The sequence below is a fragment of the Bos taurus genome, chromosome 23 (assembly GCF_002263795.3).
Source record: "Bos taurus isolate L1 Dominette 01449 registration number 42190680 breed Hereford chromosome 23, ARS-UCD2.0, whole genome shotgun sequence".
Classification (NCBI taxonomy): Eukaryota; Metazoa; Chordata; class Mammalia; order Artiodactyla; family Bovidae; genus Bos; species Bos taurus.
In genome coordinates this window covers 14968437-15108182 of record NC_037350.1, presented here as the reverse complement: position 1 = coordinate 15108182, position 139746 = coordinate 14968437, and the positions used below count along the sequence as shown (strand labels likewise).

Here is a 139746-nt window from a genome sequence, read left to right as displayed (position 1 = left end):
CTCTAATAATTCTCTTTTATTTTTAAGGCTTTGTGCATCTAAGACAAGGCCACTCTTCAATTGGCAGAGATCTGTGGTCAAAGCCTGGTCTTATTTCTACCTTGACAGGCATCCTGACTTCTCAGGATCTCGAACTTAGACCAGAAGTCCAAAGTTGCCTTTCTGAATGAGATGGCCAGATATGCCTCAGACTTTCTCAGATGACTCATTTGAAGGCCTCCTTTCACTCCCCAAACCCAGGTGTTCACAGTCTAGAATTTGGCATCTACAGATTTACAGCATCAACACCACTTCCACACCGAGCAACGAAGAGGCACTGCCTCTTGTTTACTGCACCTCGCTAGCACCTGGCCTGGTGCTTGGCACATGGTGGTAATGTTTAGTCACTAAATTGTGTCTGATTCTTGCGACCCCATGAACTGTAGCTCGCCAGGCACGTCTGTCCACAGGATTCTCCAGGCAGGAATACTGGAGTGGGTTACCATTTCCTTCTTCAGGGGATCTTCCCAACCCAGGGGTCAATCCCAGGTCTTCTGCACTGCAGGCAGATTCTTTACTGACTGAACTACCAGGGAAGCCCTGGCACATGGTAGGTGCTTGGAAAATATTTGTGGAATAAATGAGTGTGCCCCTGAGAAGAATGCTCCAGGCTCTCCTGTTCCCTTCTATAAGAAGGACAGGAACATCAAGAAGGAGAGGGCATTTGTAGGCGAAGTTCCCTGCCAGGAACAGATGGCTTTTACACAAAATGGTTGAATTATCAATCATTCTGGGGCTTCTCCAGTGGCTCAGCAGTAAAGAATCCACCTACAATGCAGGAGATGTGGGTTCGATTCCTGGATTAGGAAGATCCCCTGGAGAAGGAAATGGCAACCCACTCCAGTATCCTTGCCTGGAAAATCCCATTGACAGAGGAGCCTGGTGGGCCACAGTCCAAGGGGTCACAAAAGAGTCAGACACAGCTTAGTGACTAAGCCACAAAAACAACATCAACCATTTTAACAATGTTCTTTACAGAGGAGTGGTCAAGGATAAGGGAAGGGGTCATGATGCACTGAAAGACAGGGAGCTGTTAACACCCCCAGACTTGAAAGAGCAGGGAGAGAAAATTGTGTTATTGGAACTGAGTGAGCACCAGAGCCACAGAAGAGGGACCACCAATGGGAGCTGTTGCTACAGAGGAAAGCAGACCCTTTCAAACCATAGAACACATGGAGGGAATAGGGGAAAGTAAAGACCCTAACCTATTTCTTCTCTTGACCTCCAAACTCCTGCCAATATCTTCCTTTGACTTAACCCAGGAGTAGGCTGGTGGGCTGGAATCCTGGGTGATGCAGTCCAGAGGGGTCAGTCTCCTAGGAACAGAGCAGGTCTGAACAGAAAGAACATGGGTTGGTGGAGGGGGCAGGAGGGAAGAATGACAGGCCCAGTGGTCAAGGATGTCAAAGGCAGCAGAAAAGCCAAGAAGGGGAAGACTGGGACAAGGCCGCTGTGACTTGTAGGGGTCAGACTCAAAGAAGCAGTTGAAAAGCATGAACAGCAAAGCCGTCTCTAAATTTTCCAAAAAATAAAATATATATACAAGATAATAAAAGGGCAGCGATTGAAGAGGAAGCAGAGACAAATGAGGGCCTTTCAGGACAGTTGAGACTGTGCCCATGTGATCATGGAGGAAAAGGCCCTGGGGGTTGGAGGCCGGTAGAGCTTGAAGATACTGGAAGAAAGAGGACATAGGTGAGAAAGCAGGTTCCTGGGGATTGGCAAGGGCAAAGAAAGAGAGGGGGAGGAAAGGTAATCTTGGAAAAGTAAAATGGAAATGGAAATCTGGGATGGACATAGACAGGGAGAAGAAAGGAAGAATTTAGAGAAAAATATATTGAAGAGGGAGGAAAATAATGTCAGCTACTTTTTTGAGCACTTCACAATTGATCATATACATTTACATACCCAGATACTGAAGTTGCTGGTGAGTTAGAAAACCTGCCCAATAACTAGTAAATAATAGAGCAGGACCTGCTCACTGTAAGAAGCAGACCCTGTATGCTTAACCCCAGTCTGTAGTTTCAGTTTCTGTCCCACCCAGGTTTCCAGTTCCCACACTCTGCCCACATTCAGGCTAGACATCCTCCTCCAGCCCTGCCAGATCTGGCCCAGTTCTGATCCAATCAAGCAGCAATTAAGACTCCCATCACCTAAGATGCCCTTCACCAGGCTCAGTGCATGGGTCTTTGCCTCTAAGCTCCTGTGTTCTCGACCAGATCTTCCCTTTGACCTGATGTCCTGCATCACTATGGCCCCTGGACAGAGGTTGAGATCCTTAGCTCAGAAATATGAGATCTTAATAAAGGGAGAATTGCCTCAGTCAGAAGTGGCAGGGAGTGACAATGTAAATATTAATACAAAGAGACAGATGGGAGCAGGCCACATCTGAGGGATCAGATGTGAGTTTGAGGCTGGAAGGAAGGGGTGTGGACCCAGAAAGGCAAGATCAAGTAAAAGCAGAACAAGACCACAAAAGGAAGTGTTAAGTGGCTGCTTATCAGTCAGTGATGTTTATAGGCTCTAATGTCTGTGGTTGGTGGACCCAATCAAGAGCTTTCTCAAGCTCACTTCCCAGGCAGGGCTGGGCAGGGGATTTCCCAGGCTGGGTTACTGGTATGCCTGGATAGAATTTGAGTTGTTCCAGGTTTGAGAAGCCTGTTTCCCTGAGAGCTGTTGGCAACCACACCCTTCCCCAGCCCAGGACGGGTGCTGGCCATGGTTCTGACCGGACTCTGGTGCTTCTCTGGCTGCCCAGGTTGGTGAAAGTGGTGACAGGAGGGTAACAGAGAATCTGAAAGAGGGTGAGGATGTTCACACATGATGGTCCTGATTTATTCCTAGGGACAGAGATGGAGTTGAAGTGTGTGTCTGAAGACACTGATGATTTGGGAGACCTGCTATAAGCAGTTTGCTAGGAAATCTTCATGTATTTTGTTTGTTTAAAATTTTTTTTAATTTATTTATTTTAATTGGAGGCTAATTACTTTACAATATTGTAGTGTTTTTGTGATACATTGACATGAGTCAGCCATGGGTGTACATGTGTTCCCCATCCTGAACCCCTCCCTCACCTCCCTCCCCATTCCATCCCTCTGGGTCATCCCAATTTACCAGCCCTAAGCACCCTGTCTCATGCATTGAACCTGGACTGGAGATTTGTTTCACATACGATAATATACATGTTTCAGTGCTATTCTCTCAAATCATCCCACCCTCGCCTTCTCCCACAGAGTACAAAAGACTGTTCTATACATCTGTGTCTCTTTTACTGTCTCACATATAGGGTTATTGTTACCATCTTTCTAAATGCCTTATATATACGTTAGTATACTGTATTGGTGTTTTTCTTTCTGGCTTATTTCACTCTGTATAATAGGCTCCAGTTTCATCCACCTCATTAGAACTGATTCAAATATATTCTTTTTAATGGCTGGGTAATATTCCATTATGTATATGTACCACAGCTTTCTTATCCATTGGTCTGATGATGGACATCTAAGTTGCTTCCATGTCCTGGCTATTATAAACAGTGCTGCGATGAACACTGAGGTACACGTGTCTCTCAGTTCTGGTTTCTTTGGTGTGTATGCCCAGCAGTGGGATTTCTGGGTCATATGGCACTTCTATTGCTAGTTTTTAAAGGAATCTCCACACTGTTCTCCATAGTGGCTGTACTAGTTTGCATTCCCACCAACAGTGTAAGAGGGTTCCCTTTTCTCCACACCCTCTCCAGCATTTATTGTTTGTAGACTTTTGGATAGCAGCCATTCTGACTGGTGTGAGATGGTACCTCATTGTGGTTTTGATTTGCAGTTCTCTGATAATAAGTGATGTTGAGCATCTTTTTATGTGTTTGTTAGACATCTGTATGTCTTCTTTAAAGAAATGTCTGTTTAGTTATTTGGCCTATTTTTTGATTGGGTCATTTATTTTTCTGGAATTGAGCTGCAGGAGTTGATTGTATATTTTGGAGATTAATTCTTTGTCAGTTGCTTCATTTGCTATTATTTTCTCCTATTCTGAAGGTTGTCTTTTCACCTTGCTTATATTTTCCTTCATTGTGCAAAAAAACAAATAGGTCCCATTTGTTTATTTTTGCTTTTATTTTTACTACTCTGGGAGGTGGGTCATAGAGGATCCTGCTGTGATTTATGTCAGAGAGTGTTTTGCCTATGTTTTCCTCTAGGAGTTTTAGTTTCTGGTCTTATGTTTAGATCTTTAATCCATTTTGAATTTATTTTTGTGTATGGTGTTAGAAAGTATTCTAGTTTCATTCGTTTACAAGTGGTTGACCAGTTTTCCCGAACCACTTGTTAAAGAGATTGTCTTTTCTCCATTGTATATTCTTGCCTCCTTTGTCAAAGATAAGGTGTCCATAGATGTGTGGATTTATCTATGGGCTTTCTATTTTGTTCCATTGATCTATATTTCTGTCTTTGTGCCAGTACCATACTGTCTTGATGACTGTAGCTTTGTAGTATAGCCTGAAGTCAGGCAGGTTGACTCCTCCAGTTCCATTTTTCTTTCTCAAGATTGCTTTGGCTATTGAAAGTTTTTTGTATTTCCATACAAATTTGAAATTATTTATTCTAGTTCTGTGAAAAATACCATTGGTAGCTTGATGGGGCAGAGAAGGCAATGGCACCCCACTCCAGTACTCTTGCCTGGAAAATCCCATGGATGGAGGAGCCTGGTGGGCTGCAGTCCATGGGGTTGCTGACAGTCGGACACGACTGAGCGATTTCACTTTCACTTTTCACTTTCATGCATTGGAGAAGGAAATGGCAACCCACTCCAGTAGTCTTGCCTGGAGAATCCCAGGGACAGGGGAGCCTGGTGGGCTGCCCTCTATGGGGTCGCACAGAGTTGGACATGACTGAAGTGACTTAGCAGCAGCAGCAGCTTGATGGGGATTGCATTGAATCTATAGATTGCTTTGGGTAGTATACTCATTTTCACTATATTGATTCTTCCAATTCATGAACATGGTATATTTCTCCATCTATTTGTGTCCTCTTTGATTTCTTTCACCAGTGTTTTATAGTTTTCTGTATATAGGTCTTTTGTTTCTTTAGGTAGATATATTCCTAAGTATTTTATTCTTTTTGTTGCAATGATGAATGGAATTGTTTCCTTAATTTCTCTTTCTGTTTTCTCATTGTTAGTGTATAGGAATGCAAGGGATTTCTGTGTGCTAATTTTATATCCTGCAACTTTACTATATTCATTGATTAGCTCTAGTAATTTTCTGGTGGAATCTTTAGGGTTTTCTATGTAGAGGATCATGTCATCTGCAACAGTGAGAGTTTTACTTCTTCTTTTCCAATCTGGATTCCTTTTATTTCTTTTTCTGCTCCGATTGCTGTGGCCAAAACTTCCAAAACTATGTTGAATAGTAATGGTGAGAGTGGGCACCCTTGTCTTGTTCCTGACTTTAAGGGAAATGCTTTCAATTTTTCACCGTTGAGGATAATGTTTGCTGTGGGTTTGTCATATATAGCTTTTATTGTGTTGAGGTATGTTCCTTCTATTCTTGCTTTCTGGAGGGTTTTTTTTTTTTTTTTTTTTCATCATAAATGGATGTTGAATTTTGTCAAAGGCTTTCTCTGCATCTATTGAGATAATCATATGGTTTTTATCTTTCAATTTGTTAATGTGGTGTATTACATTGATTGATTTGCAGATATTGAAGAATCCTTGCATCCCTGGGATAAAGCCCACTTGGTCATGATGTATGATCTTTTTAATATGTTGTTGGATTCTGTTTGCTAGAATTTTATTAAGGATTTTTGCATCTATGTTCATCAGTGATATTGGCCTGTAGTTTTCTTTTTTTGTGGCATCTTTGTCTGGTTTTGGTATTAGGGTGATGGTAGCCTCATAGAATGAGTTTGGAAGTTTACCTTCCTCTGCAATTTTCTGGAAGAGTTTGAGTAGGATGGGTGTTAGCTCTTCTCTAAATTTTTGGTAGAATTCAGCTGTGAAGCTGTCTGATCCTGCATTTTTGTTTGCTGGAAGATTTCTGATTATAGTTTCAATTTCCATGCTTGTGATGGGTCTGTTAAGATTTTCTGTTTATTCCTGGTTCAGTTTTGGAAAGTTATACTTTTCTAAGAATTTGTCCATTTCTTCCAAGTTGTCCATTTTATTGGCATACAGTTGCTGATAATAGTCTCTTATGATCCTTTGTATTTCTGTGTTGTCTGTTGTGATTTCTCCATTTTCATTTCTAATTTTGTTGATTTGATTCTTCTCCATTTGTTTCTTGATGAGTCTGGCTAATGGTTTGTCAATTTTATTTATCTTCTCAAAGAGCCAGCTTTTAGCTTTGTTGATTTTTGCTATGGTCTCTTCTGTTTATTTTGCATTTATTTCTGCCCTAATTTTAAAGATTTCTTTCCTTCTACTAACCCTGGGGTTCTTCATTTCTTCCTTTTCTAGTTGCTTGAAGTGTAGAGTTAGGTTATTTATTTGACTTTTTTATTGTTTCTTGAGGTAAGCCTGTGCTGTTATGAACCTTTCCCTTAGCACTGCTTTTACAGTGTCCCATAAGTTTGGGGTTGCTGTGTTTTCATTTTCATTTGTTTCTATGCATATTTTGATTTCTTTTTTGATTTCTTCTGTAATTTGTTGGTTATTTAGAAGTGTGTTGTTCAGCCTCCATATGTTGGAATTTTTAATAGTTTTTCTCCTGTAATTGATATCTAATCTTACTGCATTGTGGTCAGAAAAAATGCTTGGAATGATTTCACTTTTTTTGAATTTACCAAGGCTAGATTTATGGCCCAGGATGTGATCCATCCTCGAGAAGGCTCCATTTCCACCTGAGAAAAAGGTGAAATTCATTGTTTTGGGGTGAATGTCCTATAGATATTAATTAGGTCTAACTGCTCCATTGTATCATTTAAAGTTTGTGTTTCCTTGTTAATTTTCTGTTTAGTTGATCTATGCATAGGTGTGAGTGGGGTATTAAAGTCTCCCACTATTATTGTGTTATTGTTAATTTCCCCTTTCATACTTGTTAGCATTTGCCTTATATACTGCAGTGCTCCTATGTTGGGTGTATATATATTTATAATTGTTATATCTTCTTCTTGGATTGATCCTTTGATCATTATGTAGTGTCCTTCTTTGTCTCTTTTCACAGCCTTTATTTTAAAGTCTATTTTATCTGATATGAGTATTGCTATTCCTGCTTTCTTTTGGTCTCTATTTGCATGGAATATCTTTTTCCAGCCCTTCACTTTCAGTCTGTATGTGTCCCTTGTTTTGAGGTGGGTCTCTTGTAGACAATGTATATAGGGGTCTTGTTTTTGTATCCATTCAGCCAGTCTTTGTCTTTTGGTTGGGGCATTCAACCCGTTTACATTTAAGGTAATTATTGATAAGTATGATCCTGTTGCCATCTACTTTGTTGTTTTGGGTTTGAGTTTATACACTCTTTCTGTGTTTCCTGTCTAGAGAAGATCCTTTAGCATTTGTTGAAGAGCTGGTTTGGTGGTGCTGAATTCTCTGAGCTTTTGCTTGTCTGTAAAGCTTTTGATTTCTCCTTCATATTTGAATGAGATCCTTGCTGGGTACAGTAATCTGGGTTGTAGGTTTTTCTCTTCCATCACTAAGTATGTCCTGCCATTACCTTCTGGCCTGAAGAGTTTCTATTGAAAGATCGGCTGTTATCCTTATGGGAATCCTCTTGTGTGTTATTTGTTGTTTTTACCTTGCTACTTTTAATATTTGTTCTTTGTGTTTGATCTTTGTTAATTTGATTACTATGTATCTTGGGGTGTTTCACCTTGGGTTTATCCTGTTTGGAACTCTCTGGGTTTCTTGGACTTGGGTGACTATTTCCTTCCCCATTTTAGGGAAGTTTTCATCTATTATCTCAAGTATTTTCTCATGGCCTTTCTTTTTGTCTTCTTCTTCTTCTGGGACTCCTATGATTCGAATGTTGGGGCATTTAACATTGTCCCAGAGGTCTCTGAGGTTGTCTTCATTTCTTTTATTTATTCTTTTTTCCTTGCTGCTTCATTTATTTCTATCATTCTATCTTCTAACTCACTTATCCTATCTTCTGCCTCCATTATTATACTGTTGGTTCCCTCTAGACTGTTTTTGATCTCATTTATTGCATTATTCATTACTGATTGACTTTTAAAAATTTCTTCTAGGTCCTTGTTAAACATTTCTTGCATTTTCTCAATCCTTTTCTCCAGGCTGTTTATCTGTAACTCCATTTTGTTTTCAAGATTTTTGGATCATTTTTATTATCATTATTCTGACTTCTTTTTCAGTTAGACTCCCTATCTCCTCTTTTGTTTGGTTTGGTGGGCATTTATCATGTTCCTTTACTTGCTGAGTATTTCTCTGCCTTTTCATCTTGTTTAAATTGCTGTGTTTGGGGTGGCCTTTCTGTATTCTGGCAGTTTGTGGTTCCTTTTTATTGTGGAGGTTCCTCACTGTGGGTGGGGTTGGACGGGTGGGTTGTCAAGGTTTCCTGGTTAGGGAAGCTTGCATTGGTGTTCTGGTGGGTGGAGCTGGATTTCTTCTCTCTGGAGTGCAATAAAGTGTCCAGTAGTGAGTTTTGAGATGTCTGTGGGTTTGGTGTGACTTTGGGCAGCCTGTATATTGAAGCTCTGGGCTATGTTCCTGCATTGCTGGAGAATTTGCATGGTATGTCTTGCTCTGGAACTTGTTGGCTCTTGGGTTGCTTGGTTTCAGTGTAGGTATGGAGGCTTTTGGATGAGTTTTTATTGATTAGTGTTCCCTGGAGTCAGGAGTTCTTTGGTGTTCTCAGGTTTTGGACTTAAGACTCTGGTTTTCAGTCTTATTCTGACAGTAGCCTCAAGACTTCTCCATCTATACAGCATCAATGATAAAACATCTAGGTTAATGATGAAAAGCTTCTCCACAGTGAGGGACATCTGAGGGTTACATGGAGAAGAGAAGAGGGAGGAGGGAGATAGAGGTGACCAGGAGGAGAAGAGAAGGAATCAAAAGGGGAGAGAGCAAGCTAGCCAGTAATCAATTCCCTATGTGGTCTCCACAGTCTGGACCCCTCAGAGAGGTTCACGGAGTTGCTCAGAGAAAAGAAGAGGGAGGAAGGAGACAGAGGTGACCAGCAAGAGAAAAGGAGGAATCAAAAGGAGAGAGACAGATCCAGCCAGTAATCAGTTCCCTACATGTTCTCCACAGCCCGGAACACACAGAGGTTCACAGAGTTGGGTAGAGAAGAGGAGGGAGGAGATAGAGGTGACCTGGTGGAGAAAAATGAAAGTCAAAAGGGGGAGAAAGCAATCAAGCCAGTAATCACATTCCCAAGTAAAAATGGGTACTGAAGATTGGTTTCTTCAGTTCAGTTCAGTCATTCAGTCGTGTCTGACTCTTTCAACCCCATGAATTGCAGCATGCCAGGCCTCCCTGCCCATCACCAACTCCTGGAGTTCACTCAAACTCACGTCCATCAAGTCGGTGATGCCATCCAGCCATCTCATCCTCTGTCGTCCCCTTCTCCTCCTGCCCCCAATCCCTCCCAGCATCAGAGTCTTTTCCAATGAGTCAACTCTTCGCATGAGGTGGCCAAAGTACTGGAGTTTCAGCTTTAGCATCATTCCTTCCAATGAACACCCAGGACTGATCTCCTTTAGAATGGACTGGTTGGATCTCCTTGCAGTCCAAGGGACTCTCAAGAGTCTTCTCCAACACCACAGTTCAAAAGCATCAATTCTTCAGTGCTCAGCTTTCTTCACCGTCCAACTCTCACATCCATACATGACTACTGGAAAAACTATAGCCTTGACTAGATGGATCTTTGTTGGCAAAGTAATGTCTCTGCTTTTGAATATGCTATCTAGGTTGGTCATAACTTTCTTTCCAAGGAGTAAGCGTCTTTTAATTTCATGGCTGCAATCACCATCTGCAGTGATTTTGGAGCCCCCAAAAATAAAGTCTGACAGTGTTTCCACTGTTTCGCCATCTATTTGCCATGAAATGATGGGACCAGATGCCATGATCTTATTTTTCTGAATGTTGAGCTTTAAGCCAAGTTTTTCACTCTCCACTTCCACTTTCATCAAGAGGCTTTTGAGTTCCTCTTCACTTTCTGCCCTAAGGGTGGTGTCATCTGCATATCTGAGGTTATTGATATTTCTCCCAGCAATCTTGATTCCAGCTTGTGCTTCTTCCAGCCCGGCATTTCTCATGATGTACTGTGCATAGAAGTTAAATAAGCAGGGTGACAATACACAGCCTTGACGTACTCCTTTTCCTATTTGGAACCAGTCTGTTGTTCCATGTCCTGTTCTAACTGTTGCTTCCTGACTTAACAGAAGCAGAAGATATTAAGAGGTGGCAAGAAATCACTGAAAAACTGTACAAAAAAGATCTTCATGACCAAATTAATCACGATGGTGTGATCACTCACCTAGAGCCAGACATCCTGGAATATGAAGTCAAGTTGGCCTTAGAAAGCATCACTATGAACAAAGCTAGTGGAGGTGATGGAATTCCAGTTGAGCTATTTCAAATCCTGAAAGTTGATGCTGTGAAAGTGCTGCACTCAATATGCCAGCAAATATGGAAAACTCAGCAGTGGCCACAGGACTGGAAAAGGTCAGTTTTCATTCCAATCCCAAAGAAAGGCAATGCCAAAGAATGCTCAAACTACTGCACAATTGCACTCATCTCACATGCTAATAAAGTAATGCTCAAAATTTTCCAAGCCAGGCTTCAGCAATACATGAACCATGGACTTCCAGATGTTTGAGCTGGTTTTAGAAAAGGCTGAGGAACCAGAGATCAAATTGCCAACATCTGCTGGATCATGAAAAAAGCAAGAGAGTTCCAGAAAAACATCTATTTCTGCTTTATTGACTATGCCAAAGCCTTTGACTGTGTGGATCACAATAAACTTTGGAAAATTGGTTTCTTAAAGGTACAAAATTGATAACAAATACCAAAAAGCAAAGATTAAATATCTAGAGTAGAGGTTAGACTCTCAAAAATACAATATTAAAAAAATAAAACAAAGTCACAAAAATTATAAAATATATATATGAAGTTTGCTTTAAAAATAGGGTCTTTTTTTTTTTTTGCAAGGTAATAGTAGGTTATAAAAACAAAAATTAAAGGAGTAATAGACTTAAAAATTAAAAAAAATTAATTATAATAGTAAAAATATATCTAGGACTTTCTCTGGTGTTGTTGTGGGAAGTGTGGGGTCAGTTCAGTTTCAGATAGTTCCTTGATCCAGCTTATACTTCTCAAGATCTATAGGCCCCTTCCAATGTAGTCGGTGCTAACTACAAGACTTTAATCTATTGCACCTGTCACTTCCAAAGCGGTTCCCTATGTTTATTTTAGCTTCTTTTGTTTGCTGGTCTCTTCAGTGTCTAATTTCCATCCTGACACAAGAGGGAGAAGGTGGTCACTTATTTAGGCTCACTTGTTCAGTCATGCTGTGAGGAGGGAGGAACACTGCAAACAAATATCACTGGTGTGTGTGGGGAGTGCTCCCAGTGTCTCGGCTGCACTGGTTTTGCCCCCGCTCATGGCGTGTGTGCTTTCTTGGTCTACACTTCTCAGGCTCCAGGTTGCTCTGCCAGGCAACTCTCTGAAGCAGGCCCTGGGTTGCGTGCATTTCCCAGGTCTAAGCTGCTCAGGTTCAGGTTCTCTGGTACTCCACAAAAGCGCAGTCTTGGTTGGGCCTGCATTTTGTGCCCTTCCCAGGTCCAAGTAGCTCAGGTGACCAGGTGCTTGGTGAGCGCAGTCTCCCCAGGTAGGGAGTGCGTCTTATCACCTCCCCGGTCCCAGCCGCTCAGTTTCCTGGGTGGCAGCGGGCACACCCGTCTCAGGTGTGCCATGTGTCTCTTCTGGGGAGCTGATCTCTGGCTGCGACCCTCCCAGCGGATGTCAACTGTCCAGAATCCCCAGAAGTCTTGGTTAGCGACTGGGAGCCTGCTTGCAGTTTGGTAGAGGATGACTCTCTGGGGCCGAGGTTGCCCCTTTCCAGCTCTGGCTGCCCCCCACCTGCTTCCCTGTCTCCAGCAGGGGATGGGCCGGTCTGTAGCTGGCTAGCTCTCTTCTGGTATTCACTCAGTCCTTTGTTCTGTGAGCAGGCCTGGTAGTGCCTTAGGTTAGGGCTTTTCCTGGGATAGTTCTCTCTCTCTCTCTCTCTGGCTATTCCACAGTTTGGGTTGCTATCTCAGGTTAGTTCCCTCAGATTGCTCTCAGAGCATTCAGGCCTGGTCCTTACCCTAAGCAATGCAGCCCGCGCCTCCCTGTTCAGCCCCGGCTTGCTGGTGGGGGATGCGAGCCCTGGGAGTTGCCGTTAGGACATAATCTGTGGGTTTTATTTATTTATTTTCCTTCCTGGTTATGTTGCCTCTACATATAGACATCACCAGATGTCCATTTTGGTCAACACTGAAATCAGATTGATTATATTCTTTGCAGCCAAAGATGGAGAAGCTCTATATAGTCAGCAAAAACAAGACCAGGAGCTGACTGTGGCTCAGATCAGCTCCTTATTGTGAACTCCTTATTGCCAAATTCAGACTTAAATTGAAGAAAGTAGGGAAAACCACTAGACCATTCAGGTATGACCTAAATCAAATCCCTTATGATTATACAGTGGAAGTGAGAAATAGATTTAAGGGACTAGATCTGATAGACAGAGTGCCTGATGAACTATGGATGGAGGTTCATGATACTGTACAGGAGACAGGGATCAAGACCATCCCCATGGAAAAGAAATGTAAAAAAGCAAAATGGCTGTCTGGGGAGGCCTAACAAATATTTGTGAAAAGAAGAGAAGTGAAAAGCAAAGGAGAAAAGGAAAGATATAAGCATCTGAATGCAGAGTTTCAAAGAATAGCAAAGAGAGATAAGAAAGCTTTCCTCAGCAATCAGTGCAAAGAAATAGAGGAAAACAACAGAATGGGAAAAACTAGAGATCTCTTCAAAAAAATTAGAGATACCAAGGGAACATTTCATGCAAAGATGGGCACAATAAAGGATAGAAATGGTATGGATCTAACAGAAGCAGAAGATATTAAGAAGAGGTGGCAGGAATACACAGAAGAACTATACAAAAAAGATCTTCATGACCCAGATAATCACGATGGTGTGATCACTCACCTAGAGCCAGACATCCTGGAATGTGAAGTCAAGTGGGCCTTAGAAAGCATCACTACAAACAAAGCTAGTGGAGGTGATGGAATTCCAGTTGAGCTATTTCAAATCCTGAAAGATGATGCTGTGAAAGTGCTGCACTCAATATACCAGCAAATATGGAAAACTCAGCAGTGGCCACAGGACTGGAAAAGGTCAGTTTTCATTCCAATCCCAAAGAAAGGCAATGTCAAAGAATGCTCAAACTACTGCACAATTGCACTCATCTCACATGCTAGTAAGGTAATGCTAAAAATTCTCCAAGCCAGGCTTCAGCAGTACAAGAACTGTGAACTTCCAGATGTTTGAGCTGGTTTTAGAAAAGGCAGAGGAACCAGAGATCAAATTAGCAACATCTGCTGGATCATGGAAAAAGCAAGAGAGTTCCAGAAAAACATCTATTTCTGCTTTATTGACTATGCCAAAGCCTTTGACTGTGTGGATCATAATAAACTGTGGAAAATTCTGAAAGAGATGGGACTACCAGACCACCTGACCTGCCTCCTGAGAAACCTATATGCAGGTCAGGAAGCAACAGTTAGAATTGGACATGGAACAACAGACTGGTTCCAAATAGGAAAAGGGGTACGTCAAGGCTGTGTATTGTCACCCTGCTTATTTAACTTCTATGCACAGTACATCATGAGAAACGCCGGGCTGGAAGAAGCACAAGCTGGAATCAAGATTGCCGGGAGAAATATCAATAACCTCAGATATGCAGATGACACCACCCTTATGGCAGAAAGTGAAGAGGAACTAAAAAGCCTCTTGATGAAAGTGAAAGAGGAGAGTGAAAAAGTTGGCTTAAAGCTCAACATTCAGAAAACGAAGATCATGGCATCTGGTCCCATCACTTAATGGGAAATAGATGGAGAAACATTGGAAACAGTGTCAGACTTAATTTTTTTGGGCTCCAAAATCACTGCAGATGGTGACTGCAGCCATGAAATTAAAAGACGCTTACTCCTTGGAAGGAAAGTTATGGCCAACCTAGATAGCATATTCAAAAGCAGAGATATTGCCAACAAAGAAAGGTCCATCTAGTCAAGACTATGGTTTTTCCAGTGGTCATGTATGGATGTGAGAATTGGATTGTGAAGAAAGCTGAGTGCCGAAGAATTGATGCTTTTGAACTGGAGAGTTCAAAAGAGTTGGAGAAGACTCTTGAGAGTCCCTTGGACTGCAAGGAGATCTAACCAGTCCATCCTAAAGGAAATCAGTCCTGGGTGTTCATTGGAAGGAATGATGCTAAAGCTGAAACTCCAGTACTTTGGCCACCTCATGCGAAGAGTTGACTCATTGGAAAAGACTCTGATGCTGGGAGGGATTGGGGGCAGGAGGAGAAGGGGATGACAGAGGATGAGATGGCTGGATGGCACCACCGACATATGGACATGAGTTTGGGTGAACTCCGGGAGTTGGTGATGGACATGGAGGCCTGGCATGCTGCGATTCATGAGGTCACAAAGAGTTGGACACGACTGAGTGACTGAACTGAATTGATGTTGCCCTCTCGAATTCCAAAACTCCCCACAGATCCTCCGGTGAGAATGTTTCCTGGTGTTTGGAAACTTCTCCTCTTTTAAAACTCCCTTCCCAGGATGGATCTCTGCCCCTACCTCTTTTGTCTCTCTTTTTTATCTTTTATACTTTGTCCTACCTCCTTTTGAAGACAATGGGCTCCCTTTCTGGGTGCCTGATGTCCTCTGCCAGCTTTCAGAAGTTGTTTTGTGGAATTTGCTCAGTGTTCAAATATTCTTTCAATGAATTTGTGTGGAGAAAGTGGTCTTCCCATCCTATTCCTCCACTATCTTAGGACCGCCCCCCATCTCCATGCATTTTAAAACGTGGCTCAGCAGCTGTGAAGTCTCAGTCAAAGTTAGACATCAGTTCCTCCAAGTCATGCTTCTGGTTCTAGGGCTTCCCTCAGCTATGTTGTCATTGTATCTAAGAACCCCGAGGCTTCAAGAGACCTGAGTTCTCCAGCACATACATGGCAAGTGAATAAATGCATGCATGCAATCACTGTTGCAAAAGTCCTAGGGCCACAACAGATTTCCCAACCTGGGGATCCAGCAAAAGGACTGAGAACCCCCAGTGAAATGGACTCTTGGAGGCACAAACAAAACCTTGTGTGCACGAGGACCCAGGAGAAAGGAGCAGCGATCCACAACAGGCTGAGCTAGACTTGCCTGTGAGGGCTCCGGAGTCTCCAGCAGAGGCATAGGTCAAACAGTGGCTTGCACGGAATCAGGGGCACTGACTACAACAGTCCTGGGAGCCGAAGCATGCTCGAATAAGGCCTTTTGAAGGAGGTCACCGTTACCTCCATTACCCCTACCATAGTTTGACCTCAGGCCAAACTACAGGGAGGCAACACAGCTCCACCCATCAGCAGAAAATTGGATTAAAGATGTATTGAGTATGGCCTTGACCACCAGAGCAAGACCCAGTTTTACCCACAGCCAGTCCCTCCCACCAGGAAGCTTCCACAAACCTCTTATTCTCATCCTTCAGAGGGCAGACAAAAGGAAAACCACAGTCACAGAAAACTAAGCAAACTGATAACATGGATCACAACCTTGTCTAACTCAGTGACACTATGAGCTGTGCTGTGCAGGGCCACCCAAGACAGACGGGTCATGGTGGAGAGTTCGTACAAAACATGGTCCACTGGAGAAGGGAATGGCAAACCATTTCATCATTCTTGCCTTGAGAGCCCCATGAACAGTATGAGAAGGCAAAAATATAGGACACTGAAAGACTAACTCCCCAGGTCGGTAGGTGCCCAATATGGCTACTGGAAAAGAGTGGAGAAATAGCTCCAGAAAGAATGAAGAGGCTGAGCCAAAGCAGAAACGACACCCATTGTGGATGTGTCCAGTGGTGAAGGTAAAGTCTGAGGCTGTAAAGAACTGGAACCTAGGCCTAGGATCCTGGAATGTTAGGCCCATGAATCTAGGTAAATTGGAAGTGGTCAAACAGGAGATGGCAAGAGTAAACATTGACATTTTAGGAATCAGTGAACTAAAATGGATGGGAATGGGTGAATTTAATTCACATGACCATTATATCTACTACCATGGGCAAGAATCTCTTAGAAGAAATGGAGTAGCCCTCATAGTCAACACAACAGTCTGAAATGCAGTACTTGGGTGAGATCTCAAAAATGACAGAATGATCTCTGTTTATTTCCCAGGCAAACCATTCAATGTCATAGTAATTCAAGTCTATCCCCCAACCACTAATGCCAAAGAAGCTGAGGTTGACTGGTTCTATGAAGACCTACAAGACCTTCTAGAACTAACACCCCAAAAAGATGTCTTTTTCATCATAGGGGACTGGAATGCAAAAGTAGGAAGTCAAGAGATACCTGAAGTAACAGGCAAGTTTGGCATTGGAGTACAAAATGAAGCAGGGCAAAGGCTGAGTTTTGCCAAGAGAATGAACTGGCCATAGCAAATACCCTTTTCCAACAACCCAAGTGATGACTCTACACATGGACATCACCAGATGGTCAATACTGAAATCATGTTGATTATATTTTTTGTAGCAGAAGATGGAGAAGCTCTATACAGTCAGCAAAAACATGGCCGGGAGCTGACTATGGCTCAGATCATGAACTTCTTATTGCAAAATTCAGACTTAAATTGAAGAAAGTAGGGAAAACCCCTAGGCCATTCAGGTATTGACCTAAATCAAATCTCTTATGATTACATAGTGGAAGTAACAAATAAAGTCAAGGGATTAGATCTGATAGAGTGCCTGAAGAACTATGGATAGAGGTTCATGACATTGTACAGGAGGTGGTGATCAAAACCATCCTCAAGAAAAAGGCAAAATGGTTGTCTGAGGAGGGCTTACAAATAGCTGACAGAAGAAGAGAAGCCAGAGGCAAGGGAGAAAAGGAAAGATATACCCATCTGAATGCAGAGTTCCAAAGAATAGCATGGAGAGTTAAGAAAGCCTTCCTAAGTAAACAATGCAAAGAAATAGAGGGAAACAATAGAATGGGAAAGACCAGAGATCTCTTCAAGAAAATTAGATACCAAGGGAACATTTCATGCAAAGATGGGCTCAATAAAGGACAGAAATGGTATGGACCTAACAGAAGCAGAAGATATTAAGAAGAGGTGGCAAGAATACACAGAAGAACTATACAAAAAAGATCTTCATGACCCAGATAACCACGATGGTGTGATCACTCACCTAGAGCCAGACATCTTGGAGTGGGAAGTCAAGTGGGCCTTAGGAAGCAACACTACGAACAAAGCTAGCGGAACTGATGGAATTCTAGCTGAGCTATGTCAAATCCTAAACGATGATGCTGTTAAAGTGCTGCACTCAATATGCCAGCAAATATGGAAAACTCAGCAGTGGCCACAGGACTGGAAAAGGTCAGTTTTCATTCCAATCCCAAAGAAGGGCAATGCCAAAGAATGTTGACTGCACACTTGCACTCATTTCACATGCTAGTAAAGTAATGCTCAAAATTCTCGATGCCAGGCTTCAACAGTATGTGAACCGAGAACTTGAAGATGTACAAGCTGGATTTAGAAAAGGCAGAAGAATCAGAGATCAAATTGCCAACATCCATTGGATCATAGAAAAAAAAAAGGAATTCCAGAAAAACATCTACTTCTGCTTTATTGACTATGCTAAAGCCTTTGACTGTGTGGATCACAACAAACTGTGGAAAATTCTTAGAGTTGGGAATAACAGACCACCTTACCTGCCTCCTGCGAAACCTGTATGCAGGTCAAGAAGCAACAGTTAGAACTGGACATGGAACAATGGACTGGTTCCAAATTGGGAAAGGAGTATGTCAAGGCTGTCTATTGTCATCCTGCTTATTTAACTTCTATGCAGAGTACATCATGTGAAATGTCGGGCTGGATGAAGTACAAGCTGGAATTAAGATTGCCAGGAGAAATATTAATAACCTCAGATATGCAGATGATAACACCCTTATGGCAGAAAACAAAGAGGAACTGAAGAGCCTCTTGATGAAAGTTAAAGTGGAGAGTAAAAAGGCTGGCTTAAAATTCAACAATCAAAAAACCAAGATCATGGCATCCAGTCCCATCACTTCATGGCAAATAGATGGGGAAACAGTGGAAACAGTAAGAGACTTTATTTTCTTGGGCTCCAAAATCACTGCAGATGATGACTGCAGCCATGAAATTAAAAGACGCTTGCTCCTTGGAAGAAAAGCTATGACAAACCTAGACTGTGTATTAAAAAGCAGAGACATCACTTTGCCAACAAAAGTCCCTCTAGTCAAAGCTATGGTTTTTCCAGTAGTCGTATGGATGTGAGAGTTGGACCATAAAGAAGGCTGAGCATCGAAGAATTGATGCTTTTGCACTGTGATGTTGGAGAACACTCTTGAGAGTCCCTTGGACTGCAAGGAGATCAAACCAGTCAATTCTAAAGGAAATCAACCCTGAATGTTCATTGGAAGGACTGATGCTGAAGCTGAAACTCCAATACTTTGGCCACATGATGTGAAGAGTTGAATCATTAGAAAAGATTCTGATGCTGGGAAAGACTGAAGGCAGGAGGAGAAGGGGATGACAGGATGAGATGGTGGATGGCATCAGTGACTCAATGAACACGAGTTTGAGCAAGCTTCGGGAGATCGTGAAGGACAGAGAAGCCTGGAGTGCTGCAGTCCATGGGGTCAGAGTCAGACATGACTGAGCAATTGAATAACCACAATAATCAGAGAATAATGGCATTCAGAGTGAATGATGTATTAGAGAGGGAGAGATCTGTGACCAGGTATGAGGTCCTGGGTATCTTTGAATGCAGATTTAGCAAATGGAAAGGAAGGATTCTGTGCTTGGAAGTGGGGTCACGTAGAATGTTCCTGTGCTCAGATATGAGAATCAGGGGATTGAATCAGCACAAGCTTAGAGAAGAAAGAGTTTGATATGCACATGCTGTGAATTCAAATACATGAATTGGCAGAGATTTCTTGGTGCCTGTCCTTTGCTATGAGGCTTAGAGGAACAAAAATCACACCCTTTTCTCAGGTAGGAAGGATGTGGGCAGAAGAGGTCAGAATACAGCATAAATGGAACTGGAAGTAAGGTAAAGATTCATGGGATTTCAGAGTTTGGTTTCGGCCTAAGATACAGGAAGCTAGAAACACTTTTAAAATAGCACCAAAATCATGGACCAAGAGAAATTTAACAAAATATGTGAAAGATTTGTATGCTGAAAACCATAAAACATTGGTGACAGAAGCCATAGAAGTAAATAAATGGTGAGCTAAAATGTGTCCATGGATTGAAAGACTCAGCAGTGTTATGATGTCTGTCATTTAGTTGCTAAGTCATGTCTGACTCTATTGCAACCCCATGCATTGTAGCCTGTCAGGCTCCTCTGTCCATGGGATTTTGGGGGCAATAATACTGGAGTGGGTAGCCATTTCCTTCTCCAGGGTATCTTCCTGACCCAGGGATCGAACCTGCATCTCCTGCATTGCAGTTGGATGGATTCTTTACTGCTGAGCCACCAGGGAGGTCCATTAAGATGTCTAGGTCCTCCCAAATTAATCTATAGAGTCAATGAAATCCCATCAAAAGCCTGATCGGCTTTGGAGAGAGTAGAAATTGACAGGCAGATTCTAAAATATACATTCCAAAGCAAAGTTACTAAAGCCGTTAAAACCATTTTGAGAAGGAACAGTGTAGTTGGATTACATCATCTGATTTTAAGACTTGTTATAAAGTTACAATGAATATGACCCAGCCATCCCACTAGGGCATATACCCTGAGAAAACCATAATTCAAAAAGACACATAATTTAAAAAGTACTCCAATGTTCACAGCAGCACTATTTACAGTAGCCAGGACATGGAAGCAACCTAAATGTCCATTGACAGATGAATGGATAAAGAAGAAGTGGTATATGTGCACAATGGAATATTACTCAGCCATAAAAAGGAATGAAATTGAGTCATTTGTAGTGATGTGGATGGACCTAGAGTCTGTCATACGGAGTGAAGTGTCAGAAAGAGAGAAACAAATATTGCATATTAACGCATATGTATGGAATCTAGAAAAATGGTATTGATGAAGCTATTTGCAGGGCAGGAATAGAGATATAAATGTAGAGATGTGGACTAAGAGAAAGAAGGAGAGGGTGGAATGAGTTGGGAAAGTAGCACTGACATATGCACACTACCATGTGTAAAATAGCTAGCTAGTGGGAAGCTGCCGCATAGCACAGGGAGTTCAGCTCAGCGCTCTGTGATGACCTAGAGGGTTGGCACTGGGGGCAGGGGTTGGAGGGAGACTCAAGAGGGAGGGGATATATGTATACAAACAGCTGATTCACTTTGTTAGTACAGCTGAAACACAACATCGTAAAGCAATTGTACTCCCATAAAAAAAAGTAAAGCCCCAGGGAGTAGTCAGGATGGGGTGTAATTGGTAAAAGATCAACACATAGATCAATGGAACAGAATGGACAGTCAAGATGGAGACTACATGTCAAATGACTTTCAATGAAGATACTAAGGCAACTGAGTGGAGAAAGGATCATCTTCTCAACCAATGAGAAGGCTGGTACAGGCTGGACAGTGGGCTGCCCTCTCAGAGGTCTGGGATCCACAGCGCCCCCTGCTGGGCTGCAGCGGTGGCTCCTCCTCTCCCGTCTTCACCTCCCCCGCTCTGCTCCCCTCCCTGAATCATGAAGCCAGATCCCAGTCCTGACGATTGCTCAACCTCCAGGAGCCAGTTCCTGTGGGCAGTGTCTGGGGAGCCTGACCCTCGTGAAAAGACGAGTTCTTGCACAAGGCACCCTGCGTCTGTCCTCCACAAGGGAAGGGTGACATGGAGCCTGTCGTGCTGCTCATCCTGCTCGCTGTCACAGGTAGGAGTCCCTCCCTCCGCTGTCGACACTCCCTCCCCTTCCTTGAGTATGTGGCAAGTGGGTGGGTGGGGAGCACTGAGCCACACTCTAAAGATGACTGAAATCCTCCGCATGTCCTGCACCCCCGCTTCCCACTGTACCCCGTATTCTCCACGCTTTCCCTCCCTCCCCAGTATCAGCTTTTCATGCTGGTGGAGGCATCAGAGGCTGGTGGATTTGGACACCTAAAAAGGGAAGGACTTCTGATGGTGGCATCTCAGCACTAGCTAGTAGGTGGGGGAAGTCTGGGGAGCATTGGTAAGAGCCCCTAAAATTTTGAACCACTTGGGCATAAAAGTAGTCCCAGAGGAGTAGCAGGGTGGGAGGGAGAAAAGACCCCAGCACTGGGAATCTGCATCTTTGGGGTACCCCTCCTGGGCTCTGAAGGTCCTCCTGTCCTCAGCCCTGGGGGTGAAGATTCTGTGATTGAGCTGCAGGGATGAGCACCCCAGAATTTTGCGCATGACAGCCTTTTCTCATTGGGGGATGCCTCTTGCTCCCCCCAGAGGAAAAGTCACATGTGGGTGAGAGGAGAGAATGTTCCAGTGAAGCTGGAGTTTCTTAGCTGGAGGTGGAGCAGGGAAAGTGGGGGCATGTTGGTCTGCCTGGAGGCAGATGGACAGGGTGGTATGGGGGATATTGCTTCTCAGGTCTCTCTGGTTCCAAAAGGCAGGCCACCAGCTCCCTATTCCTGGCAAGTTTCTGTCACCCATGTGGTTGACAAAGTGATTGAAGAGAAGGGAGGCTGAGGCAGAGGGTGCTGGGTGATTCTCTTTCAGCCCCTGCCCTGGCACCAGACTGGCGCTCCCCCACCCCAAGGAGGGTCCCTAAAATAGCAGCCTCATGTCTCCCCCAAAATAGCTCTGAGATGCCTCCCTCCTGAAAAGGGAACAAAGCCACAGAAATAGGGAAGCTGGAAGCTAAAGGTCACAAAGAGGAGAATGTGGGGCTGGGACTGGCGTGGGCAGCTGCAGAGTTAGCAAGCATGGCGGGCTTGGGGAGGGAGCGTTCAGCCCCCCGTGGGACCAGCCCCAGGCCTGAGAGGCCACTGGCCTTGCTCTCTTGAGATGGAAGGGGAGAGAGGAGGGCATGATTCCATGTAACAGGAAGAACACGTGTGGACTAGGACCAGAGGGAACTTCAAGACCAAATGTCTCTGGAAATAGGCTCAGAGGGGGTCAGTTACTTCTCTAAAGAAGTCCAACAAGTCCAGTGGTGATAAAGCCAGACCCAGGACCCAGGTTTCCTCATTTCCTATAAACACGTACTTGGGCTGTGCCACCTTCTCCCAACTTATGTAGACCTGAGTTCCTTAAGGGCAGGATTTCTGTCTCTTCTGTTCAGTGAACATAGTAGGCGTTCAATAAACACGTGGTGCAGTGAAGGAACGTCTCGTCCCCAGAGCTGTCCCGGGCGCACAACACCACAGTGTTCCAGGGCATGATGGGCCGGTCCCTGCGGGTCTCCTGCCCCTACAACTCCTTGAAGCACTGGGGGAGACGCAAAGCCTGGTGTCGCCAGCTGGGTGAAGAAGGCCTGTGCCAGCAAGTGGTCAGCACCCACCCCTCGTGGCTGCTGTCCTTCCTGAAGAGGCGCAACGGGAGCACGGCCATCACGGACGACGCCCTGGGGGGCACACTCACCATCACGCTGCGGAATCTTCAAACCCACGACGCTGGTCTCTACCAGTGCCAGAGCCTCCATGGCAGCGAGGCTGACACCCTCAGGAAGGTCCTGGTGGAGGTGCTGGCTGGTGAGTGGGCGGCTGACTGCACCCCGCATCTGAGGCTGGGGCTCTGAGTATAGGACCGACCACCCTTGGGGCTTTTGGGGGTCCTGGAAGATCCCACGGTGTGGATTTTGTCCCCCTGCTCAACTGAGGGCCACTGTGGCTGGTTGTGCAGATTGCTGACTGCAGGAGGAGGGTCACCATCCAGCCCTGTGCCCCGCTGCAGGCTGCGCCCCCTGGTGGAGGACTGCATCGCTTGCAGGAAGGGTACAGTCCTTCCTTTACACACTTAGGAGCTAGCTGTGGCCCTGCTCCCCTCCAAACAGCTTTATCCATCTGGCATCCCGTTGGGATGTGAGCACTGAGGTGGTCCTTAAGGAGTAGGAGGACATTCACTCATTCCCTCACCCAACCACCCAATGCACCTACCGATGTAGATTAAGCACCAACTTGGTACAGATAAACAGGCCCAGAAAGGAACACTGCTGTGACCCGGGGCAACTGCTTCTCTCTGGGCCTCCATTTCCCCATCTTTAAATGGTGGTGATGGAGTCTGTGCCACTGACCCCGTATGGCTCCTGTGAGAAACAAGCGACAGAGTTTTACAGTGCTTGGGGTCAGTGACAGCCCTCGCCCCAGTCTCCTGCTGCTAACTGCTTGGGATCGTCATTCCTGGTTTAACTAGGTGAGATAGGGAGTGGTGGGGTCCTTCTCACCCCTGAGCTTGCACAGGGGGTGCCCTCCAGGAAAGCCTTCTGTCTGTCTCCTGTGTCCCAAAGAAGAACAAATCTGAGGTTAGAGATCCCTTTTCTGACTCTTTGTCCAACTCTTCCCCCTAACATGGCCCCTTATCATGGAAATGAAGGTCAAAAACTTGTCTAAGATGGGGAGGGTAGGTGAGACCATCTGCCTTAGACTCCAAACCCTGCCTCCATGGGAGTAGGTGGCGAGGAAACACTGCTATCCTATCAGAGTCTAAGGCTCAGCTGACTCCCACAGATACAGCAGGAAACAAATAATAAGAATAACAACAACAATAATAATCTGTAGCTGGTATAGACAGCTTCACAGTCCACACCAGACTTTCAGAAACACCCACCATCTCATTTGCTCTTCCCAAAGACCCCGTGTGACAGGAGGGTGGGGGGTGCAGTCACTGAGCTCCTATGAAGTGATGGGCACTACACAGGATGTTCTCGCTGAATCCTGCAACACTATTATTAAGAAGGGATTCCTAATTGCTCCACTCTACAGGTGAGGAAACTGAGGCTCAGAGTCGTTAACAACTTGATCCACACAGGGTGAGGTCTCAGAGAGCTTCACCCCACCCAGAGGGGTTCTCTCCACTGTGGCTTCAAGAAGGGGACTAGCAGCTCACAGGCTCTGTCTCCCACAGACCCCCGTGATTACCAGGACCCTGGAGATCTCTGGATCCCTGAGGGGTCCGAGAGCTTCGAGAATGCCCAGGTGGAGCACAGCATCTCCAGGTATAGTGACAAGTCTTTGCTAAGATCCCTGGGTAGACCTCCACCCTGCAGAGCCCAGGCATGGGGTGGCAGCTGGGGGGTGGCGGGTGCCAGAAGTACAGATTCCAAGGCAACTGGAACAAGAAGGTATCTGTATATGATCTTGTCTAAACACCCCTCCAACCAGCCAGTGTGTGTTGGTGTGACTGTACCAGTTGTTAAAATATTGCAAAACTTCCCTAACAGTTTATAAATAGCTGATGCTCCAAGACTCTTGAATGACTGGCCTCTCACCCCTTCCCCTGGCAGCCCTCAGACAGAATCCTCACAGTTCAGCAACAATGAAAGTTTTAGGATTAATATTTCAGCACAAAATTGGTACCCCCAGATTCCTGCTTCCCTGATGGGACCAGAATCAGTTCTGACTGGTTCTTGACTAGGTACTGGTGTTTAAACACTGTTAGTATAACCATGAAGTGCACATGTGTGTGCACACACACACAAAAACACACCACACATCATATCATCACGAAAGCAGAAGACCGCTCAATGAGGGAGGTGGTTGTTTAAAAGCACTCAGCAGGCAGATCCGTGCCTGGAACTCCTGACTACAGGCTCCCTCAAGCCCCATAAAGCCTCATCCAGGGCTGTGGTGGGTGGGGGAGGTGTCCCCAGCCCCTCGACCTCCCAGGGTCTCCCTATTCCTTCTCTGAGGACAGACTCCAGCGTGTGTGTCCCCTCATGGCCTCCCACATGCCCTCTTTGTTTCTCCAAGGAGCCTTTCGGAAGAGGAGAGCCCCTTCCCACCCACTTCCATCCTCTTCCTCCTGGCCTGCATCTTTCTCAGCAAGCTTCTAGCAGCCAGCGCCCTCTGGGCTGCAGCCTGGCATGGGCAGAAACAACGGCCACCCCAGGCCAGTGGACCGGACTGTGGCCACAACCCAGGTTACCAGCTCCAAACTCTGACAGGTGAGCTTGGAGAGCACAGTGGTGGCCAGGGGCGGAGAGGTGGGGCAGAGAGGCGCTGAGTGAGTACCCTGTCTGTTGCAGAGCTGAGAGACGTATGAGAGAGGAGGACCCTCAGTGGAGGAGAGGTTCAGGAGAGGTCTGCACGGATCACCCCAGCCTGCTGCACACTCGCCCCTTGGCCGCCAAGTCTCCTGGCTCTGCTTTGGCAAAAGGCCGCTCTGCCTCTACCCTTCTTCCTTTGGCCCGTGGAAGCGCGTGCGCATATGTGTGTGCACGCATGCATGTGCATGCATGGGAGGTGGGAAGGATACCTCCAACTTCTGGACATTGGCCATTAAACACTCTCACAAATAAACCCAAGACTTCCTGTTTATTTGATGGTTTAGGGTGTCATGAAGGTCTTCTCTTTTGCTACAAGGCTAGGATAGTGAATACCGATGAGGAGAAGACAGGTCTGGCTCCTTAGGGTCCACGGTCTTAGCCTACCATGTCCCTCCATTTCCACAGGCTCCAAACTGGCCAAACGTTTAAAGTCTTCTTTCTCCCTCCCAGAGATCTGATTACCAAGCCCTGCCTCCCTCCGTGGAATTTCTCTACCATCTTCTCTCATCCTCCTGCCTCCTGTCCACTGGTTCCCTGTGATTATTGCTGGGCCCCTTCCTCCCTCTGCCTGTCTCAAGCCCTCACCCCCCCACCCCCACCCCGCCACCGCCACCAAGTCCATCCAGTTCCCAGCTGACTCATCCATTCATCTCCCTAGAGGTTTGTTTTTATCATGTTATGCTCCCTCCAGAGAAATGGCAAGGGCTTGGGTTGTCGGCGCAGCGTACCAGAGCTAGGGACTACTGGTCCAAGCCCCAGGCCTTTCATCATATAGAAGGGAAACTGAGGCTCAAAGGGAAAAGATTTACCCAGAGTGCCCTGTGCAGCCTGGAAATCCTACTTTCACTTGACATTCCAGGTGCCCTTCCCTCTAGCTCAACCCTACTTATTTATTAAAAATAACTCCCCCCTACTTTTTTTTAGCCATGCTGCATAGCTTGCAGCATCTTAGCTCCCCAACCAGGGACCGAATCTGGGCCCCAGCAGTGGAAGTGTGGAGTCCTAACCACAGGACTGCCAGGGAAGTCCCAATCCTACTTATTTATTCATGTACTTATTCAATAAAAACTGATATTCTGTGCCAGGTACCAGTCTAGGCATTGGAGACACAACAGTGAACAAGACAGGCCAAGATTTCTGCCCACACAGAGCCTCATTCTAATGGGAAGAAGGCAGACAGACAAATACAATGTCGGTCAGTCAGCTGGTTGGGAGTATGGGGAGGGCAGAAGGCCCGGGGAATGATGCAATTCTAAAGGGTAGTCAGGAGGCACCACTCGAGAAGCACCTCAAGGAAGCAAGACAGGAAGAGTGTTCGAGACACAGGGAACAACCAAGGCAGCTCAGGGAACCTCATCTCTCTCTTCGACACACATACTCCTCCTGGACCAAGAATGAGGGGGAAACTAGATGGAAGCTACCCTGAAGTTGGGCTGTCCTTGAGGAGGAAGGGGGTTGCCCATATCCACAGGTTCTCTGTCCTGGCCTCAGAGATGAAGGCCAGGAGCCCCTCTCCACAGCCACATGTGGCTGCATTGCTCCCTAACCTGGGTGTGGGTCCCTGGGGTTTTGAATCACTGGGAAAGAGCCCCCGGTGCAGCCCTGTGTATCAGCCTCATGTTAACAGGTCACTCCCCTCGTCACAGCCCTGCCCCACCCACTCCCGAGGCTGCTCCGCTGGCCTCTGCCCCCAGCTCCAGGCCCCTGGTCCAGTCTGTGTTTCCCTGGCCTCCCTGACTCAACTGCACTTCAGTGAAACTTCCCCGTCGGGTCCTGGCGCAGTCGTCTTCTTCCTGCAGACACAGGCACGGTCTAGGAGCCAAGACGGAGCCCAAACTGAGCCCATGCCAGCGCCCTCCCGCCCACGCTGCCTGGGCACTGGGGGTGACGGGATGGAAGGGGAGGCTCTGGGGGTGTGCCTGGTGGAGGGGCGCTGCTGGAACTTTCCTGCTCTTGGGAGCTCAGCCTTTGCTCCTTCCTGCTCGGCCAGGTCAGAGACATCCACCCTGGGATCCCCCGCCTTTCACTCTCTGGAGTGCACACTGAATGGAAAGTGTTTTCCAATGTCAAGTTCTTGCCTCCTTAAGAAACCTTAAGTTCCTTAACTGCTCCAAGCCTCAGGCTCCTTGAACAAAGACAAACAAAAATCCCAACACCAAACCAAACCCCAACAACCCTACTTTGGTGGGTTTTTATGAGATTGAAAGAAATAACATTAAGTTCCTGGCCAGCTGTCTGGCACATAGTAGGTCCTGCATAAGCACTGGCTTTCATTCTATTCTCAAACGCCTGGTGAGAGGACACCTCTCTGGATCCTGGCCACTTCTGTCCCAGGCACCCAGTGGGGGACTGTGTCTGTTTTACGCACTCAATACATATTGAAGACAGGTCTCCTCCTCACACAAATCTCCCAGGTTGGCTTATTAGAGCAAAAATAATTTTCTGTAAGGAAATCAAAGAAAGCCTGATACGCCTTGGCAGGACAGACATACATCCTTCCATATCACTCACAAGGGAGACCCAGGTGTCCAGTCGGCTGGAGACTGCCAGTGTTAGCACCGAGAGTCCTGTGTCCCCAGAAAACCCTCACGCCAGGTGAACAGGAACAGCTGGTCTCCCTATCACCGTGTCCATGAGACTCAGCTAAACACGGCTTTCTCAGGCTCCTGGTCCCTGTTTTCCATTCTCAACTCCCTTGCTCCTGGAGGCAGGAGGAGGCAGGGATGGGGAGGAGGAGGGCAGGGAGGACAGGAGGAGGGAGGGTGGTTTTTCCAGGGCCCTTACCAGGCGTGAGCATCTAGGTCAGAGCGGTGTGTCCTCCCAGGCATTCCCACCTGGCCTGCTCCAGTCTGAGCACTGGCGCATCCCTGGTGTCAGCAGGCTTACCCCTCACATTCTGTGCGGGATCCCCAGCCCCAGTTCTGCACAGGGTGATGCAAATGGGGACCAGATGGACCCTGTGCAGGGAGTTGGTTTGTGTCATGGGAGAGGAACCCCAAATTATGAGACTTGGAGCTGATATAGAGCATCTGGCACGTTGAGCATTGGCCCATCTTCCTCGCTGGTGGGAGAGAGAGACATCTTAACTTCGGAATAGAAACTGATCATTTCCAGGGAGGAAGGGAAGGATGGAAGCAAATCTCTCTGGAGCTGACACACTGTCTCTAACTCCCCAGGCACGTTTGTTCTTCAGTCTCCCTGGAACAAAGCTCGCTCAGTGCCCTTTCCTGGGAAGGCCCCGATCATGCAGAAACATGAACATATTCACAGAGAACTGAGAGGACAGTGCATTCATGAAATAAAAATAATATATGAGAAATGCTTGGAGAATTAAAAATACTGTAAACTAAAAGCACTAAGGGATAAAAATTTGAAGGACAAGGATAGAAGGGATGGAAGAAAAAATATGAGGATATCTTCCAGGAATCAGAACACAATGGACAAAAAAAAAAAAAAAAAAAAAGGAAAGAAACCTAGACAGAAAAGCTATGAAAATGAGATGAGTACAGGTGATTCAATATCCAATTAATTATCAAAGCAATAGTGCACTTCCTGGACGTGGAGAACGTGGCCCACACCGGAAGTGTCTAGGGAGCACTCAGCACAGGGCGTGAAGACAGGTAGACCAGGGTGCACCATCGAGAGGGGGCTTCCTGGATGATCTCCAGAGAGCTCGGGTAGGGCACTCACATAGAATTTAAAATTAAGATGGACTCAGGCCCTGGGGAGGACACTTTACTTCCCTCCTTCACAGCTCTGCATCATCAGATTCTATATTTGGAATACCCTGGAGATCATCTTCCCCCTTTCTCTAATGCTCCCTGGTTGCCATAATCCTCCTCCCTGACTTCACTCCTTAGGGGCGCCCAGGATCCCAGGCTTCTGTATTTCCGTGGGCCTTCTCATTCTACCTCGCCCACTCCTATCTGGAGCACTGAGCCAACCAGAGCTTGGAAAAGCTCCTTCTCCCCACCCATGGCGAGGCCCACCAGTGCCTGCTTCCCAACCCCATGGTCACTGAGAGCCCCACGTGAGTGTCTGAGGCCAAATTTCCTGCCCCCAGGGGAATGCTGTGTCAGTGCCCAGACGAGCCTCAGAGCTGACATCTCCCTGGCCAGCCATGGGCCCCAAACTGCTCCTGCTGCTGCTCCTGGGACTAATAGGTAAGGTTTAGAAGGAGCTGCACTCTGGGCCCCATGTACCCTGCTCCATGCCCAGGGATAATTGGCATTGCCCTGGAAACAACTACATGTGTAGCCCCAGAAGTGGACCTCTAGACCCCTGACCCCCTGGGCAGTGGGTGGACCGGGAGGTGCCCTGCCTGACATTCCCTCAACTTTCCTTCCCTAGGCCAGGGCTCGGCCGGCAGCCTCCCGGAGCTGCTGCAGGCGTCTGTGGGGAGCTCCATCCTGGTGCAGTGCCACTACCGACTCCAGGACGTCAAGGCACGAAAGGTGTGGTGCCAGGTCCTGCCAGAGGGATGCCAGCCCTTGGTAACATCAACCGTGAATCGCGGGGTCCCAGCTAGCAGCCGCATATTTCTCACAGACCTGGGGGGCGGCCTGCTCCAGGTGGAGATGCTTGCCCTGCGGGAGGAGGATGCTGGCGAGTATGCCTGTGTGGTGGAGGGCCTCTCGGGAACCCAGACTGTGCACAGGGTCACTCTGGATGTGCTTCCTGCAGGTGAGCTATCCCAGCCTGGCCAGCAGCCCTGGCCTGCCCTCCTGCCCCAACCTGCCGCTCTTGGGTCCCTGGTGGGTGGGAGCTCTTGTGGGTGAGGAATATGGGCCAAATGCCCAATATTCTTTTGACAGCTCTGCAGGGAACGGAAGCCAAACCGGGTGAGAAGTCCGAGATAAATCAGCCAAAGAGCAGTCCCCTTTCCGCTCCTGCATGGGTGGGTCTCCCCACAGGAAGTCATATCCTTCTTCCCCCATTCAGGGCCTTGGCCTCCTCATCCAGCATTTTCAACATACTCTATGCTGTTTTTTTCCCCTTAGAAATGTTTTAAACAAAGTTTTGATTCAGACATATCAACCGGAATTAATTTTTTGGTATATGTTCCAGGCTTAAGATTAATGGCTTAAAAACTACTGAATTTATACCTTATTTTATAAGTCTTCACTGAGCATCTAGTATGTGTCTCATGTAACAGGCAGGGTACATTCAATGGCTGGATTCCTTTGACTTATTCAGTTTTAAAAACAGAAAGAGTCTCATCAATATACAGTCGATATTCTCGACCCTATTTCAGTTGAGAAAGGACTCTTCACAGGATTCATTTTTACAGTCTATAACTTTCTCATGTCTAAATATTTGCTAAAAGAACATTTAAAAGTATTAAATATTCCTCAGAAAAGTACAATATTGTAAAAAATAATTGTTCTGTTGGGAACATGGTCAGCTACCTGAGGAAGCAGACTGTTCTGCCTTCCTCTTACGGATGTTGACATCTTTTTCAAGTATTCCTTTCTTAAGTAATTTGTGCCAAAGGCCCAAAATAATGAAATCAAGACATTTTTCCTTCTGTTTTTCTCCATGTGTTATGAGGATGGACTAAGCTGTCATTAGAAATCTCTCTTGTGTCCACAATTATTACTCATATTATAAACATACTCCTGTTCGCTCTGGTTATCCTTTGTCCTCCCGCTTCCTTGACACTCTAAGGTCTAGTACCTCAAGGTTAGAACTTCCTAAATGGCAAATGGTCACAAGACAATGCACTGGGAAAGGGTGGCAGGGAGATGGGTACCCTCAGTGGGACATCTGAAGTGTGGGGACCCCAAGAGCTGTAGAGGATGGATATTCAGGCAAATGGGTAGAGCACAGTATCCAGGGAGGATATAGTGGTTTTAAAAACCAGATAAGGACATATGCCACAAGACTGGGGTCAATGGTGTCTCAGTTCCTGGTTTAGCATGGGGTGGGAAGTGGGAATGGTAAATGTCTAAGGACCAGGCAAGACAAGATCTCAGAGGATCTAGGAGGACTGCCGGGTTCCCAAGGCAGATCCTCAGGCCGACAGAAACAAACCCTGAGTCCCACAGACAGAAGCTGAGCACATTGTTGGAATGACAAAAAACTTGTCACAAAACTGAATCTCAGGGTCTAAGCCAAAGCTCTCAGCAAGTGTCAGTTGGCACTGTCATTTCAGGATTGACCCTATGTTCCTTACCTCCAGAGCTTGGGATGGGGCTCAGCCAACCTGCAGGGTTGGTCACAAGGCTGCAGGTATGCAGAGAGGTCTAGTAGGCTGGGCCAAAGCCCCTTTAGAGACCAAGTGATGAGAGCTGGGAGCAAGGTCTCCAAGGAGGTCAGAGTAGAGAGGCCTATTCTGGGGTGGGGTAGGGAAGTGGGCACAGATAACACAGTGGGGTTTCTGCATAGTCTGAGCAGCCTGATTGAGATAAGGCACAGGGTGGGCAGGTAAAGGAGAAGAAATTCAGAGGGAGAGGTTGGGAGCTGGCGGCAGAGGGGAAGTGAGCATATTCACAATCAGATAAAGACTTAGACCTCTCGAATTAGAGGCCCCTTAAGGAATATCCAAAGCACCCCTTTGTGTTTCTTACTCCCAGCCTCCCTCGGTTCTCCTCCCCCAGTCCCTCAGCTCTCAGCAAGCCCTTGAACCCTGCTCTCGGTGGGTATGTGCTCAGTAACAACTTCCTTCTGCCTCAGCTCCTGCCCTGAAAGAGGAGGAGATCCATCAGGATGCGACTCTGGGTGAGAGCTCCTCTTTGGACTCTGTAGACAGCGACAGCCCTTTGGATACCAGCCAGGACAAGAAGAGGTATGACAAGAATTGTATGTGGGTGGCTAGGAAAGGATGATGGTGCAGATACAGCTTGTTTAGAGCCCCAGACTAAATTGAAAGGAAACCTTACAATTCTCTTCACTCCTGGGGAACTGCTCAACAGGTAGGCAGGTAGGTAGACAGACAGGCATACCTCTCTATTCCAGTTCAGCACTGAGCCCTTTATTCCAGTAGATCTCCAGTCAGGATACCCTGATAACGTGTCTCTCTTCTTCCGTGCTTGAGTCTGCCTGCCTCATTCCATTAAAAAAAAAGCTCTTTCTCCCGACCATGGCACACCAAGAATGGTGCCTCTGTGCCACTTCTCCAGGATTCCTGCCAAGCAGCTCCCTACCAGGTTCAGGGCTAAGCTCACTTCCTTCTTCGTGTGTCTCAGCAGAGCCTGGATTTGGGGTGCTGTGTTCCTGCTGGGCCTGCTGGTGATGGTGGCGGTGATGCTGCTTGCTGTGATGGCCAAAAGGAAAGGTGGGTAGCTCTCCACCTGTGTATCCCAGCAGGGGTCTTCCGGCCCTGTATCAGCCACTCCTGCATTTGAGGCTGGGAATCTAGGTCTGCTCCCCCTACAGATGGGCTTTGGCAAGTGCCCCCAGGCCCTACAATTCCCATGGCTGAAAGGTGGAGGAGAGCGAGGAGATTCCGTGGGAGGTGGCCTGGGGAGAGACAGGAATTGTAGAGGGTGAGACAGTGGCGCTGGGGACAGGTGGCTGGAAGAGGTGGGGGATTTCAGGAGATGGCTTGAGTGTTGAGACAGGATGAAGGGAGCTGTGGAAGCAGTAAGTGGGGGAGTTAGGGCTGGCTGGGGGTGGGGGCTGGGCAGATGGAAGGGGAAGACTTTGCTGGTGGGAGTGGGGATGTTTGAGTATGGGCTAGAACAGAGGTTGCCAAGGGTTCTGGAGAGTGCATGTGTGGAAGGCACTGAGTCGGCACAAGGAGCAGTCTGTGCTTCTGTTCTACCAGGAAACAGGTTTGCTGTTGGTGGACAATTTCAGAGCAGTGGAATCTCAAACACGGTAAGAAACCTCTGCAGGCCCCCAGCCAAATTCCCTAGACCCTCCCTCTACCATACTCACTGACAAGTCCTGGGATGATCGGGTGGAGAAAAGACTGGGAACCCACATGAGGTCCAAAGCCACTTCTTAAATGCAGTAAACTTGCCAACTATAGTCTTCCACCTTCCCACTTTGCCATCCACTTGCCCAGATTTAGGGAGATACTTGGGGCCTGAAAATCTTCACAGTGAAGCCATCTTGCCCACAGACATACTCAGGATTCTGGAGACAGTCCAGTGTGAACCTGGACTTCCCACCTCAAGGAACCGGGGTAGAGGGAGGCATTTTCTCTTTGCCTAACCGGCCTGCTTTTGTTATAGGCTCCCTCCTCAGTGGTCCAGCACGTCAGTGACTCTGGACTGGCTGTTGATCTGCCATCAGATGTACCATATGTCAAGCTTGACTCACCACCTTCCTTTGATGACACCACTTACACCAGCCTTCCTCCTGATCCCCTGTCAGGGAAACTCCTACCCCTAGACCCACCCTGTGTGCCCCCTCTGCCTCCTAAGGTTGAGATCAGCTCCAAGCCTGTGACATACGCTACAGTCATCTTCCCTGGAATGGGCAAGAGTGGAGGAGCCTCCTGTGAGCCAGCCCAGGAGCCGCCTAACAGTCAGGCTCCACCCAGCTGAGCTGTTCACCATCCTGTATACCTGCAGATTAGCCCCAGGGTTTTGTGTAGCCATCCACGCAACCCATGCTCTAGATCCTTAGGCTATCAGATCTTTAGGATCTAATGTCTTGACTTTTCTGACCTGGTAAGTGATACTTGGAATGACTGAGGTGTCCTGGGAAGCCAAGCCATGTCCTGGGAAACTAGCCATGTTAGTTCCTCTGCCATTACACCAAAGAACTAAATAAACTCTAAATGATAATATATGAGCTCTTGATGCTTGGGAGGGGATGAAAGGGCCCAGGTTTGACTGCTCGTGAACTTGAAAAGACTGGTCCAGAGTTTGTGCTGTAATGCTCTCCTGCCAGCGGGGAAGTGATTTCCCTCCCTGGTCAGACTCCTACAATGCAGTCTGATTTAACGGGCGTGAAGGGGGATTTCTTCAAAAGCATTTCCTGCCTTTATCATGACACTTGAGAGTATAGATTCATTTGCTTGAGATAGAAATCTCCTGTTTTCTGCTTTATACCTTGTAAACAAGTGACATCTTACGATGTGACACATATGATGGGAGAAGGAGGACAATTCATCAGTGCCAGGTGCTGCTAGTGGTAAAGAACCCGCCCGCCAATGCAGAAGATGTAAGAGACATGGGTTCAACCCCTGGGTCAGGAAGATCCCCAGGAGCAGGAAATGGCAACCCACTCTAGTCTTCTTGCCTGGAGAATCCCATGGACAGAGAAGGCTGGTGGGGTCGCACAGAGTCGGACAAGACTGAAGTGACTTAGCAGAGCACAAAGGGAGCTCAGGACAGATAGGGTAGGAGAGATGGGGTTAGAAGGAAACAGGAGTAAGGCCAAAAACTGAAATAGATACCAAGCCTATTCCTTGGTAGAACAAAGGGTTTTCAAGCACCAGGAGATAAAAGATCTTCATCAGTTTTATCAGAGTTGGCTCTTTCTCAACTGTGTGGTCTTCTGGTAGCCCTGTTCCCTTAACTCTGAGCCTGGGAAGAGCCCAGTGAAGAAAAGGCATGCAGGTGGGGGAATAAGGAATAAATGGTAAATGTGTGGCCACAGTTAAGTGTAAATGAAAGCTAATCCAGGCTGGGTATAGGAAGGCCTTTAAGGTTTCTGCCATGACTTCTTCTCAAACTGTTTGAAAATATTTGTCCATATTGAGATGAGAGACTTAGATGGAGAAGAGGAGGTGCTCAGGAATCCAGTCTTTTACAATCATGAAGAACTGGGCAAAAAGAGATTTTCATGGTCTGAACCATCTGGAAGGGCCCTAAGCTTAGTCTAGGTACATGAGGTGAAGAGACAGGCAGGGGCTGTGTAAGCCTAGTAATGCTATTTTCAGGGAGCTCTGGCAGGATGTTCTGGGCTTCCTTTGATAGAGTCTCAGCCTGTGACAGAACCTAAATTTACTCTGAGGCAGCAGCTCCCCACCAATCAACTAAGCCCTCATTTACCCTGGCTAAGATGACTGGGGACTTTCCTGGTGGGAAGGCAAGATGAGGGGAGGGCAGAATAAAGTCTAAAAAGCACCCCTCTGGGAGAAATGACTATAATTGGTCTGAATGTAACTTTTCAGAATGTGACAGAAGTAGAAGTATATTTAACAATGCAAAGGAAAATACTAAGATAATCAGTTGACTGGTAGAGAAGACTGAAGGAGGAAAGGGAAAGATATTAATTCCATCAATGCCTATGATAGCAAGTCTATGAATTATAGTCACAGAGTCACAGTTATAAAAGTAACTTCTAAAATGAAAATACTAAAATAAATTTCATTTATTTTATAAAAACAAAGTAAATGCAAATGACATGGTGAGATGACTGCTTCACATTAGAACCTTTGGAACTCAGTTAAAGAAGCTCTCAGAGAAAAATAAACACCTTTAACAAGAATTAAGCATCTTACTCAAACAGCTAATTAATTTTAAAGGAGAAAAATGACATAACTAACACATAAATAAAAGAGTTTATTCTTTGAAGTAAACTGAAATAAAGTGTTAGCTAACTTACTCAAGAAGATGGATGAAATAAACAACAAGGGGGAAATAACCGCAGATAAAAAGACAATAACAAAAAAATAAGAATATTTTGTGCTAGTGGTGGAGGAGTGGGAATGACTGTAAAGGGGCCTGAAAGAACTTTTGGGTGTAATTAAATGTTCTCCATCATGATTGTGGTAGTTACACAGTATATACATTTGTCCAAACCTATCCAATAGGCGTACCTTACTGCATATAAATTATATTTTGATAAAATTTATTTTATAAAGTATTTGAAAGGTCATTGGGGAATAGTTGGAACAATCTTAGAGAGAAAAGCTCTTTAAAGTATTATACAAAACTCAGAAGCCATAAAAGTATTCATAGATACATTACAACTGACACATTAAGATAAATTAAGATACTTTTCCCTCTATGACAAAACATCATAAATGAAAGTCAAAAGACAAAATAAGGAAAAATTTTGCAACCCATATAAAGGCAGAGGGCTCAATTCCCTAAAAAGGCAGAGGGCTCATTTCCCTGACTCCTACATATCAATTAGAAAACAAATACTTAATAGAATATGGTCACAGGATATATACCTACAGCTCATACAAAAAGAAATATAGACATAATAAAGATGTTTAACTTCATCTAAGGAAAATACAAGTTAAAAGTACATTGAGAGTAATTTTAAAAGAAAATGGTTAAAGAACTCTGAAAATTCTTGCCTTCAAAAAGAAACAAGAAAACTGGCAAAAATACTGTCAACTTTTTTGGAACTCTGGAAATTAACCAATGACTTGCATCAATCCAAGGAGTGTTTACTCAAGAAAAATGGCTTCCCCTTACCCCTATTTAAGAGATAACTTCATAAAGCAATAATTACATACCTGTGCTGATGGGCATACCATTTATTAAGATGTAACTTTTATGACAGTAACAATATGAAGAGGGAGAAAGAAGGAATGGGGCTATATAGAATCAAATTTTTGTATTAATATATTATTGAAATTAAGTTATATTAATCTGAACTAGATTATTTTAAATTAAAATGCTAACTATAATTTCTACAGTAAGAAATAGTGCAAAATTATACAGTAAAAGAAATGACAAGGGAATTAAATTATCTAATATGACAAAAGACAGTGGTGAAATAAAGGAGAAAAAAGACATAAAACAAGTAGAAAACAAATAACAAACTGGAAGACATAAATCTTACCTTATCAGTAACTATACTGAATGTAAATAGATTAAACATCCTAATTAAAAGGCAGATATTGGCAAAATTGATTTAAAAAATATATGACTCCACTATATGCTGCTTCTAGAAGACAAACGTTAGATTGAAAAACACAAGTCTGCTGAAAGTAAAAGAATGGAAAAGCATATCATGCAAACTAGTTACAGAGCACTAGAGTAGCTATACTAATATCAGACAAAATAGGCTTTAGGGCAAAAATTGTTACTAGTGACAAAGGACATTTTATAATGATAAAAGAATAAATCCACTAAGAAGATATAACAATTATAAATATATGTGTACCTAACAACAGAGTTTCAAAATACCTGAGGCAAAAACTGACAGAACTGAAGGGATAAATAAATTGTAATGGTTGTAGACTTCAATATTCTACTTTCAAAAACAATACAGCAAGGAGGTGGAAGAGCAACAACAAAAGAGTAGACATGAGTAACACTATAAACCAATAGGACCTCTCAGATATCTGCAGAACACACCACCCAACAAAGCAGAATACACATTCTCCTCAAATATACATGCAACAGTCTCTAGGATAGACCACATGCTTGACCATAATTAAGTCTAAATAAATTTAGAAGGACTGAAATTATATAATTTTTTCTGACCATAATGGTTTGAAACTAGAAGTCAATAAGAGAAGCAAAATTTGGAAAGTCACAAATATGTGGAAATCAAACAACTCAATCACTCCTAAATAACAAATAGGAAAAAAGAAGAAATCACAACAGAAATTAGAAATGAATGAATGCTTTGAAATGAATGAATATAATTACGCAACATACCAAAAGTTAGGTGATTCAACAAAGACAGTGCTTAGAGGGAAATTTATAGTTGTAAACACCTATGTTAGAAAAAAAAAGAGAAGATTTCAAATTAATAACCTAATTTTCCACCTGAAGAAACTATAAATAAAAGAGCAAACTAAACTCAAAGCAAGCAGAAGGAAGAAAATAACAAAACTCAGAGCAGAAATAAATGAAATGGAGAACAGAAAAACAACAGAAAAAAAATCAACAAAACCAAAAGTTGGTTCTTTGACCAGATCACCAAAATTGACAAATCTTGGTTAGACTGGATAAGAAATAAAGGGAAGATGACTCAAATTACTAAATCAGAAATGAAAAGGGAAGAACTACTGACCTTATGAAATAAAAAGGATAAGAAATATTATGAACAATTGCATACCTTAGATAACTTAGATGAAATGGACAAATTCCTAGAAAGATGTAAACTACTGAAAATGACTTAAAGAGAAATAGAAAATCTATACCATGTAAAGAGGTTTAATTAGTAATCAAAAAACTTCCCACAAAGAGATGCTTAGGACCAGATGGCTTTTCTGGTGAGTTCGATCAAATACTGAATGAATTTTAAAACCAATCCTTCACAAACTCTTCAAAAAAAAAAAAAAAAAAAAAAAAACGAAGAGAGGAAGGAATACTTACCAATTCATTTCTATGAGAGCAGTTTTACTTATATACAAAAACCAGACAAAGAGATTACAAGAAAACTATAGGCCAACATTATTTATGAATGTAGATGCAAAAAATCTTCAGTGAAACAGTGGCAGATAGGACCTGGGAACAAATAGAAAGGATTACAGACCATGACAAAGCAAGACTTATTCTAGAAGTGAATGCCAGGTTGGTTCTACATTTGAAAATCAGTATGATACATCATATTAATAGAAACTCCTTCTGCCAAACCACATGATCATTTCAATGGGTGACAGAAAAAGTGTTTGATAAAACCCAACACTCTATCATGATAAAAACACTCAACAAACTAGGAATAGCACAGGACTTCATCAACCTGATAAAGAACATCTATAAATAATTCACAGCTAACATCATACTTAAAGGTGAAAAACTAAAAAGTTTTCCCCAATAGTTGAGAACAAGACAAAGATGTCCTCTCTTGTCACTTTTATTCAACATTATACTATAGGTTCTAGCAAGTGCAGTTAAACAAGAAAAATAAAAGCCATCTAGATTGGAAAGGAAGAAGTAAAATTATCTCCATTTGCAGATGACATGATCTTGTATATAAAAAAGGCTAAGAAATCCACTCACCCCCCAAAAATTTAGAGTTAACAAATTAGTTCAGCAAATTTGTACCCTGAAAAAAAGTTTCAGGATATAAAACCAATACGTGAAAATCAGTTTTATCTCTATATTCTAGCAATGAACAACTCAAAATGAAATTAAGAAAACAACTCTATATACAATAGTATCAAGAATAATAAAATTATTTAGGCATAAATTTCACAAAATAGGAGTAAGGCTGGTGCATTAAAAACTACAAAACATTACTGAAAGAAATTAAGGAAGAAATTAAGGAATATATGGAAAAGATATGTCACTTTCATGGATTAGAAAACTTGGTGCCCACTCTCACCACTTCTATTCAACATAGTTTTGGAAGTCCCAGTCACAGCAATCAGAAGAAAAAGAAATAAAAGGAATCCAGATTGGAAATGAAGAAGTAAAATTCTCACTATCTACAGATGACATGATCCTCTACATAGAAAACCCTAAAGACACCACCAGAAAATTACTAGAGCTAATTAATGAACATAGTAAAGTTTCAGGATATAAAATTAATACACAGAAATCCCTTGCATTCCTATACACTAATAATGAAAAGACAGAAGGAGAAATTAAGGAAACAATCCCATTCACTGTCGCAATGAAAAGAATAAAATGCTTAGGAATAAATTTACCTAAAGAAACAAAAGACCCATATATAGAGAAAACTATAAAACACTGATGAAAGAAATCAAAGATGACACAAATAGATGGAGAAACACGTGTTTGTGGATTGGAAGAATCAATATAATGAAAATGAGTACACTACCCAAAGCAATCTATAGATTCAACGCAATCCCTAGCAACCTACCAATGGTATTTTTCACAGAACTATAACAAATCATTTCACAATGTGTATGGAAACACACACAAAAAACTCAAATAGCCAAAGCAATCTTGAGAAAGAATGGAACTGGAGGAAACAACCTTCCTGACTTCAGATTCTACTACAAAGCTGCAGTCATCCAGACAGTATGGTACTGGCACAAAGACAGAAATATAGATCAATGGAACAAAAAAAGCCCCGGGATAAATCCATGCACCTATGGACACCTTATCTTTGACAAAGGAGGCAAAAATATACAATGGAGAAAACACAATCTCTTTAACAAGTGGTGCTGGGAAAACTGGTCAACCACATGTAAAAGAATGAAACTAGAACACGTTTTAACACCATACACAAAAATAAACTCAAAATGGATTAAAGATCTAAATGTAAGACCAGAAACTATAAAACTCTTAAATGAAAACATACGCAGAATGCTCTATGACATAAAGCACAGCAAGATCCTCTATGATCCACCTTCCAGAGTAACAGAAATAAAAACAAAAATAAACGGGACATAATTAAACTTAAAAGCTTTTGCACAGTGAAGGAAACAATAAGCAAGGCGAAATGGCAGCCTTCAGAATGGTAGAAAATAATAGCAAATGAAGCAACTGACAAAGAATTAATCTCCAAAATATACAAGTAGCTTATGCAGCACAATACCAGAAAAATGAACCCAATCAAAAAGTCAGCCCAAGAACTAAACAGACATTTTTCCAAAGAAGACATACAGATGGCTAATAAACACATGAAAAGATGCTCAACATCACTCATTATCAGGGAAATGCAAATCAAAACCACAATGAGGTACCATCTCACACTGGTCAGAATGACCACCATCAAAAAATCTATAAACAATAAATGCTGGAGAGGGTGTGGAGAAAAGGGGACCTTCTTACACTGTTGGTGGGAATGGAGAACAGTGTGGAGATTCCTTAAAAAACTGGAAATAGAACTGCCATACGACCCAGCAATTTCACTGCTGAGCATACACACCAAGGAAAGCAGAATTGAAAGACACACATGTACCACAATGTTCATTGCAGCACTGTTTACAATAGCTAGGACATGGAAGCAAACTAGATGTCCATTGGCAGACAAATGGAAAAGGAAGCTCTGGTACGTATACACAATGGAATATTACTCAGCTATCAAGAAGAACACATTTGAGTCAGTTCTAATGAGGTGGATGAAACTGGAGCCTATTATACAGAGTGAAGTAAGCCAGAGAAAGAAACACCAATACAGTATATTATGCTTATATATGGAATTTATGGTGACAATGATCCTATAAGCAAGACAGCAAAAGAGACACAGATGTAAAGAACAGACTTTCGGACTCTGTGGGAGAAGGTAAGGGTGGGATGATTTGAGAGAATAGCATTGAAACATGTATATTACCATATGTGAAATAGATGACCACTGCAAGTTTGATGCATGAAGCAGGGCACTCAAAACCAGTGCTCTGGGACAACCCGGAGGGATGGGGTGAGAGGGAGGGGGGATTCAGGATGGTGGGGACACATGTGCAGCCATGGCTGATTCATGTTGATGTATGGCAAAAACCACCACAATATTGTAAAGTAATTATCTTACAATCAAATAAGTAAAATTTTTAAAAAGAAAACTTAATAATGCTGATAGCAGTTCTCTGCAAATTGATTTACAGAGTCAACATATTCTATCAAAATTACAGCTGTCCTTTTTGTAGAAACTGGCAAGCTGATAGTGATATGGAAATACAAGGGACCCAGAACAGTCAAAACAATCTTGAAAAAGAATAATAAAGTTGGAAGACTCACATTTCCTGATTTTAAAACTTACTACAAAGCTGCAATAATCAGGACTGTGTGGCTTGCCATAAGGATAGCTATATAGGCCAGTGCAACAGAATTGAGAGTTCAGAAATAAACCCATATGTCTAATAAAACCATACATCAACAAGAGTACTTGGGGACTCCCCTGGTGATCCAGTGGTTAAGACTCTAAGCTTCCACAGCAGGGGACCTGGGTTTGAACCCTGGTCAGGGAACTAAAGATCCCTGCCATGCCATGCAGTGCAGCCAAAACAAAACCAATAAATAAATCTTATTAAAACATAAAAATGACAGTATTTACTTAAATGGGGGAGGAATAGTCTTTTTAACAAATGGTGCTTTTTAACAAATGCAGCAGCTGAGATAGTGTATATCCACATGCAAAAGAATGAGGGAAACTTAACTTTCACTATATGCAAAAATGAACTCAAAATAATCAAAGACCTAAATAAAAGCTAGAACTATAAAACTCTTAGAAGAAAACAGAGGAAAAAATCTTTGTGACTTAAGATGAGCAATGGTTTCTAAGATATGACACCAAAGCTGCTGCTGCTGCTGCTGCTGCTAAGTCGCTTCAGTCGTGTCCGACTCTGTGCGACCCCAGAGACGGCAGCCCACAAGCAGCCAAAAAACAAAAATAGATAAATTGGACTTCATCAAAACAAAACACTCTTGTGCTATAAAACAATACCACCATGAATGTGAAAAGACAACTTACAGAATAAGAGAAAATATTTATAAATCAAATCTGATAAGGGTTTAGCATCCAGAATATATAAGAAATTCTTCAAGCTCAATGATAAAAAGGCAAATATTCCAATAACAAATGGGCAGAGGATCTGAATAGACATTTCTCCAAGAAGACATACAAATGGCCAATAAGCTTATAAAAAATGAACATCATTAGTCATTAAGGAAATGCAACTCAACACCACAATGAGATATCACTTCACAATCACAAGAATGGCTATATAAAAAAACAAGCAAATAACAATTGTTTGTGAAGATGTGAAAAACTGGAACCCTTACACATTGTTGCTGGAAATATAAGTGGTATAGCAACTTAGGAGAAAATATGACAGTTCCTTGAAGAGCTAAACAGAGAGCATCTGCATGACCTAACAATTCCTTTCCTGGGTATATACCGAAAAGAACTGAAACATATGTTTAAACCAAAACCTGCACACAAATGTTTATAGTGGCTTTATTCATAATAACCAAAAAGCAGAACCAAGCCAATATCCATTAGTGCATGAACAGATAAGCAAAATGTGGCATGTCCATATAATGGAATGTTATCCGGCCACAAAAGGAAATGCTGCAGCACGGAAGAATTACCTGTTAATAGACTCACCTTATATAAGATGGAATCAGCTTAATCCCAAAGCTTCTCTAGCCTCTGGCCTAGCTCTGGTTCTAGTAATAATTTCTGCCCCAGTTGCATTAATGAAGAGAGTTAAGAAAGATCTAAATTTCATGCTTTAGAAACACATGCTTTTATTTTTATGAAGATATACAGATAGTGGCAAATGTAAAAGGCTAGCATATTTAATATGTACATATATAGCATCTTAAAAAGGAGACTTGGTGGCATATCTTTGTGTTACATGTTATAAAAGAATCATGGTCCCTTCAGAGGATTTTTGTTTGATTAACAGATACATTCTTGAATTTCTTCTTTATCCTTCTTGTTGACATCAGCCTCTCTGACAAATCCTGAAAATAGGAACATAAAGAGTAATACAAACACAAAGAATTTCCTTGGCTATTACAAATTTAACTCATGGCCTGGAAAAAGGAGATTTGCTGGGTCCTAAAGTAAGAAACTATATTCTCTCCTTTTTCTTGCTCATTTCTTATCATTCATCTTCATAGACATTACATTGTGATTTCTAAGGCCTTCTTTCTCCTTTAGTGATCATCCAGCTACTCCACGGAAACAACTTATTTGTTTGCGCTTGGACCAAAGGGGAATTTCCTATGCCTAAGAGTTACAGATGCTGAAGCAAAGGGCTGACAGAGGCTCTTACACGCCTTATATAAAGGGGTCTCTGTTGAGGCGGAGGCTGGCACAGTGAGAGAATGACAACTACCTCTAAAGCAAGGACTAATCCTCATATCTGCATGTCCCTTCTTATTTGGACATGGCTTTTAACTGCTTATGAGTAAGAATCTGAGACTGTTCTTTATGTCTCTCAGACAAGAGTTCCAGAAAGGAATGCTTACTCTGTATTTCCAAATTTTGTTCAAAGGAGTTATTTTCCTCCAGGAATTCTCCCTCTATCCAAATCCTGGTCAGGCAGGTGTCAAAAGGTCTGATGATGTTGGTCAAGGACATCTTTCCATTTCTCATTACAAAGGCTTTAAGCTCAGAGACCCACTGGTGATAGACAGGGCAGGTCACACATCGAGAGAAAAACTCCTTAAAGTACTGAAAGGAAAGGAAGGTCCATTAGCTCAGGGATTAGTACTTTCTTTCCTCCACTCCACTCCATCAGAACTTACTGCAGTTCCCACTCAGCACACTCACTCAGGGCTGGGGGAACAGGAAGGAGTTACTGATGGTCAAGGAGGGCCAGAAAGTCTGTTCTCAGATACAGAGGACCTGGAATGTTTTAGATTCAGAAGGAAAGGATGTAGGGAAATGTGTCAAACTATAGACAAAGCCAGAGTGATCTACTGAGAAGGGCTAAGTGTCAACATTTTAATGGCATTGGGTAGTAGCTTTTGCAAATCCAGTAAGAAATCCAGTCCTGATCTACATGCAAGAATATCTGGGAGGATACATGAGATAGGTGTACAGAGTCCACACCTGGGTTCAAGGAGGAAAAAGAGACCAAGGCAGCAAGGAGAAGAGTAAGGGAGAGAGGCAGGTGGCAGAAAGAGTACCATGCCTTAGGTGTTAGTTGAGGATAACGGAGACAGGTACCGTGAGGGTTTGGCGGCGAGTCTCCGCGAGAGTTTGCAGGAAGACATCTTCTGGCATTTTCTGTAAAATTAGCACCTGGCACTCTAGGAATCGGACAAAGCCATGGGAACCAAATAGTGAGGCATTGGTTCTTTTCACCAACTGGCGAGCCTTGGAGAAGTGGTACTGAAACTGATTCCACTGTAAGTCCTGGGCAAACCTGAAGGGAAAGAACCACAGCTCTCAGCTATCTCCCCTAACTGCCCACTATGGGTCCTCCACAGAACCGTCACTACTCTAAGGCTCTAAGACCTCCTTCAGTCAGATTTGTGATTCTGGTAAGGGGCCAAGGCTACACAACTCATGTGTAAGGAGGTTCAAAAGAAAACCAATGATATACAGCTTTGCCATGGATTATCTCACACTTAAATGTAACTCTAAACTGAACCCTTAATCTGTGAACCCAAACCTCTTAAGGGACAAGAACAACCCTTCCAATAATGTGGGGGGAAATGGGAGGTGAATGGTCTTTAGAAATGGGTTGGAGATGTGGAACCATCCTGCCTTGTAAGGCAAAGGCAATAGCTTAAATGAGTTCATGGTGTCTTCAAACTTACCCTTTCCCACAGCCCTGAGTAAGACTCTGATACGCTACATTACCACATGGCCAGAGAGGAGTGGACCCCCAGCATGACACTGCTCTGAGAATTTAGAATGCAGCTGTGCTCATAGCGTTGAATGAAATGCAGACATTCCCCAAAGGGCCGACACAGCCATCCTGTGGACAGAGAGAGTAACCAGGCTAGTAGTATAAGTTGTCAACTATAAAGTGGTATATAAGGTGCGTGGTCCAGGGGAGGAGACACCACCTCAAAAGCAGGCACCCTGAATCACAATGTAGTTCCTAGACTTTAAGGAACAAGGGTCAGGAGCAGAGGCCATGCCCAAAGGACAGGCCCATGAGTGCCTGTGTGCCAAACCCAGGGCCCCACCTGAGGTCTGAATCCCTCAGGAATACAGCAGAGCCCTGCACAAGATTTACCTTTTCCGTAGAGCAGCAGATCTAAGCAAGCAGAATAGAAGAAGGCCCGGCCAAGGACATCATGACTCTGGGAAATGAGCACCCACTGACTCTCCAGCACGTGGACACACAGATCAAACCTGCCGAGAGACAGAGCCACTGGGACCAGCTGGAGAATGGGAAGGGCTGTACAGAAGAGGAAGGGATCTTACACCTTCAAGGTGGCCTAACAGCCCCTAGATCTCCATCCCGTAATTCTATTTATATAGAGAGCATCTGTGCCTGGGATCAGACCTATCTCTAAGCAAAGGAAGTGGGAAAATGACTCTGAAACAACTCCCACGGTCTTGAGCTATTGCAATTACCGACCTCCCTGCAGTAAAACGCATGCGGGGGATGGAGGGAAGCGGGTGGAATATCTAGTGCCCAGACTCTGAATTTCTACTCCTGACCCCTCAAACTTAAGACAATGTTTCTGGAGGACTACCAGAGACAGTCCTGGCTGTGGAGACAAGACAGCTTCTCCTTCTCCACTCTAAACTGCTCTGGTAGGTCATAATCTCCCCTCTGAGGCAACAACTACAAAGGACAGAAAAGGATCTTAATACTTCTTCTTCAGAAATGCAGATCTGAAGAGAACTGAGAGAACCAGGTTCTCCAGAGCTGGTTTCTTGAGGTGTCTGCATATCTCATGAGCTTGAAAACCTAAGGAGGTTAAAGAGCATCGTGAGGTCTAGAGGTGCGCCTGGCCTCTCTAAAAGCTCCAGGCCCACCAGCCCCAGGCCCCATTACCCAGCTTGATGGAGAAGTCGAGATGCCCAAGGCAGAGTTTGGTGTAGGCCAAGGCCTGCATGAGCTGGGCTGTGGCCAACAGTCCCTCCCTGGAGAACCAGCACAGGCTGCTTTTCTGAATGGCCAGCTGCTCATGGTACAGCCACTTCTCCTTGTCACCCACGTTCTGGGAGAACTGGGAGAGGGCCACATAGGTAGAGACAACCTGTGGGACAACAAACATGGGGTGAATATCCAGACTGCACAGTCAGGCTGCAGCTCCAGCTCGTCCCTTTTCTGGTTAAGAGCCCCCGCGTGCCTGCTATTCACTCTGTGTAGCACTCCTGGGAGCCACTGCTCACCTCAACTCCAGCTGTGAAAACACGCTCCTTCTCACCCCTACGTTTTTTTTTTTTTTTTTTTTACCCCTACATTTTTGATTTGACCATTGTCACTGCTTGTTCTTTAAACAGCTTCCTCCATCTGCCCCTTTTCTTTTCCCCAATCCTAGACTTTCCCCTTCAAAATGCTGCTCAGACTGCACCTCTTCTGTTTTCTCTAAACAAAGCCTCTAATTGCTCCTTAGAACTCTACAGAACTGCCGCCTAGATCTCTGTCATCAGTTGTGTATTTAACATAATTTGATGACACTCTTCCAAGTAGACTCTGTCACTCCTCTTCTAAGAATTTTCCAACAGCTTCTCATCTTCTTTGGAGTAAAAACCAAAACTCCCACAGTGGCCACAAGGCCTGCACCATCTGCCACCCCCTCCCTGGCCTCTCTTACTCACCTCCTGGCTCTTTCTCTTCTCACTTCCCTCCAGTCACACTGGCCCCTGCACTACTCCTCAACACAGAGGGCAGGCCTTATGCATTCACTCTGCCTTCCTCCTGCCCACTCTTCTCCCAGGTGGCCTCTTCTCCCACGTGGCCTACTTTCTCATCTCCTTCAGATAGTTGCCCAAATGCTACCTGCTCGGTGAGGCTTTCCCTACAACCTTATTAAAACTGCACCCCTAGTTCCCAGAACTCTATGTCCTCTGGCCTCTGCTTAATTTATTTCATTGCATTTATTATCACCTAACATACTTAAAGCTCAACATTCAGAAAACGAAGATCATGGCATCCGGTCCCATCACTTCATGGGAAATAGATGGGGAAACAGTGGAAACAGTGTCAGACTTTATCTTTTTGAGCTCCAAAATCACTGCAGATGGTGACTGCAGCCATGAAATTAAAAGATGCTTAGTCCTTGGAAGGAAAGTTATGACCAACCTAGATAGCATATTCAAAAGCAGAGACATTACTTTGCCAACAAAGGTCCGTCTAGTCAAGGCTATGGTTTTTCCAGTGGTCATGTATGGATGTGAGAGTTGGACCGTGAAGAGAGCTGAACACTGAAGAATTGATGCTTTTGAACTATGGTGTTGGAGAAGACTCTTGAGAGTCCCTTGGACTGCAAGGAGATCCAACCAGTCCATTCTAAAGGAGATCAGTCCTGGGTGTTCTTTGGAAGGAATGATACTAAAGCTGAAACTCTAGTACTTTGGCCACCTCATGCGAAGAGTTGACTCATTGGAAAAGACTCTGATACTAGGAGGGATTGGGGGCAGGAGGAAAAGGGGATGACAGAGGATGAGATGGCTGGATGGCATCACTGACTCGATGGACGTGAGTCTGAGTGAACTCTGGGAGTTGGTGATAGACAGGGAGGCCTGCCGTGCTGTGATTCATGGGGTCGCAAAGAGTCGGACACGACTGAGCGACTGAACTGAACTGAACTGAACATATTAAATATTTCACTTATGTTTCCCTGGAACTAAGATCCAGTGTCTGGTACAGAGTAAGTAAAAGTCGTTCAGTTGTGTTTGACTCTTTGTGACCCCACGGACTATATAGTCCATGAATTCTCTAGTCCAGAATACTGAAGCGGGTAGCCTTTCCCTTCTCCAGGGGATCTTCCCAACCCAGGGATTGAACCCACATTGCAGGCGGGTTCTTTACCAACTGAGCTATCAGGGAAATCTGGTATAGAATAGGTGTTCATCAAATATTTGTTGAGCAAATGGGTGTATATATATATAGACACTAAAATTAGGAAGACATATTTCCCTTTCTTCTTTTTCCCTAAGTCAGCAAATCTTATCCTTATTTGTGGACGACTGGCTTGAGAATCTGATGGAAGCTATGACCCCTTCCCTACTTCTGATCACTCCTTAAATACTCTTTTGTACACACAAATACACACTAAGGTCAACATTCAGTTCAGAGGGTACACAGATAGTATCATACATGAAAGCCTCCCTATAAACTGCAAAATGAGAACCCTGCTCAAACACACAATCAGCAACGTCCTGTTAAGTCTGGGTTACCGTGGAACCATGCTTCACTAGGGACTTGACAGGGTCTCTCCCCTGAGCATCTTAGGTTTCTGAGTGAGGTCCAGAGATAAAGCAAGGGCTTGCCTACCTGGGCTTCACCAGGAAACTCCTTGACTGAATTCTTCTGCATAAGAGTGGCCAGGCAGGCAAACCTGAGGCTGCTGGCTGTGGCCTCCAGGCTGTAGAGCTGCCGGAGCAGGGAGAGACAGTGCATCTGCTGCTGCAGGACTGCCAGCTTCTTCTTCCTGGTGGGAAGCAAAGGGTGGTTAGCACGCCCTTATCCTTTACCACTGTCCACCAGCCTTCCCCAAAAGAAATCGGAGTCGACTCACCCACAGACTTCCAGACTCAGAAAGATTCCTGGGAGCCCACTACTTCTAACCTCATATGCTTTTCAAATTCATCCCTCTTGACCAAAAAGAAGTTTTCAGAGAGGTTTTTTAAAAAAGGTTCATTCTTTGAGTTGTTCTTTTGGTTGAACAGATTTCCTATAAATTATTACAGCTCGATAACTAGGCAGTGTTTAATATTATGTGTATACCTATCAGAGAAATAACATTAAATTCCATATATGTGTATGTGTACACACAGTGCACATATATGTATCTTTATTTGAAAAAGACAGGATAATACCATACTTCAAAGACAAAAGATGTACTCATTCTGCTACACTGAATTGGCCCAGAGTAAGGTAAATGAATGAGAACTGTTCATATGCTTGAAAAGAAGAGCCTTAGAGTCAAATAGGCAAAACTCCAGCCTAGGTCCAACTTTAGCTCTCTGTGACCCTAAATGGAACCAGGACAAGTTGGCAAAGCTTCTCACTTCTCACTAGGGTTGTTTCGAGGTTGACTCAGGGAACAGGAATACCAGCATTTTTCTAGAAATGTTTGGAAAATGACACCAAGCCAGGTCCAGGGAAAACTCCTTTTCAGCAGACGAAGGGCTCGCCTAGCCAGTTTTTTGGCCAGGGTGATCTGTCCCATGTTGAAACAGACCTGGAGACAGTAAAGTGAGAAACAGTAATGTAAACATGAGAAGAGTACTAAGGACAAGGTTCTGGATGCAACACACCGGCTCTTATTTTGGAATGAGAACCTGGGGCCCGAGGTGCCAGAGGGAGCAGAGTTAGAGCAGAGCCTGGCCACACTAACAAGCACCCTTAGGGCCATGAGCAAGCAAAGGAGTGAGAAAATGTAATTATGGAGAAAGCACTCTCCTTTCTCATCTCCCACACGTTTGTCAGTAGTAGAGAAAGACTGTGATTTACAAAGCAATGCTGGGAGACTCACATGGGACTGTCTTTAGCTTCAGATGCCATGGAAAGCATCTGAGATATCACCAAATCTCATCATTCTCTTCATAAACAAGTTGTACCACCACAGTGTACGAGGATAGGAGCTGAGGAACTACCCTGAGGTTATCATATACCTTCATGCTCTGTGGCTAAATCTATGGCTAAGAAAGGGATCAAGTCTATGGTAATCTCTGAACAATGTTAAGACTGCACAATGGAAAGAAATGGAAAGAAATAATTATTTAAAACTTTGCTTCCCTGGTGGCTCAGATGGTAAAGAATCTGCCTGTGGTGCAGGAGACCTGGGTTTGATCCCTGGGTCAGGAAGATGCCCTGGAGGAGGGCACGGCAACCCACTCCAGTATTCTTGCCTGGAGAATCCCATGGACAGAGCAGCCTGGCAGGCTACAGTCCATGGGGTCTGAAAGAGTCGGACATGACTGAGAGACTAACACTTTCAAAGACCTTTTGGTTGAAACACAAATAATACAACACTGTGGACTACTATAATATTCCCTTTGGTGTTCAAAGGCTTTATCCACATTAGGATTATTCTCCTAACCAAAGTATCTTAAGGTTTACACTGAAATTAATTTTTACTTACTTTTAAAAAATTTTAAACTTTGGCTCTCCAACAAAAATCCCCCATAGTTTTATGGAGTCATTATTTATAAACTGATAAAAATTCCAACACATTTTGTTCTGTTGGATTTAATAGCAAGGAGGCTGGAAGAAGTTGCTGAGCTGTCCTGAGTTATTCATACAGAATAAATAGGTTTACTCCTATTTGTCATTTGACAATGGAATGTCTCATGCCGTGCTTTCCCCGGAGTTTTTATTTGTCATACGAATCTTATTCCTTCAGGAAAATTTGTCATAAATGATACAGAATGATCTACAAGGTACATTATTTATTTATTTTTTGGCTGCAGTACAGCCAAAGATCTTAGTTTCCTGACCAGGGGCTGAACCCTCCCGCCCACTTGCCTCTGGAGTGGAAGCGTGGAGCCTTAACCACTGGACCACCAGGGAGGTTTTATTTACTGTTAAAGCAAGATGTGGAATGGAGTACAGAGAGCTCCTATTTGTATTTAACAAAGGAAGTGGGTAGATTGTATATATTTACGTATGCTGAGCCCCTCTGGCAAAATACATACAGATATTTAACACTGGAGGGGGGACCCAGCAGCTGAGTGGTATAGGGTTGAGCGGGGAGAGTTTGAAAAGTACGCTCTTTTCCTTCTAGCTTTATTGAGATATCTTTCACACATAACATTGTGTTAGTTTAAGGTGTACAACGTGATGATTTCTTTAATTGAAGGACAGTGACATGTAATGTTAGTTTTAGGTGTACAGTATAATGTTTCAATATGTGTATACATTGGGAAATGATCACTACAACAAGTTTAACACTTATCACCACATATAAGTACAATTTTTTTTCTTGTGATAAGAACTTTTAAGATCTACTCTCTTAGCAACTTTCAAATATACAGTACAGTATTGTTAACTACAGTCACAAGCTATACATCACATTTCCAGGACTTATAACTGGAAGTTTATATCTTTTGATCACTTTCACCAACTTATCAACTATGCTGGGGGTGACAAGGGATTAGGAAGTGCTCTTTCACTTTCTACATGTATTTCTATGTTTTGAATTTAAATCACATTTATAATTGCTCACAAAAGGCAAAGAGACTTTAAAGGAAATAATAGGGTAATCCTTAAGGAGAAATACCGCAAAGTTCAAGGTTAATCCCTGCCCTCACCTCTGACTGGAGACGACAGAAAGTGGCTTCTTCAAACTGACAGATCTTCACCTTGTGCTTTTTAAAAAACGAGAATGCGGAGGGTTGGCCCAGAAGACTGCTTGCCTTCCTCAAATAAAAGAAGGCCTCCAAACAAGAGAAGGGGAGGAGAAACTGGATTAGGATTCGGATGCTGCTAAGTGTGTGATTAGGACGGTAGCTGGACCAAGGCTATGAAGAATCTGAACTGTGGCAGGATTTAACTGGAAACGGGGAGCTGGACTGGCGGGAGGTGTCGAGGCAGCTTCGGCAGCACACGGTGCTCTTCCCCGCCACGCTTCCGCTTCGAGCTCTCTCCTAGACCCCTTACAGCTCCTTCCTCTCTCCCACTTTCCTCCATTTTTTCATACTTGTGGTAAGAAATCCCAATCAAATCCCCCCAAGTCATAGGGCTCAGCTCAGGGGTAGAGAGCGGAGCTTGCTTACCATGTAATTATCTGACAGATCCAAGGAGGCAGCGGCAGATTCCAGCAGGTAATAAAATGCACACGTGGTTTCTCCAATGACCAGGCAGTGCTGGGTGAGGGGCGAGAGCACTAACTTCAGGACTTCCCTACAGTGGCAGGGCTTCGTGGTCAACATGCCTTTCTTGGGGTTGGTCTGAGCCAGTTTCCTGTTCACTTTATCCAGGAACTCTTCCTCTGTTCTTTGTGGAGAGAAGACGAAGAGCTAACAGTGGCCATACAGCACCAACTTTTGCTGAGGCATTACCAGGTCCGAAAGCCACTTTGTCTGGGAGGCTTTCCTTTATGATTCATTAATCCTATGTCAATCCTTCTCCTCCACTGATCCACAAGGTTTTGAAAGACAGGGACTTTGTTCTTAATGGCAAAGCCCTATTAGGGAGTTTTAAAAACCTAAAGCCAAACTAAGTACCTCACAAATGAAATGGGGAAAAGACCACATCTCAAGAGTAAACTAACACTGTGCTCCATGAAAACATAAAAATGATACAAAGCAATAAGTAATAATAAATTTATCTATCAGCCCATTTGAACTCTATCATGGCACATGTGAATATATTTTATGAAATAACACCATCTTATTCCATAAAAACCCTGCCATTCAGGTAGGCAAAATTACCTCCCTTTTATAGATGAAGAAATTGAAGCTCTGGGACGTTAAATGACTTACATATGACCTCGCAGCTACTGATGTGTGTGCTGTGCTTAGTCGCTCAGTCATGTCCAACTCTTCGTGACCCCATGGATTGTAGCCCCCCAGAATCCTCGGGAATTCTCCAGGCAGGAATACTGGAGTGGGTTGCCATGCCCTCCTCCAGGGGGTCTTCCAACCCAGGGATCGAACCCAGGTCTCTCACATTACAGGTGGCTTCTTTACCATCTGAGCCACCAGGGAGGCCCAAGAATACTGGAGTGGATAGCCTATCCCTTCTCCAGGGGATCTTCCCAACCCAGGAATCGAACTAGGGTCTCCTCCAGCGCCGGCAGATTCTGAGCTTCTAAGTAAAACCAAAATTAGAGTTCACCTTTCTGAACTACTAGTCCAGTGCATTTTTCACAGGCACCACAAGTTCAAAAGAGCTCTGATTTCTCTGAGACAGAATGACTGAAAAAGTGAGAACTGAGGATGGCTTTGGATAGTGAACATTCTGATAAGTAGAAGGAGGTAGACATCACTGAGTATTTTTAAAAGGGAGAATTGTGTGAGCAAAGACACATTAAGGATGGGCGTGATTAATGTAGAATATAGATTTTTGTTTGAAAACTGTAGGAAATCAGGCTGAATAAATGATAGGAAACTTGAGAGTTGCTGGTGAATTCAAGGTAGGAACTTGCAAAATTGGTAAGATACACATTAGAAAGCCAGGAAGTACATGGTTATGAAATATAAAATCATTTTAATATCATCTGGGTTCAAAAGTAATTGAGCAGGCAAATTTATAGCTGAAAAAAATCTGTTATGTGTATAACACATTTGAGAGAAATTAAATAAAGTTTTTCTTAATCACTAAGAAATAATTTCCCTATAAACAATCAAACAAAACCTTTCCAATTCACTGTTAACTTGCATTTTGGGCTGAGAACAGAAGTCACTATTCCTGGGTGGTCGGATGCCTTCCTTGTCTGTAGGTAAGGTGAGTGTCCTAGTTTAATGATCAGCTGTGTCTCACTTTCTGACCCCCTCCACGTCCACTCTCAGCATCTCCACCTACCTGCAGTATTCCCTTGTGAAGGCCTCCTGACTTCTGGATGATTCTGTCTGGAACTGAAAAGTGTCTGTAGGGAGGAAAAGATGACTGTCCTTAATCGTCTGTGTTTGTATTAACTGAGAACATTTAAAAATTCCTGACTACCTTTCATGAAAATTGCTTCCCCCATTATAAAAATGGTAAATTTAGGTTTAATAGTAACCTTACATGCAAGATTAGGGTACTAATTCTTTCTTCCTTAAACGCAATTACTTGTGATTTAAATAGTAATTCCTTTCATTCTCAAACCTCCCAAACCAATTCCTAATTCTGTTTGCTAAAGAAATGAATAAAGAATGTCCCTCTGGTTTGATGACTAATTCTGATAGTAGAAATCTATGAACATATCTGGATCAGATTTATAACTAGATGGGAGAGAACACAGAAGAAGTGACCTAGTGAAGGAAAACATGAGGGCACAAGATGTCACATCCCACCAGGGTCACAATAGCCAGAAGAGGTTTTCAGCTTTACCTGGTTGATTCTGCTGCTGCTGCTGCTGCTGCTAAGTTGCTTCAGTCGTGTCCGACTCAGTGCGACCCTATAGACGGCAGCCCACCAGGCTCCCCCATCCCTGGGATTCTCCAAGCAAGAACACTGGAGTGGGTTGCCATTTCCTTCTCCAATGCATGAAAGTGAAAAGTGCAAGTGAAGTCATGTCTGACTCTTAGCGACCCCATGGATTGCAGCCCACCAGGCTCCTCCGTCCATGGGATTTTCCAGGCAAGAGTATTGAAGTGGGGTGACCTGGTTGATCCTAAATAACCTCTATCCTCCAGATTTGCCTCTTCCTCTGCAGCTGTCTTCTGCTCAAAAGGCAAAGACTTGAAAATGCTGTGGAGATGTTACCTATTTGGGCTCAGGAGCACAGGTGGTGGGATTGAAAAGGAGTCTAAGGGAACAATTACAGGGAGGGTTTGTGTCAAGTAAAAGGACTGGCTCGCTGATTATTTAATGATGTCATATAAGGTAAAGTAGGTCTAAGGAAACTGGAATTTGGCAGCACTGCTGTGATGCACAGTTCTCAGGCACCACCGGATTGCAGCCTGAGAGAGCAGCACGCTTTGTTCTGCGTGTCTGTGCACAGAGACCCAGGGTCTGGGAAGCCTCTGTAAGAGTTCGGCTGTGCTGGAAAGGTCCTGAGCCTTGCTCACGCCTAGATTGACCAAGCTGCCTCATCTAAAGGTCAATACTGACCTCTCAAAAACAAAAGGCTGAAAAGCAATTACGAATGATAGTGTGATTTTTCCATAATACCAACCAGGACATTCCCTGTTTTTTTTCCTCTTCCCCTCAGCAAGTACAAAAGTGCAAATTACCATAGACCTCATCAGCCAGAGACCAATTTCTCCAAGTCACTGGTCCACCTTCAGAGTCATAAGAATGTTACAGCCAAAGAAGGTATTAAGATCATAGATCAAAATCTTCATTTTAGTCTTTTACCACCACCAATTCGCCATATCCCTTTCCCCCGCCAATACCAACACCAACTTCTCTTTTATTAAAGTAGAGAAAAAGAAGATACTCCTGGGTCTTGACAGCTGTCTTCAAATATGAAAGAAGGCACAAAGCTGAAAAATGAGTGAAAAATTTGCAGGAAGGTAGAGTTCACCTGGGTGAGAGAAGTTTTCTAACAGCTACTGAGAATGAAATGAGCTGTCCTACAAGGCAAGCTAACTGAAAATGTTAAAACAAAGAGGGTGAATTGTGGGCCCTCTGCAGTGAAATCTCAGAGTCCTAACCACTGGACCACCAGAGAATTCCAAGGGTGAACTCTTATCTGGGTTGTGGTAGAGGGCTATAGGTTTGGGGGAACATCTATCCACTAAAACTTCTTTAAGTAGCTAACTCCTACATAACGCTCAGATCTCACTTCTGGAATTATCTCCTTCAAGGAAAAACCTTATTCATTTCTCAGGCTGGGCTAATAGCCATTTCTCTAGGTATCCAAACCCCTAGGTAGTCCATTTTATCACCTTTACCAGGCCATACTGGAATTCTCTATTTATATGCCTGTGACTATGCCAAAGCCTTTGACTGTGTGGATCACAATAAACTGTGGAAAATTCTGAAAGAGATGGGAATACCAGACCACCTGACCTGCCTCTTGAGAAACCTATATGTAGGTCAGGAAGCAACAGTTAGAACTGGACATGGAACAACAGACTGGTTCCAGATAGGAAAAGGAGTACGTCAAGGCTGTATATTGTCACCCTGCTTATTTAACTTCTATGCAGAGTACATCATGAGAAACGCTGGGCTGGAAGAAGCACAAGCTGGAATCAAGACTGCTGGGAGAAATATCAATAACCTCAGATATGCAGATGACACCACCCTTATGGCAGAAAGTGAAGAGGAACTAAAACGCCTCTTGATGAAAGTTAAAGTGGAGAGTGAAAAAGTTGGCTTACAGCTCAACATTCAGAAAACAAAGATCATGGCATCCGGTCCCATCACTTCATGGGAAGTAGATGGGGAAACAGTGGAAACAGTGTCAGACTTTATTTTTGGGGGCTCCAAAATCACTGCAGATGGTGACTGCAGCCATGAAATTAAAAGATGCTTACTCTTTGGAAGAAAAGTTATGACCATCCTAGATAGCATATTGAAAAGCACAGACATTACTTTTGCCAACAAATGTCCGTCTAGTCAAGGCTATGGTTTTTTCCTGTGGTGATGTATGCATGTGAGAGTTGGACTGTGAAGAAAGCTGAGTGCTGAAGAATTGATGCTTTTAAACTGAGGTGTTGGAGAAGACTCTTGAGAGTCCCTTGGACTGCAAGGAGATCCAACCAGTCCATTCTGAAGGAGATCAGCCCTGGGATTTCTTTGGAGGGAATGATGCTGAAGCTGAAACTCCAGTACTCTGGCCACCTCATGTGAAGAGTTGACTCATTGGAAAAGACTCTGATGCTGGGAGGGATTGGGGGCAGGAGGAGAAGGGGACGACGGAGGATGAGATGGCTGGATGGCATCACTGACTCGATGCACGTGAGTCTGAGTGAACTCCGGGAGTTGGTGATGGACAGGGAGGCCTGGCGTGCTGCGATTCATGGGGTTGCAAAGAGTTGGACACAACTGAGCGACTGAACTGAACTGAACTGAACCACCACCCCCCAGAAAACCTGATAATTTCACTTTGTATTCTTAACACTTACTTGAAACATCTGATACACATAAGGACTCTGTATATGTGTACTGAACTGACAATTTATAATAATAAAAACAATAATTAAATGTATTGAGCACTAACCATATGCCTGGTACTATTCAAAGCACATTATATATTTTAACTCACTTAATCCTCACAACTACCCTATGAAATGTATACTGTTATTTTCTTCAGTTAATTGAGGTTAAGTAACTTGCCCAAGGGGCTTCCCCAAGTGGCTCAGTGATAAAGAATCTTCCTGCCAATGCAAGGAGACATAGGAGACTTTGATCTTTGGGTCAGGAAGATCCCCTGGCAGAGGAAATGGCAATCCACTCCAGTGTTCTTGCCTGGAGAATCCCATGAACAGAGAAGCTTAGCAGGAGTCCCTGGGTTTGCAAGAGGGTCGGACATGACTGAGCAACTGAGCACACACCCACAGCTTGCCCAATATTGCCAACCAAAACAAGTATGACCTCTAAAGTTCCTTTTAACTCTGAGATCACACTTTTTTTTTTTTTTTTAATTTCTGGTACTTCAGTGATAAATGACTCTCCACCTATTTTTCTCTCTTAATCTAATTTCATCTTTTGAACGAAGAGTCCCAAGTACACAAATAAAGAGAAGTGATGCCCACATATCTTCTTTCTGCTCCCTGATTTACCTTGGGGAGAAGGCAGCTGCAATCTGTCTGTGATCACTTGTGTTAGTATCGAGCCAGTGTCTTTGTAGCTACAGAATCGGGAGGTCCTGCTGGAGCTCTTAGTGGAACAGATGGCGAAACGGTGGAAGGGGACAAAGTCTCCCCCATGACAGCTCCCACAGCGGCAGGCCAGATCTCGAAGAAAGCAGGCACATTCAAGGTGTAGGGCTGTTTGCTGTGCCTTGGGCCACAGCTCCCAAGCCCCTTCCCGCAAAAGAGGCACTCCAAATTCAAGCACCTCCATCTGAGGTAGGGATAGTTCCTCTTGTAGCTTTAGAGGAGAGTCAGCATCTGAAACATAGGAAATGCTAAATGAGAGCCTCCCTTAAGGTAGTAAACTCCCAAGCACATGCTACTAGTTTATAAGAAAATTTTATTGATAATTCTTGTTTGGTATTATTGCTTCCTTTGTATAAAGAATTGTATACCAGTGATATTGACCATATTTAGGATAAAGTACAACAGGGAATAAATGATCAGGAGACAGATTTCTTAGTTATTCCTCCTAAATTGAGCTTTTTTACTATTAATATAAATTATTATAAACATCAAGTAACCAGAAAGGCTCTGCTCAAATATAAAACTCAACTCAAAGTCAAAGGGAAACTATTTGTGGATTATATGTGCTTTGGGTACGGAGAAGACAATGGCACCCCACTCCAGTACTCTTGCCTGGAAAATCCCACGGACAGAAGAGCCTGGTAGGCTGCAGTCCATGGGGTGGCTAAGGGTCGGACACGACTGAGCGACTTCACTTTCACTTTTCACTTTCATGCATTGGAGAAGGAAATGGCAACCCACTCCAGTGTTCTTACCTGGAGAATCCCAGGGACGGGGGAGCCTGGTGGGCTGCCGTCTATGGGGCTGCACAGAGTCAGACACGACTGAAGCGACTTAGCAGCAGCAGCAGTGCTTTGGGTAGCCTATGTCACAATTTTATTCTTTCATGTGGAGAATATGAGACTGCAGCTATTTAATGCATATCTTGCTTTGTTCATGTCTGTTTCAATATCATGCTTAACTCCCTTGTGAATTTCTAAAATCAGAAATAATTTACCCACTTTTCTTCTTATTTATCCCAAGAAGCCAATAAAAGACTACAGCAATATTTTCTAAACCAAAAATCAAGATACAAATACTTAATGCACGGGGTTTAACATGGAGCTAGAATTCTTCAAATTAAGACAATTTTGAAAAATAAAAGCTATTCATTCACTATAAACATGGTTCTTCCATGATTAAAACAATAATTTCCCCAATTCTTTAGACATAAGCTTTAAGAGACTGGGGCCCATGACACGATATTGATGTTCTTTTTGAACAAACACACCTTCTCCAAAGCTCTCTATTTGGGCCTGAGAACAAGGCACCAGCTCACCTGACTTTGTCGTCTCTTTGGTATGCTCAGTCTCGACAGAGGAAGGCACTAATATTGGCTCAGCAGGAAGCTCTTGGCCCTTATTGCACCAGTGGAGCACGTGCATATCCACAAGATCCTTCAGTACCTCAAGTAGCTTATTCTTACTCCAGCCAGGCAGGAGGTGCTGCAGCAGATCTATGTGGAAGAAGTGACCAATGACTGCAGCACATTTAACCAGCGACTGTTCCTCTGGGCTCAGTTGATCTATTTGGTTCACTGCTATTTCTGAAGAAAAAGAAATTAGCAATGAATGAGTTTTCTACCAACACAGAATATACCATGTTAATAATCTGCTCATTAAAAAAAAAAGGCTTGCTTTTTCTTTCACCTGTTCTCCACTCAGCTAAATCTCTTGAAAGAACCTTATCTCCATGTCTTCTTTTGTCCCCGTTGCTCATTCATTATTTATCCAACAATCGGGTTTTCACCACGACACTGAAGCTATTTCTTGCGGTCACCAAAACCTTTTGCTGGTAGACCCGTTTTGTTTTTACTTTCTTAACTAAACATGAAAGCTGGGCTTCCTGGTCCCAGAACTCCAATTAGTGTAAAGAGCTCAAAACTCCAAGCATTTTAGTAAATCTCTCCAAATTCTGATCTATATATTAAAGCAGTTGTTATTAAACCAATTATATCACCAAACCCCAAATCTTGGAATAATTCTAAACTTTTTCCTCTCTCTCACAACCAACTGGCCACCCACTCATTCTCTTTCTGAAAGTTCTTGAGTGTATTTCCTTCCAAACAATTCTAGTCTAAGTAGTCATTTTCACCTGGATCACTGTACTACCATTTTGAACATCACCAGTCTTCTCTTCTCTTCTTATCCCAATAACACATTAACTAGTGGTAGAACTGTACACTTAAAGTACAAATATAATGTCAGCCCCCTTCTTAAATATTTTTATAACTTATATGGCTTTTTACAATGCAGCTTTGGCTTTTCATTTAGACTTGCTGACTGAACTATTCATTTTAGCTTATGAGTTAACAAATCCTTTTTCCTTCCCTGTGGACAATACTGACCTTGGGTTAACTTTCTAGCCATTGCCTAGGATCCCCATAAAATTAGAGTGTCAGCTGAGTTGCCAGGTAACACTGCTTATGCAAAGAGTGATCCTTGACTGGAAACTGAATTTGGACTAGGAAAACTGTGAATAAGCTACAGCTACCTGGTGGTAAGCCACAGCTTTGTGGGGGTTCCTCGGGTGTAGTGATTCCTGTAACAGGGTCACAGTGCCTAGAAGCTATGCCTACAGGACTATTCTAAGAGATATCAGTTTCTTGTTGGGAAATGGGGCATCTAAGGACCCATCCATCATAGTCTCATTCCATCATATCTAAGTTATTCCCTGAGGTTCCAGAGGATAGCAGTAGGAACTGTTGTGAGGATCCCCACTGAAGGAAACTACTGGCTACGTTCTCCTAGAGTGCCGTGTTCCCTGACCTGTATGCTTCTCAGTTAGTAAAGCCAAAGCTAAGTGTGGCCCATCACAGTTGGAGGAATATGAACTGTCCAGATGAACCTAAAACCACCAGAGTGAACAGCTTATGACAGCTAATAGTCACTGACTGTTTATTATATACCATGATTTATTTCATTTAATCTTCACCTAACCCCATAAGGTTGGGACTATTATTATCCTCTCTTGACTGATGAGAAGACTAAGGCTTAGATAAGTTTATCTAACATTTCACATCCAGTAAGTGGGGGAACCAATGGTACCCAGGTTTTTCTGATGCCAGAGTCCTGGCTCTTAATTACCAAGGCATTCTGTATTGCTGTTTCACATACCTGTCTATATTCTCAGTAAGACCATAGTTGACTTGAAGGTATGCTTAATCATAATATTCCTGAAAAGGGGTTAATAAAGTACCCTGGCCACTATACTTTTGAATAGAACTTTAAAACCTTCATGTATAAAAAGAGCACTCCCTGCCTAATTATGCCTACCCAATTCTGAGGGCTTTATTCTTCATCTCATCAGTCATTATAACCTTATACTTTGCACTCTTTTTGTTAAACTCCTGCTAGGTCCCTAACACTGTCTATTCACTAGCACCATGGATTTTCTTAAACCTCAGCAACATTTTCTCCTTTGATTACTGTCTCCTCCAGCACAGAAATATGCACAAAGGGAAACTCAGGTCATAATATTTATTAAATAACTAGAAAACTTTTCCAAGTCAGCCTCAAAGAGAACAGTGGGCTCAGTTATGTAAAACATAACTCAAGTAGCATTACAAGTCTTTAACAACTCTTTGGGCAGTGCCAGAATTTATTTCTGAAAGGCAGGTTTCCTTTTGGAAGAAATGAAGCTAGTGTGATAATGAGGGTTCTATACTCAATCACCCACCAAATTACTAAGTGCAATGACATCCGTAATTGATTCACATGAGGTCTTCAAGGGACCTGCCTTTTAATAACGGTGGAAGAAGCACTGTATCCAAGTTCACATCATCCTTGACTGTGCAGACATAAAGTTCCTGGTCTTCAGAGCTGGCAGGAGAAACACTGTACATGGTGGATTTCATGGCATTGGCTGTAGGGAAAGAAGACTATGATTGAGGAAAATGCCATGCTCAGTCGCTGTAGTTTTAAAGACACAAGATTACAAGAATGTACTCAAGACACTGAAAGGTTTGGGTGAATGAAGCACACACCTTTAAAGTGGTTTACCCCACCCATCCTGCCTGCTCTCTCATTTTCTCTTAGAAACTAACAACATTTTCTGAAATACACAATACCTAACATTCTTACGCTTCCTGTTTACCTCCCAACATCCCTCTCTGCTACTGCATTACAGCTTGAGGATGCCTTTCTGGATTTATACCTCTTTCTTTTTCCCTTCTCCCATTCTCCATTCAAACCCTCAAGTCATCCTTCTCATCACTAATGTGCAATTCTCTACTAGACTCTCATATTTATCAATCCTCTTTGATGTTTATAAATCCTATTTTTAAATCCCCACTTCTGCTCAAAAAAAGAACTAAAGTAGATGGACTCAATTACTTTATCTGAGGCAGGTATTCAGTGTTTTCAACATGAAAAGTAGAAGAAGTGTTAGTTGCTCAGTTGTATCCAACTCTTTGTGACCCCATGGACTGTAGCCCGCCAGGCTTCCCTGTCCATGGAATTCTCCAGGCAAGAACACTGCAGTGGGTAGCCCTTCCCTTCTCCAGGGGATCTTCCTGACTCAGGGGTGGAATCCAGGTCTCCTGCATTGCAGACAGATTCTTTACGGTCTCAGCCACCAGACGGTAAACATAGCTGCATATTATTTGTATGGTTCACTTAGCCAGGAAGGCCTAATCCAGTTTATAATGTCAGCAGGGAATAGGCATATGCCTAATAAGGGCCAGGTGATGCCATGTTCAGAAATGAACTCCAGCAGCGGGACCAGGGTAGAATCTTGGGAAGCTCAGCTTACCTGAGAGGGTCTCCCACTTGCTGTTCTCCACTTCCTCCTTTTGGAGGTCATGAAAGCACAATACGTTTTTAGAGAGAAGATCCTGGCATAAGACCTCACAATAAAGGGGGTTTCCAAAGCACCTGCGGAGAAGGTAGCTGTAGAGAGGTAAGCAGGGGATTGCTGACTAAAGAGGCCCACTTGAAGCGAGCCAAGCATAATGGTATTTCATAATGAGGAATACTTCTTTTGTTAAAGTCAGTCCCTGATGATATACACTAACAGAGGGAAGCAGCAGCACAGAAATGTAAAAAGACGTTTCTGACTGGTTTTGTAATGTATTTGGGCAGTAACTTTTCTCTCAACTATTTTGCTTGAAATACTTTGCTTGCTTAGCTATTTTGTTGAAAAGGAACTAATATCCCCTTGCTGAAGGGTCTGGAAGAAATTGGCCTGGCCACACATAATGGAAAAATTAAGCAAGCCATCCAAGTCCTAACTGTCCTATGAAAACCTGGGTGAATGGTTTGGGGAGGTAGCCCTTTTACTGGGTTACTAGGAGACTGTCTACTCTTAAATCCACTTTTGGGCTTCATCATGGTTTCTAATGCCCTTCTCTCCCCCAACTCTGGTGTGAGACCTGAGCCTTCTCTTATATTATGGCACTGGCTCCGCCCTTAATCAAGTGCCCAGCTAGTCCTAGCCACTCACGTCTGCAGCTCTTGGGGGATGCTCACCACCCCCAGTTCCCAACATGCCATTCTCAACAGTGAGGTCGCTGCCAACTTTGAAATGGGCACCAGGACAGCTGGAGGGCTCTGCAGGAAGTGCTGGGCCTGGCCACACAGGGTGGAGGTAGTGGTCAACGTCATCACCATGATGATAGGCACACCGGAGAGCAATGTTCCCAAAAATTCCCAGGAAGCTGCATCCATATACTGGGCCTCGTCAATGAGGAAAATCAGTGGTGTTTCCCTTACTGCCTGGAAATAACAGTAGAGAAACAATGATAACCTCTGATTAGAAATGAAGTCACCTGATTTTCAAATCTACCATGAACTTCCCATCAACACCTTAAATGTCAGTACAGGCTGGTATTTTCAGAGTAAAATGTAAACTAAGCCCAGGTAATATTTTACTTTATAAATATAAAATAGAGCCTGTATATCTAATTCCTAAAGAAATGTACTGAGCGTCATTGAACATGAAAATACTCTAACTGAAATATGAAACAAACATCAAAGTGTTCTCCAAATCAAACCTGAAGCTTTCAAATATTTCATTTTGGCAAAAGCTTCAAACTGTGTGGGAATGCATAGTATTTTTTATACAGTAACTTCCAAGCCAGGCTGCACATCAGAATTACCTGGGAGTGCTAGCTAAAACCACCAGTTATCATGTTCCACTCATGTAGACTTTTAAAAAAGTATTCTCTTTAATCCACATTCTCCGCCCACATTCCATTCCCCACTGCCACAGGTAATCACGCTAGTATACTTATCATACCACCTTCTGCTTGTACTGCATTCCTATAAAATGTGCATTGCTGTTTTGTCAAGTAAAGTGTTTTTATGTAAATGGTACTGTATTACAGGTCTCATTATTTCTCTTTTTACTCAGGATTTCAAAAATTGGTTTATAACATTATATGTTTTATGTGTACAATATTAAATTTTAACTTCTGTACACACCACACCATGCTTACCACCGAAGGTATAGTTTCCATCCATCACCATATAGTTGACCTCCTACCCTTTGGTAACCAATACTCAGTTCTCTGTATCTCTGTGTTTGCTTTTGCTCATTTATTAATATTCAACATGAATGAAGTTATATGGTATTTGTCTTTCTCCATCTGATTTATTTCACTTAGTATGGTGCCCTCAAGTTCCATCCATGTTGTCAGAAATGGCAAGAAATTATCTTTTTTATTCAGCCATTCCACTTCTGGATATTCATCTGAAGAATATAAAAACACTAATTTGGATAGATACATGCATCCCTATGTTCACTGCAGCATTACTTACGATAGCCAAGATGCAGAAACAACTGAAGTGCTGGCCGATGGATAAATGGATGAAGAATATGTGGTGTATAAATACGTATATGTATATATACACACTCAGCCATAAGAAAAGATAAAATATTCAGGATTATTTTTAGATCACTCTGTGTTGCTATGTTTTCACTTTCTGCCTTACTTCTAATATTGGCACTATATATACTCCAAGTTTCATCTGTAAATTCATGCCAACACCTCCCTAACCTTCACAAACAAAACACTGTAATGAACCAGCTACCTGGGATTTATATCCAGAAGTAGAACTGCTGGGTATAGACGATGGTTTTATTAAAAATTTGACTGGTTACTTCAACATAGCTTTCCAGAATGGATATATCAGTTTCTTCTTATACAGATCCTTGACTCTGGAATCCTAGACTGGGGACTGAGTATCTGTATTTTTGATAAATAGGAGGTAAAGTAGCTATCCACCTGCATCTAGAAATCACTGTTTTAAGTTACTAAAATTTCATTAAGAAACAGGATCAGGAAAGAGCAAACACCTTTTCTTGTATGCTGTGCTGTAGGATGGATTCAATGTTAAAATAAATATAACAATGAAGATATCAATACATATGTAGGCCAAGAAATGTCTAAGTCCAGGTAATATGTGGATAGATTAAAATGAGCATAAACCATTTCCACCTATTAAAATTAATGGTATGTAGCAAAAATACCCACCTTCTCAAGCACTTCAAAAAAACATGCTTTAATCTTCTGTTGTCTGGCCAGGTCATCCATGCGTGAAACTTTGAAGGATAAGGGAAACTGACCAGGAAAATTAACCATATATTATCATTCAAAATGACAATCTAATAAAAATATACAGGTTCTCAAAAGCAAAGAGAAAATGATTCTATTTTGAGTGAGAATGGGTTTCTACAGGAGTGGGCATAGGGTTACAAATACCAATCAATATATAGTTCAGAGGGTGAGACTGAAAGTTCACTGGTGGTTGGAGAGAGACATCTCCTTTTCATGCTGACCTTTGGCAAACCCTTAAAGGATCAAGACTGAGGAATAAAGTGACAGGTCAGACTTAGCAATACCATTCTGGACAATTCTAGTACCCTGGTTATTCTAAATATACCAAAATGAATGTAGCATGAGACCTGTGAGAAAGACTTGCAATGGACATCCTCAACATTGTGCTAGGCTGAAGCACATGAGCTACCAAGCTACCATGGGCCCGAGAGCCCAAGTGAGACTGCTCCTTGACGACTTCAGGCAAGGCCTGTCTTAAGACAGCAGTCTGCTGAGGGACTGGAAAGACTTTTGTTTTCTCTATTTTTTCATTAGATACAATGCCCTGCATGCTGGGTAGATTAGGAGAAGTGATGGAGGATGAATAAATGGAATTGTGGACCAGGGAATTCTTAGTCTACTTGCTATTGGGTACTACATAAATCCTAGATCACTGGAAGCTTTTGAGATTCAGATGCTGGTTCAAGTGACATACTCCCTGATGCAGGAATGGAAAGGGAAAGTTAAAGAACAAGATGCTGCAACCAACTCAAGAACACATGGATACAATTGCTGGGTATCCTCAACTGGTCAGTATCACCTTTTTAGCACTTTCACATTTATAATGTACTCCACATCCTCTAAAATTCATACAAAAACCACATAAAGTACTACAACTGTCATTTTGCAGGTGCCAAAACTGAGGGTCAGAAAGGCTAAGTGATTTGTGCCAAGACATACAACTAGCACATTTCAGAGTTGGTCCTAGAATCCATTCTCCTCAAAAAGGAAAAAGTCTGGGTTCTGGTGTCAAAGACTTTTCAAATCTCAATCCTGCCATTGCTAACTCTGTGTCCTTAGGATATATGTACATATATGTACATATGGCTAAAGGGTTTTAGATTAGAAGACAATACTGGGTCCAATTATCCACCAAAAATATCAGTAATATCAGTCATCCAGTTCACACAGCTATCGCCTTCGTTACCTTCACAAAGAAGAGGTCATTAAAAAGGCAGTGAAGTGGCTCCTCCACTATTCCACTGAGCTGTCTGTGGAGGCGCTCTTGCCGGTAATGGGCTGGGCATGTATCAATCTCGAAGAAGATGGCCATGAGGGTCTGGATGGCGTAGAAGCACTGCTTGGAATCCGCTTTCTTCAGCTTCAACGGCAACACCCTGGTGAACGTTACTATGGTCACTGGGAGTCCCCTGACGCACAGAGAGGCCTCACTCCAGCAGCCCAAGGACGCTGAATCTAATGATACAAGAGTCTCACCAGCGAGGGAAAGGAGCCCCAAGAGAAATACACGCTAACTCAGAAATCAAGACTCTTTACCTGTGCCCTTCCTTCTGGGCCAGGAAGTTTATTTCAGCCAAGAGCTGACTTTTTCCACTGCCTTTTCCACCTTCATATAGAACTGCCTGTCCCTTCTTCTGGTGCAAACATTCCTGCTGTGCCATTCGGAAAGCTTCCAGTTCTTTCTCCCGGTCTGTTAAAGAGACAAGGAGCACATAACATACCTGTACTTCTCAGCAGATACTTATTTATTTGAATTAATTTGTGAAGGTAATTCTCAGAATGGCTTTTTGCCCCAGAATCCTTGACAGAATTCCATTACTTGATAAACCTTCAGATCTTTTTTTCCAGAAAATCAACTCTGGACTATATATAAATGTGTGTTGGGCTTACAAGCTTGCTCCAGAGCCTAAGTAATAATATTGAGGACAACGAGGCACCATATGGACATGGGAGCTACTATATCTTCTCAGCTTTTTGTAAAAAAAAAAATTTCCATTATAACTATTGAGTGTTCAGACTCTGTCACTGCTATGTGAAAATAATGGTCTAGTGGATATAGATAAAACAGATATAAAGACAGGGAATACACAGTATGGGTGAAACAGTCTTGGTGCTATCGTCACTATCTCAGGATGAGGAATTTCCCTCGAAAGATTCCTCTCTAAAGATGAGAATCCTTACAAAGATTCTTACTAAATGTTGGAACTTGAAATGTAAACATCCAGCATGGAAAAGAAATGGCAAGTCCGCCTCAAAATTAACATAAATTCACTAAGAAGGTTGCTCTCTATTTTCTATTACAAGTTTAGGTGCATTTAGTCTCTTTTTGCTTCTTAAATCACATTTTGCTTTTTAAATCACATTTAACCACCTACAAAATTATGACTTAAGGTAAAAAGGGAAACTTACCTAGCAAAGAGTGATTTTTATTTCTCTCTGTGGCCAAATGTCTCTTCCCAAACATTCTGGGGAAAAGGGCAAAGGGAAATGTGTTGATTAAAAACAGATTGAGATAGACAATATACTTTTAAATAGAGAAAAAAAAATAGAGGACAAGTTGTTCTTATAAACAAATATTTTCAAACCATCAAAGAGGTCCAGAGTTCTGTATAAATGTTTTTAAAAAACTAAAAACATTTGGAAGGGGAGAAAAACTATTAATTTTTCCAGGCTTAGGGAAGTAAACAGTGAAAGTACACAAAGAAAAAAGAACATCTAGACTAGTGACCTGCTACTACTGTTCTCTTCATGTTGGACAGAAGAAGTTCACTGAGGAACGAGCTAAGAGCTAAACATAAAAGCTAAAGATCGCAGAAACCCTCCTCTTATGTCTCTTATTCCATCAGGCCAGTATTAGAAGCATCGTTCTCTCTAATTTCATACAATCAAGCACTGATTATTTCTATGCCCTGATTCTATAAAACAGATGGGAGTGAATTATCGCATAATGACACTCACATACATCTTCTATGGCCAACGTATTCATACATCTTCCCTGGGTTAGAGATATTTTTCATCATTTTCTCTGGGAGTTTCTTGAAGTTGTAAGCAGGTAGCATAGATCTCAGATATGTTACCTCATCACAGGACACCAAACCTGGATAAGCAGTTATCATTCTTGCCACGAGGCTTACTTTTGGGCCAATAACTGTATTGCAGAGACAATAAAAAAAAGGATGGAGACTTTTTGATCACCTCCTCCATCTTTGCCCTCTAAATCACAGACCTAACAGTCCAATATCCTTTCCTACCTGTATATTCGTGTCTTGAAACTGCCCCAACCATGCCACAGAATACTGGTCCATTGGTGATACTGATGGAAACAAGCCTGGGGATGAGAAAAATAATAGTTGGTAACTATGCACTCAGAAGCCTCTGCTTCAGGCACCAGACTGCCACTCCCCTAGATCCAGAAGTCTAGTTTTAGAGCTCAGAATGCACAGGCCCAGAGGCTGCTGTCAGACAGCACCACATGGTGGGTACAAAGTACTGAATATTGGGGAAATAGTCAAAAGGAACAAAATGTTTCTCCTTCTCAGGAATGGCAGTTGAAGAGCTATTAGTAGTAAAAACACTAAAAATACCTTGTATCTATCAGATACTTTATGTGTGCTCTTTGAAGTACTTTCAAATTCATTATCTCATCTGATCCTTTGAGGGATAATTAGCAACAAACATGTGAGGCATGCAGGGCAAATATTTAAAATCCATTTGACAGAAGAAAAAAAAAAAACAAAACTGAACCCATTAATTAACTTTCCCAGAGTTGTACGAGTTAATGTTAGAATCAGAATGAGAATCCAGGCCTCCTGACTCCCAGACCAATGTTATTTCCACTACACCGCACTACTTCACATAAAATCCCAAACTGAAAAGTAGATCAATAGAACTATACAGGATTAATGGAACAAATAATGCTAGAATGTGAGAGAAAAGGAATACTCAGAACATCAGGCTGCTGATGGAAGCATTTCCCAAAATATACTCCTTAGAACATTCATCCTTCTGGGTTTTTATATGTCTTGGTGTTTGGTGATCAAGTAAATTTGGGAAATGTTGAATAAAACAAAATACAGCAAATATCTTCATTGTGAGACTACTCAGAAACCTTGATGTTAATGTATATTGTGAACCTTCAAGAAGGAAATATAGTTGCATCAATTCCCAACATACATGACCATGAAGATATTTTCTTTCAGTATTTTTATAAGGACTAATGTTCTACCAAACACACTTTAGGAAATTACTGAATCAGTAATTATCTTTAAGGAAAAAAAAAAACAAAAAACACTGACCTGGAAACTAGATTTTAGAATCTATCACTGTCAAATTACTTGGCTTTCTAACATGACCTATGGGTCTTAGTTTACTTAAGTTAAGGAGGCCAAATGAGATGAACTCTAAGATCTTGTCTAGCTCTTAACATCTACAATGAAAATGAAAGTGAAAGTCACTCAGTCACATCCGACTCTTTGCGATCCCATGGAATTCTCCAGGCCAGAATACTGGAGTGGGTAGCCTTTCCCTTCTCCAGTGTATCTTCCCAACCCAGGGATTGAACCCAGGTCGAACTAAGGATCAAACCAAGGATCAAACCAGGATCGAACCAAGAGCTAGACAAGATCTGGAGAGCTCATCTCAACATCTACAAGGTTCTAAACTAAAAAAGACTGAAAGGACCAAATTATGGTCTAAGAGTCACAGAAGGCATGCTTAAAGGCATTGTAAGATGGTCTCTAATGACCAAAGAAATGACTATCTTATTCAACAGTAAGGGCTAACAGCAGGAGCCTTGAAGACCAGAAGTCAGTGCAAAATTTGGAAACAGAATAGACCGCACTGGAAGGAATGGCTTAGCATACTCATACTGGAGGTACGACTGGCAAGTAGGCTGTAGTATCTGTGGATCTCAACAAGCCTGAAAACACTGCCATCACATACCTGGTGGCTCAGATGGTAAAGAATCTGCCTGCAATGCAGGAGACCAAGGTTTGATCCCTGGGTCAGGAAGATCCCCTGGAGAAGGGAGTGGCTACCTACTCCAGTGTTCTTGCTTTGAGAATTGCATGGACAGAGGAGCCTGGTGGATTACAGTCCATGGGATCCCAAAGAATTGGACACAACTGAGTGACTAACACTTTCACTTTTCACTGAGTATCTATGAAGCAACTGTAGCATCTTATCTATAAAATACCAGGTTGGCCAAAAGGTTTGTTTGGATTTTTCTGTTACATCTTATTGATAAGCCTGAATGAACCTTTTGGCCAACCCAGTAAGAAGTTGAATGAGACAATCTCTAAGTTCTGTTTCAGTATGAAAAGGGAATATTTGTATTTTGTAAGAGGCAGCTATGAGGTAATGAAAATAACACAGGTTTGAGGACAGAAGATCTGGGTGTCATTACCAGTTCTTCTACATGCTAGTAACCCCTCTTCTGGGGCCTCAGTTTCCTCATGTGTAAAAGGATACAAATGTTCACACTGCTACCACATACTAAAGTATTTTAAAAATGTTAAAATATTATGAAAGTATGTGATATAATTTTTATTCATCTTGAATAAGTATGGCAAGCGAACAAATCTTTGACTCAATGTTGACATTAGGAACGACTGTTTTTCAAATCTATTCATGTACGCACTTTCCTTATAGCTTTCTAGTGGGGAAAAAAAAACAAAAAACAAACCCAAAACGGTCATTTGAAAAATTCTAACCAATCATGTCATAGTTGCACAACTTCATTAGGACTAGGCTTTTGTAGGTGGGAGAGTGGTGTGGATATGGAGGCAGGAGATCAATTCAGTGTGAATTCCAGAAAAATCAACAGGACTGGGAAAGACCAAGAGTGAAAGCCAAGAAGAAGAGCGTTGACCAGCTGTGGTCCCTTCTTATCGAGGTAATTGCTCCACAACTTCTCTTCCTTCCCCTCCTCTCCCCAAAGACAGGCAGCCATCTCTTCACATACAGATATATTAGTTGTATATTAATTTACACATTGGTTGTCCCTTTGCAGTGTTCTAGCATCTTGCTATGCATACTCTGCACCTTCCCCTCTCCCACCCTACTGGATGAAAACTTACACCCATTTCCCCTGGGAATCGAGCACACAGTTCTGTATCTAGTGATTTCTTAACATATCTTGTCTTCTGACTTCCCTTAGCATGCTCCCTCCCCTTTAGGCAGACTCTGGATGCTCTCAACCCCTGCTACTTGTTACCACCTCCTACCCTGCCTGCAGAACCCCACTGGGTCTGTGAAGCTCCTCTCTGCCCCACCTTCCTCCTCACTTGGTCTCAGCAAGATTCTCCCAGCAGAAGCTGAAGATGCTGAAGGAGCTCTCCAGGGCATGTGCACACTCGTCTGGCTTCTTATCCCCAGGTAGGCCGAAAACACAGAGGAACATGCAGCCCTGAGACAGGTGACAAAGAAAGAAAAGGGAAATTGACCAGGGGAAGAAATATAGCTTGCCTCAACTGAACCAGCTTCCCTGAGTGAAGCCAGACCTTCATGGCTGGGTTTTCTATTAGACATGAAGGAGTCTAGGATCTAGGATTCTAGGATCCTAGGTCACATCAACATGGAAATTGTTAAAGAAAGAATAGAAAAACTTCATTTAACTATATAAAGAACTGAAATTTAAAACACCAGAGAAATATGTTAAGAACTTTCAAAAATTCAATTTCTAGTCTCTATTTTTGAGAGAGAGTGTCTATCAGTGAGAGAGAAACTGGTCATAAGACTATTATTCCTTACTCACCATTAATGTTGATATGTCAAGTTCCCTTGTACTTACTGTCTCAAACATAAAGATCCGGCTCAGCTGGCCACCCCCTGTCTCTATCACTGTGGAGATGTATAACGCAGCCTCCTGGATAAGATGGCACAAATGCAACACCCATGCTGTCTTGTGGAACTCGAGGCTGACCAAAACCATAGTCACAGTGCGGAATTCGGATATATACTCCATAGGCTGGCCTTCATCAATCTACAAAGACACGGTGAGTCACCTTGCTGTATCTTCAACTTTCAGTATCATGGTTAGGCATTTAAGTTCTATATTCCATGGTAAACATGAGAAAATAACTTTCGGATATCAGACAAAAAACTTAAAATTCAGATTCAAGAGGCATCAGATCAGATCAGATCAGATCAGTCACTCAGTTGTGTCCGACTCTTTGTGACCCCATGAATCGCAGCACGCCAGGCCTCCCTGTCCCTCACCAACTCCCAGAGTTCACTCAAACTCACGTCCATCTAGTCAGTGATGCCATCCAGTCAAGAGGCATAGAGCATGTACCAACTAGTGCACTTGGAGTTAAAATCATTTGACTTTAAATCTAACTGACTGATGAAATTTGCCAAGCTTTTCTATTTTCCTCTCTAAGACACAGTTTGATATATCTATTAGTCTTTATATCACTTACTACAGGATTCACATATACAGAATCAATCAACACATATTTACCAAGCATACACTCTATACTTTATTTACAGAGTATTAGTTTCCAGAGGGACAAACAAAAACCAAATATGGTTTCTACTTTCCAGGACTGAGAAATCTAAACTCATAAGACCTGTCAGTAATTGGTGCAGATGGGAAAATCTGCTGGTATTACTATAGGGAGGAGATGAACTGGATCAATATGAATGGTTGTCACATATGTACATGTACACTTATTTATATAAACACACACACAGCCTACACACAATGACTCAAGAACTAGGAAACAACCTTCTTCAAAAGGTTTTTCATTATGTGCTTCCGCAGGGTTTGCTCAAGTGCAGAATCTGGATCCAACTCCAGGGCGGCTCTTAGAATGTCTGAGAGAAGGAAAACAAACAAAACGTCTCCAGCCATGCAGAAAATTAATCTTTGAAATGGGCATGGGTAGTATAATAAAGGACAAAGTCACTTACCAGCACTTGTCCGGTAATGTGGCAGATAATCGAGGCACTTGTAAAAATGCTCATCAAAATCAAATGGGTCAATGATCCGCATATCTCTTAACTATAGAAAGGGAACTGCTCAATTCGGTGTCCACCCACCAACTGGATTACCTTTGGTTCTTTAATAGAGGGCTGAGGATGGCATTTCCCTTGTTTATTGCTTATCTTTTCCGCCTTACTATTCTGCCTTATTTTCCTGGGAGAGTATCCCTCACCTCCCTCCAAAATAAAAGTTCCAGTGGCTACTGGGTTGGCCTGGTGTTGAGCACAGCCAGAGTACTACCCTGCACAGCAGGAAGTCCTTTTCAGGACTTTCAGTGGATGTGACCAGCCTCCTACCTTCACAGCTTCATCCTCCCGCATGATTTCCACTTCAAACATGTACTGCTCACAGAGCTTCCAGCAGTTCCAGGACAGGACAATCTCATTTGCTTGAGCCAACCGTTGAGCTAACTGCACACCATCTACATCCCGGCCAATCACCAAGAGGTACTGGCGCTGCTCATCTCCAACAATAACCTGGGAAATCCGACCTGCAGATAGACCTATCCAGAGAAAAGAAGACAACTGATGTCCAGACAAACTCAGCCGGCAAACTATGCAAAGAGTGGGGGTGGGGTTGGAATCCTCACATTGCTTTATACATCATACCAAACTCATTGCCCACAGCTGCAGAAGTATTAGGTGAGCTCACCCTCAAAAATTATACCTTGCCCCAGATTTCCTTCTGTGTTAAATACACCTACAGGCAGACATTCAAACAAGCCTGTGTTGTATGAGGGAAGAAACTCTTGGATCCTAGGCGTCCAAGAATCTTCTCTCTAAATTGTTCTTCTAATAGATAGCTAGGTCCTGATGGCAGAGACCAAATGGTTATGCTAAGGAACTTGGCCACTCTGTAACCACACCAGCTCTCCTCATACGTGACCAGGACTGAGAGAGCAGACAATCAGTATTTACCACGAATGGGCTTTGCCATACCCTTTTTTTCTGCCTCCTGTTTTTCTTGCTCTGGAGGATTTTTTTTTATTGTTAATAACACCTGAAAAACTGGCTTGCTTGCCAGGAAAGATATGACTATAACCACGAGAAGTATGCCCTTAGGTAAGTCACCCAATCCAACAAGGGAAAAGCAATTTTAAAAGAACGACAGAGGTATATACTTTTGGTATACAATTTTGGTTTTTACAAATGTCTGTAAATTTGAAAACACAGCAATGCAAACCATCTAAAATGAAATACAGGGAGGAAAAAAGAAACAATGAACATAGCAACAGCAAGCTGTGGGACAATTTCAAGTAGTCTCGTAGGTATATAACTAGACAGAGGAAGAGTTAAAAGTTATTTGAAGAAATAATGGCAGAACATTTTCTAAATGTTACAAAAACTAGAAACCTATAGAACCAAGAATCTCAGATTCCCAAGCAAAAGAAAAATTAAGAAAACTGTACCAAGGTACATCATTATCAGATTACCTAAAACCAGTGATAAAGAAAATATATTAAAAGCAGCTGAAGTGGAAGAGGAGACACAATATATACAAAGAAACAAAAATAAAGCTGAAAGTAGATTTTTTGTTGGAAACACTGCAAGCTAGAAGACAGCAGAACAGCTTTCATGTAAGAGGGGAAAACTCTGTCGATCTAGAATTCTATACCCAGGGGAAATACCCTTCGAAAACAGAGGTGAAGTATTTTTTTTTTTTTTTTTGCAGACACAAAAACATATCTACAGCAAACCCATACTATGAGAAATGTTAAAGGAAGTTCTTCAACCTCAAACAGACAATAAAAAAGGTTGATTAGGACATGGAGAAATTGGAACTTTCATACATTGCTGGCGGAAATGTAAAATGGTACAACCACTTTGGTAAAAAAAAAAATTAACAATTTCTGAAGAAGGTAAACATGCATCTACCATTATGACCCAGCCCTTTCACTCCTACGTATTTAACCAAGAGAAGTAAATGCAAATGTCCATACAAAGACTTGTACAGAGATGTTCATGACAGCTTTACTTGTAATAGCCCCAAATGGATAACACTGAATGATGAATCTCAAATTATGCTGAATTAAAGTAGCCAAAAAGTACATACCGTATGATACCACTTATATAACATTATTTAAAAATTAAAAATAAACTCTAAGATAGAAAGGAGATCTGTGATTGTTTGGGGATGGGGAGAGAAGGGAGGGAAAGCTTATAAAGGGGCACAGAAAACTTTAGTGAGTGCTGAATATGTTCATTATTTTGATTGTAGTCATGGTTTCAAAAGTATATACATATGTCTATGCACAGTATCAATTATGAATTATCTACCAATAAAACAAAAACCAGAAGAACAAAAAAAGGATGGTAGGAGAGACGCCATATAACTCAGAATATCATTCTTCACTTCTGCTCCTCAAAATACCAATGAATAGCTGGAGCCAACCTTTGCCCTTACTTCAGAAACCCTTGGAGGCTGTGGACCCCTGTGAGGCAGTTTTTTGTATAGAGCTTCCCCTTCAGCCTTGACTCTGCCACTGTTGCAACTGTGGCCTGTGTTCAGTTTTTAAATTCGAGGGCATTGTATTATATTTTTGATAATGTAATACAGTAACATAGTTCAAAAACCAAACATTAAACCAAACATATACATTAAAGTCTTGATTCCAACTTATATATCTATCTACACTATTTTCCCCCAATAGGAAACTTTTATTAGTTTCTATCTTTCTAGTGTTTCTTTATACAAATATAAACAAATAAAAATTCTTAACTTTTCCTCCTTACTCAAAAGGTAGCATACTAAACACAGTGCTCTGCATCTTGCTTTTTCTCACCTATATTTTGGAGCTATTGCTATAGCAAAACATCTTTTTTTAAAGTTGCAGAGAATCTCAGTAGGTAGACATGTTATTGTTTATTTAACTCGTCTTCCATAGATGTATTATTTTCACACTTTTATCACAATTTATATTGCAGCCAATAATTTTACACATATGATATTTTATAAATATTCAGATGTACCTATAGGATAAATGGTATGGTTGAAGGATAAATGTTAGGATTGCTGGATTGAAGAAAAAAATGCATTTGCAATCTTGGTAGAGATTACTGAATCAGCCTCCATGGAAGCTGTACCACTGCTGACTCTCATCAGCACTGTGTGAGGTTTACTCTTCACAACCTCATCAACAGTGTGCTCAGCATCTGAACTTTTCCATATCTAGAGATAAGAAATGATCTAAATTGGTACTTTCAGTTGGTATTTTTCTTATTATGAAGTTGACCAGTTTTCTACAAGTTACTAGGGATGTTTTCTTTATGTTCTACTTGTTCTTTGCTCATTTCTCTCTTAGAATGTTAGTCTTTTCTTGATTTTTATGTGTTTTTTCTATATTAGAAAAATTCACCTGTCTACATAAGTTGCAAATGTTTTTTCTCTAGGTTGTCATTTATCTTTTGAATTTTTATAGTGGTTTATTATTTTTAACTGATCACTCTTCTAGTAGCTATTACCTATCTTTAGCTGCAGGTCCTGGCCTTCTCTGGTATGGTAGATCCCAAATTTCTCCTGTATCTCCAGACTGCATTTTGCCACCAGAGTAATGATGTCACTCAGTTGATTTTGTTCCACTGTCCAGAGTGCTAGGAGCACATTCCCTGCAGAGATAAAAAATAGGCTGACAGAGATCAAATACCCGAATTCACTCGCCAGGGCAAACCCACAGTAATGCAGATGTCATGCAAGGTGTTAGACAAGGTTTCTCGGCCCTATTTATCATGCCAGGTTAAAATACTGCTTTAGATCCTCAAAACTAATCAGCATATAAAAACATTACTAGGTAGAAGCTGAAATGTTCTTAAAACTAAGGCTATTTCTGGTAACCCTTTCTCTTTTTTCCATCAGTACATAAGGCTATTTCTGGTAACCCTTTCTCTTTTTTCCATCAGTACATTAACAGAAAGAGGAGAGGTACTAGCTAACAAGTTCATAAAATGTAGGATTACATTCAAGTTGAATTCTAAGTTTTTAAGCGGTTTTATTAAATTTAAGTGAAAGGATAGGCCAACTCTGTGGCAGATAGCTGTTAATGATCCTAAGAGTTCTCCAGAAAGGAGAGACAAGCTAGACTTCTCTCCCTATCGTATACTTAGATTCTGCTATTAGTGACCAAGTTTTTCGTCAGTTTTCTCATGAATGCGTTATAGGTACTTATTTTTCTGTCATTCAATCTGAACAAAATGTAAAGGACATGGGAGCTTACTACCGACACGGCTTTTCCATTAAATTGAGAGATCCTCCGAGGCAGAGACTGTGCCTTCCTCATCTTTGCTTTCCCAGGGCCCAGTACATGTTAAATAACCAAACAATGCTATATGCCAAATTCCATCTAAATATTGTCTTCTTAACTTACAGTGCTGTAAATACTAAAAAACAAACTGAAAAATACCTGTGATATTTAGGATATCTCCTCCAAAACAGAGCACATCTGAAATCAAGTAAGGGAGAGAGAGGAAAACGAGTCATAAATCAGAGATATACCAGATCACGGGCAGAGTCATATATGATGAAAAGAATGGCCTACTGAGTTTTTCCTCCAATTTTTTTCTGGTTAATTTATTCTCTCTAAAGCTCAGACTCCTTCTTTCTTTCCTCTAAATTCTCCCGCAAATCCGTGGTTCCTATATCCGTAGTCTCTAAAAACGGGAATGTCCTCCTCAAAAACCCTTTGAAGTTATCTTCAAAGCCATTCTATTTGTTCTCTGGATCCTAGTCCCTTTCACCTTCTTAAAAACTTCACTCCCTTTCTTATCTTCTCTCTACTTCATCATTCCCATTAATATATATTAAAAAAAAACAAACACCAAAGCACAACAAAATTAACCCATGTATTCTTGGCTGTTTTCTTCTCTAGTTATTAGCTCATTTTTGTTATATTCCCAGCAAAACAATTCTCAAGAGACTGGTGATACACAAGTTTTTCCTCCTATCCTAATCATGCTTATTTTCTTTACCATTCTCTTCTCAGTTTATTCCAATTTGGCCATTTCCACCAATTCACTAAAATTATCATCAACAGCATTCATCTTGCTAAATTCACTACTTTTCTGACATCATTGCACTTGATACCCTTTCATTTTCAACCCAGCTAGAACGGCCCTCTTCTAGAGACATTACTTCCACTTAGTCTTCAGAAATACCACAAAATCCTACCTGACTGGCTGATTTACAGTCTCTTTTGTAGGTTCTTTCTCGGTTATCAAAATCCTCCCCTGGAATTCCTTAAGGCTTAGTCTTAGGCTCTTTATTTACACTCGCCCCATGCAGACTCAATCATTTATTAACTGTAATATCTTCATGCCATCAATTCACTTTTCAACTCTAACAGATCTATTCTCTGAGCTCCATCTCAATCACAGCTACTAACTTCATTTCTCCCCTTGAATGACTGACTTATTAACTTATTAACATCTTTAAACTCAATCTATTAAAACAGAGGCCTTAATTTTCCTTCTCAAAGCCATCTTTCCCATCACGATTCAGTGATTCCACCATATAACTCAGTTACAAAAGTCAGAAAACTTGAGAATCCGTTTCCTCACTGCTTCCCACTGAAATCTGATACATTAGAAAATCCTGTCTGCTGAACTGCGAAATATTTGTATTTCAAATCATCTCCATATAGCTCCCTTCATTGCCATATATCTAGACCAATGGTTTCAACTTTTACCGCATACTGAACTTGCCTGTGAAACTTTAAAAATCCTCATTCATGGGCCTCACCCAAGACATTCTAATTTAACTGGTCTGGGGTGAAGTCTAGACAGGATTTTTAAAAGCTTCCTAAGTGGCATCCAATGTGCTGCCAAGGTTGAGAAACACTAACCTAGATAAAATCTCCATTATCTTGCTGCAACTGCTCCAAATGCCTCTTCCAGCTTCCATTCTTAACACCTATCCTCCATTAGTTCCCAATAATACAATCTCCACGGGGGGTAGGCAGGTACTGCAGCTTTTTTATTTTCCCATCTGTTTCCAATACCCAGCAGTTCTTGCTTATAATACAAACATGATACATGATTTCCATCTCCTCCTTTCGTCCAAACTTGAAGAAATCAACTGAAAGACTTTATTTTTAAATTAAAAAAAAATTTTGGCCACACCCCACAGCTTGCAGGATCTTAGTTCCTGGACCAGGGATTGAACCCGGACTCCAGTATTGGAAGCATGGAGTCCTAACCACTGGATTACCAGGGAATTCTCTAAAAATCTTTTATACTTGTTCCTCAGGGGTACAGGGGCAGTCAAATAGTCACTTTACATGGCTAAAGGAAATGCCACAAAGTAATTATTCTGGTGAATCTCAGAATAATGATATAACTCAACAGGATTCTGTCAGTAAAGGAAGGCAATGTTATATTAGTACTAAAGGGTATAGGGCCAGAGTAATTTATGTTAGGTAGACCTAATTAGACTCAAAGCTCTTTGAAGAGTAGATTTTTGCATGCCCTGCACTTATTACAACGTATGTCACAGAGATGGTACTCAGAACATGTTTATTGTACAAATGAAAAGTCCCTCTCCCTTCCAGATTAGGCAAATATCCACAAACTTAATAAACGGCAGAAAGTAAACACTCATTCCTACTTCAACAGATCAAAATGCAGTAACAGAATGGGAAGGTGTTCTGTATGTTTTATCTGATATACACATGAGATACATATTACAGTTTGAAGAGACAACCTGAGGAATACTTTATTTTGAAATAAAATACAAATATATAAAGTAAAAAGCAGCACTTTCCTCCCCTTTCTGAACAGGATGAGTCAACATGATGTGAAACTGGGTATAATGGCAGATACAGGCAAAGATCTAGCTCATGAGTGGCAAAAAGATATTAAGATATTAACCAAAAGATATTAAGGATGAATGACACTAAAAGGATGTCACTTTTAGTGTGCATTTTAAAGTACCCCAGGTCCCCTTCTGTTACAAACCCTCAGGGGCCCAGCAGCACACCTCTTTCCTCCCCCACAATAGTCACTCACGCTCCACGATGTCACTAATGTAATAACTGAAGATGTGGGCCAGTCTGTCCATGTCATGTTCCAACTTGCAGCTCAGGCTGAACCTGTCCATTAATGCTGTAAACCCTGACCACCAAAGCAAAAATCACTATGTTAGCTGCAAATCCTAAACTTTTAGGCTCTATTCCCTCCACACATCAGGCCAGTAAAACCGAAGATCTCTTCAAGATGAAGTGAAGTGAAGTGAAGTCGCTCAGTCGTGTCCAACTCTTTGCGACCCCATGGACTGTAGCCTACTAAGCTCCTCGGTCCATGGGATTTTCCAGGCAAGAGTACTGGAGTGGGTTGCCATTTCCTTCTCTTCAAGATGAGTCATTTCATTATCTTTTAACATGATGTTGCTTAGCAAGTACTCAAGGCCAGACTGGTTGCTGCTACCTCTGGGAGTCCAGAGGGCCACCCTCCCCCATGTTTACAGGAGCTGCCCATGGTGAAGACTCATCCAAATCCAGCTAGTGCTTTCCCATTACACCTTCTTAAGGCTCCCTGGCCCAGGGAAACTGTGGCATTCCCCCCTGCCCCACGTGAGGGACAGAGAAACCACTGACAAGGAGAATGGATTAAAGCCTTATGGAAAACTCATGGAGAGCTTTTCTAGGACAGACACCCGAATCACTCATTTTCATATTAGTGACACACTTAGCTCCATAAATATGATATAAATAAATGACTCTCATAGCAGTTGTGCACGCATATGAAGTCACTTCAGTCCTGTCCAGCTCTTTGTAACCCTATGGGCTACAGCTCGCCAGGCTCCTCTGTCCATGGGCTTCTCCAGGCAACAACACTGGAGTGGGTTGCCATGCCCTCCTCATACGTATCTTTCCCACCCAGGGATCAAACTAAGGTCTCTTATATCTCCTGCATTGGCAAGCTGTACCACTAACGCCACCTGCGAATCCCCTCTGCTGGGTCTTAACTCCTAGAACAATGGCGGGCACTTACTTACAGACTCAAAATAGGAATTAACTGAGCAAATAGAATCACTGGATGAAGTAGAATGTTTAATGGAAAATGCTCAAGGTTGGGAATAACTTGGGTTCAAAGCCTGCCATATGACCCTGAAAAATCCTTTCCCCTTTCTGTGTCTCAATTACATCGTCGCTGAAGTGAATTCCAGGGCTACGCCAGGTCGTCCGAAAAGGCGTCCTCCTGCTCTGCAAATGGCCCTCTAGTTTTCGGCGGAGGCGGCGAGAAGTGTAGACACACTCCGCCTTAGCTCACCCCGCGGCCACGCCCGTAACCGCCGCGGCCCAGACGAGCTGAAGCCTAACGGCTACTCCTCCAGCAGGTCGGGAGAGCGACGCGTCTCCCTTCGCCCTCACCCGTCACGTGGACGCCAAGGAGGACGCCCTGGGCCGTGGCGAGCTCGGGTTCAGATCCCCTGGGATTCCTGAAGACCAGTAGGTCGGGAAGCAGCGCCGCCAACCTGGCCTCTACTGGCCATAGAGGCGGCGCCGCCAGCCGCTTGGCGGTTGCCATGGCGGCGGCGGGCTTGCCCGTCGAGTTACCGGAAACGGGGGTCCCTCCGCGTAGTAGCCAATCCTCAACGACGGCCCTGACTGGTCCCTCCCACCAACCAATCAGTGCGGACTCACTTGGGGCCATTCCCTAGTTTTTCAGCGCTTTAGCGCTAGCTCCGGCTTCCGGTGGGTGGGAAGGCGGAGCGGAAGGCGGACTGGGCGGTGTCTTCGAAGGAGCAAAACTTGACGTTTTAAAATGTTTGAAACATGAAAATGCTTCTACAATAAAACTGATCAACTGGGACAAGTATCGAAAGGGCGGTCCTTTTCATTTCACCGGCATTGAAAGTTGGGTCATCTTAGTTTCTAAGGACGAATTCCATTTGGCATCTGACGAAAGCAAACTCAGAATGGTTTTTTAATACCGTTAGACTAAGGCTGTTTAACACAGGCAGTCCTTTTCTTCCGTTTTTGTTGTCTGCCAGGTCATTCGGTATCATGGGAGTATTTCCCGAGCTGTTTCTCTCGCACTTTTGTGTGAAAAGGTACTTTTGAGGTTAAAAGGTACTTTTGAGGTTACCGGTCTGTGGGTCGTATTTGTTAAAATACTAAGCAATAAAAGGATGAGTATATTATAGATTTTTAACAATCACAGAAATGCATCTGTTTTCCTGCATAAAGAAATTAAAAACCACATCTTCACTGTTTAGTTCTACATGTGTCAATGCTGTTTTGGTGACAAAGGGCTAGTTTTACTCATGGAATTACTGCCTCTTAATGAACACGTCCAGTGAGAATATCAAATAAATGATCAACCACAGGGGACAGCAGTATCTCCTCAGTAGAGTGGGAGGGCCAAAGGGCAGAAAAAGAGGTGAAGGGGCAACACACAGCTCCTGGTTTCACACTGTCCACGGAGCACATGTGTTTACAAAGATTGCAATACATAATAAACACAATCCAGAACCTATGGGATGTAGACTCCTCAAAATTCAAGACACTTTTTAGCATTTTTATATTTATTTTAAAAAGTAACAACTGAAATGACATCAATGATCCATCACCTGTGCTTCTTCCACTGCTGAGGGGGAAAAAAACCCAAATCCTCCTATGTAGTTGAGTCCCGAAGGAAAATCAAGACATTATTACCAGACATCCATTAGCCAGAAGAATGCTCTAAAAATGCTCTTTTGGTCCAGTGGTATAGACACTGACATGTTCAATGTACCAGTGCAATTAAAATATATACATTTACAATTATCCTGCCAAAAAAAGCACTTAAAATAACTATGTATTAAACCAATTATTCACTCATCCATTCACTCTTTTTGCATCACTACAGTCACAAGGACAAATGAATAAAAGAACTTCTAGAGTATCTGAGGGGTGTGGGTGGGGGGAGAGGTGGGAGAGGATTAAAAAAAAAAAAAAAAACTTCTAGTAACAAAGAAAAAAATCCAAACCTCACCCCAACTTTATGGGTTATTATGTGCTAAAATGACAATAAAAGGGTCATGAGCTGTCTGAAATGCAATGACAAAATGACAACTGAAGCATTCAAAAAAAAAACAAACCCAAATTTGTGAGAAAATAATCCACAACAGTATGAGGTTGGTAGTATATGTACAATCTTACAGACACAAATAAATAGCATTTTAGAACTGTTGTTGGCTTAAGTACTAGAAATTAGTTCTGAGGAATTTCTTCTGAACTCTGCATCTTGAAGACTCCTAAACAAAACCAAAGGATAAAAACTCCTCATTGTTTTTAGTAATCTGTCATCTGAAGATGGGGCTTACCAAATGAAGTCAACACCAAAGGGTCAGATGAGTAGACTCAAGGGAGTAGGGAGATACTTCACTTCCTGCTTTCTCTGCACAGCTCTGTACCTCTGTTTTGTACCATTACACTGATTTCCTTTTGTGATGTTTTCTTTGGTGGGTTTAATTTCTTTTCCCTCTTAATACAGCTAGAGTGATATCAAAGGAAGAGCCAATCCCTAGTCTTGGTATTGAAATTGAAACCAAATGTTCTTGGAAAGAATTACAAAGTTTTCCTTGTTTCTAAAAAAAAAAACCAAAAAACAAAAAAAACAAAACCCAAAAACTCTTCTGAAATCACCTTAGTTCTCCCAGGGTTCCACATCTAGAAAAGAAACATTTTTTTTTTCTGAGGCACAGCCTACTTTGGGGACTTCAGCCCTGCTCCTGACCCTGCAGGAATCTCTATCTCCAATCTGTACTTTACCCCCAGAACATGGATGCAAAGTGAAAGCCTTTCTGCACAAGACCTATGGAGAAAAGGGGAAACGAACGGAAACTGGTACCAAAGAATCAGCTGCCACGGGAAGAATGAGAATGTTCACTCTCTTGGGCCAGCACAAAGCACAGCAGGAGTGAAGCCAACATCCACCTCACACTCTAGCAGGCAACCTGGATTATGTCCCAGCTAGCTTGACTGAACAGTGCTTTCCAGAAGTTGTCAAGGGTCAAATCTCAGACTTCCCTTTCCATGCTTGTTAAAAGGTTATAGCATAAATGTAAATTCTTCTCTTCATTATAATGATCCATCCCAGGCATCCATCCACTGGCGAATCATGCTATATGACATCACAAGGGATATATACTACTCTTTGTCCTTCTGGACTGAAACACATACGAACCTTTCTATTCCCCAAATGCTGTCACAAAGCCTATGATTGAAAATCTCTAGTTTTGCTGTTTTGGAGTTACTGTACATGTCCTCAGTACTTCAGCACAGAAGTTGTATAATTTTGTTTTCTACTAAGGAAAGGCAGTTTCAAGGTCCAGCACCCTCAAAATCATCTTACAAGTAGCCTCAGCAAGAACTATGGTCGATATGACCTGTCACCAGACAGACAAGTAGACCACACCTTGTGAAAGCTAAGAGATCCAGCAATTTATGTTTTTAGTGCTTGAATCTTTTATCAATCTATCCCCAGAGTTAGCTTTTTCTTGGCGGGAGTCCAAAAATCCCAATCTATCATCTGGGTAGAAGAGATTCTTATTATTACCACAGATTAGATGAATTATCTCAGAATTTATTGTTTCCATATCATGAGATGGAGCTTCCTTGCCTGGAAACCATCTCTGAATAGAAAAGGTCCATCAGTCAGCTTGAGATCCCCCATTAGAGGGATGGGTACTGTTCAGAATCTGTGGGAAGTAATGGGCTGCAGCTTCCCCAGTTGCAGTTAGGTTGAGAAGGTTGCTCTCCTCTGCTCAGATGGCTGGCTGGCGTCACCAGTCAACACAAGTGCTGTGTGTGTGCTGCTGGGCTGGCATGAGTCCCTTGCATCATCCCAATCCATGAAATGTCAATGTCAGCAACAGTCTGAGATAAGTCCTGACTGAAAGGGTGAGACAAGGCTTGCAACTTCAGTTTGCCAGACATCCTTGCAATTATAATACTGAGCCACTTATTAAAAACTAAGTGGTTTCTGTCCTGTAGAAAAGGGCAGAATGTGATCGTCAGTGTCCCATCGGCGAGTTGATCATTTTCCCTGGAACAGTGGGAAACTGTGAGGAATATGGCCTTGATCAGCTCCATCACATGGCCTGGGGTTAGGACACTCGGATGATCTGTGTCATAGCTTCTTCATCGGCTTGATTTGGATCCTACAAAAGAAAGCACAGTAAAAAAGTCCTTTGCAAAAGCAACTGGGAATTCATGGCTCTCACTACTTATCACCAAGGGGAAGTACACAAACACTATGTCTGCATACTTATTCTTAGAAAAAGATTTCAAGTCTGGCCTGGCACTCCATGACAGAACACTCCAGAGTTGAAGAGTATCTCACTTTTTTAACACCTGTGCTGTGCTCTACACACTTAAGGATTAAGGATCCCTAGGTGGCTAAAAGACCTAGAGAAACCAAGTGATATTGTATATTTTTATTATTTAAATACTGAGCCCTTGGCAGGGCTGGAAAGGACATTGGATTTTATTTACTTTAATCTACTCATTTTGCAGATAAATCTGAAGCCTGGACTAGAATCAAAAAGTTAGTGACAAGCCCAGCAAGAATTAATTCTCAAATCTCTTGGCTCCGACTTAATCTTCTTTCCACTAAAGTCTGCCTGCTGCCTGCCCTTTACAAAAAACCTGCACCGTCAAGACGAAGATCAGTCCTTGGGAGTTCACTGGCAGTCCAGTGGTGGGTCTGGTGCTTTCACTGCTGTGGCTTACATTCACTCCCTGGTCGGGGAACTAAGATCCTGCAAGCCATGCAGTGCTACCATGTACACAAAAACCCACTACATAACAACCACCTTCAGTTCCTCCACACCGAGGCTCTGAAGCCTCAACTGGCATGATCCAAGAAAAAGCTGAAACATTTCTAGGGGTGGTAGGACAAAAGGCTGAGTCTTGATCAAAGAGGAAGACCAATAACCAACATTTACTGAGTTCTCACCATGCACTAAGCACTGAGATTAAAAAAGCACTATCTTATAAAGACGGACTGGACAACAGTAAAGCTGGAATGTGATGGGTCTTCAGAATAAAGCTTCTGTATGGGAGGAACAGAATAATGGGAGGAGCCTAGTCAACAAAACTTTACTGGTGCTCATTCTTGAATGGGTATTATGCTAAATACAATGGGGAACAACAATTCTTGACTCTCTACACAGCTTATAGTCTAGAGTAGACAACCACTGCACAGTTACACAAATAAAATGATTATTACTACACTCAAAAGGAAGATGTGAGAAAATAATGGAGTAGAAGAGACCTCTGGATACAGCCTCAGATTGAAACCAAGACGTAAAAGATATGGAGACAGTCATGCAAAAGGATGGCATGAAAAGCTTTACAGACAAGCTATTTTAAAGACAGAGGTTCTTGAACAGTAGAGCAAGAGCATGAAGACCGAGAAGCAGGAGGAAATAAAGCCAAAGGTGGGCGGGAGCTAGGTCCTACAGGGAGGGCCGGGCTGGCCATGGTAAGCACTTTGGATTTCAGTACGTGCAAATGGAAAAGGGCAGGCGTGCAAGGCAGCAGGCTGGTGATGTGATGTGATACATACACTAAGATGTGGAGAGTGAACTAGAGGGGGCACCAGAGGGGAAGAAGGGAAACCAGATAGCTGTTGCCTTCACTGAAGCAGAGAGGGTTAGACTAGCCTGACCACAGTTGGGAGGGAAAAAGTAAGCTGATTCAGAGAACAGAGTTAAAACCAAGAGGACTTCAAAAGTGGACAACTCTAGCTTTAATAATTGGGTGAAGGGACGTGCGACTTATTGAGAGCAATGTCTGGTTTAGGTTTAAAAATAAAATAAAAACCAAGAGTTCTACTTTGGACACACTGACTAGAAATGCCAATAAGATACAATCAGTGAAATTAGATGTAAGAACCAGTATGGCTATAGACTAAGTTCTGGAATTACACAGCCTAGGTATGAATTTCAGTTGTACCATTTTATTAGCTATTTTACTGTAGGCAAATGACTTAACCCCTCTAAACCTCAGATTCAAATGTAAAACAGAAACTATAATTCTTACCTCATGGGGGTCAAGGCTGTTGTAAAGATTCAATGATAAAATGCTTATGAAAGTGCTTAACATAATGGCTGGCACACAGCAGTTAAGTGTTAGCTGCTGCTACTACTACACTAGGGAATAAACTTGTTCTCTGAAAATCAAAAAAAGTGAGAATTTCAAGAAGGAATTAATAGTAGTAACTGGAAAAGACAGAGGAAAAAGGCCACTGGATCAAAGACCTTAGTTCTTTTAAAAACAAAGGGACTTTAAGATACACAATGTTGCATCTAGTTTACAGACTGGTTAGACCCTAGTGTGAAAATAGCAAGAGGACACTGTGAAGGCTTCCACCCAAGAAGAGTCAAGGCAACAAAGCTAAGAATAAAAGGTATAAATCCTCTTACCTGCATATGAGGACTATCTTTTTCTTTTGGAGAGAAAAATCGTCCGCCTTCACCACGCTTCCGTGCCATGGCATGACGGTGCCGAGACTCATGCAAGTATTTCTAAAACAAGAAAAACCAAGTTACTAGCTAAAAGCAGCAGAGCTCTCCAATGCTCAAAAGTTTAGAATGGCTGTGATCAAAGCCACCAGGGGCAATTATGACCTTGTATTATGGAGAAATCTTGGAGAAAACACAAACAGCAGCTAATCGTAACTATCACAAGAATGTAAATGCCAAATGAGTAATAACTAAATAGATTCCCCAAAGATATAGCAGTGATCACCACCTACCCCCCAATACATATCCTCCCTTTTGCTTCAGTAACAAACCAAATTTTAGCTGGTACAGTCTCATTAAAGAGACGGCATTTCCTAGCCTTATTTTCAGGTTAAGTGTGGCCATGTAATTAAATTTTGGCTAATGTGATTATGGAACTTTTTGAATGTTTCCCTGAAAGAAAGTCTCCTTATTCCTTTTGCTCCTTGGCTAGAGCCCAGTGGTCATCTTGGACTACGGACAGCACACTAAGCAATCAACACAGTAAGATGGGAGGGGAATGCTCCTGAGGGTTGCCACAGCCCAGGACAACAGTCTCTGCACTTTGTGTTGGTCACTCAGTCATGTCTAACTCTTTGCAACCTCACAGACTGTAGCCCACCAGGCTCCTCAGTCTATGGAATTCTCCACGCAAGAATACTGGAGTGGGTAACCACTTTTTCCTTCTCCAGGGGATCTTCCCAACCCAGAGGTCAAACCTGGGTCTCCTGTACTGGAGGCGGATTCTTTACTGTCTGAGCCACCAGGACAGAAAGTCCACATCTGGACTTTACGGAAGATTAAAAACAACAACAACAACAATAAAATGCTATTTATGTTGTAGTTATTTTTTAAATGTTATAGTTGCAGCTCCATATAGCAATAATAAGTACCATTACAAAAGGTAACAGCTATCTTATGTCAAAGTCTGGAAGGTACTCCAGGAAACTAACCACATAAAAGGTTATTTCAAAAGTAGAACCCTGCTGTTCTCATCCTGTATCCGTCCCAGTGTTATACATACCCTTCTTTCCTTTGGAATTTTCCCTTCTGCTTCTAATTTAGCCCGAGCTTGTCTCCTCTTAAGTATACGGTGGTACTGTTTGGCATTGACATAGAGAGGCTCTTCTTCAAGCATCTCCGCCCCAGGGAGAGGGATTCTCTGGATTGCAGGCACAGAGCCAGCACCAGGTACCATCTGTGTGAAGAGCAAAATCAGAGCTTATTAAGTAGTAACATGAAGTATGGACATGAGAAACAATTTCTTGGTCCCTGTTCTTCTGAATGCTATGACGAGTACCTTTATAGGGTACTTGTTGAATGCAGATTCCTGGAGAACATTTACACTTAAGGCCTGCATTTTAAACAAATGTTCCAGATGATTCTGTAATAGGGGGCCAAGGACCCACACTGAGAAACAATATAACCCTGTCCAGGTTTTTTGTTCACGCACAGCTCCATTTTCTAAGAATGTCTGCTGCCATCTAATGGTCATGAACAGTAATCACAGGCAGTAAAAGAGCACAAGGGAACACAAAGGAAGGTAGGTTCAAATCCACCCAGTGATGCTAGCAGCGTTTAGTTACATAATTGTTAACTTACTATACAATTCAACCCACATTTTCCGGAACAAATCCGGTTCCACTACCTTCCCAATAACAACAACTTTAAATGGTTACATGGTTTCTTCTAGTGGACTCCTCCACTTGTGTGTAGGTTTCTAATACTTGTTCTTTCTTAGCTTACCCATTTTAGGTACTGTTCACTGACACACTATTTTGACATATGAGTTTACAGTCAACTCTCCTTCCCCTCTTCCCAATATATTTACATCATACCTTTTTTTTGGTTTCTCTATTGACTGCTGCTAAGTCGCTTCAGTCGTGTCCGACTCTGTGTGACCCCATAGACAGCAGCCCACCAGGCTCCCCCATCCCTGGGATTCTCCAGGCAAGAACACTGGAGTGGGTTGCCATTTCGTTCTCCAATGCATGAAAGTGAAAAGTCAAAGTGAAGTCGCTCAGTCGTGTCCAACTCTTAGCGACCCCATGGACTGCAGCCCACCAGGCTCCTCCGTCCATGGGATTTTCCAGGCAAGAGTACTGGAGTGGGGTGCCACTGCCTTCTCCATTGACTACACCTTTCTAATTCTGAACGTTGTTTCACCCACTTTGGGCCGTATATTTTCTACTTCCCAAAGATTAGCAGTCTACAACTCTCTTCATTTCACTTATGAATAAGATTTCAGAAAAGTGAATGTTTACATCTGCTTTTCTTCTGCTATATCTCTAGCACGTAGAACAGTCTCTGGCACACAGTAGGTGCACAGAATGAGTTATGGTTTACTGTAATGTTTATTGTAAAAGTAGACCACTGTGTCTTAAGAATCTCAGTCTTAAGAGGTCAGGATTATACATGAGCTTCATGAGAGATTTTAAAATACAAGCTGAAGAAATTTTCAAAGACAAAGATACGTGGAAAAATAAACTACAGACAATGAAATGAAAAAGCAGTTTTCTTACCATGACCATCCCGCCTGAATTGACCACGTTGCCTGCCACTGGCAGCGTCACAGTGACCGTCCCCTGGCCGCTGCTGGTTGTGTTGGTGTTGGCTCCCGTCTGAACAATCTGTGCTCCTGCCAGACTGGCTGCGGGGATGGTGATCATGCCTGAAACAGGGACTGTAACTTTAAGAAAATAAAACATAAAACAAACAAACAAAAAAACAGGTATACAGAAAGAAGGGAACAAAGTTAGTCCCTCTTCTATCTGGCACACATGTATTAATCCTGGAAAAACATGGGCTTTTAGCACAAGGGGAGAAAAGGCACTCTTCCATTCTCTGCCTTGCTTGCTGTATATAATCCAAGTAATCACAAGTTTAGAGATGTTAGTAACTATATGGGTTCTAGTTCTGATAAAACTACTCATACAGAGTTGAAAAAGTTTTCAATGGGTGACCAAATATTTTGGAGGCTTCCCTTTCTGTAAGTCAGTCTGACTTCAGCTATAGCCACTGTTCTTTTATAAATGACCTGCTTCAGGATGCAGATTTTTAAAAAACTGTTTACTCTAAACTGACAATGAGTCAGACAGCTACAGGACTAAATCTTAAAATTAAACCAGGCATGCCAAGCCCCCAGACTTCAACAGCAGCACTTGAGGATGTGTCTATCATTCTCTGAGCGATCCCTGTTCTGGCTCTCTCTGGTCATAGGACAGCACACTGCCTGCACTCACTGGATTTTGTCTACTGCCAAATTTTAATCCCAAGTCAAACCTGCAGTCACAGAAGACATACCACTAACAAGGGTTCTGCACGGTATTTATTTGGTCACATTCATGTCTCGCTTACTAGACTAGAGTGTCTTTGAGAAGAAAACTGTTTTCAGTAATGTGCTACATACACAGTGGTCATATAAGTCTTCTGGAATAAATTAATAATGAAGTGGCCAGGGGGAAAAACAAAAAAAGCAGCAGTGATATATTCTCTACCACGAAAGAAACTCCGTATTTCTAATCTTCCATTTAGAGAACAGTTATTAGAAAGAATAAAAATCTTATATAATCCCTAGGGTCATAGTGGCTGCCTTTAACAGCTACTGTAGTTTTCTCCTACAGATGGAGTCAACACTGGTCACATATTGGTGACAAGGAACTAACTATCAACGGACACTTAAAGGAAATCATTTTTGTTGTTGTTTTAAAAGTACGTTGTATAGAGGTCACCACAAAATTTCTAAAGCAGTCATTTGCTCAAGATGAACAGGATGCCCCCAAAAGTCCAACAGAAATGCGGGGCATTCGTACCTTGCTGGAGAATGGTGCCATCTGCATTAACTGGCTGATAGACGATGGTTTGCCCTTCAGCAGTCTGTGCCACTTGCTGCCCCTGGACAGCAATCTGCTGCTGTGTCTGGAGGAAACAAATCATGACACAATTTAATAATTCCAAAGACACCACAAGAAAAAAGGACCACGCAGTGCTTTTTAAGAAAAAGGCATTTTTGTGATAGTTTTCTTCCCCATTTCTACTACATGTGAAATATTCTACCCAGTTGTCTGACCCTCCCAAAGCAGCTGTGCTCCTCTGTTGATGCCGTGGAGAGACAGTGGAGTTACCTGCGTCTGGCCAGCAGTGACGGCTGTCTGGGGCTGCTGGATGATGATCTGCTGGGTCTGGCCCTGCTGGCCCTGCACTTGCACGGCCTGCCCACCCTGGATCTGGATCTGTCCCGGTGGGACCAACTGTATCTGCAGAAGAGAACACCAAGATTAGCGCCCTGCTGACACTGGTCTCCATTGGTCCTGGAGTGTTAGTTACTCAAATTCATCTAGAAGGCAGGAATTGCTCTGGAGAGGAAAAAAAACACAAGTCCTGTTCTGCTCTCTTATGAATTAGAGAGAGCTTGTTTTCCATTTATGAAACTGGGGAATTTTGATCACTGTCTGGATACTGGATGATATTAAAGATGATATTGCTGGCATTGGGAATATATTTCTAAAAGCTTATTCACTTAAAAATACACCCTGAAGTATTTTTGATAGATGAAATGGTAATGTATATATTCAAAATAATCCTTGAGTCAGGGAAAATAGATGAAAATAGATTTAAACAGTAAAATACTAGTTTCTGTGTTAAAATGGGTGATGAGGATTCACCGTATCATTCTCTTTGCTTGTGTCTATGTCTGATGTTTTTTATAACAAAATATTGAAAAAAATTATTAAGTAACTTTTAAACTTTCCAGCTGGAATTCTATAAATACACACACACATAAAATCCTTAAAAGATTTTGTACAGAAAGGGGTATTATCGTATTACATACCTCTGCAGTCAACACTTAAATTTAACAAACTAAATTAGAAAATGTTGGTAAATAAACAAACAAGAAATTTCTCTGGTTATCTAGATCTATTTCTACCTATTTTGGATAGCAAGGAATACCTATTATTGGTCAATAGGGTTTCCTCTTCTATCTACTCATATTCTTTGCCCATTTTTCTATTCCACCGTAACTTTCATATCAACACATATAAAGAATTTTAAAAAATGTATTCTGGACACAAACCCCATTAAATTTTAAAAATATCTTCTCCAAATTATGTCTTCTACCTTTATTTTACCATATATTTTGACATACACCAAATTTTTAAGTTATAAAATTTTATGGTTTGTTTTTTTTTTGGTTTTTAAGAAATTCTTCTCTACCCCACATCATAAAGAAAATATTCCTATGAACAGAATATAAGTTTCCAAGTATGCTTTTTTAATAGTTAGATCTGTAATCTATCTAGCAAGTATTTTTGATATAGTATGAGGTAGAGATCAACTTTCCTTTTTGATACCATTCTTGAACCATTTCTTCACTGAAACTTTATATTATTTTTGTTATATACCAATTTCCAATATTCCTACATCTATTTCTTGGCTCTCTACTCCCATTACTTGGCTCTCTACTCCATTGTCTATATCACGCCATGGATCTTAATCTAAGGAGAGAGCCTAGGTTTAACTGGAATTCTAAAACAGAAGGTACAATTCAAAAAAAGGTGAAGTACACTTCTAAAAGACATGGTTATTCAAAAAAACACACACTAAAGTAACCTCTAATAAAAATGGATTGAAATTTTAAGTGTTTTATGGAAGGCTATGGAATCATACCTAGGGCCATGTCATGCAACATTAACAGAAAATAATTTTTCCAAGATGGTTTGATTAGTTAACAGTGCTGCCTGGAGTGAGGAGAATAAGATAATCTTTTCAATGTCTTCTCTTAAAGGCCAAAAATCCTACAAAATCCACAGAATTTACAGCTGAAACGAACACTAGCAATCACCTGATATAAACTGCATTTTTCAAATGAGAAAACCAACAATCAAAGAACTTGGCCGAGAGCAAAAAGTCTGTCTAATGGCAGACCTGCAAATGAATTCAGGGCACTGCATTCCTGATACAGTCTTCCTAGCTCTGTATTCCACTGTTTCTATTCAACAGAGAAGACGGCATGCCAAGTGGGGGGACTGGAGAGGAGGCACTGAGAGGAAGGACAGAAATGAAATAGCAGTGTGAAATTGAGGCAAGCACGCACGCTGAAGTGTATTTAAAGACTCATACATTTATGCATGGAGAAATGTAGAAACTATTTTTAATCCTGACTACAACTCTATCTTGGCAAAAATATGCTAATAGCCTTAAAAATGACCTTACCCTTTGCCCAACCAATTCCTCCACTCCCAAAAATATTCCCCTAAGATTAAATTCAAGTGAAAAAAATAAAGCTATAAAATTCAAATACATTTATAGTAACCTTACCTATAAAAGCAAAAAGCAAAAAAACCACAAAAAATCTCTAAGTACACAGTGAAAATTACGAATTCTGATTCATCAAAATGACTATTATGAAGGAATTTAAAAATAAAAGGAAGTAAAACAAAAATACAACAATAAAACTATATGCTTGTATACAACTATGCCCAAGAGGTGTGCACAAAACTACAAGGGAATATGCAAAACTTAAAAGTTTGGTTATCAAGCATGGCTCAATTTTTTTTCAACTAGTGGCTCAGACAGTCTGCCTATAATGTGGGAGACCTGGGTTCGATCCCTGAGTGGGGAAGATCCTCTGGAGAAGGAAATGGCACCCCACTCCAGTACTCTTGCCTGGAAAATCCCATGGATGGAGGAGCCCGGTAGGCTACAGTCCATGGGGTCACAAAGAGTCAGATATGCCTGAGCAACTTCACTTCACTTCATATTACATTACTCCAGAAAAATGAAGATATTAATGAAATCACAGAAGATATAAGCAGCTTTAGAAAATTTTAGTAAAAAGTCATTAACATATATATATATATACAAACACACACTCACTGGGATCTGGCTATTAGTTATTAACACAAAGGTGATATGACTTAAGCATATACTTCTCTGTAAATTATTTCTCACTAAAAATACTTCATTATTAACCCTTCCCCCAAAGTCAACAGTTCATCCTTTTTAACAAGGACATAATGTGTGCTGAGTCACTTCAGTCGTATCCGACTCTTTGTGACCCTATGGACTGTAGCCCACCAGGCTCCTCTGTCCGTGAGATTCTCCAGGCAAAAACACTGGGGTGGATAGCTATTCCCTTCTCCAGGGGATCTTCCCAACCCAGGGACTGAACCCGAGTCTACTGTGCCTCCTGCATCGCAGGCAGATTCTTGACCACTGAGCCACCGAGGAAGTTCAAGGACATAATACACCATATGAATACAGTATGATGTACTCAATCGATTCTTTACCAACAGACACTCAGGCTACAATTTTTTTTTTGCTAGTATAATGCTGCAATAAATGTCTCTGTATATTTCTTCCTACATATTTATATTTTCTTCCTACAGAATAGATTCTCCTAAGTGGGACAGGTACATCAAAAGGCTTAAATATTCAAGCGCGAGATACCTTCCAAAAGGACTTTACAATTCGAAAATCAACAAAAATAATGTACTTCATTTTCTTTACACCCATTCTAGCACTGGATATAATCAGTGTTTTAAATTTCTGCCAATGAGATAAAAATGCCTGTAATTTTACTTTTGTTTTCTGTTTCTGAATCAGTCTTTCCAGTGAATTTACCTAACTACTTTACATGTCTGTTTAAAGAATCAGCTTTTACTTAGTTTTTACATTTTTGTTTTCTACTTCATTAATTTTAACCTATCTTTTGCTCATTTTCTTCTTGTCCTAACTTCCTAAAAAAAAAAAAAAATTATTATTTATTTCCAGTTCTTTTAAAATATTCAAGGTTATAAATTTTGCTGTAAGTATAGCTTGAGGTGTATGTGATAGGCTTAGACTGAAATATTTTCATCACTTGGCTAGATAAGTTATAAATAACATGGAAGGAAATGAAAAGGATAATATTTCTGACCCAAAACAACAATCTCCAAAGCAGACTATACATTTCCCCCCTCAGTGCCCAGAAGAGCCAACAAAGAACACATTGATGATGACTTTTATTAAACTAGATACTCTTTTTGTAAGTGCTTCCCAGATGGCACTAGTAAAGGTCCTGACTGCCAATGCAGAAGATATAAGAGATGTGGGTTTGATCCCTGGGTTGGGAAGATCCCCTAGAGGAGGGCATGGCAACCTGAAATGGAACAGGACTCTATAGTCCTTGCCCCTACCCATGTCCTCTGCCTGCCTGTTGTCTGTGGAAAACTTGAGTCAAACAGTAAGTTTAAACAGAGAAGTGAGAAATGAGGAAACAAAGGAAAACAGTCAAAGGAGACTAATAATAGTAATGTAGTCATTAAGCATAGTCAAGGACCTTTTGTTCTTTCTCAAGGTCTACAGGTAATATTCTGAGCTATATCCTGTGAGCTGTCTTATAGACAATAAAACACCAGGTGGAGAAGTTAACTACATGATGACCAGACTGTAACCAGGATATGAGCTGCCACAATTCTAAGAATTGGCCACAAAGAAATGGGAACAAAGACCCTGGAGCTGAAGATTAACTACACCTAAAACAACGAAGATGATGGTGGTTGGGCCACTGAAGAGCAATCTGAAGATGACTGTCAGAGCTGACTGTGCTGTTCCTGCATGTAGACCCCTCCTGTTTATAAAAGCTCTTGCCTCACTGGTTGCCACTGGCAGGGAGGTGGGGAGAAAGTCGGACTTTGGACAGATGTCCACCACCCTTCCCCTCCCTGGTTGCCAGCATCTGAAACAAAGCAAACTTCCCTGTGTCCCTTCCAGCAACCTGGCCTGTTTACTGGCTTTTGAGTAGTGAGCAGCCAGACCCTCCATACTCTTTTGGTAACAAACCCACCCCAGTACTGATGCCTGGAGAAACCCATGGACAGAGGAGTCTGGGGGGCTACAGTCCTTAGGGTTGCAGAGCTGGACTTGACTGAAATGACTTAGCAAGCTCTCTTTTTATATTACCTACATTGATTCAAGATCATGTCTAATACTTAGTCCTTACCAGAAACGTCCTATTTCTCCATGGCTGTGCTTTCTATTACTGACACTACAAAGGTGGGAAACTGACTAAATGCAACTAAATGCAAAAGGAAGGTAAGAAGCAATTAAATACAATATCAATTTTCAATTTGTAACAACTTATTTCTTAAAACTTCTATCCTGATATTCTAAAATTCTTTTTTTTTGTTTTTTAATACCACTCACCTGCTGCAAACCCTGTGTCCCAGATACAGGTACTTGCATGATGGTTTGACCTTGTCCACCAGGAACAGCCTGGACCATGATGGGTTGGCCAGTTGATGTGATTAACTGACCTCCACTGACCTGTACCATTAATGGCTGCCCCTGGACCTAGAATAAAGTAAAATAAGAACAATGAAATAACATAAGACACAAAATGATTTTTACCTAAAGACAATCACTGCAACTACTCTGCTGTCTTTCTAGAGGAGGAAAAAGTAGGAGAGACACTAAGAAAATAATTTCAGGTCCTCATCCTCAAGCAGTCTTCTTCAAAAATACAGTATCTGTAACTAAGTGCCAAGCTGAATACTTAAAAGTCAGATAAAATGGGGTATAAGCAGAGTCTTTGGGAAGTCTCAATAGATACAAAGTGTTTATCATCAACTATAGGCTAAACTCATGAGAAGTATTTAATCAAATCATCAAGACTATTTGCCTTTTTAGTCCAATATCCAGGAATAGTCTCAGGTGAAGACTGGAGAGTAGGCAATGAAAGGGAGGGCTGATGGTGGTTGGACTGCAAATTCTTAGTAATTTGGAAGGAGTAAATCAAACTGTACCTGGCAATGACTTCAGGTGAGGTATCAAGCAGCTCCAAAAGCTTATATAGAATACCCTTCCTCCTTACAGTTTCTCAAGCATAAATGAAACACATACCTTTTACCCTCTACGTCACCACTGATAATTCTTGTCCTGTGGTTGTTTAAGGAGCCTACTAGTATAAATGCCTAGAAATATATTGGTCAATTTACAATTTTTGCGGCGGGACTGCTCACACTGGACCCTGCAGTATCTGCATAGTTCTTTTAGCTTTAAAAAGCATGAAAATTATACAGATTTTCAACAGTACCAAAAAACTCTCAACTTTCAATCTCTAATGAGTAAATGGATCATTCTAAAACCCAGGGCACTGAAAGTGCTGTAACATCTTGAGTCCCAATATAAAAATGTCTAGCTATCTGAATGCATTCTGAAAGTCAAAACCCAACCACTTTAGATGTGAATTGAAATGTTCAACAGAATCGCTGAAAATCCAAAACTTTCAGATTCTATCTTTGTTTTGAGGAACTATTTGTAACAGATCAAAATAAAATTTGTATATCTGAAATAATCATTCTCAATGTCAGTGAAAGTGTGTTCAAATAACAGTAATTAGTTAAAAGATCAATCTGTCCTAGATTAGTAGATTAGATATTAAGCCCTCCCCACCCCTATGAGCGTATTGGAATCTTTAGGAACATTCAAATTCTGTGTTTTGTTAAACTGCTCCTTGACAAATTCCACTTTACTTTTTAAAGACTTTACAATCTGATTCTCCTCTGCTTTTCTCCCCTCACTTCCCCATCCCAAATCAAATTCCCTTTGCTATACTAATGCTTCTACATGCTCTATTAGGAAAGATTTTTAAAAATATTTATTGCATAACTAACTGAAAGAAGTATTTAAAGTTCTCCACAAATAATCAGAGCCCTAGAGGAAAGGTTTCCATTATCTCCATAAAGTGCTTCCATTTCTTTAAAATCTGCATAAGAAGGAAACAAGTTTTAAGGCAATTATTTTGTAATTTTCTGGCTATCCATCATCTTCACTTTTCCCTTCACTGACAGGCTACATATGCACATGATGAACCATGTGAGACTCCAAGGAACCTGCTGTTCTTACAACATATGATGACACAAGGATACATGCATCAGACAAGAAGCCATACAGTTAGGAGCATGTCACATTCCCATGCCACAAGTGGTTAACGACAATACTGTTTCATGTATCAATAAGATGAAGCAAGCATGAAAAACATGAGTATCAAGCTGCTGAACTCTGAGATTTGAATAGTTTGGGAATACCTACAAACTCAGCTTATTTCAGCTTAATTTATGTTTAGAATTGGCTGTATATCATCAAACATTAAGAGTGGCAGGCGTGGGAGTAGGGCTGAAAGGGTAAAGTGAAATGACTACAAAAGGGAGTTCACTGCAGGATGCTTGCTAAGCAGCACTAACAGTAAAGTGAGATGCCAGTTCTACATTCTAGGTCCTACTCATTTCCATTCAGAGGAGGAAAAAAGGCAGGCTACTTGAACTTTGCCATGTTCTCAAAAATATGGTCATTTTAGTTAAAGTAACCTAATAAATACAGAAAAGAGTTTTGCTTCTTCTGTTTACATAGAACTGGCCCAAATTTAATCCCAATTTAGGTATTTAACTTGGTCATACATAATGTTAAGAAACTGCATTGTTTAAGCAGGAATTCTTACAGTGGCTATAATACCTAAGATTTACAGACAGCGTATCTCTCTTCTGTCCAACCAAGAGCTATGGGGCAATCTCTGCAGATCCAATAATAAGGTCACGACTTCCCCAAGAAAAGTAGAGAGGATAGCAGAGATTAACAAGATTCAGTGATTAGATCAATCTTGTCAAATGCAATCATTATTTTATATCTGAGTTGTCCTTTTAACAATGCACAATCTAGCCTAGTAAAATGTATACATTTTCTTCTCTATTATGGTAATACAAAGAAAATTTACCATGCAATCTTATTAGAGAATCTGAGCTCTAAATCAGTTCTAATGCCACTTGTAAGAATTTCTTCACTGATTTGTTCTCAGGTATCCCCCCAAAACATACTAGCCAGATGGCACTTTTCAGAAAACTGATACAGCGTCACTACATGATTTAGCACAACACATTAGGATACTGGCATCTTATAAGCCTCAAGGACAAGTTAGCAGCATCAAAGTCATGCAACTGGCTTTGCCGTCCCTCCGTGAGATCCGACGACAAACAGCACCAGACACGAGGAGAGAAGTCCATGCAGTGCTTACAGAGAGTCAGAGAGAGCACCACTACCTGCAGGGTCTGGACTTGCTGGCCTGAGGCGGATGCCACCTGGGCCTCAGTCTGCAACTGGACAGCAGTGACACCACCCTGCTGCTGAGAACAGGAACAGGAAGAGCTTGAAATGTGTCAGGAAGGAAATGTATAGTTCAAGACATGAGATCACCTTACCTCTTGTGGGAGAGGAAGGGTCTTCTTTCAATAGCCCCACCCTACACAGGACTTTCAAACTGGAGACTCCCTATACTGAAGCTTTTTGTTGAAGGTAACAGATTACAGACTTCTGTCTTATAAATTACAGATTACAGTCTTCTGTCTCCAGAGCAGAACTCAAATACACTTCCATGACTCAAAAACATCGATGTACCTGACATTATTAACAAAAAATTTTTAATGCAGTCCTTCCCTCCAAAATTAAGCATTTGATCCTTTTGCATGCAGTTATTTTAATGTTCTTTTTATTTCCTCAAATGAGTTCACAAGAACAAAATAGTTCATCCGGTTTTAGCAGCCTAGAAGCTACAATGAAGAACTTCTGGAACTTGAATGCAATCACCAGAAAGGAAGAATAAAGCAATCACTATGAGACAAAAACATCTTCATGAGGTCACTGCTCTCATGTCCCCAAACTAGGATTACTCCTACTCAGTTGGACTACCTTAGAAGCAATGTATTCATAGACTCAACTTAATTTTTATTACCCCTAGTAGTAACTTCAGACAGACCAAGAATTCACTCACTAGGGCACTGGTATGAATGAATGGAGGGTTCTCTGTGGAATCTCCCTTTCTATCAAGGCAGCTGAAAGAAGCTGTAGTTTTGTGGAAGGAAAAACCAGCAAAGGAATTTTGACAATTAATCTCTTTTAATAAAAAGTAGCTCCTTCCTTTGGTCATTAGATAGAACAACTCACCATCAAAACCACCACTGCCCACCTACTCCCTCCCCCCGACTAATGACTTTTCTATATTATCTAGGTCCCATTTTGGAAACAAAACATTTCCAATTTTGGCCTACAGGCCAAATCAATGCACAATCTATTTTCTTCTAGGGAGAAAAAACAAGAGAAGTTTTCCTAAAACAAACCCAGGTATATATAATCAGAAAATGTAATCTGTGTATAAATTCAAGAAAGCAACCTATCTGAATTAGGAATAAAGCAGCAGCAGAAATCCTTTCTAATATGTGCTTATCCTTAAGTGTGGATACCTATTATCCTCATACTGAACTACAAGTTTTCAAAATAAACACTGTGATGGATCAAATTAAATACTGCATTTCTTAGAAGCTATCTTGGTTTGTCTATCTGGTAAGGCCAAAGCCTTACCAGACCACAAGTTGGCTTAATCAATAAGAGAAACAACCAAATTTAATCCAGGAAAACAAAACCACCCTTCAAAGCTCCATCTGAAAACAGACTAAGTATTTTTGATTTCTACTAAGATAAAAGGGGGCAGTTTATTAAACCGGGAACCCATGACATCAAATTCTAAGTAGTTATGGACTGGATAGACTTCTGAACAGAGAAAATCAGAGAAATATCAATAAATCCAATCTTCAAAAAGTACTTCAGCACAAATCACCAGACCCACTAGAAGATCCGATGCCTCTCAAATCTAGAACTGAGAAGTGTTATCATCACCTCCATTGCTGTCATTTTGTTTAAAGCAGTTTTACTTCCATACCTGCTGCTGAATCTGTCCAGCCTGTACAACAATCTGCTCTGCTGAACTGTTGCTGTTTGCTGCATACTGTTCCATGGCCCCTCCAAATCAGAGTCCTGTCCACAGTCAGCGTCACTCTGGAGACCCTAGAGGACTGCCAGATGCACTCCTATTAGAGAGGGAAGAAAAGAAAGTAGAGTGAGAGTGTTAGTTAAGGTCTCCGAGATATTCCATCGTTAATATGCATTAACATATTAACATTTAATATGTTAAATAGCATCTTGATAATGCTATTTAACATATTTAAAAATGCTTAGTCATTACTCATCAGCAACTTTCCCTTTCAGTACTACTAGAGCAACACTTGCACCTTAGAAATTCTCATTAAGCTACAGTATCACTTTCTTACAAGGCCCATTTAACACAGACTTCAGGCCTGCACATGTACTTTAGAGAACTGTGCTTTTAATTTGTAACACATTTGTACTACATGTGATATGCAATCTAAAATTTTAGAATTTATTAGTTCGTAATTACCCAGATCTGAAGTCCAACAGACTGCTTATCAGTGTTAAGTAAGAAAGACACAGAGAAGGTTTAGGAGTTTGGGCTTTAATCCAGAGCAATAAATAAAAAGGAATTATAGAAATGGCATAAATGCTATTTGCAGATTAAAGAAAAAAATTTTACGTATCAAGGGTATTATTTTCTCTGAAAAGAATCTACGTTTTCCTCAGCCATGAATCTGAATGCCTGATAATACCCCACCCTTTGTTACTTTTAACTTTTTTTAATGAAAATTTTCAAATATATACCCCAAATAGTGAGAACACTATAATGTTCCACCTACTCCCCATAGCAATCACCCAGCTTCAACAATTTTCAACCCATGGTCAATCTTATTTCACATATATCTCATCTATTTTTCCACCCACCCTCCCTCTGCATTGCTGTTGTTCAGTCGTCAAGTTGAGAGTCTGACTCTTCGTGACCCCATGGACTGCAATATTTTGAAGCAAATCCCAGACACCTTATTACTTCATAGCTCCATAAATACTTCAGCATCTGCCTCCAAAGAGTAAGGATTCTTTTGTCTTTATCATTTTATCACAATGATACTGTGTCTCTACAATTACTTCAAACATTAAAAATTTTGTAAAAAAAAAGCAAGAGAATTCCGCCCCATTCCCCGCCCCCCCCCAACCAAAAAAAAAAAAAAAAAATCTACATCTGCTTCACTGACCACGCTAGAGTCTTTGTTTGGATCACAACTGTGGAATATTCTTAATGAGACAGGAATACCAGACCACATTACCTGTCTTCTGAGAAACCTGTATGCAGGACAAGAAGCAACAGTTAGAACTGGACATGGAAAAATGGACTGGTTCAAAATTGGGAAAGGAGTATGTCAAGGCTGTGTATTGTCACCCTGCTTCTTTAACTTATATACAGAGTACATATCATGTGAAATGCCTGACTGGCTAAAGAACAAGCTGGAATCAAGACTGCCGGGAGAAATATCGACAATCTCCAATATGCCCATGATACCACTTTAATGGCAGAAAGTGAATAGGATCTAAAGAGCCTCTTGATGAAGGTGAAAGAGGAGAGTGAAAAAGCTGGCTTAAAGCTCAACATTCAAAACACGAAGATCATGGCATCTGGTCCTATCACTTCATGACAAACAGACCGGGAAAATGTGGAGACAGTGTCATGTTTCATTTTCTTGGGCTCCATAATCATTGTGGACGGTGACTGCAGCCACAAAATTGAGACAGTGGCTCCTGGGAATAACAGCTATGACAAACCGAGACAGTGAATTAAAAAGCAGAGACATCACTTTGCCAACAAAGGTCCATATAAGCCAGCTTTGGGTTTTCCAGCAGTCATGTATTGATATGAGAGTTGGACCATAAGGAAGGCTGAACACTGAAGAATTGACGCTTTTGAACTGTGGTGTTGGAGAAAACTCTTGAGAGTCCCTTGGACTGCAAGGAGATCCAAACAGTCAATCCTTAAGGAAGTCAACCCTGAATATTCATTGGAAGGACTGGTGCTAAAGCTGAAGCTCCAATACTTTGGCCACCTGATATGAAGAAATGACTCGCTGGAAAAGACTGATGCTGGGAAAGACTGAGGGCAAGAGGTGGCAATAGACGATGAGATGGTTGGATGGCATCACTGATTCAATGGACAGGAGCTGAGCAAACTCAGGAAAATAGTGAAGGTCAAGAAAGCCTGGCGTGCTGCAGTTCATGGAGTCACAGAGTTGGAAATGACTTAGCGACTGAGTAACAGCAACAAATATCATTAAATATGCAGTCAAGGCCCACATTTACTCTTCTCATACACTTTAACAGCTGAAAGCTCCTTTTTGAAATAAGGACACGATTAAATAAACTGAAGTAATAATGAGAACCCTGAATAAAGGCTTGATTTAAAAACTTTAAATCTTCTCCCAAACTTTTCTCCAGGCCTCCATAAATTCTAAAATTTGAGTGACAGTTACACTTGAGTTACATTGAATTACATGAGCTGCACATCATAGCAGCAAAGCAATGTACCTCTCCCCACAAATCCACACATGGTGGATGAGATGAATTACCCACCATGATTGTTAAGTGGCTCAGTATTTGTGAACGCCCAAATACTTAGGAAGAAGTGCACTGATGGGTGAAGTTAAGTTTAAACATAGATATATACAGATACCTCTCTAAAAAGGCAAGTACAGTACATTAAGAGCAGATTCTAGATGACGGGCACACAGGTGTTTATTATAAAACTCAACTTTACTGTATATCTAAAACATTTTATACTAAATGTTGGGAGGAAAACCTAATAAAACTCAATCAAGTCTATTACTTATAACAAATCGGTACAGAGTATAAAGAGTGTAAGAGCCGTGAGTGAGTGGCAGGGTGACCATGCCACTGAGCCCCACAGTATATATGGCCATGTGGTTCTTCATCTCACCACCCCTGCTCTAATGGAATGCTCACCAAACACGCATCTAGCTTTAATTTGGATTCATATACAGTAGCCAACAGGGAGCAGATATGATCAGTAACACAAATAAACCTAACAGTTAATTCTCACTGCATATGGACAAATCGGCCTTCTGGTTTTTATATGTCTCTTCTAAACTGGTTGACTGAGTTGGCTCCTCAGAGATTCTGGAAACAGAACAGAAAACCAGAATTTCAGCCAGATTAAGTGGCTTTTCCAGGGAAGTGAATGGTCTTTCCTAAATTCTATCTTGTCTCTAACTGCAATATACACAATGCATTTATGTTTCTAAACTAATAAAATTAAAAATTAAAGGTCATGAGTAGTGTGATTTCATTTATATGAAACCCTGAGATGGTAACAGTAATCCAGAGACGGAAGGCAGATCAGTAGTTTCCTGGAAATGGAAAAGGTGGAAGAGGGAAGTTGACTGGGATAGAGAATGTGGAACTTTCTGGGGTGATAAAATGTTTTATATTTTCATTATGGTGGTGGTTGCATTTGTGTATAAATTTATCAAAATCCATCAAAACGTACACTTAAAATGATTATCCTTTATGTCTAAACTATATCTCAAAAGAGTTGATTAATAAAATAAGGATCAGGAAGCAATGTCCTCTGTATTTTAACAACCCACTCCACCTTCAGTCCCCTTCCTGTGTGAGATTTTTTCCCTTGACCCCTAATTTCCAGAAATTTACATCATACTGGAAGTGCAAAGAAATGATTGATAAAATGTCATGCAGGTTTTCTTTTTAACTAGTTTATCCTCATAATACAAATGCTACAACTTAAAAACATTTAAATCCACTATACTTTGATGGGTCAAAACAGAAGGGGTTTCAAGCTTAACAGCAATTTCTTGTCATATATTAATGAGGGAGTGATTCAGCTTGGAGCATGATATTTAGACTGCCAATGGTGAAGAACGGTCGCCACCAGCTTCTGTGAAGCCATATGTTCCCATTATTGTGGGCTTCAGTTAGCAGAACTGCAATATAACTGACATCGTCTTTCCTGAAGTGCTTTTCTGCCCACATTCTGACAGAATTAAGTCAGCCGGATTTAGTCTGTCTAGTTCTTGCTCCTAATTCAAAGTTTGAATGTCTTTTCCTCAAAGACAGAAAGAACATACGTTTATTCTGGTTAGCAAGAAAATCTCTTCCTCCTCACTTCAAGGTACAGAACCTGAAACGCAGCGAACTACTTAGAAATCCATTTGTTTTGGACCAACACACATTTTAACTCAACCAGAAACTCAATCTTAATAAACAAGTGAAAAATCCTGCAGAATTATCATATTTGATCATCACTACCAGGCAAAGACTGGAAGAGCAGTTTTTAAACTTTTTGACAGCTCACAGTAAGAAACACATTTTCTATCACAAATGCACTTAGAACATACTTTAAAAAAGTAACTAAAAGTTTCATGACTGATCTTTGTAAGTATAACTTAAGATGAATGGTGGTATTCTCTATTCTACTATAAAAAATTACCAGCATTGGTCCACTAAATTGACTTCACAACAAACAGGTCCTGATCTATGTTTGATAGAAGACTAGAGAACAAAGAGCTATCTGGTATCCCCATCATCCAAAAGGTTTCTGGATTGCAGTTCCGAATTTGCGTAATCTCCACTAATGATGGACCACCTGTCAAACACTGTCTTGAAGGTTTTAGAAATAAAAGGAAAACTATATGTTTTTAACTTCAGATAGTCTTTAAATTTAGTAAAGGAGTAAAAATCTGTACGCAATCCCTAAAGGAAAAAAACGAACAAAAGAATTTAAAGGACAGAAATTGGGGACAGACATGAAGTCTTTAAAAAAATGTGGCATCAGACCTGGTCTTAAGCACAAGTACGATCTACACGTGACCAAGTGGAAGGAAATGGAGTGCTCCAAATGAAGACATACCATAAAAACAAAGAGAAAAATTTCCACATATAAAACAGCAGGCTAAAAGGCCACATGTCAAGAGAAGCTAAAGGTCAGATTACTGTACTCAAAATTCCAGGCAAGGAAGTTCTTTTACAAATAAGTAGGGTTTCTAGAGGGGTTTAGCAATAATATGACCAGACAATAACTGTCTATTAGAAAGAAGTCTAGCAAAAATGTTTGCTGGTTTTAAAGTGACACATACTACCATTTTTAAGTCCCAAGGTATTTATCCTCTCCAAAGGCAAATGTAAACGTTCTAAAAAAAATATCTAAATCATAGTGCCCCATCTATCAGATATTTTACAAATCAATTTTTTAAATGAGTTCAACAATAAAAAATTCATGGCAAAAAATGAAAACAAAAGTGTCCCCAATTTTTTAGTAGTGGAAAAAGCACTAAAGTAGCTTTCTGAAACTTACCAGTTATATGACTTCAGTAAATGTGATTATAAAAATAGGCATCATATACTAAAGGCTGACTGTATGTAACAAGGACTGCCGTACTGTGCTTCACCTGAGTAAAAAATTTTAAAGTCCTAGGAGAAAAATCTCCCTTCCTCCCCCCCAAAGTCAGTTGTTATTGTGGAGCAGAATCTCATAGGCCAGTAACTTATTTTTCCAAACTTGGGGGGAAAAAAAAAGTGCTTCTAGACTTCTTCTGAAATCTCCACAAAATAACTGCTTCCGAAAAATCCCTTAGCAAAATATACAAGTGGTTTTACCAACTGCGTTTCCCAACCTACTGAACTGTCACAAATGCCCACTGCCCTATACTTTCTTCTTCCCCCGAACACACAGCAAAGTTTGGCGCCTCAGCACATGCTCTTCTCTTTGTGAGCAATGCTCTTCCGTTCTTTCCTCCCCAAAGAAATCCCATTATCCTTCAAGGCCAATTAAAAGTGTAGCAATGCTGGCCTTCCACCGAGGCTGTCGTTAGCTCACACATCACAGAATTGAACTTGGCCCCGTTACAGCACTAACCCTGACAGATGAATCACCTGTTCACCTGTCAATCTCCACCAGGCTGGGAAGGTTCTCATCGACCGCTAATCACTCTCCCCGCAGCAGATGGACGCCTGGTTTATACAAACTGTTCGATACTTGGCTGTCAAAGGAGATTTCCTCTCACCCTAATGAAAACCCCAGAAGACTGTTAAGTTTCTATAAATACCCAAGAAAACGTCAACATACTGGGAAAAAAAACAAACCAAGAGATGGCTGTGAACCAAGCTAACGAGTGAAGTCTGACATGTTCGAAATGACACAGAAAGGTGAAAGGAAAAGAAACTGTACATTCCTACAGAATCCACGAGATGAGCAACAACAGATAAGACTAATGAAAGCAAATTGTGCAGCCTCGGGGGAAAGGAATGCACAGAGCTCGCAATCTTCTAAGAGCGAGGTTCCAGGCACCGAAAGGACAGGGGCTTACAGCCCGGGCAAGGAAGGGACACCGCCTGGATAGGCTCCAGGACGGAGGTGTGCGGTTCTGCCCGGCGATCGGGGCGGGGAAGAGAGGAAATGACGAGCCAAAAGGGGGTGGTAACGGCGTCGGGACCGGAGACCCGGGAGTGCGCTAGGAGGAGGGGCACAGCGGGGTCCGAGGAGGGGGCGCACTAACGTACCCCTTCCCCGCCCCCCACCCCTCCGGCAGAGGGACGGCGGGGGCGGGCCCGCAGAGTGCCGAGGCGGGGGCGGACCGGTCCCCTCTCCGCGCTGCACGCGGGGCCCGGTGGCCACGGCGCACGTCTTCCCCTGTCCTCCTTCCCCACCTAGGAGGGTTGCAGACAGGACAGACCCGCTCACGGAGGGGAGGGGTACGCGGGCCCCGCGGGGGGAAGACTTCCCGTCCCGGGGGCCGCCGCGTGTTGAGTGCAAGGGCAGGTTTAAGTTGTGAGGCCAGAAAGACCAGGAGGAAACTGCCTAGGCCCGAGTGGGTGTATACCTGAACGTAGGGGCCTTGTGGCAGGTAAACCCCACACCCCCTGGTCTGGGGCCCGAGAAACTGGGCCAAAGGGTCGGGGAGAACAGCGACGCATCCCCAACTGGCCCTGGCACCCTGCGCGGGTCTGGGTCCCGAGATGCCTGCTCCCGAGGGCGCCATCCCTTCGCGGGGCGGCCCCCTGCAGGCCTCGGTGGGGAGTGCCCCGGAGAGCTTCGCAGGCTCTGGTCCGGGGCAGCAGGTCACCCCGCTCGGCTAGACTCAGCTCGACTCCCGGGGCTCGACAGGCGCCTGGGCCTCTCCTGAGTGGTCAGCAAGACCCGCCAATCGGGGCGCTGGGGCCGGCTCTGGGCCGCTGGATATTGGCTCCTCACACTCACCGTGCCTCGCTCCCCCGGTTCGCTGCCCGCGCTGATTGGCTCCAGTACCGGACCCCGAAACCCAATCAGAGGCTCCAGCCGCCGCTGCCGCCGCCACTGCCGCTGCCTCGCAAAATGGCGAAGTCGAACAAAGGGGAATCGGGCCTCCCTCCAACTGCCTCCGCGCAGGCGCCTCTTAGGCCACGCCCCCTACCCCGAGCTTTGGGGACGCCCCACCACCGCAGAAGCAGCACTGCGCAGGCGTGTGCCTTAGCCACGCCCACTTTCCTGATTGGCTCCCATCCGGCCAAAGGAATACGCAGGCGCCTTCCAGGCGCGCCAGACCCTTCCACTCAAACGCCGCCCTGAACATTAGCACCACGCAGGCGCTAAGTAACTCCTTTGCCAACTGCCCTCCCTCTTCTTTGCGGCCCCTGAAGACACACCCCTTGGGACTTAATGCGCAGGCGCCGCTCTACCCAACTTGCATTCGGCTGTCTCGTTACGCATGCCCGGGCGGCGGCGGCGGTCGGACTTCACCGCCGGAAGTTCAGCGGCCATCACCAAAGAGTGCAGGTTCGGCTAGCTAGCTAGAGGGGCTCGTTTCCGCCCGGCTCCCGGATGGTGGGCGGCCATCTTAGGTACGCGCAATTAAAGGCTGTGGTGGGATTGGCTTCGTATCGTGGGCTCGTCCGCTGTTACCCACCTACCAGAGCCCTTCCCCGCGGGGCGGGACCTCGTAACGGCCAACTCCTTTCCAGGTGAAGGGTAACGGGGGTACGTTGGGTCTTTGAGCGAGCCTCCTCGCTTCCTCCCACGGGATCCCGGGACAGGCCCTACGCCCTGGCTGATCACCCCTAGGGTAGGAGACAGAGAATGGGAGGCCTCTCTACTTCTTCCCCTAGTCCCCCCAACCCCCCAAAAAAGATGTGGGTGAGCCTTCCTTAAGGGGCCGCCTTCCCTGTCACCCCTGCCCGCGCCTTGGCAGTACACTCCGCCTGACCGGTACACTCTCTAGTTGGCGACTTGACTGTGGCCAAGTCCCACCTTTTTGTCCCTGGGCCAGACCCAATGGGGAAGTACTCTTGCATCTTTCAGAGAAAAGACTGTCCTAAATCAGCCTTGCTCGGCGCGGGCTCGGGGAAAGGAGGAGGCGGGTCCTAGGACTGCCTTTCTTCCGCTCCTGGGAAGCGCGAAATGCAATCGGGTCACGGCCGCCTCCGAACCCAGGCATTATTCCTCTCCTTGCCCCGAGGATTTTTGCGTTCCTTTCTAGAGAAGTCACACTCAGTAATAAACGGTGGGGGGGAAAAGTTAGTACGTGGGTGGTCAGGGCAGTCTGAATGTAATATATTTGGGCTGCCTAAGCATTTTTACTCTCTTTTTATAGCTGAAGAAACACTTAAGTTCTGGAAATAGCGACCCAGTATCATGGCTGGCAGCCCTAATGAAGATTCAGAAGGAAGCCGAGTGCGTAACAACTATTAACTTATTGGTGAACTGAAATTAAGAATGATTGAGGTCAAAGCACAGACACTTTTTAATTAAACTAGTAATTGCATTGTCTTTTTTTCTCTCCTGTTGATTTATTTTAGAAAGGCTGATACAATCTTAGGCAGAGCCCACTCATTACTTTGTACATGCTTTAATTCGTTTTAGATAACTCATTAAGTTCTGAAAATTTGTCTTCTAAATGAAGGAGGGATGGGGGGGGAGAGGTAGTGGTGGTGGTGGGCACAGTAAAGGAAAAAAAGTAGCTTAGTATATTTCTATATGTAACAGAAGTTTTCTTTCTCTTTGCACATTTTAGATTACTTACGTGAAAGGAGACCTATTTGCATGTCCCCAAACAGACTCTTTAGTGCATTGTATCAGTGAGGACTGTCGAATGGGCGCTGGGATAGCTGTCCTCTTCAAGAAGAAATTTGGAGGAGTGCAGGAACTGTTGAATCAACGTGAGTTTTGAAAGCAGCTGAACTCACGTGCCTTGATTAGACCATCTTTTGATGCTCCTTTTAAGCTTAATAATTTAAACAGGATATATATGCACAGATGGGGTTCCTAACTACCGAGCCCTTTTAACTCTGCAGATTAAGTTTTTTCTGCTACAGAGATGATCTCTAGTTTGGGTTGGCCCACCAAACCTGAGTTCTTGTAAAAGTTTTAAATTTCTTCTCCCTCTTTCATAAATGTTTCTTAATAATATGACTCCATTTGTCTGAAGCCTTTAATAACTCTGGCATGCTTAGCAAAGTCCACAGCTTTTAGCCTGGCATTCAGGCTTCCCTGTTAGCCCATACTGTGCTTATGCTTCAAAGAGTTTAAAACTTTTCCTTACAAACACTTCCCGTTGCTTGCTCCCAGTGATTGTAAAGCAGAAATGTGTACCAGAATCAGAGGTGGAGCTTCTGAAAACAGTTGTTTAGACCACAGTCCAGGCTTACTGAATCAGTCGCCACTGGTGATTCCACTCCCAGCATAAAGAAAGCAACTTCTTACTGCTTTGTATTGTATTTGTTTCAAAACACTACACAGTTCTCCTGACTGGAAACTGTTAAATAATTTAGTTTTTAATGTTAATACATCTATGTTCCCCCATAATGCTTAACACATTAGCTGTTTGTATGTAAAAATATAATTATTAAATACACATTTGGCAAGTGAAAAATGCTGTACATTGTAAAACATTTCAAGGCAGTAGACATTAACATTTTTTAAGAGAACAAGAAAGGATATTTGAAAATGTAGCAGGATTGAAGGTGGAATGTGAGGAAAACATGATTGAAAACATGATTTCCTAAAACAGTAGGAAAACTGGAAGTTAAGGAATATGGTATTTAAGAAGGCTGATAAGGATCAAAGGTTTCTTCAGAGTTGAAAATTAATTCCAGTTATGAAGTAGACTCAGATCTATAAAGATCTTTTAAAAATCTAAGAATGAAGATCACTGTTTTGGTATTTCTTTTTTTTACTATTAAATAACTGTTTTTCTTAGAGAAAAAGTCTGGAGAAGTGGCTGTTCTGAAGAGAGATGGGCGATATATATATTACCTGGTAAGATGGGGCCAATTCTCAGTAAGTTTTAAGTATTAGCAAACAGATGGGCTTTGCTGCATTTATGTTGATCACAGTGTTTCTTTATAGACAACCAAAAATGTCAAAAGCTGACCTCATGCCGACTCAGATCCAGAGGTGGTGGCTATTTGGTGCACTGGGTTAGAAACATGAGGCTGCATCCCAACTCCGTGGGAAAAAGTTGGATATTTACCAAAGACCTGTTACATGATGTGCGAAAGTTAGGGATACTTCCCTTGCTTTAATTCCTTCATTGTTGTAGTGAAATACAGACAATAAAGTCCCAAGAGACGATTGCTCAAAAGAGTTTTTCTCTCATCCTTCCTTACCAAATGCAGTGCCAGGTAATATTCTGCTCCTCTCCTGCTTGCTTCCTCCATGTGGATTTCTTCCATTGTCCCAGTGGTCTTTGACCTGTGAAGGAGTGCAGCTTCTTGGTGATGCTGCTGGATGACTTAGAGCCAACTCACTACAAGCTTGATTTGGGTAGCACACAAAGTGGGGATGCTGTCCTTAAGGCTACTGTGACTTTCAGTCTTGTTTGGAATGCTACCAGTTTCTGTGCTTTTATAGGGAAATAAAAAGCAAGCACTGTTTGTAAATAAATAAGCCTAACAGGAAATTTTTAGGTGCTATGGGTTCTTCCTTGTTACAGATACATAGCTTATCTCTTGGAAGTGGCACAAGAACTTTCACCTACCTTGCTTAAAAACAATAGACAATAGGCACACCTGCTAATCTGGGTTTCTTAGGAGAACAGGCAGTGTCTGGGTCTCTGGCTCTCTTCAGTGGATTCCTGAGGGGCTCCCATAACTGGAAGAGACTGTATGACATTTGTTATCTAGACTAGTCTATAAAAGTATATTTATTTTAATTATCGTGATGTTGGGAGAACATGATGATGTTTTTTGCCCCTCATTTTGGTCTAATGGAAATTTGAATTTGTTCTTCGTACTCAGATTACAAAGAAAAGGGCTTCACACAAGCCAACTTATGAAAACTTACGGAAGAGTTTAGAGGCTATGAAGTCCCATTGTCTGAAGAATGGAGTCACCGACCTTTCCATGCCAAGGCAAGGAAATCCAAGGCCCTAAATGAAGACTTGATTGGTGGGGTTTACTGTCTTACCCAAAGAGAAATGACTTAAAAGCTTATCTTAACCCAATGTAGTCTTAAAGGTGGACAAATTTCAAAACATTTAAAAATCATCAGTAAACCAGTTGTCAGATCTTCGCTCAAGGCATGCCCATCTTTTAGCTTGGGCTGAATGAATCAGGATGATTAAAACACAGGTCTTCCTCAGCCCGCCTAGTAGGGAGGAACTGTTGTTCACCACTATTTGTTGAATTCTAGGCATCCTCTAGTACAGCTCAAGAATCAGGACTGAGCAATTGTGATTTCTCTCTGAGCCACTTCAGGTGTCCCAAACCTGCTCATTCTGTGTGAACAAAGTTGTAGGTTATCACTGCTTTGTAAACTGCATGCTTATTTATGTTCAGCATGGATAGTAGCCAAAGGGTCTGTTGCTGATGTAACGTCTTATACCCTAGATATTGGGAACTTAAGGGACTAATGTTGGGGGTTCAGTATCCTCTTTGTTTCTTTTTCAGGAATAGGCTTGGGATTCCTTCTCTTCCTGACAGACTAGTTCTGAGTCAGTACTGACCATGCATGCAGGTTTATTCCAAGCTCTGAGTTAGAAATGTGGCTACTTGATCCCTCATCTTACACTGGTCTGTAATATATTCACGACTTATGTACCAGAAACTTTTTTTTTTTAAATCACAGTTTTTTCAGGTACTTAACGCATTAATATAAAATTATCAATTTTAAGCCTTTATTTTTTCCCTGTGGATATTGAGGATCAGTAAAGTAACATCTTGGAAGAAAGCTGCCAGGTAGTAGTTTTGTGGGCAGATTGAGGTTTCTCACCAGGGTGTCAGGAAGATTGGAATTACAATCAGCTTGGCATTTCCCAGTTATCTTCCTTAACATTCCGTTATTATAAGTGTATTTTTAAAATGGGCTTTCCTGGTGGCTCAGTTGGCAAAGAATCTGCCTGCAGTGTGGGAGACCCAGGCTCGATCCCTAGGTCAGGAAGATCCTCTGGAGAAGGGCATGGCAACCCACTCCAATATTGTTACCTGGAGAATCCCCATGGACAGAGGAGCCTGGCAGGTTATAGTCCATGGGGTCACAAAGGGTCAAACACGACTGAGTGACTAACACAGTTTAAAAATACCAACCTTTTCCCATCCACCCACGGCTAGTTTTCACTAGTAGAAACAGTGAGTTCTTCTGTCTCACGGCAGAGTTACACGTATTTCTAAATGTACCCTGAAGTAACTGGGAATTGGTACTTTATTTGGCAAAAGAGAAGTGACAGCTATTGGATGTTAGGGCCGTCTAGGAAACAGCCTTAGGTGACTCACAATAGGCGTTAACTTCTAAACTCCCACCATAGTTGCCTATAGGTGTGAGACCAGATGCTATCTTTGGCTTTGGGTGGATGCAGCCTAGGGAAAGAGGGAAGGAGCCTTTTCCTCAATCACAACCAGTGGAGATATTTTGTCTTTTTCAGGATCGGATGTGGTCTTGATCGTCTGCAATGGGAAAATGTATCCGCAATAATTGAGGAGGTCTTTGAGGCAACAGACATCAGAATTACTGTGTACACACTCTGAACAGAAGAGCATTTTGGATGTGTCTACCTTCTGCATCACCTGGGCCACAGGACTGAGCAAACTGACCTTAAAATGGTCAGAGGACCGTTTCTTGTGAAGTAGTCTGTGTTACAGGCCAGACCTGGGTTGCTGTATTCTCAGGATTGAATGGGACTCTGGAGGAGGGGTTTCTTGTTGCTAGGAATTTTTCTTTTTCAGGAAGGTAAGGGGAGGGACCAAATGTTGGGCCTAGGACCCATTTTGCTGGGGATGCCATGTGATTGGTTTGGGTTGCCACTAGGTGGCAGCATTGCTTTTCCCTGCTGTTTTAAGAGAAATTTCTGGAAGGATGACCGTTTTCAGTTAATTTTGCATCTTGTGTCATTTGTGCACTTACTTAGTATTATCCTTATGGCATCAAATTGATCCTAGGAGAGAATCATGGGTTTGGTTTTTGTTTAAATTACCAAAGTTTTATGTTTACAAGGAATTTGTGGTGACAAAAATGGAAAAATAAATATCTTTTTTTGAGCGGGGGTGGAGCTCCAGTGAGGTTCTTTGCACATGTCTGTGTTGTTCTGTGCTTGGCTAATGGAGGATTCACGTGTAACTTAATCTGAAAGAGGGCCCAGTAGGAAGAGTGGCAAGGTGAGAAGACATCAGAATGTGCAAGAACACTGGAAAGGCAGGCTTTTAGAATCTCCTTGTGCTGAACTCTTTCTCTCCTGTCCACCATATAGTTTCTGTGACTAAACCTGTCTGAATTCAGTCATAAAACAGAATAACATATGTGAAATACCTTGCAAAGTTCTTAGTGTGAACTAATGAATGACTCAATCTACAGTTATCAACAAAATCCATACACATCACTTTAAAATAAAGGTCCACTCCCTCTTAAACAGGAATTCTAATTTGGTAGGTAGAGGTGAGGGAGAATGGCCGGTTTTGTGTTTTTGAGCTCCAGAGGATTCTGATGTGTGTCCAGCTAGGATGGAAAAGAGAAAATTTGTTCCCTTCTAAGTTCAGAGCAGCACTATGTCCACTCTTGATTTCCATGGTGGAAGAATAAGGCTCATGGATTTTAGCCAGTGGTTCAGTATCAGGCTTCCCTGGTGGCTCAGAGGTTAAAGCGTCTGCCTGCAATGTGGGAGACCTGGGTTCGATCTCTGGGTCGGGAACATCCCTTGGAGAAGGAAATGGCAACCCACTCCAGTATTCTTGCCTGGAGAATCCCTTGGACGGAGGAGCCTGGTGGGCTACAGTCCACGGGGTTGCAAAGAGTCGGACACGACTGAGTGACTTCACTTGCAGTATCAGAGGTGTGGGGAAACAAGGAGACTATTTCCACCCTCTGTTCTCTTACTGTGGTATTGAGATCAGACAGGCCTATTGATTTTCTTCATAGAATGAATTCTTGGTCTGTCAGAGGACTTGATGCTTTCCCAATTGTAAAAGAACCGGATTTTAGAAGGGGCTTGTTGAAACACCAGGAGAGCACTGGTTAAATGTAATCTTTGTACTTTAGACTTGTGTTGTTATTGCGTGGCAGCCTGATATGAGGCAGCAGTTTCAAAAAGTATTTGACTTCTTCTGTATCTCTGTGTAACAGATAAGTTCTCTATGTTGTTGGGGTAGGGGCAGTGCTGGGAGCAAGTTCACTGTCAAACTTTTAGACTAAGGTTTTTCTTGAAGCTTTGTTTCTGTCCACAGACACACAGTGAGGTTGAAAGGGAAGAAAATGTACAAAAAAGGAGAGTGGGGTGGTAAGAGGAAACTTAGAATTAAAGTATTTTGCTTAACTCTGCAAATAAATGTTATCACTGGGTCGAAACATTGGTTTTCTAGGATTAGGGTTAATTTGTTTCATGGAGTATGAGCCTCGTTCACATTTCTCTTAACAAAACCTAGTCTTGTGAAGGTCTGGCTGTAAGTGGAATTCCGCAGGGATGTGATAAAGTGCCCTGTCATTTGCAGATAGTCTTGGGGTCAGATTCCAATGACTTATCACACTTGAAGCCTGGGGAAAGGAGGTATGACCTGATAATCAGAATGGACACATTATTCCTGGAAACCTAGTTAGAGTTTGGCAAACACCCAGAAATTCACATGTGAAATTTTGCTTTTACATAGGACTCAGACAAGAAATGAGACTTCAGACACCATCCTGCCCTCGCCATCAAGTATGACGCACAGACTATCCCTACATTATGTGTATCCAAACATTTAAATCCTACTTCTCGCCCTTTCCTCTTTAATCAAGGAGCTAATTGCTTATGGATTGGCAATTGGGATGTTTATATTCCTTAGGAACAGGTTTCCTGTGCCTTTTGTTTCATCCTCTGCCATACTCCTTGTTTTCAGAGGAGAGAAAAGCCACTCATTTAGAAGTAATCTTGAGACAGTATTTTCTGAAGGTCAAGACAAATGTGTGAAGTCTGCATGGGAGTTGGTACATTCTGTGTAGCCCTGGCAAGTTCTGGTTTAAGCCTTTCTTCCACTTTATAAAACGTGGCTTGGTTCATAACCTGGGACATCCCTGTTTCTGGAATTTGCTCACCGTCTATAATTTCTGAATGTTCTAGTTCCTTAAAAAACCTGGTCACAGAAAGACCATGCCACCTCTTTTATTAATGTTGCTGTTTAAAAAAAAAAAAATCCCAACTTAACATGAGATGCATTTCTAGACATGTTTCAAAGATCTGTTCAGACTTTGGGTCTGAGGCTCTCTGCCCTAAGCCCAACTAGGGGAATAATATGGACCTTCAGTCCCACGGAGCCTGGTGCCACTTCTCTCTTCACAACTCACTTTCTTGTTTCCCAAGAGCAGCCTTAGAGAGAGAGGTACAGCTTAAGGGATTTACAGCGTAAGTGTATTTTGAGTCCTCAGAGGGCCTTCGGCAGTGTGATTGGTTGGTGTCGAATGTTGTCCAGCTCCAAGCGGTATTAGGAAGTCGGGCATGTTCCAGATGACCACATGTGTCATTGCTGTCTCTCGGTGGCAGCAGGCAGACCTTTGTGAGGAAACAAAGCAATGTTACTGAGAGCCCTGCTGGCCCCAAACGACGAAGAGTGTTCTTTTTGAGTTAGGGTTTCTTTGTTCCTTCCTCAATGAATGCCTGAATTTCTCCATAGTCACCTGTGATTTCTGTTTTACTCAGGATTGGATTTGTTTCATTTATATTTTGGTGTGGTTCACACAGAGAAAGCCCCAGAAGAGATCTGCTTCAGCTATGTTGTAGCTGCTGCTGTTTAGTCATCAAGTCGTGTCTGACTCTTTGCAACTCCATGGACTAGCCAGCCAGGCTGCTCTGTCCATGGGATTTCCCAGGCAAGAATCCTGGAGTGGATTGCCATTTCCTTCTCCAGGGGATCTTCCTGACCCAGGGATTGAACCCATATCTCCTGCTTGGTGGGTGGTTTCTTTACCACTGAGCCACCTGGGAAGCTTAACTATGTTATCTTGCTTTAACTATATGGTTAAATCCTATTCTGTCATTTTTTCAAAAGATGGAAGAAGACATATCAGACACATTTTCTTTAACAAATGCTCGTTTCTTGAGAGTATTTTAATTAAGCAAAGTTCTTTGGGGCTTTTAGATGACAACTTGATTTCATGCCAGTGTTTTTTTTTTTTTTAAACTTGGTACATTTTAACCTCTCCCTTCAGGAATATGAGCAACTCAAACAGTACAGGGAAGCATGTTAATGGGTCCAGATAATACAATTATGTACACTAATGGAAGGAGGCTTAGAATGTGGAACATGTCCAGTAATATTTTATTAAAAAATAATTTGACTTAGAAGTGGATTTTTCTCTCAAACTGATTTATCTGTTTATGTTGATTTAGATCAGCATAAGAGGCAACTCTCAATTATCCAAAATTAAAAGCTTTTTAATCCTTGAAATGCTTAATTTTTATAGCAGATTTAGCTATTATTTGACTTAATAGGTAAGACAAACTCATCTCAGGTCTTGCTAGTTTGGCAGCTGGAAAAAGTGGCCTGTGACTACAAGATCTTTAAGAAGAAAGTATACTAGAGTTAAAATTAGGCTGTCAGTCGTCATTCTACACAATTTATGTAGGGTTTATGAGTGCTAGTCCCTACACTAATAAAATCTTCAAGGAATTTTTGTATTTTCAGAGGTCACCTTTAGAAATCTTTGTATTTTACTATCCACCGCTCTTGAGTGGTGTCTTATTTTAGGTGAGCAAGGTATCACATGGCACTGTCTGACCTTGGTCTCACTGAATTCAGTGAATGGGTCCTGCTTTTTTTTGTAAGAAATGGCTGAGAACTGTGACTTCATGGATTGGCGAATGCTCAGCTGGAGAATGGTCCAACACCCTGTGTGCACAGACCTGCCAACATCAGGCTCTGGAACATTGATGTTTCCAGAACATGTCCATGAAGCAACATCTCTGTATTAAGACTGAGAGGCACTACCTTCATGGAAGCATGCTGCTTTCATGTTTTATTAATCTGTGAGGTGTCCAGAATTAAAGCTGGATAAGAGGGTGTGAAGACCCTTTATTCTCTGGTAAGGGAAATTTTTGATCAGTAACTCAGGTCTTGTAAAGGGACTTAGTCATACATAGCACTTCGGTGGGAGCAAACTAGATCAGACCAAATTCAAAAGGAGACAGTAGGAGATCCTGTACCCTCTTTTCCTGAGGGCAATTGGCCTGTTTCTCTCAAAGAGTCTAATTTACCCTCAGCAAGAGGTCGAATTGGCCTTAATTGTGTCCTAATTATTTGCTTAAGTAGCTAATCTTTACTTCCAGTTCTATCCCGTCTTGATACCTGTTAGGAGGCTACTTCTGAGCTGTTGCCTAATTTGCACACATCTTTTTAACCCTTTAAACATTCCTTTATAGCAGAACTTGCTGCTTTATTATCTCCATTCCTGAATTCATCGTTTTTCTGCAAGTTCTGCTGAGGTCTTCTCAACATAAGAGAAGTGTTCTTGCATTGTATGTTCACACAGCAATTCCTGGTCTCCCTCGAAGCAGAACCATTTGTTTGAAAACATGAGTTTCTCTGCCTCCCTTCTCCTCACAAAGAGTTCAATACAAATTCATTCAAGGACATTCAAAAGTACCAAAAATGAGGGGAAAAAATGCCCCTGTAGGAATGAAAAACCAGCATTAAAGGAAAAATAGAATGGTAAGATTGCAAATGGGGTGGGGGCAGAGTGTCTAGAAGGTGTCTAGAGTTTATAGGTTTGGACAGGTGGACATGGGGACTTGTCAGAGGACTGAAATATCTTTGCTGTTCAGTAACAGGTCCTTGTGGGCGTCCCAGCTGGTGAAGTAGTAAAGAATCCACCTGCTAAATGCAGGAGATGCAAGAGTCGTCGAGGGTTCGATCCTTGTGTTGGAAAGATCCCCTGGTGTAGGAAATTGCAATCAGCTCCAGTATTCTTACCTGAAAATTCCATGCACAGAGGAGCCTGACAGGCTACAGCCCATGGGGCCGCAAAGATGTGGACATGACCAGGCGATTGAGCATGCGTGTGTGCGCGCGCGCACACACACACGTGCAGGTTCTTGTACCATCCTCATCTTAGAAAGTTACTGAGTCTAATAAAAGCTTTTGGATTTCTATCACCCTTGAGCACTCTAAGTTATGGAGAAAGTCAGTTTGATATAAAAGGGTAGGAGAGAAAGGATTTAGGAAGAGGAATTTAGAGGAAAGAGAAAAGGAAGGATCTAAGAATGTTATCACCAACCAGAAAAAAAAACCAAAAAAATGAAATCCTTTCAAAGGAAAATCAAAGAGACCACTCATTCCACCTGACCTACCCAAGTTGACAGTGAACAGACTCACGTGAGGCTGAACCTAGCTGCCTACTTCAGGATGTCCGCCAACTTCTCCTCATAGTACAGGAAGTTCTCCTGAATGTCCTCCCAGGGCTCAAAGGCCTTGGATTCACCCTCTTCTTGCTCCACGAAATTCTGCCAGATGTACTCGAAGTCCTGGGGCTTCATGATGCGAAGTCTGCAGCCGGCTTCCTTCAGCTTCCTGAGAGCGGCCTGTATCTCAGGCTCTTCCCACATGAACAGCCGCCCCACCAGGATGAGCAGGCGCAGGTTCTTGGTCTTATTGAGGGTCTTGACGATGCGGTCCGCGCAGGCCGCGCAGGGACTGGAGGACACGTACCAGGTGACCATGTAGCGCAGGGCGGGGTCGAAGGTCGGCATGATGCTGTTGAAGAAGGCTTCCTCCGCGTGGTTAGTGGCGTGCTCATCCTCCAGGTACCCCCGAGAGGCCTGCACTTGGCCTCCCTTGCTCTGCGCTTCCACCACATAGCAGAGGAAGGTCTTGTTCCTGCCGGAGCTGTACTCCACATTCCGGAACTGAAACTTAAAGTAGTGGGCAGGCAGTCGCTCCCTATGGGTCAAGGAGACAAAGGCACAGGGAAAGAGAGTGGGTAATGAGTTCTTGTTCTAGGACTCGCCTGGAGTAGGTGGCTTTCCAAGATCAATCCCCCCGGGGACAGGTTCATTCTCCCCACTGAAACAGGCCTTGCCTATATGCTAACGGTGGTGACAAAGGCATGAAAGAATTCAAATGGTGTATCTAAAGGAGAAGAGAGAATGTGGAGTGAGGTGTGCATCCTGGACACCACACTAGCACAGATCTTCAAACACACCTTCACTCCCAACACACGGCATATGTTCAGAGTTCTAAATCAGTGACTCTCTAACCTGACTGTACATTAGAATCCACTGGAGGAGCTACAAATGCCGTGCTGGTGCCCCACACCAATAAATGAGAACATGTGGAGGAGGCCTGGGCATCAGTATTAAAAAAAAATGCTCCAGATGATTCAAATAAGTAGCCAGGTTTGAAAAGCAGTGTCCAAATAGTATTACAAAGTAGCAAGCATGTAAAAATTCTCATGACAGAGCAAGGCAAAGATTGTGCAGAGTATTTCATGCTTTCATAATCTCTCCTTGTCACTCAGGGATATTGCATCTCAGGTAAGGGGTGGCCTAAAATGTGCGGTCCCAGGCTTTCCCAAGGACTTTCTCATGTCATCTTTTCCCTCAGGTGAAAGAATGGTTGTCATGTAAGTGTCCAAGAAGGTTTATTTTTGAGGCTAGGCTATCTCAGGGTACTTTGATATGAATTAACTTGTGTAGTATTGACACATTTCAAAACCATAAAAGACTTAGCCTCTGTCCTTTAGATGCTTATAATCTACCAGCTATATTCTAGCTGGGAAGAAAAGGTGTAAATAAGACAGCTGAGAACAGTAGAAGACTGCTGAAAATGACGAGGTGGAGTAAGGACCCATGGTGAAGTTTCTTGAAAGTTTAGCCTTGACTCGGAAGTCAATAGACCATTGTTACAGGTTCCTGAGGAAAGAAAAGTACAAGGAAACAGGTCCATGGAAGAGTTACAGGGGTGACTTTAGGGAGAGAGTGAAGCTGGGGAAAAGTCTGAAATTTGGGAAGCCCACTTGATGACTTAGGGCACCAGACTTGGTGAGGAATATGTCCAGTGGCTTCCAGGGGAGGTGGATGATTAGCAAATGAAAGCAGCAGAAAAAGGCCAGGTGTTTCAAAAAGTTTGGTAATAATAAAGTAAGAAAAAAAGGAGAGAAGCTAAAGAAGCAAGCATCAGAATTGAAGATTGTCTTGTTTGTATATGCATATTTTTCTAAAATAGGGAAGATTTGTGCAGGTTTGAAAGCCAGATGGTGATTTCAGCCATGAAATTAAAAGACGCTTACTCCTTGGAAGGAAAGTTATGACCAACCTAGATAGCATATTCAAAAGCAGAGACATTACTTTGCCAACAAAGGTCTGTCTAGTCAAGGCTATGGTTTTTCCAGTGGTCATGTATGGATGTGAGAGTTGGACTGTGAAGAAAGCTGAGCACCAAAGAATTGATGCCTTTCAACTGTGGTGCTGGAGAAGACTCTTGAGAGTCCCTTGGACTGCAAGGAGATCCAACCAGTCTATCCTAAAGGAGATCAGTCCTGGGTGTTCTTTGGAAGGACTGATACTAAAGCTGAAACTCCAATACTTTGGCCACCTCATGCGAAGAGTTGACTCATTGGAAAAGACCCTGATCCTGGGAGGGATTGGGGGCAGGAGAAGAAGGGGATGACAGAGGATGAGATGGCTGGATGGCATCACCAACTCGATGGACATGAGTTTGGGTAAATTCTGGGAGTTGGTGATGGACAGGGAGGCCTGGCATGCTGCGATTCATGGGGTCGCAGAGTCGGACACGACTGAGTGACTGAACTGAACTGAACTGAACTGAAGGCCAAGGAGAATGAAGAGGCTGTAAGAAGAGAGACTGAAAAGGTCAGAAGGAGAGGAGGGGATGAGTACCAGCTGGAGAGGCTGAATGTTTTCTTTTAAAAAATGTAATCTCAGATTTCCTGGTGGTCTACCAGTTAAGAATCAGCCTTCCAATGCAGAGGACATGGGTTCGATCCCTGCTCCAGGAAGATTCCACATGCCGAGGAGCAGCTAAGCCCTCATGATGTGACTATTGTGCCCTGCTCCCTAGAGCCTGTGCTCCACAACAAGAGAAGCCTCCGAAATGAGAAGCCCTGCTTGCTGCAACTAGAGAAAGCCCACATGCATTGATGAAGACCCAGTGCAGACAAAAATAAAACAAAAACCTTTAAAAAATGTGATCTCTGTGGTTGCCCCAGAGGATCCCCAACTAGTAGCTCTGCTCTTTCTTCCCTACACTCCTTCCCTCCCCCCAGAGAGGTCACCCAACTCCCTGGGCTGCAGGGGGATCCCTGGTATCCCAGGGCCTTGGCTTCTTAGTGATAAGTAGCAGGTGCCAAAGAGCTGAGTAAATGTGAGCTGTTTCCCTGCAGCTGTCCCCTCCCCCATCACCAAATTTTCCCCACCCAGGTTTCCATGTGCCTTGCTGTCAGGTTAAGTTTCCACTGTGGAGATGGATGTGTTTGGGGCCCCAGCCCCGGGATTCCTTCGGGTACTATCTTTAGCTCTCTTAAGTCCCTCTGTCCCTGGTTGAATGTGTTTATTATTTACTTAACATTTGGGGAGAAAGGATGGCCTGATGATTCCCCTCTCCTCTTTCAGTCCCTGCTGGGAAGTCACTTACACTGAGCTCTTCCCCGGTAAACTCACCCCAGAAGACCACTCCTCAACTTAGCAAGTTGCTAAATGATCCTTTCACTTCCTAGAGTGGCTTTTTTTCCTCCTGAGAAGCACGGAGCCTACCTTTCTTGCTGAAACGTTTTTTTCCCCCCTCTCTAATCAGTGCCAGACCACCCCCAACCCCACCCCCACCCCTCCTAACCATCCCCAAGTCCAATCCAGAGCCATTTGTAGGATGGATTCACAGGTAAAGGTTTTGGAAGGATTCATAGCTGCTTGGTTGGCTTGGGGGCTTCAGTAGTAGCTTCCTATGTGGTCCCTTAGGTTTCCTTTCAGAAACTGAAAAGTATTGCTCCAACTTTGCCAAGTACAGCCCAGTCAAGAAGACATGTGTGGCCCAGTGTGAGGTTGCATGTTGGCTGGATGGTCTACAATTGATGCTTCTCTCAGTCTGTCCTCCTCTTCTTTAGGCAAGAGGAAAGGACCCAGAGAAATGGGAAGGCCAATGGAGAGGAAGAACATTCACCTCTCCATAAATATCGGTTTCCAACTCCTGGGGCCAGCAGCCTCATGGTCTGCCCTGTCACTCAGCAGGGCTTTCTGGACCCAGTACCTCAGAAAGGGAAGTGCATTTAAGGGGCAAAGGAAAGTCATGGAAGATCTCGGCTCCCAGTCTTTCTTGGGATTTGTTCAGAGACTGAGCCTGCTTGGCTTCTCAGTGGAATTCTTGGTTTTTCTAGAAGGAGCATACAGGTTGAATGAGGTTCTTTGGGCTTTTCAGACTGCAACAGCCAGGTCCTGGAGGGCCACCAGGAGAGCAGAAGTGGTCTGAAATTTCTCCAGAGAGCTAGCCAACGTGGTCATCTTGGGTTATGTTATAGAATCACAAAGTAAGTCAACACTATTATGCCCACTAGGCTTCCCTGGTGGCTCAATAGTAAAGAATCCATCTGCCAATGCAGGAGACATGGGTTCGATCCCTGGGTCAGGAAGATCCCCTGGAGAAGGAAATGGCAACCCATTCCAGTGTTCTTGCTTGTGAAATCCGATGGACAGAGGAGCTTGGCGGGCTACAGTCCATGAGGTCGCAAAAGTCGGACATGACAGAGTGACTAAATAACCTTATACCCACTAGTGGAAAGACAGAAATAGTGACAGTGACTTTGTAGATAATCACACACATCTTTTATATCCTAGTAGCATGACATGCTCCAGTACCATATTTACATATACCTCTTTGCTATCAACCCCAGCAGATATTTTCCTGCTCAAGTGTGAGTGTGTATGTGTGTTTGAGTGTGTGTGTGTGAGTGTATGTTGGAGTGGTGGCCAGGAGACAGATGCTGATAATAGATTTCTTCACCTGGGCCCAGTCCCTTCTTCAAGCACAGAAACTAACAGCATAACTCCTACTCCCTCCTGCCAACTTTAGCACCTCCTTAGGAACCATTTCCTCATACTTTCTGCAAACAAGGCTATTCACACTTCATCTCCTTAGACTTGGGTTTCTGGACATTGCAGTTCTCTAGGCTGGAAACCAAGAATCCTTATATCTAGAAAAAGAGGGACAGCTGCTTGATGGAGAAGATATGTGACTCAATGTAATATATATATATATTATTTTTTTCCCCCCTCACTTTTACATTAAAAAACATTTGCATTTCCTAAATCTAGACAGTGAAGGCAAGCAACTTGGAGGACAGTGGAAGCTCCTCTGAGATTAGACATTTGCCCCCCAAATAATCCATGGAGCAGTAAACCTACTCACAAGTAATTAAGTGATGACTCATTTCCACTTTGCTCACTAGACCTTTTCATGACCTACTTGAAAGAGGTAGAATTGCCAATCTGAGTTTCCTTTCCCCTTTCTCAGACCACTTTTCGAAGTGGATGCTACAGAGCAGGCATCGTCAGAAGGAGGAATGTGGGGAAACAGAGTTCTAACAGCCAGACTTCCTGGAGCTAAGAAGGTGTTTGATGGGCTGCTGGCTCCTGACTGGCAGTTCTGGACGGGATTCTGCAAGCCCTGGGCCCGCCCTTTTTCTTGGGTCCGTCCTGTTTCTCAGAGGAATGCCATCCTGCACATAGGCTTCCACCTTCCCTTGACCCTCAGAGGAGACCAGAGTCCGTGACCATCTTCTGTCCTTTATGAAACAAGCCTTTGCAGTCTGCTCAGGAGTCCAGGTGAGGGGCGAGCAGTCACAGCATTAATAGTGGCATTGAAGGCCCCCGACTCCTGGCCCAGCCCTTCTCTGAACCCTGCTTCTCCTCTCTCTCCTCACGTGGGTGGAGTAAACGACTGGTGGCTAAAGAAGTGGTTGAAAGGAGACTCACTGCCTGTGCCATTTATCTCTGTTCCAGAATAACCCCTTTGATAGCAGGTTCAGCTTCATGTAAAATCATACAGAACATAACTAGAGATAAAGACAAACACACAGCAAGGGGTGCTGCCAGGCAGAGCTGCAGCTGAGATGGAGGGATGGGGAACCGACCCATTCAGGTGCCCCAGAGCTTCCCTCAAGCAAGCTGAGTTCAGAAGCAAAAGAGAACCAGAGGAATTCTCTTGTGAGCCTAGTGCTGTTGGATCTTTGTATATATATTACTAATACATCTGGAACTTCTCCCCTCAAGAAGCTCTCCCTGATGGTTAGGGAGTTTGGGGTCGATGTGTACACACTGCTATATTTAAAATGGATAATCAACAAGGACCTACAGTATAGCACAGGGAACTCTGCTCAGTGTTATGTGGCAGCCTGGATGGGAGGGGGGTTGAGGGACCATGGATACATGTGTATGTATGGCTGAGTCCCTTTGCTGTCCACCTGAAACTCACAACATTGTTAATCAGCTATGAGGTGACAGTCATTCAGTTGTGTCCGACTCTTTACAATCCCATGGACTGTAGCCCACCAGGCTCCTCTGTCCATGAATTCTCCAGGCAAGAATACTGGAGTGGGTTGCCATGCCCTCCTCCAGGGGATCTTCCCAACCCAGGGATCGAACTCAAGTCTCTTGCATCTCCTGCATTGGCAGGCAGGTTCTTTACCACTAGCGCCACCTGGGAAGCCTGACTTCACCTACTAGCTTTGGGCAAATTATCTCTCCCTCTGAAGTTCGGTTTCCTTATCCAAAAGACAGACTGAGTAATCTCACCTCTCTTTGGACAACGGTCGACTTTTAAAATTAAACCTGGTACTGAAGGATGGTGCCTTCTCTGGGCCTCAGTTCTTCTCCTTTTAAGCACATCCCTCCTCTGCCCTTCCATTCCTGTTCAGAGGGTTCTCTCTCTCAGTGTTTTTTTTTTTTTTTTTGTAAAGCCCTGATTTCTAACATTTGCTGCTTTCCCGTATACACACCCACTGTGGAGATTTCAAGAAACCAACAGGAAGTCAGTGGACACAGATGTGGTAAGAGATGAGTCCAACGGGCCCTCAGCTGAGGCATGAACAGGCCTGGGCACACCACTGCTGCTATAGGCCTTTTGCTAGCATTTTCTATCACATCATTTTTAATGTTCTTAAGTCTGCTTTCTTTCTTTTTTTTCTGACCGAGTCACGCAGCCTGTAGGATCTTAGTTCCCTGACCATGGATTAAACCTGGGCCCTCGGGAGGGAAAGTGCTCAGCCCTAACCCCTGGGCCACCTGGGAATTCCCTGCTTTCTATCCCGAGTGCCCTATTCCCACCAGAATCACGACAAGTGGGCACATTTCTCCTTATTCGTACCTGGTAGTGCCCCTGCTCTCAGACTGTTTGCTCAAAAGCCGTCTGCTGTTCTAGTCTGGGGCCCTGTTCTAAAGAGCAGTGTGATGAGACCCTCCCCCGGGGAGGCTGGGCTCTGCTGGCCCTTTGATGCCAGGACACCTGGAGAGCGGAGGAGAGGAGAGCTTTCCCTCGGCCTGTCCCCTCACAGACACAGCCGCACCTCAGGGCTATTTTAAGTTGTCTGTTTACCCGCCCGGGCCCAGGAGACAGATCATCACAGCTGTTCCTTGTGTCCGGGAAATATGAAGAGCTCCACCTCCCTCCTGAACTGCTCTCAGAGTGTCCAGAAAGTGGCCTCCTGTGCCTCACTAGGGAGCCTTGGCTCAGGAAGCCTTTGCACCTCACCACCTGGAGGATGGAGACAGGTGGGAGCTCTGTTCGGGAGACCAGTGAGAAGGACGCTAGGCTGGAGTCAGAAAGCGTGCCTCTTACAGTTCTGTGGTCTCGGAGCGTGCCTGGGCCTCCCTGACTCTCTTTCTCCAGCTGTAGTGTGATGGTGATACAGCTCCTCTCAGCCTCACAGTGAGGCTGGAATGAGCTCGGGTGTGCTGGCATCATAAACCCCCGGACGCTTGTCCGTGACATCAGAGGATTTAATCTCTCAAAACCCACTACCCTGAGCTCCCAAAGCATGTTCAACTCAGCAAACATACTCTAATTCTCTTCTGAACTGCCCCTGCCCCTGTGCTGGGGAGATTACAGCACAGCACAGAGTGGGTGTGCCTCTGTGTGTGTGAGAGAGACAGACCAAGGCCAGCATGGGCCAGCATACTTAGCTGTTAGAAAAAGGATCTCTTTCCATAAAAAGCCACTGGAATGGAGGACTCTCCTGGCCTGGCGGCCCCTAAGCTCTCCCTGTGTCTATATTAATCTGTGCCCTGTGGCTCCTTTAATCCTGGGATGAGGGTGACATTACTCGGTTGGCCACGGACAAGAGCAAGTTCAGGGGCTCTTCCCTGAAGCCTTGCCTCAGGAACTAGGATACATTTCCCTCAGGTTCTCTTAGAAACCGGAAAATGTCTCAGCCGGAAGGGGACTTGGGAATCAAGTAGCACAACTTCCTAAGGTTCCAAATGAAAAAACTGCAGCCAGGCCAGGACTGGAAAAACACTAGCCCAGCTTCAAACAGCAAGTCCCAATCACCTCCAGGGTTCCTTCTGCCCTTGAAGGCATCATGCCTCCATTCTTCCTGGAATTTCTCTTCCTGTGACCCCTCCTCTGCCTGTGGGCATTGCTGGAGACTCCCATGAAAGAATCCTTATGCCCCCACATACTCAGTCCCTGGGTCAGGACGATCCCCTGGAGGAGGAAATGGCAACCCACTCCAGTATTCTTGCCGGGAGAATCCCATGAACAGAGGAGCCTGGTGGGCTACAGTCCATGGGGTCGCAAAGACTCGGACATGACTTAATGACTAAACAACAACAACAACAAATTCCCTTCTTAGTCTTTGTTCAGGAATTTAGCAGAATCTTCTGCCAAAAGGACAGGGAGAGAAGAGGAGGCTGACTGCCTTGTTTCATTCCTGGAGGTGGCATCATCTAGACAAGGCAGGGGGACCCTCTTTGGAGCCTCAGCATTCTCTGCTCTAGGTCCTGCTCCCTCCAGGCTGTGGTGGAGGGCGAAGGAACACCTCCCCTGCCCAGAAGCTCCGGCCTGGCCTGTGTTGCCTGGCCTGTAACCTCTCTTTTTCCCTGGGGGTGGATGCGAATCTCAGCCCCTGGGGAGATTCAGAGATGATGCAGCAAGAAAAACAGACTGCTTCTCACTCTAGCTTGGGAAAGGATGGATCTGTCTTTCCTGCCTTAGGCTCTTCTACTTCAGGGAGAAGCTGTAAAGAAAGAGAGAGAGACAAATGGGCAGAGGAGAGGCCCACTCAGAAGCAGGGACAGAAGTTGAAGGAGGAGGTTCTCTGGGACCGTATTGAAACGTGCTGGCGGTATCCCATGATCTCACCAAATTCGCCGGGACTAAACTGCTTTTACCCAGAGAGGAAGGTGACGCCTCAACACCAGGAAGCCCCAGGGCTGGTTTCCTTCTCAGGGTCCTCGATTCCCGAGTTTTACCTCCGCTGATCGGAGGTGTCACTCTGAGAAGCCCAGAGCGTGTTGCTTCTGCTTCCCGCGTGGTGCACACCAGTGGGCTCTCAAGGCTGTGGTGACCCTTACCCCTACTATTACCATCCTAGGTCCCCCAGCCTGTCCCGCCTGCTTCGTGCCAGGGAGCAGGAGCCCAGCCCACGCCCAGCTCTCACCCAGTGACGATCTCAAAGGGCGGCAGCTCAATCAGCTCCTTCAGCTTTTCGGGGTCCTCTAGGTTCTCCACCTCCTCGCCATTCTGGGAGGCGGGCTCCGCCGCCGCCGCGGCCTCTTCTTTCTGAGCCATGGAGGGGCTGAGGCTCTGGAGTCAATGAGAAAGAGGGGAGAGGCGGCGGGTCTGGGCCAAGGCCTGGCGGCAGAGTCCCAAGCAGCTGTCAGCAGCTAAATCTGCCTGGGGTGATGGGAAAAGGATGGGGCAGGCCAGGCGAGTGCGCTCAGCCCCTGGCCCGCAGGCTTTATAGCCAGAGGCCCCTCCCCCAGCTTCTCTAGCTCTATCTTTTTTTAATTGAGTGACGGCGGGTGAGGGGATGGGGGGGAATGGAAAATCTGGCCATCGGTGTCCCCTATTTATCAGAAGCAGAGACAGGAAGCTGGCAGGTGGGGATGGCTTGGCCTGCACCCCTGCCCCCTGCACCGGCTTACACAGGTCTTCACATTCTCTTTGTCTTCTCCCTAACCGTTTTCTCTTCTTTCTCCCCAACCCAGCTCGCCTGGGGAGATTGCGGAAGGGACCTAGGGTGGGTGAGTTTTCAGAGGGGAGCTCTCTCAGAGGTTTAAGCGGGACAAGGCTTGTGTCGAAAGGGACCCAGGCCAGCCTGACTGGGGGGACTTGGGTTCAGGGAAGGAGGGTCCTGAGATGGGGTGAGGGGGATAAGTATTGCCAATGGGGAAGACACTGTGAACTGTTACCCAAAGGGAGTGCATGCTGATTTGCCTATAATGATGCCTAATGCAACATCACATCCACTGGGAGCCTCCAGAAATAACTATATTGCCATTGACTAAGCTTAGAGTTCTGGAAATAGCCCAGGCAGTGACTTTAGTGTTTTCTGTGTGACATCGGACTTAATGCGCTCAACCATCCTGGGAGGTCATGTGGATTATCCCCATTTTACACAGAAAGGTTAAGGGCCCTGTTTGGGGTCATCAGCCCCAAAGCGGCAGGGCCAGGATTAAAATGAGGACTTTTTGTTCCTGAGGCCAAACATTCAATTGCTGTGTGTGTTCCCTCTCATTTGGTCCTTTATTTGTTTAATAAATATTTATTGAGCATCTATTATATGCCAAGGGCTGATTCAGTTACTGGGGCATGGCAAAGAACAGAACAAAGGAAAATCCTTGCCCTCATGGAGTGAGGGGGTTGGCCAATATACAGGGTAAGTAATATACATGGTCTATTTGGTAGTGCTAGGAAGAAAAGGCAGAGAAGGGGGACAGAGTGACACTTTTTTTATAGGATGGCCAGAGAAGAACTTTGAAAAGGAAATAATTGAGAAAAGATCTGAAAAGGCTGAGGGAAATAATTCTAGGGATATCTAAGGGGGAAGTGTTCCAAGGAGCAGAAGAGCAGATGCAAAGGTCCTCAGGTGGGAGCATTCCTGGTGTGTTTCTGGACCAAGTAAGGACATTTGTGTGGCTTGGGAGTCTTAGGAGGTGAGGCCAGAGAGATAAACAAAGGCTAAGTAGGCTGGCATCACCGACTCAATGCACACAAATTTGAGCAAGCTCCAGGAGATAGTGTAGGACAGGGAAGCCTGGTGTACTGCAGTCCATGGGGTCACAGACAGTCAGCTCCGACTTAGCGACTGAACAAGTACGTTGGGGCCTTAGGGGCTGTTCTAAGGACCTTGGCTTTTTCTGAGTGAGATAGGAAGATATTGTCTTTGAACAGATGAGTCACATGGTCTGACAGATATTTGTAGGCTCACCCAGGCAGCTTTGTTGAGAACAGAGCAAAGGTGAGAAAGAGCAGAAGCAGAAGGACTGGTTAGAAGCCTATTGAAACTAATGAAAGCTGACTGGGGCCCCTGGAGCAGCCCCTGAGCTGGAGCAGTGTCAGGAGGGACTGGATGAATTTTGGTCCGCACATGGTGGGTGCTGAGCTGGGGCCATGGGTTTTTGTGTCTAGGGGAGTGCAAACATTCTCAGGGCAACAGAAGGTGGGGGTCAGAGTCACCAAGAGGCTGAAAATGAGGAACCTAAGAATGTTGGGGAACTAGTCTGAACATAGCTCCTGGAGCTAGTGCGGGGTGGTGATGAGAAGGTGGGGGACCCTTTCCATGGTCTAATTAGAGGATAGGAGTCAGCATGGTTGGGAGGATCTGGGGCTCTCTCCTCCAGAGAGTTCTGGGCAGCATGGCACCCTATGAGTAAGAGGCCCAAGCATTTTGATCTGTCATAGTTTATATCTGTTGTCCAGGTATAATTGTTACTGGCTCCCCAGTCACTCCCAAAGTGCCCCAGTACAGAGACTATTTGGTCACCTTCCTTATTAGGCTTGTTACTAATTCTGGCATTCTTATACAGAAGTTATTATTTTTTTTTCAGGCATTTTTCCAGGGGATGTAAGGCACAGGATAGTGATAGTAGTGCGAGTGTCCTCAGAGAAAAGGCGGTGATAGCTGATAAATAACAAACACACGTTATTATTATAATTAGCATCGCACAAACAACCAACATTTAAATGCAAAGAGATCACTTCGTCCTTTTATTTGATCAGCAATTATTGAGGGCTTCTAAGAGCCAGACACTCCTGGAGTAAACACCAAGAATACGGACATGAATGAGGTGCTGCCCCACGAGGGGCGGCTCCCAGTCTTAATAGCTTTGGGGGCATTCGGGCACTCAGGCTCTCATGATCACCTTTGGTCCTCACGCCTGTCTCACAGGGGTGTGTATTATTGTCTTCATTTTGCAGGTTAGAGCCCTGTAGCTCAGAAAGGTGATTTGTATAAGATCACACGAGGATTTAAATCCAGGTCTTCTGAGCTTATGTTCTTATTTCCAGGGCCGCGCCCAGCTAGCTCTGATGGATACGTCTCTAAAGCATCATCTCCCACTTCTGGCTGCAGCTACTGGACTAAGGAAGAGTAAAATGTCTTGCAGCAGGGAAGGTGGGGAGAGGGATCCTTTCAGCTTGCTGTTCCCTTGTGGGAAAGACTTCCTTCCTGAGGGTGAAAGTGAAAGTAAAAGTCACTCAGTCGTGTCTGACTCTTTGAGACCCCAGGACTGTATAGTCCATGCATTCTCTAGGCCAGAATACTGGAGTGGGTAGCCTTTCCCTTCTCCAGGGGATCTTCCCAACGCAGGGATTGAACCCAGGTCTCCCGCATTGCAGGCGGATTCTTTACTAGCTGAGCCAAAAGGAAAGCCCAAGAATACTGGAGAGGGTAGCCTATCCCTTTTCTAGCAGATCTTCCTCACCCAAGAATCGAACTGGGGTCTCATGCATTGCGGGTGGATTCTTTACCAACTGATGAGCTATCATTTTATATTTTGGCTGTAGTGTATGCCCTAGGGGCTTCCCAGCAGGCACTAGTGGTAAAGAACCTGCCTGTCAATACAGGAGGCCTAAGAGACATAGGTTCAGTCCCTGGGCTGGGAAGATCCCCTGGAGGAGGGCATGGTAAGCCACTCCAGCATTCTTGCCCGGAGAATCCCATGGACAGAGGAACCTGGTGAGCTACAGTCCATAGGGTTGCAAAGAGTCAGACATGTCTGAAGCGACTTAGCACACACGCATGCACGCATGTATGTCCTAGATTGGGAGGGGGAAGATCCATGTTTATATCCCCGTCTCAGACCTCGATTCACTGTGTGATGATGTTGGCCAAATCACTTAGCATCTCTGGATGGTCCTCAGTGTCCCCGCCTGTGACAAAGGCTGAGTTATTGCTCATATTCCAGGATGGCCAAAGGGATGAAAATGTGGAATCAGGGCTGCTCCCAAAGACCTGTAGCGTGGGGATGAACGTGTGGTGGAAATTTTCTGAGTGATGTTAGGAGGTGGTCTGTGTTCCTCTCTGAAGACGCGATCCCTCACCCCTGCCATATCTATACACTGGGGAGAGTGCCCTGCACCTCCCTGGACTGATGACCGACAGTTTCCTTTCCCACTGCTCCTTTCCCCGCACCCCCTTCCCTGGAGGCCCTCTGACTCCCTCTGGCTATTTATGGCACCTCCTAGGGGCCCACGTTCCTGCCTTGTCCCTGGCTTTCCTTTCCAAGCTAGTCCAGTTTCCCTGGCTGGCCCCAGAGTACAGCAGTTAATCTGGGGGGTCGGGTGCCAGGGGCCGGACCCCTCCTCCTGCAGCTGCCACTGTCCTCTTTTTAGTGTGGGCACTCCCCCAACTCCCCCGTGTTAGCACTCTTGGGTATGTTTCTATCAATAAACCGCTTCTGTAGAGGAGGAAAATGAGAAACGAGTATTTATTTCAGTGGTGTCAGCAGGGTGTTGGGACTTGAACTCAAGTCTGTCAGCCTCCAAGTTCCAAGCTTTTCCCACCATGTTATGCAGCCTGGAATTTAGTCGTGTGAGAGCTGACACCAGCCCAACCCTCCCTGGGGCTTGATGGGGTTCTAAGCAGGTCACATAAATGAACTCATTTACTCCTCGTAAGGATGTTGGGGTAGCTACTAGTATTTCTTTCATTTTACTGGGAGGGGGGGAAATTGAGATCAGAGAGGTTAAGTGACTTGCCCAAAGTCACACAGCTAGTGAGAACAGAGCTTTGGGCTTCTAGAGTCTTAAGTCCTTCACCTTTCAGTCCCGACTGCTACCAGGACCCCTGAGGCCAGGGTCTGAGGGAGGAGGGGCAAGAGGGGACCAGGGGGAGAAGGTGTTCTTGGAGGGAGACTGAGCTCTGGGAGCAACTTGTGTATGAGGTGTGTGTGTGTGTGTGTGTGTGTGTGAGTGTGTAGGGGGTATAGGTATAGAGACAGCAGACAGCAGGTGAGTGGGAATGGAAACCCCCGAGGGAATTCTCCCACGCTGTCTTGAGACCCAGCCCCACCCCCGTGTCTGGGAGGAGCTGGGTTAGGCCCCGGGCCTGCCTCTTTGGCCCTATTTCCCATGGTCGTTTCAGGAAACCTTCTGAGGTCCTAGGAGGCGCTGAGGAGGAGGTAGCAGGGTCAGGCACGGCTCTTCCTCGGGTCTCGGCCAGAAGCCGAGCTGCCCTCACTGGGAAGGGAGTAGAGAGGCTGCGAGGGGGCTAATGGAAAATAGCCACCTCACCAGGGGAAGGTTTAAATTCTCACTCTGTGAAAGCAGATACCTCGGGAGTCCGCTGATGGAATGGATGCTTTATGTGCAGGGACAGCTGGCACCCCAACAGCGCGTTGCCCCAGAGACGCAGCCTGGGTGTGCCCGCCCCTCGGTCACTACCGAGACGAGCTATACAAACAACGGGCCACGGGCACGAGGCACCCCCTGGTGGGCAGGAGCCTGCCCCTGCTGGCAACTGCTCTGTTGACATAAACAACAGGGGGTGTCCGGAGCCTTGGCGGGGTGCAGCGAGGGGGCCCCGGTCTCCCAGAGTCTGAGGCTCCCTGGGAAGGGAGGAGGAACTCAAATCACACAGGGCAGGATGGAGTTTCCAGTCTTCTCCTGGGCAGGACACCATGCTTGGCTGGCCATGCAGGACGCATGGCCCTGGGGAAAAATGGTGACAACTGGGACTTTAGTCCTGGTCACCTCGGTCTTCCACTCCAGCGGCCACTCCCGGCACCACCCGGCCCCCAGGGTTGGCTGGCTCTTTGAGTCTTTGAGGAGAGCGATCTGATTTGAATCGTGCCCATTAGGTGACTAATAGTATTCCCCTTTGAAAGGGTGTTTGCAGGGCCACAAAACCTACTGGGAGAAAGTGATAAACTTAACAATCAACTTCTCAGAGGAGACTTTCAGCCCTTGGAAATGTGCTGGAGTAGGTGCAGGTAGGGCAGGAAGGAGCTCCCTGGGTGCTTCTCCACCCAGGTCATTTCTGGGCAGGCTGGGGGGACCTCAGGGATACAGACACCAAAAGAGGCTGATAGACACCCCCGAGGCTCCTGGTTTGACAAAGAGGGCTTCTCCTAGCTTGCAGGTTAGAAGAGGGGGCCTTTGTTATGAAGGGTCCTTGAAAGCTAGGTTGGGGGAAGGGGTCTCGTTGGACTCTGCGTGAGGGTGGAGGTCGGTGGTCCAGATTTGAGTTGATGCCTGCCAAAGTCAGGCTTTGTTTGGATGGGTAACTTCGTCACTGATGAAGATCAGTAAGAAAGCTTTAAAACAAAAATATCTTGTGCTTGTTTTCTGAAACTACAAGAAAAGGGAACTCTGGAAAGACTCTGAAACATGGGAACCCTGGGAGATAGAATGGGTGGAGCACAAAGGAAGCAAGACTTTGGAGCCCTGGCCTGATCTTGACCGTACTTGAGGGCCTTAGGCCTCCACTAGAGCATCACCTCTACCTGCCCGTAGGACAGGACCAACATTTGTCCACTGAACATACACCTACCAGCCTTTCTACCTCACCTGCCACTGTGTATCCCCATTCTGCAGACATTGGCAAAGGGAGGAAGGAGAAAGGGACTGGGGAGCAAAGAAAGGATGAAGATACAGCAGAGTGAGAGATCACCTCACCTCCTGGGGTTGCCATTTCACCAGGAGCTGCTCCCCACCTCTCCAGACATTGGTGAAAAGCTTGTCTCTCCCCTACCCACCAAGTGAATCATTTTCAGACACCATGTTCTGCTCAGAGGCAAATGGGAAAACACTGCCCAAGGACACAGAAGCACACACACGTGGGTCGGACCACGGAATCCCGGGACACATCTGCCAAAGGGAGAAAACAACTCCGACTCTATTTAGGCACAACTCTAGGTAACGAGAGAGGAGGGGCCAAGGGCAGTGTGTATTCCAGGCTGTTCTCAGAACTGGAAGGCAGGGTAGAGGAAGGGCGAGAGGCCAGGCAGGTAGGGAGGTGAGGGGGGCGGCAGGGATCAGAACTCCCGTTCAGAAACCAAGGAGCTAGTGCTGAGGAGGATATTAAGGACAACTTTGGGTCAGAGGATAAGTTTGAGGTTGGAGATCCTGCCCCTTCTGGCTGTTTTTGCACAAAGCCAGGAAGCCCTTTATTTGGCTCATGGCTTGCCAGGCAGTCAGGCTATTCCAGGGCTTGGGACACTGCCCAAGTTGAGCTTTCTTCTAGGACCAAAATCCAAAACTGGAGGCATCTAGACCTCTGGGCTTGCGGTGTCCACTTGTTCTGGGGTGGTTAGAGTCACATGAGCAGCACGGTGCATCTTCTTAGAGAACCAGTTTAATTTCTAGAATTAGTTGGCAACATCAATACAGTTGGTAGCAATTATCTATAATGCCTACATGAGATGGTGATGGTAAAGACAATGACAAATATCTCTGGAAGGTCCATATGTTGAAATGGATAAGAGCCCATGCAGTGTGGCCCCTGAGCATGTCTTTGATCATTGATAAATTTAAATAGTTACCTGGATCGATGGAGTTTTCAATTCAACTAAAAGCAGCTTTTAAAAAAATCTGTTTGAGGTGAAGTCAAAATCCATGTGTCACATTTATTGCACACATTTGTGCAATAAAGAGTTCACTATTTTGTGCGTGTAGCACCGGTCAGGCTGGTCCACAGACCCGTGGGGAAGGTCACTCAGCCTCCCAGCACTTAGGAAGTCTGGAAAATACTTTGGGGGTCTCAGGGCAGAGTGGGTCCCCATTGGCATGTGAGTCAGAACCACAGGTGCTCACTAAACAGGTGGCCTCCCGGGGTCTCCTCTTAGGGCAACATTTCCTCTATGCCAGATGCATTCACTCTTTCCTCAGATTCTCTGAGGTCCCCATTTTACAGATGAAGAAAATGAAGCATAGACAATGCAGTAAGTTGTACCGGATTATCAGTTAATGAATGACAGAGCCAGTGCTCAAGCCCAGGTTGATCTGTCTCCAAGGTCGGACCTGCAAACCACTGCACCCTATCTGTGGGCCCTCATTTCTCAAGTTGATCTGAGTCCGTGAGTCTGGAGCAAGGCTGGAGTCCAGGCCATCAACCAGGGCTCCAGGAGGTCACTAGGCTGCACTTTGAGAGGCAACGCCCCCACAGCAGCTGTTCTCAATCTGCTCGCACATTAGAACCACCTGAGAAGTTTCAACAGCTATGAATGCCTTTGTGCGTGCTAAGTTGCTTTAGTCGTGTCCAACTCTTTGTGACCGTGTAGACCATAGCCCACCAGGCTCCTCTATCCATGGGGTTCTCCAGGCAAGAATACTGGAGTGGATTGCCATGCCCTTCTCCAATGAATGCCATTCCCTCCCCGCAAAGAGAGGCTTTTTCAATTGGTCCAGGGTCAGGGGCAGGTGTTGGTGGGGGGCTGGTCAGCATTATCTTTTAATGGGACAATGTGTTCCTTTACTTAATCAATTAATCAATCAAAGATAAATGAATGCCTTCTCTGTGTCCTGTGCCACACTGGGGCTGGGGACACAAGGGCGGGTGGAACACAGGCGACCCACGGGCCTCGCTGGGCAGAGCATGCCCAGAAGAGGCGGGGAGGAGGAGATTCCTTCTCGCTTGTCCTTCCTTGGTGAGCTCCAGGAACAGCCTGTCTCCTTCTCAAATGATAATGTCCTCCGCCATTGTGGTCCGGAGGACGCAACGTTCCCCCTGTGTGGTCCTTGGCCCCCACCAAGGGGATACATTTTGTCCCAGACCCAGAACTCAACCCTCAGGATCTAAGGTTGTCACAGTAAAGAGAGCCCTGAAAGACCATCCGTGCTTGGAGCTCTCTAATTTCAGTGAGCAGCTGATAGAAGTGCTGAGCATTTTTATTTTTTTATTTTTTGGCTGCATGTGGGATCTTAGTTCCCTGACCAGGGATTGAACCTGAGGGAGCATGGAGTCTTAACCACTGGACCACCAGGGAAGTCCCTAGGCATTTTTAATAAGCTTCCAGGTGGCTCTGGAACACCCTCAGTGGTGGTTCTCAGGTGGGCTACACATGAGGAAGTCCTGGCAGTTTTAAAAACACCAGTGCCCAGGCGCATCCCTAGAGAGTCTGGTTGATATTTTTAAAAGCTCCTTACACAAGGCACCTGGGCCTTCCAGCTGGCCTTGTTTAAGATTTAGGGAGGCAGCCCTGGGGCCATCACTTCTTGCCACCATCAGGGCTTTGAGACAACAGGGGAAGAAAGCAAGAGGATGGAAGAGAGGAAAATTTTAAAAAGCCATTAGGAAGGTTTAGAAAGAGAAGTAAGAGACAAGGCTGGACAAAAACCTCCTCCTCAATTCACTGGTCAGCACTGAGGCTTACATCTTTTTTCAACATGTTTTCTTATTAATAATGATTAATTGATGTAAAAACCTAATAGTATAAGAAGGCAAAAATAAAAAAGGTCTATAATCTTATCAGATATAATGACTTAAGGTCTTAGTATGACATATATAATGCATAATGTATTGTATTACTGTATTATATATTATATTGTTATTAGTGTAATTAATATAATTAATTAAGATTAATTATAGAAATGGAAAGAGTAGTATGACATATATAATGCATATTGTATCATATAACTATTATATATTATATTATCAGTGTAATTAATACAATTAAATTAAAATAAATTAATTATAGAAATTGAAAAAGTGTAGATACATATATATGTATAAGTGAGTCACTTTGCTGAGCACTTGAAACTAATACAATATTGTTAATCAACTATATGCCAATATAAAAAATTAAAATAAATTAAATAAGGTTAATATAGTATAGAATATATTATTTTATAGGTGGTACATAATATATATTTATATAT

General features: G+C 43.3%; 6 protein-coding genes across 30 annotated transcripts; 3 read left to right on the top strand and 3 right to left on the bottom strand.

The window, feature by feature from the left end:
* The first annotated feature begins 21025 nt into the window (after positions 1-21025).
* Positions 21026-25657, top strand: TREM2 (triggering receptor expressed on myeloid cells 2). The gene is made up of 5 exons (NM_001079580.2): positions 21026-21094; positions 22536-22886; positions 24259-24349; positions 25104-25297; positions 25379-25657. The coding sequence occupies exons 1-5, from the start codon at positions 21055-21057 to the stop codon at positions 25393-25395; spliced, it is 693 nt and encodes a 230-aa protein (NP_001073048.1). The 5' UTR covers positions 21026-21054; the 3' UTR covers positions 25396-25657.
* A 3814-nt stretch (positions 25658-29471) lies between these two features.
* TREML1 (triggering receptor expressed on myeloid cells like 1) lies at positions 29472-34139 on the top strand. Of its 2 annotated transcripts, none has more exons than XM_010818242.4 (6): positions 29472-29562; positions 29750-30082; positions 32075-32186; positions 32590-32675; positions 33168-33220; positions 33580-34139. In XM_010818242.4, the coding sequence occupies exons 1-6, from the start codon at positions 29520-29522 to the stop codon at positions 33892-33894; spliced, it is 942 nt and encodes a 313-aa protein (XP_010816544.1). In that variant the 5' UTR covers positions 29472-29519; the 3' UTR covers positions 33895-34139. The 2 variants fall into 2 exon arrangements, with proteins under 2 accessions (XP_010816544.1, XP_005223585.1); XM_005223528.5 differs by having other exon boundaries at positions 32587-32675.
* A 9207-nt stretch (positions 34140-43346) lies between these two features.
* LOC531747 (adenylate cyclase type 10) lies at positions 43347-83284 on the bottom strand. 8 transcript variants are annotated; one of them, XM_005223521.5, is made up of 32 exons: positions 82133-83284; positions 80769-80873; positions 78170-78208; positions 77235-77378; positions 74070-74275; positions 73701-73791; positions 73516-73604; positions 72577-72768; positions 72071-72192; positions 69038-69114; positions 68745-68934; positions 68196-68251; positions 67323-67476; positions 66973-67162; positions 65703-65789; positions 63671-63942; positions 62981-63117; positions 61967-62092; positions 59508-59774; positions 58091-58420; positions 54240-54303; positions 52490-52709; positions 52025-52150; positions 49781-49953; positions 49044-49200; positions 46596-46800; positions 46412-46508; positions 45825-45943; positions 45443-45560; positions 44804-45002; positions 44101-44305; positions 43347-43590 (listed from the first exon to the last, which is right to left on the bottom strand). In XM_005223521.5, exons 1-32 carry the CDS (start codon positions 82413-82415, stop codon positions 43526-43528), a joined length of 4905 nt encoding a protein of 1634 aa, XP_005223578.2. In that variant the 5' UTR covers positions 82416-83284; the 3' UTR covers positions 43347-43525. The 8 variants fall into 8 exon arrangements, 7 of the variants coding, with proteins under 7 accessions (XP_005223578.2, XP_024839743.1, XP_005223582.1 ...); XM_024983975.2 differs by having other exon boundaries at positions 52025-52081; XM_005223525.4 differs by having other exon boundaries at positions 81905-82225.
* A 2026-nt stretch (positions 83285-85310) lies between these two features.
* Positions 85311-109365, bottom strand: NFYA (nuclear transcription factor Y subunit alpha). 12 transcript variants are annotated; one of them, XM_059880410.1, is made up of 11 exons: positions 108873-108958; positions 103224-103311; positions 102002-102149; positions 100326-100412; positions 97441-97587; positions 92379-92510; positions 92067-92172; positions 90777-90943; positions 89279-89452; positions 88177-88278; positions 85311-85908 (listed from the first exon to the last, which is right to left on the bottom strand). In XM_059880410.1, the coding sequence occupies exons 3-11, from the start codon at positions 102074-102076 to the stop codon at positions 85855-85857; spliced, it is 1044 nt and encodes a 347-aa protein (XP_059736393.1). In that variant the 5' UTR covers positions 102077-102149; positions 103224-103311; positions 108873-108958; the 3' UTR covers positions 85311-85854.
* A 349-nt stretch (positions 109366-109714) lies between these two features.
* On the top strand, positions 109715-115502 carry OARD1 (O-acyl-ADP-ribose deacylase 1). Of its 6 annotated transcripts, none has more exons than XM_005223511.4 (6): positions 109715-109804; positions 110619-110698; positions 111039-111183; positions 112224-112282; positions 113263-113375; positions 114885-115502. In XM_005223511.4, the coding sequence occupies exons 2-6, from the start codon at positions 110660-110662 to the stop codon at positions 114985-114987; spliced, it is 459 nt and encodes a 152-aa protein (XP_005223568.1). In that variant the 5' UTR covers positions 109715-109804; positions 110619-110659; the 3' UTR covers positions 114988-115502. The 6 variants fall into 6 exon arrangements, with proteins under 6 accessions (XP_005223568.1, XP_005223566.1, XP_005223565.1 ...); XM_005223509.2 differs by having other exon boundaries at positions 109715-109869; XM_005223508.3 differs by lacking the exon at positions 109715-109804 and adding an exon at positions 109848-109989.
* A 2072-nt stretch (positions 115503-117574) lies between these two features.
* On the bottom strand, positions 117575-130241 carry APOBEC2 (apolipoprotein B mRNA editing enzyme catalytic subunit 2). The gene is given in 3 exon segments (NM_001034355.1): positions 117575-117977; positions 120796-121359; positions 130085-130241. Coding segments are annotated over 2 exon segments (675 nt in total). The 5' UTR covers positions 130216-130241; the 3' UTR covers positions 117575-117977; positions 120796-120815.
* Between the last annotated feature and the right edge of the window lie 9505 nt (positions 130242-139746).

Excerpts from the sequence above, each read along its gene's own strand:
- TREML1 (XM_005223528.5), top strand. The coding sequence starts at position 29,520 with ATGGGCCCCAAACTGCTCCTGCTGCTGCTCCTGGGACTAATAG. Across the intron at positions 29,563-29,749 it reads GCTGCTCCTGGGACTAATAG|GCCAGGGCTCGGCCGGCAGC; the intron begins GTAAGGTTTAGA and ends TTCCTTCCCTAG. Across the intron at positions 33,221-33,579 it reads GCAGTGGAATCTCAAACACG|GCTCCCTCCTCAGTGGTCCA; the intron begins GTAAGAAACCTC and ends CTTTTGTTATAG.
- OARD1 (XM_005223511.4), top strand. The coding sequence starts at position 110,660 with ATGGCTGGCAGCCCTAATGAAGATTCAGAAGGAAGCCGA. Across the intron at positions 110,699-111,038 it reads AAGATTCAGAAGGAAGCCGA|ATTACTTACGTGAAAGGAGA; the intron begins GTGCGTAACAAC and ends TGCACATTTTAG. Across the intron at positions 113,376-114,884 it reads ACCGACCTTTCCATGCCAAG|GATCGGATGTGGTCTTGATC; the intron begins GCAAGGAAATCC and ends TGTCTTTTTCAG.
- NFYA (XM_005223469.4), bottom strand. The coding sequence starts at position 102,076 with ATGGAACAGTATGCAGCAAACAGCAACAGTTCAGCAGAGCAGATTGTT. Across the intron at positions 92,511-97,440 it reads GGACACAGGGTTTGCAGCAG|ATACAGTTGGTCCCACCGGG; the intron begins GTGAGTGGTATT and ends TCTCTTCTGCAG. Across the intron at positions 88,279-89,278 it reads AAATTCCAAAGGAAAGAAGG|AAATACTTGCATGAGTCTCG; the intron begins GTATGTATAACA and ends TTCTTGTTTTAG.
- TREM2 (NM_001079580.2), top strand. The coding sequence starts at position 21,055 with ATGGAGCCTGTCGTGCTGCTCATCCTGCTCGCTGTCACAG. Across the intron at positions 22,887-24,258 it reads CCTGGTGGAGGTGCTGGCTG|ACCCCCGTGATTACCAGGAC; the intron begins GTGAGTGGGCGG and ends TGTCTCCCACAG. Across the intron at positions 24,350-25,103 it reads GTGGAGCACAGCATCTCCAG|GAGCCTTTCGGAAGAGGAGA; the intron begins GTATAGTGACAA and ends TGTTTCTCCAAG.
- LOC531747 (XM_005223521.5), bottom strand. The coding sequence starts at position 82,415 with ATGGCCCCAAGTGAGTCCGCACTGATTGGTTGGTGGGAGGGACCAGTC. Across the intron at positions 73,605-73,700 it reads ACATTACCGGACAAGTGCTG|ACATTCTAAGAGCCGCCCTG; the intron begins GTAAGTGACTTT and ends TCCTTCTCTCAG. Across the intron at positions 52,151-52,489 it reads ATCTGTCAGATAATTACATG|GCCTTCTTTTATTTGAGGAA; the intron begins GTAAGCAAGCTC and ends TCTTGTTTGGAG.